This window comes from Tripterygium wilfordii, chromosome 10 (genome assembly GCF_013401445.1).
Source record: "Tripterygium wilfordii isolate XIE 37 chromosome 10, ASM1340144v1, whole genome shotgun sequence".
Taxonomy (NCBI): Eukaryota; Viridiplantae; Streptophyta; class Magnoliopsida; order Celastrales; family Celastraceae; genus Tripterygium; species Tripterygium wilfordii.
Window position 1 is genome coordinate 6176701 of NC_052241.1, and position 136556 is coordinate 6313256.

At 37.2% G+C, this 136556-nt stretch overlaps 5 protein-coding genes, 1 long non-coding RNA gene and 1 other non-coding gene across 8 annotated transcripts in view; 3 read left to right on the top strand and 4 right to left on the bottom strand.

Annotated features, from left to right (window-relative positions):
- Positions 1 to 239, top strand: part of LOC120007472 — a 1180-nt gene extending 941 nt beyond the window's left edge. The window contains exon 2 of the mRNA XM_038857719.1: positions 1 to 239. This exon is cut by the window's left edge and continues 93 nt beyond it. The gene's annotated coding sequence lies outside the window, so the exon portion shown is untranslated.
- A 40122-nt stretch (positions 240 to 40361) lies between these two features.
- On the bottom strand, positions 40362 to 41144 carry LOC120007293. The gene is made up of 2 exons (XM_038857494.1): positions 40725 to 41144; positions 40362 to 40655 (listed from the first exon to the last, which is right to left on the bottom strand). The coding sequence occupies exons 1-2, from the start codon at positions 41142 to 41144 to the stop codon at positions 40362 to 40364; spliced, it is 714 nt and encodes a 237-aa protein (XP_038713422.1).
- Positions 41145 to 56971: 15827 nt separating this feature from the next.
- On the bottom strand, positions 56972 to 57892 carry LOC120007294 (secreted RxLR effector protein 161-like). Its single transcript, XM_038857496.1, has 2 exons — positions 57826 to 57892; positions 56972 to 57519 (listed from the first exon to the last, which is right to left on the bottom strand). The coding sequence occupies exons 1-2, from the start codon at positions 57890 to 57892 to the stop codon at positions 56972 to 56974; spliced, it is 615 nt and encodes a 204-aa protein (XP_038713424.1).
- A 9742-nt stretch (positions 57893 to 67634) lies between these two features.
- On the top strand, positions 67635 to 67740 carry LOC120008329. Its single transcript, XR_005470448.1, has one exon. It is a non-coding gene; the product is annotated as a small nucleolar RNA R71 (small nucleolar RNA).
- Positions 67741 to 71534: 3794 nt separating this feature from the next.
- On the bottom strand, positions 71535 to 73475 carry LOC120008137. 2 transcript variants are annotated; one of them, XR_005470310.1, is made up of 4 exons: positions 73123 to 73475; positions 72705 to 72831; positions 71832 to 72591; positions 71535 to 71642 (listed from the first exon to the last, which is right to left on the bottom strand). It is a non-coding gene; the product is annotated as an uncharacterized LOC120008137 (long non-coding RNA). The 2 variants fall into 2 exon arrangements; XR_005470309.1 differs by having other exon boundaries at positions 71832 to 72831.
- Positions 73476 to 108857: 35382 nt separating this feature from the next.
- On the bottom strand, positions 108858 to 110829 carry LOC120007295. Its single transcript, XM_038857497.1, has 6 exons — positions 110625 to 110829; positions 110336 to 110540; positions 110006 to 110278; positions 109524 to 109646; positions 109160 to 109409; positions 108858 to 109046 (listed from the first exon to the last, which is right to left on the bottom strand). Exons 1-6 carry the CDS (start codon positions 110827 to 110829, stop codon positions 108858 to 108860), a joined length of 1245 nt encoding a protein of 414 aa, XP_038713425.1.
- A 1240-nt stretch (positions 110830 to 112069) lies between these two features.
- LOC120007645 (binding partner of ACD11 1) lies at positions 112070 to 118530 on the top strand. Its single transcript, XM_038858020.1, has 5 exons — positions 112070 to 112226; positions 112879 to 113041; positions 116351 to 116426; positions 117676 to 117789; positions 117876 to 118530. The coding sequence occupies exons 2-5, from the start codon at positions 112926 to 112928 to the stop codon at positions 118299 to 118301; spliced, it is 732 nt and encodes a 243-aa protein (XP_038713948.1). The 5' UTR covers positions 112070 to 112226; positions 112879 to 112925; the 3' UTR covers positions 118302 to 118530.
- Positions 118531 to 136556: the final 18026 nt, after the last annotated feature.

The following is a 136556-nucleotide window of genomic DNA, read 5'->3' on the forward strand; positions in this document are numbered from 1 at the left end:
TCTTCCATTAATTCTGTTGTAAAATCATGTGTTTGGCACAAAAGATTAGGACATCCATCTAAGAATATCCATAATTTGATATGTAATGTGCCAAACACCACTAATGATGATTGTAAACATTGTATTTTGGGGAAAATGAAGAGAAAGACTTTTGCTACTAGTGACACAGTTTCTGATAAACCTTTTGATTTAATACATGTTGATATATGGGGTCCACATTCTACAATTTCAGTAGATGGTTTCAAATACTTCTTAACTATAGTAGATGATTATTCAAGGATGACTTGGGTATATCTTCTGAACAATAAAGGCCAAACCAGAGAGTATCTTAAAGGATTTATAACATTTATAAAGGTACATTTTAACACAGTCATTAAGACTATTAGATCAGACAATGGACTGGTATTTAATATGTCAGATTTCTATCTTAGCCAAGGCATTCAACTTCAAAGAAGTTGCCCCTACACTCCACAGCAAAATGGGGTAGTGGAGAGAAAACATCAACACATTCTTAATACAGCTAGGACTTTAAAACTTCATAGTAACATTCCTGACATTTTTTGGTCATTCTGCATTCATACAGCAGTTTTTCTTATAAATAGACTTCCTAGTAGAATTCTAGACAATAAATGTCCTTATGAAATTCTATACAACAAACCAGTTGATTACACACAACTTAGAACTTTTGGTTGTTATTGCTTAGCTAAGGATAATAGACCTCTAAGTTCAAAATTTCACCCTAAAGCAAAAGCTTGTGTTTTCCTAGGATATCCTATGGGGATGAAAGGATATAAAATGTTAGACCTGGATAGTCAAGACATTTTTATTTCAAGGGATGTTAAATTTTATGAAGATGAATTTCCTTATCACACACCAATTTCTTCAACTCAAGTTAAAGGAGATTTAACAGCACATAAAAATCAAGACACAGAAAGTGTTAAACCTAGTAGGACAACAAGAATGCCATCGTATTTGACAGATTATGAATGTAACACTATTGCATTACATTCTCATACATCTCATGATCATTTCATTGCATCTATTTCTATGCACAGAGAACCTAAAAGCTATACTGAAGCCATCAAACATAAGCATTGGTGTGATGCCATGGACCTAGAAATAAAAGCCTTAAAAGCAAACAATACTTGGGAATTGGTTCCCCTTCCCTTAGGGAGAAAAGCCATAGGTTCAAAATGGATATTTAAAATTAAATACAATGCTGATGGTAGCTTAGAAAGATATAAAGCTAGGTTAGTAGCTCAAGGTTTTAGCCAAAGTGAGGGTTTTGACTACAATGAGACTTTTGCTCCAGTAGTCAAGATTACCACTGTTAGGCTTTTCTTAGCTTTAGTTAGCATGCATAACTGGTTTACACAACATCTAGATGTCCATAATGCTTTTCTTAATGGAGATTTGGAAGAAGAGGTTTATATGAAAATCCCTCAAGGTTATGAAAAACATAAATCTAAGTTAGTTTGTAAACTAAACAAGTCTATATATGGTCTAAAACAGGCTTCTAGACAATGGAATACAAAATGTAAGAAAACACTTTTACAATTTGGTTTCAAACAAAGTAAGGCAGACTACTCCTTGTTTTACTATTACAGTGGATCAAGTGTAGTTTTGTTATTACTCTATGTAGATGACATGGCTCTAGGAAGCAATGATATTGATCTCATACAGAAAATTAAAATTTACTGAGGGAATTGTTTCAAAATAAAAGACCTAGGACCTCTTAAATACTTTCTAGGTTTGGAAATACAAAATACTAAAACTGGTCTTGTTTTAAGTCAAAAGAAATATACTACAGATTTAATTCAAGATACAGGTCATTCACATGCTAAAATCAGCAACACTCCTATGGATACTAACAACAAATTGGCCAAGGATAAAGGTATCCCTCTAGAGGATCATCTTCAGTATAGAAGGTTAATAGGCAGACTCATGTACCTCACCTTGACTAGACCTGACATTAGCTACACTGTTAATTCACTCAGTCAATTTATGCAAGCCCCAACAGACACTCATTTACATGCAGCATATAGAGTCATCAAATATCTTAAAGGTTCAGATAATAAAGGGCTTTTCTATCCTAGCACTAACCCTATGCACATAGAAGCTTTCTGTGATGCGGATTGGGCTGCTTGTACAGATACAAGAAGGTCTATTACAGGTTTTTGCATAAAGCTAGGCCAATCTTTGGTTTCCTGGAAGTCCAAGAAGCAGATAACTGTCTCAAGATCGTCAGCCGAAGCTGAATACAGGGCCATGGCCTCTGTCACCAGTGAATTAACCTGGATAGCTAATCTACTCAAAGAAATTCATATTCCCATCAACTATCCCATGTGATTGTATTGTGACAATCAAGCAGCGATTCACATCGCTACAAATCCGGTGTTTCATGAACGCACGAAACACATAGAACTTGACTTGTATTTCATCAGAGAAAAAGTGGAACAAGGGAAAATAAAACTGACTCACCTGAAGACTGATGATCAGCTAGGAGACCTTTTGACAAAGCCCTTATCTGCTCAGTGCCTTCAACATCTTCTCTCCAAGCTGAATCTGTTTCATCAACCGCTTCAGCTTGCGGGGGGTGAAAGGATATCTCCTTCGCCATATGCTTTCTGCCTTTCTAGGTCTGCATCTTCGTCTTGAAGAAGTGTCAACTGGATTGGTTATATGGGCCTGAGATCATATCTTTCTCAGGCTTTACAATTGGGCTTATTTCTCTTTACTTATTAGTTGTTTTAATTATATGGCCCATAGTCTTTGGACCCATATATTTTAATAGTTATTGTTTTCAAATGTATTATTTTATTCTAGCTGTCCCATCTTGTATCCGTTGGGCTCAACTCCTTTTGTTGAGACTTGTAGTCTGTTGTACATCACTTTTGAATATATGAATTACAAAGACTTTCATCTATCTCTCCTACAGTCTCCTTCTTCCTCACCTCCTTCTTCCTCAACTCATCTCTTTTGATTAAAGCATTTACACTTTGAATTTATATCACAAATATCGTCGCGAAATCCCATTAACCCAATTGAGAGAGAGGAGAAAGTAAGGGAATTTGAATAGGCTGCAAGGAGTAAGAGGCCAAAGGAACTACGTTAACTCAACCGTCAGATAAGTGTGACGAAGAGAAGAGGTAAGGGCGTGAATGAAGCGATAGACTCCTCTCCCTCAAAATAAGACACGTGTTGGTGAACCATCAGTTTATCGGGCTGATGTGGATGGCTGCCAAGAAGGGATAACCTTCCCGAAGATCAACAGCCGAGTGTAGATAAACAATAGATGAATCGACGAATATAAACATGGACTGACATGGAACCGTAGCTTTTAATCTTGGTGCTGTTTGGGAGTGCTGTCAACTGTTGTGAAGTGTTGTGCGATGCTGTGAGTTATAAAACTACGGTGCGGTGAGGTAGTTGGAACGTAAAAACTGTTCGGCTCATCACTTTTAAAACGATAGTGCGATGCTGTGAGGTTATATTAGATGACTAATAATATTAATATAAAATCACTTAACGCCTACATTGTACATTAATCTAAAATAAAATAATTGACCTAATTTGATTACGTGGGACAATTCAACATATATTGTAAGTGATGGATCGTACTTAACACAAGAGGGGGGGTGAATTGTGTCCCCAAATTCCGATAGGAATCTCTTTTTATAATTTAAAAGGAAATCAATGTCAATTAACAATTAGCACACAAATTTGAACTCTAATGATTATCCTAATCAACATTCATTTCAATGCAAGATGTGATACAATATGGTGAATGATCAATTATCAAATAATCAAGGAATTGCAAAAACAGATTTTTTCAAACAACACACTGCGCACAGATTTTACAACTCAAATTTCACCTAGCAAATCAAGTCAGAATTCAATGAAATTTGGTATGCAGTATCACAACACCCTAATGAATACTATATCAAAATTTCAGATTAAAATTCAAAGTTTAGCTATGTGAACAGTGCACGGACAGACTAGTGGTTCAGAAAATTCTGCAATCAAAACACTTAATCAATCAACAAGCAAGCAATGCAATCAAGAAAGTCCACACAGCAATTTATAGTAGTTCGGAGACTCTTCTCCTACATCTACTACCTAGGTTCACCAACCTAGGATTTTCCAACCTCCACTAAGGATGTGGTTTTCTCAAGAGCTCCACAAAACTCACAAGGGTTTTTAGGTCACCCTTAAAACTGAAGATTTCAAGACAATCTTCAAACTTTACAACCAAGGGTTTCAAGCACTCCCTTAAACTCAACCTCAACAAGGTTTTTGCCCAATGAAGGGACTTTTACAAGTGTTCGGTATAAATGGTTCACTCAAGGTTTGCACTAAGCAAATAGGGTTGAGGAACACTCAAGAATCACAATATCACCTCACGGGTTGGATAGAAAATAAAGAATAATGAGGATTTTCGAATCTGAAAATAAGAAGCCAAATGAGAAGCACTCCCTCTTTGCAAAAGCAAAATAGTGAGGAAGCCTTTAGAGTGGCTTTGGGTAGAAGCTTGGATTCAATGGCACAAACTAGCTTGAAAGCTTTGAGAGCAAGAATTTCTTCAATATAATTTTGGCTTCTCCAAGTTGGAATGAGGAAGAACCCCTCTTTATAATTTACCAAGCTCTTGTGATTTCCACCATTGGATCTTTTTCTATCTTCAAATCTCGACCTTCAATTACATGTGCAAATCTTGGCCATTGAATGAATAGATCATTAAATCTTGACCTTACAATATGTAGCCGTTGCACTTGCATTATTTTCCAAGTCTAGCTTTCCAAGATTTGAGTTGTCATGTGCACTTGCAGCCATCTTTGACAATTTGATCAAACTTGCACCAAATCTTGACCTTGGTATCTCCAACAATTTTGTCATCTTTGACCATTTGATCAAACTTACACTAAATCTTGGCCTTGGTATCTCCAATGATTTCCTACAAAATGTGTAGCAACTTGCAACCATCTTTGACTCCAAAAATCAAGTAAGATCTTCTTTTAAGTCAAAAATTGCAAGCAAGAATATGGTCTTATGCACAACCATTGGATTCACCTTTTAAATGGTCATCTTAACCCTTCAAGTCTTGTTGTAATCTGATCCATTCATAATTCAAAACAATTCAATCTCGGCCATAGATTAGTGTACCGTTGGAGCTTGTAGTCTTCAAGAATATCTTCATAATCTAAGTCTTGTCTAGTTGCAAAATATACTTTCTCATCTCTTACAAATTTCAACCATTGCATTTGTCCTTTAGCTTCATCAATTGTCTTCTCACAAAAATATGATCATTGACCTCAATAAAGGAAGCATGTGCAAGATCTTGTTTGATGAAGATAAGAGATCCTTCAAGTGACCAAACATGTCCCTCCAATCTTGACTTCAAACTCTGAATTTGGCAGCACCAATATATCCATATTATACAGCCCTAAGGCTAGTTCCAATCATCAATCAAAATGCCTTAGTGGAAGGTTGATGAACATAGGTTTTTCTTGGTTTTCTAGAGATCCAAGCTCATACTTGAAAACCGGACTTCAATTCACTTGAGAAAACTGAATTCTGAGTGATATAACATCCTCATGATGATTAACCTACAAAGAAATAGGAGGTAGAACTCCCCAATTGCATGTAAGCTCAAAGAGCTTCATATAGAGCGCATAGGTTAATTACATTAGAAAAACAACCCAGAAAATTCGTATTACTGCATGATAAATCATTTTATATATATTAGAATGTCCACATAAAATTTCATAACAATCGGAAATCGTTTGGTCACTCAACCAAGCAAATAAGTCACTAATAGTGAAACCGATAAATTCTAAGTGTAAATTCAATGTTATTTTGCAAACTCAGTGTAAATGACATTTTCTCTTGAACTTTACTAAGTCAAATATGTTCATAGTGATGAAACTAAAATGCACACGAAATTTCATTTAAATCGGAGTTCATTTGGTTCACTACGTTCACAAAGAACACATATGCACAAAATTAGGTAAAACCTAGTTTTGGCGGAATTTAAGCATATGACCAAATATATATGTGATGCACTTAATTTCTCATGATTATAGTCCTAGAACATATATTAAACCTTCATGTGCATGTGGTTCAAGTTTCAAGTAATTTGGACCTAAGTAAGATAAATTATGATCATTAGAAGATTAATACCCTAACTTAGTTCATGTATATTTATTTTCAAAACTTAATTTCCAGCACTATCTCAAAAATATATAGATACCAAATTCACATAAAGATATGCATAAGCCTTCATTTGTATATGCACAATTAAGATATTAAACAATTAACCAAATAATCATTTAAGCATGTTTTCTAGCATTTTAGGATATGTTCAAGTCAAGCATGCTCACACACATTTTAGTATACAATCATACACAATCATCAAAAACACAATGTTGACTAGACACTAAGTCTTGGTCCAACAATCTCTTCATATTCCATTCGTATAAATATTCAAAAGTAAGAATCATCATAAACCAATATCTTTCTCAAGAAATCTTCAAGGATGGATACTCCTAACTCTCCACCTGTAAAAAGGTCTAGAACTAATGAAGGTTCTACTTCTAAAGAAGAAGAAGGTGGAGGTGATCCCAGATTCAACCTCTCCCCTATAAGGGAAGACGTATACGAGGACGATCCTCAGAAAACCATCGAATCTCTACAAGAAGCTTTGATGGAAACCAAAAGGAGACTTAAAAAAGCAACTGACAAAGTTCAAGACTACAAAAGGCAACTTATGGTTTCAAGGTATGCCATACAAGGTGTTCGATATATGTCATGGGGCAGACAAGCAAGTACTCATGACCCAGATAAATTGCACGAAGCAATCACTGAGATCACAGTAACTTGGATCTGTTGCAGATGGAATAGACAGTGTTCTTTATACCCTAGAATAAAATCTTTGTCCAACAGTAAGCATTTGGGAGTATTGTGAGGTGTTGTGAGGTAAAAAGTTGTGGTGTTATGAGGTGAGTTCAAACGCAAAAGCTGTTTGACGTGTCACAAAAAACTATGGTGCCATGAGTTGCGGTGCATCTGAACGCAGTGCAAATACACTGTCAAACATATACCTTATCTATTTCACATTCCAAGAACAACAGATGCGTGAGTTGACTTGGAATTCAATCCATAATAATGACTTTACAGATTAAATTTAACATTAAATTTTTTTTTTAATTCGGACTTCTGTTTTTTTTTCATATTTCGATACATAGACATTGCCTCTGTGTCAATTGTCATGGTTTTAGAATTCCGCCAATCTGAGCTGGCAGCCTATACCACTAGCAAGTACTCCATTTTACATATGTACTAGTCGTATACCCATGATTCGCGCGGTTTTTATTGAATGATTTTTTTGTTGGATATATAACATGCATAAGCAAATGTAGTAATAAATATATTGCAAGTTGTACAGCCAAGTTACACAATTAGAAACAGTAACACTGGCAGAAACAGTAACACAAGTAAAATTGCTTGAATTAAGAATACCAAAACCGAAATTTGCAGCAGCTGGAGAGGAGAATGTCAGTAAGGAAGAGCGAGGTATGGTGTGCATCGAATCTCTTTAAAGTGAATTTGCCCTTGCCTTGTGGTGTCCAGCAACTCCGGGCAATCACCTCCCAAGATACAACGCTCCTTCACCACCTTGTTAGTGACACTCCAAAACAGGTGTTCTAACGAACCAATTTAGAACAGCACTCTCAGAAAAACAAAACAACAGAGAAAAGAAGAAGAAGCTCAGACTTGAGGAGAGGTGCGATTTTTTGGTGTGTTTCTGAATTGCTGCCAAGCTCTCCTTATTGAGGAGAGCCCAGCAACCACCAGCCCAAAAAAATCAGTGATCCATATTGATTTCGGGCTTGACTCAACCACTAGGCCAATATTCTTGGCCTCAACTAACTTGACCAGGTGTGGGCCAGACTCAACAACAGTTGACCAAGTAGGTTGCAGATTTTGAATGTCCACATTCAATGTATTTGGATTACTTAATGGGCCAAAAATGAAATAACTTTTGTGCAAAAAATTAGGAGACATTGGGCTTTGAAAGCCCAAGTCCATGCATGGGCTCGGCTCGCCTGCTCAGGTTGCCATGCCACTCTCGAACTGGAGCGGCGGGTTGGCGTGCACGTGTGCGTGTTTTTAATCCAACCCATAGTGGAGAGACTCTCCCTCCTACAAAAGCTTGGGTGCCCTTGGGCCCAATGATTTCATACAAACATTAGGCTTATAAACAACACATCCATATTGAATTTCTCCAATGTGGGATTCCTTTACACACACTTATTGCCCTTTGTTTTTCATGATTAACATGGCTATTTTGGAGTCAATCTTCATTCAACCGAAAAATGGTTTTGAACCAAATTAAACTGCAATCTCTTCTCTTCATATTGAAGATTAAAACCCATCAATTACTATTCAATGACTCTCATTAATTAGTCATTAAATTAAGGTCAAAACATAACTTATCAAAGAGAGGAGAATCATATTCTCCTCCCCTATCAGAACTTAGTGCTTTGATTTTCCACCTCTACTTTGAACAAATTTCAAGTCACATAAATCTATATGGATTAATGTCAGAGGCTCAGTACTTCTTTCAATATTGGGAAAGGGTTTCTTGACAAACTTTGCTTCAACACATATTTCACATTTGCGGTTGACATCCAAATTGAATTTGGGAATTAATCATAAGTTTGCCAATTTTTTCATTGTATCATAGTTTATATGTCCTAATCTACCATGTCGTAGAAAAGGAGAAACAACCATGTAAGTTGAAGACTCTTATTTATTAATAACAGTCTTTGGGTACAAGAATTTAGACTTTTCGTTTATTACTGCACAATTGGCCTTAAAAAGCCCATCATTGATATACCCATTTCCCAAATAAATCCCACCCTTCGAAACTACAAATTTGTTTGACTCAAATACTAATTTGAATCCTTTCTCTATCAGAGTGAGTACTGATACCCGATTCTTCTTGATATTCGGGACATGCATCACATTCAACAACTCAAGCTTCTTGTCGGAAGTGAACTTTAGGATCACCTTTCAGACTCCTTCAATGGTGGCTGGAGCAGAGTTAGCCATATAAACCTTCTCACCATCATGTTTCTTCTCATATGTTGAGAAGAGTTCCTTGTGGACGCAGATATGTTTGGTTGCACCTGTGTCCATCCACCAATTTTTGGTGTTTGTGACTATGTTCACTTAAGAGATGACACCACAAAACACCTCTTGATCTTCCTCCTCCTCAACTAGGTGGGCTTGCTTCTTTCCCTTTCTATTGGCCTTGTCCTTGTTAGGACGCTTCCTGTAATCTTTAGCCTAGTGTCCAGGTTTGTCGTGACTTGTTGGGTTGCTCTTTCGATTTCCCTTTGGTCTGGTGCTCCCTTTTTATCTTCCCATGCTTGGGCTTGGAAGTTTCCATCAAGTGGGCCTTAGAAGTTTTTGAAAGTGCTAACTTCTTTCGGTTGTCCTCCTCAATCCTCAGATCGACCATCAATTCCTCCATGTTCGTCGCCTTGCGCTTGTGTTTCAAGTAATTCTTGAAATCAGTCCAGCTAGGAGGTAGCTTCTAGATGACTGCCCCCACTTGGAATGACTCATTTATTACCAATCCCTCAACATGTACTTCATACAAGATGAGCTGGAACTCTTCAAGTTGGTTGACAACAGACTTGCCATTGACCATCATGAAGTCAAGAAATTTGGCCACCACAAATTTCTTAGTATCGGCATCCTTGGTTTTGTACTTCTTTTCAAAAGAGTCCCAAAGCTCTTTGGTTGAAGAGGTTGAAGAGTACACATTGTACAGGTCATCAACTAATCCATTAAGGATATAATTCCTGCACAGATATTCATTATCCTTCCAAAACTTGACTGTTTTTATAGTCGTTCTGTCTTGCTCGCCTGGTGACGGAACGGGGCACACCTCATAGAGTTACTTGACAAGGTTCAAGGTGGTCAAGTAGAAATGTATTTTTGGTTGCCACCTCTTGAAATCCTTGCCGGTAAACTTTTTTAGCTTTTCGACTGGAACCATTACACGACCAGCCAGAGGAGCCGCAGTCCTCCCATCAGCATAAGCTGGAGTAGCAGGCTCAATAGGAGCAGTCTTAGGCTCGCCTCCGTTAGGAGCAGCCACACCTCCAATAGGAGCAGTCACCGTTACACCACCTGGGTTGTTCAAACCACCAGGGATCAAATCATCACCTCTAGTGTGGATGGTGGATCCCTCAGCATTTTTAATTGGTTCCATTGATTCTCTACACAAGTCAAAGTGTAGAGTAAGTAACACAATTATATAGAATAATTCAAAATTATAATCCTCGATAATTCAACACCGCAGAATCAACAATAAATGGTTTTAAAAGGTACAAAAACACTTTGTCGGATTTCTAAATTAGAGACTAACAACTTTAGCAATCAGATCGTTCCCAAGAAAGAGGGGGTCTTCCGTTTAATACAGCGCACAATTAAGTAACCCCTTTCCTAAACAGAACTTTTTAGACATTGCTTAGTCATTGTTAATCACTAAAAAAGATTACCAAAATATTTTCAATTAACAATCCGAGAAATGACTTAATAATCAATAATTTTACTAGACCAAACTTGTGCAATAATAATGATAAAGTTGATTAAAATTTTCAATTGTATATCACATATATTTTCATGCACATACACGGCTGTAAAATTTTAATTGACTTTTGATTGGCTCACTCAATTCACATGTAAAATTTTAATTGACTTTTGATTGGCTTACTCAATTCACATGCACAAAAAGATGCACATACAAGTAATTTTAACTGGACAAAATTTGTAAACATATAATGATAAACAGATAGTATTCACGTTGACCAGACGCAAATTTTACTCAATATTCACGTACAGGTAATGAGCATTCAATTATTCAATACATACACAAAATTCACTTTAAGATTGTTGGATATATAGCATGCATAAGCAAATGTAGTAATAAATATATTGCATGTTGTACAGTCAAGTTACACAATTAGAAATAGTAACACAAGCAAAATTGCTTGAATTAAGAATAACAAAATCGAATTTTGTAGCAATTGGAGAGGAGAATGTCAGTAAGGAAGAACGAGGTACGATGTGCACTGAATCTCCTTAAAGTGAATTTGCCATTGCCCTATGATGCAAAAGCCCATAGTGGAGAGACTCTCCCTCCTACAAAAGCTCTTGGGCCCAGTGCCTTCATACAAATATTAGGTTTATAAACAACACATACACATTGAATTTCTCCAATGTGGGATTCCTTTACACACGCTTATTGCATTTTGTTCTTCATGATTAATATGGCTATTTTGAAGTCAATTTCCATTCAACCGAAAAATGATTTTGAATCAAATTAAAGTCTAATATCGTCTCTTCATATTGAAGATTAAGACCCATCAATTACTATTCAATGACTCTCATTAATTAGTCGTTAAATTAAGGTCAAACTAGGGTGGTCAAACTAGAGTTGACCACCATTTTTCCCACATTTCTATATCCTTAAATATGCACTATGGGGAAAAAAAATTCTTTAAGAAGAATATACACGACCAAATGTTTTTTACATTGTGAAGATCATATCCTCTCTACTTAATATATTGGAACGAAAACATAAATATGAATAGTATCGGATAGTATAAATAGTATTGGTTGGTCTCTTCCATTTTCATAGTTCCTACAGATCAAAGCTCATTAGGAAGCAAAAAATGAGAAACAGCCAGGAGAGATAATTACATCCCTCACAATTCAGCATCTCTAACATCCAAATCAGTTGTCACAGAGATGAATTTAACCATTATGTTCTAACCATACCTGCCAAAGAGACAGTTTGCAAAAACAGTAATTAAGATGCCACCAAACTACAAAAAGTCGGCAAAAAGTCTCGACTCACAAGCAAAATTAAATAGAAGTTTCCTTCTTACACTATATATATATATATATATATATTTTTTTTTGGATAAAGCAAACCCAGAAAAGCTAATTATCTCCATCCATCTATGAGTCAATTGTTTTTTTTAAAAAAAAAACATGTAATTTTAATGCAAAATAAATTTTCAAGTAAAACGAATCCGTGTAAATTAATTAAGGATAAGTTGTCAGTTGCAAATCAAGTAACAAAAATAGATTAGGTTTGAATTTTTTAACATAATGAAAAGAATCAACAATCCAGTCTGAACAACAATATAACAAAAAAAAACTAACATTTTTTAAAAAGCACACAACAGAACTAATGCAAGAGGAGAAGACTTGCAAATCCCGTTGTAAACTCCATAAATTACACTAATAATATTTTCGGCACGCATCTTAACATCACAGAAAGTATGGGAAACATAAGAAGTAAATAGAATAAGCCAACAGATACATGTATGAGCATAGATGTGTCTGTTTGTGTACACAGGAAAAATAGGTCATCAGATGTAAAGTAATAAGATAGACATATTTGCAACTAAAACCAACCGTGCTTGGAAATTGAACATTATCAATTGCAGTGTCTCTTTCACCGATCAAAGATCAATGCTGAGTGCAAATTTAATGCAACCTATGAGTCTCCTGAAAGCAAATAAAAAATGTATTTGCACAACCTGTTGTTAACATGTGCGTTCTATGGTTTCATTTTAGAAGCAATTACATTACCTCACTAACCAAATCGAGAAACCAGGTATGTCATGCTCCTTCGACCCAATAATTTTTCTATTTGGTTTTTGGAGAAGAAGAGAAAACAATATTCACACATACTTTAGGAAAATCAAAGAAAATATAGAATTAGATAAAAAGGATACAGTTCGGGATCCGGTGTCCTAGGAAGATCAACCCAATAATCTGAAGTACGTTTTTTTTTTTTTTCATTTTTTCTAACAACATAGTTTCGCTTGAAAATATATCACTGAGTTAACAAATACCCATAGATCAAGAATAGGAGAGATATCACAAATGAAGCTTCTTACCTGAATGCTACAGGAACACAAATTCTGTATCAACTTGAAGCAAAACAAAGGCAACATGTTATATTGTAGCTACATTACTCACCCCATCTTTTCCTTAATTTCTCTAACTGCAACTTCATATATATTCTCACCATGTGGTCTGCTGACCTCATTCACAACCCAGTAACTCCTGTGCCTCTAAACATGTCACCCTTCTCCTGAACTACAAACACCTGACAGAGTAAACATGTTTACTTCTGTCAGTCAAAACCCTAAACATCGCGATATATATCCAATGCAATCATGAACTAATTAGCCAGTTGAACATAATAGATTAGTTTCATTTACAGCTTATCTCTACCATCAAAACCCTGCAATCATGATCTTTATAACACAATATTTACTAAACAAAAGGGTGCAAGACAAAAAAAAATGTGACAAATATAGATGCACCAGTGCAGCACAGGTTGTTCCAGGCTTGCCTTCATAGATAAGGAAGGCAAAACTTCCATCAAGATCCTTGACAACCTAATCAGCAGGGTATGGTCCCCTGTTGCTGAGAGTTCTATATGCTTAAATCACAAACTTTGGCTCATTAACCTCTCTTGTTAACTCATTTTTACTAATCAGTGTGTACTAGTTGTTCAAAAAAAGAGCCTTGACCTTAGCTATACAAAACATGCTAACCAGGAACGCCAACTTTTAAATAGAGATTTAATTAAAACTAATCATGTTTCCAAGTATATAAAGAGATGGATGGAGGCACCCTCAGCAAAGCTCATCAATGGAATTGACTGGGACAAAGCTCTTTATATGATCAACTTTCAAATCACAGATGGCCACAATTCCTAGGAACATACGATGAAGCAAAGATCAAAAAGCCAAAGACCAGCAATCTCAAACAAGACCAAGAAAAGCACAAACTGCTCACGGAAAAAACTACGTAGAAAAGGAGAGATAGTCAGACGTAGGGCTCCTTGCATAATTGAAAAGGAAAGCAGGGAATTCGACTTACCTAGATGCGATTCTCAATAACCCGGTGTTCATTCCAGTAAGATACCCGAATAACATGTGAAAGCAGAGAAGCCTTCCTGCAAGAAGAATCCATGGTGGCGGTTTCATGAATCTATTTGTCTCACTGGTGAAGGATGGCTGAGTGGAGTGGGCTTGAAATTTGGGATTAATAGTGGCAAGATTCATGAACCACAAATAAAGAGAGGCTTTCCAATTCTAGGTTAAGATGCATTCTTGAATTAGCATTAAATGGGAGTTAAAAGTTTTTGTGAAACCGATGAGAAAATGACGAATCTTCATGGAGAAGAGAAAAGTGTTGAAGATCGAGGAGTTGCCTTCTTCTTTTTTTCCTATAATTTCCTAAAATTTTGATAATTATTTTGCCAAATTAATTTGACATGTGGCAAGTCATAGGAGATTTCAAAAAATGACGTGGGTCAACACAAAATCAAATGGAATTCTCTCAGTTTTAGTTCTATAGGGGACCTTCCTCGGTCCACCCTCCTATCCACCCCCATCAAACACCGTCTGATTTAAAAAATACACTTGAGATGCTCACTTATAAAAAGACTATGATGGCCTTCATAGACTTATTTAGAAGGGGTGGATGGTCCACTCTTTTCATGAGAGTGGACCTTAGTAATAGTATTGCATAGCGGCGTTACTATTTAAACCCCCCATATTATTTCTTACACCCCCATATCATGTCAATCCATGTCTGTCCTTTCTCATTTGCTGCCACACTCCCTTTTACATTAAATGCATGTAGGGCTCGACATCTGGCCAGGCTGGGCCGATTTTTTTAGGCCCAGACCCAGTTTTGATCTTCAGGCCTCGGGCCGGACCAAAGTGGAAAAATGAGGCTCATGCCCGGCCCGGGCCCATAAAGCTTGGGCTTCGGGCTTCGGTCCTTGACTTTTTTTGAATTTTAAAAAAAATACATATTACTTATAATTGACTAATGTCATAATTGTACTTTAAATTTGATACAATTGAATAACATTTTATAGAGGGTGAAAATTGCATCATATATACTATATATACATCCCAACTAGGTTGGCACCTATATACAATATACTATCAATCATTTGCATCACTCTTATTTCTTTGATTATAAATACATAATTATTTAGCTACACATACAATTTATTATTTATGATTATTCTTCAATCTTCAGTAGCATCAGTAGCACTATCTTCAATCCATTCTGGTCTTAATAACTTTAAGTTGTTCATTTCTTCAATAAGTTCAGCTTCCCGTATATGTTCTTGCAATTTTTTATTTGCCAAACTCCAATCCTTAAGGCAGACTAATGCTTCTACAGTTGTTGGACCAAGGCTGCTCCGAGTTGTAGACATAACTCTCCCACCTACACTAAAATCTGCTTCTGACGCTACGGTCGAAACTGGAACGGTTAGTATATCACGGTACCTGCCCTGTTGTACCCTCCACCGGGCTAATATATCAAAATTAGGATTATCATCAAAATCAATCACAGATTGATCAAGATAGATTTTTAATTCAGAAGTTGACCCACTAGATGATGAATATGAGTGAGTTCGTCTACTTTTTTGCAATTGAAATCATCCTAAGAATCTAGACAAAGACGAGGAAGAAAAACTCGAACCAGTAACATTTTGTGGTGTCCTATGCTCTCCTAGTTGATTTTTGTATTTATCATACAATTGAGTCAAACAATTATTTATTTCGTTCATTTGTGTTTTGACTTTTTCTTGATCATTAGCATATAATGTTTCCAACCATACTTCTAGTACTTCAATCTTACACCTAGGATCCATAACCATAGCAATACTAAACAAAATTGGCAAAGTATCAAAATATTTTGAAAATTTTTCTCTCATTGCCGCCAAAGCATTTTTAGAAGCATCAAATTGTGAATATTTATCAACTGCCATACAAATATGTGTTAATTGCATAAGCACTTGACTAGATGTAGGATAATAAATTGAACAACATATCTTTGTAGCAGTATGAAAAACATCTAAAAATCTATAATAACTTCAGTAATTGCCAAATCATAATCACTAGGTACTTGTAAATTTGAACTACCATATTTTTCTTTCATTTCTTCGCAAAATAAATCTACAACCCTCCTATATTTTATTGCCACGTTTAATAGTACATAACTAAATATGTTGAGTTCCATCTATGAGGCACATCTAATGGAATGTTTCTCCTCTTCATGTGTAATTTTACACAACAATTTTTAAACATTTCGTATCTGGATACAGATCAATTAAAGCATAGTACAATATCACTAATTACTTCAATGGAGTTATGTAAAATGTGTAAACCATCTTGAACTATCAAATTACAAATATGAGCACAACAACGAACATGAAATAAGTTTCCACCTACAGTTAGTGTAAGATAGCGTCTCATTGTTCTTTGAGCAACTTCATTATTACTAGCATTATCTAGTGTAATAGAAAATATTTTGCTACTAATGCTTAAGGATTCAAGTTCTTGTAGAATTAAATTCGATATCGAGAATCTAGTATGAGGGGATTCTAACATTTTGAAACTAATAATTTTTTTATTCAAATTTCATTCATTATCAATATAATGGGCTGTCAATGATAAATAACTCATTTTTTGGACAGAAGTCCATATATCAGATGTATACATATTTTTCCATCAAAATTATTAAAAAAATTCTTCAATTCAAGTAATCTATTTTGAAGTTTATTTATAATATCTTTTTTCGTAGTTGTAGTAGAAAAACCATGATATTGAGGAATAATGCCCCTTTGAATCATACCAGTAAAATCATGCTTTTCAACAAAAGTAAATGGTTGTTCAGCTCTAACCATATAATCTATTACCTCTTCATGTGCACGTGATTCATCATATTGAAAATTAGCGATATTTCCTGTTTGATCTACATTTAATTGCATTTGTGTTCTGATATCTACATTACTATTTTGTCTACATTTATCAGAGTGACGTATCAAATGACTAGTACCTCTACTAGATGCACCACTTAATAGCTTATCACATGTTAAAACATTTTTCTTTCACTACTTTAACATTATTAGGATTTGTTATTATAATTCTATCAAAAAATTCTCATGCACCACTAGGTGGCTTTTGGGTTTTAACACTTCTAGTTGTACCAGTGGAAGTAGACTCATTTTGAGTTTGAGGTTGAGTAAAGGGAGATCCTATGGATTCTCTCACAATAACATCCTCCTCATCAATAGTGTTAGGAATCATGGTGTTATCAACGTTATGCCTAGGGTCCATACTAAATCAAATTAAATGTGCAATAATTTATAAATAAGAAATTACCCCAAGAATTCAATTCTCTATAATGAGTTGAAGATGAGTTGCTAAATGCCAATGCCCAATAGTGCTTTTACAAATTGCAATTCACATTCACCTAACAAAAAAACAGAATGACACAATTATAAGTCATAAATTCATAATTGATTAATAGATAAAATTAACAAATTAATGAAATAATAAATTTATATTAATGTATTATTGTATTAGACTATTAATATTGGTGTATAATTATTAGTTTATAATTCATTACCGTCCGAGAAGTCGAGAACTCACTGTGAGAGTTCGAGATACTTCGAGAGAGACAGACGGTGAGACGGAGCGAATGAGCAACAGAGCGAGGCAGAGAGCGATGCTCGTGTAGAGAGACTACGAGAGAGACAGAGCAGCAGCCGTAGTCAAGTCTGACTGTCCGAGAGAGGCAGTCCACAACCACTGGTCTAGGCGGAGACTCTGAGAGAGTGGAGATCGAGATCGAGATCAAGAGAGGCAGACACTGAGATCGAGATAGGCAGAGCCGCTGAGAGCTGCGAGAGATTAGGGAGTTGAATGCTGAGAGCAGAAGTGGATTCAAACAAGCGGAGGCAGTGAGGCATGGCCTCACCAAGTCACCAGCTCAAACAGAGACTTTGAGTTTCAGATCAGTGCCTCGGCCCTCGGGTGACTGGGTGAGTTAAGTTGTGCTTGTGATTTTGAATTTTGATTTGTGAAATTGTGACTATGAATTTGATGTAACTTCGTAGAAATTGTGACTAAGATTTGTGAGGACCGAGAGAGTGAGAACTAAGAAGCAGATGTAACTTTGTAAGAAATTGTGACTGAGATTTGTGAAGAATCAAGAATGTGAAAGGAGTTATTTATAGGCTTGTTTAGTCCATTAGTTGTTTCAATTGTTTGTAGCAAACGGTTTCTGATTTGATTCATTTATAGGCTTTTCTGTTGTTCAGTTCTTCTCTCGTCTAGTGTTCTCCAAGTTGTAGCAAACGGTCTTCTGAATTTGCATCTATGGCTATGGGATTGGTCTCTGCTAGAGTGCCAGACTGCCTCTGGCTCTACACTGCAAGTCTACATCTAGTCTCTATACTTCTATCAGTTCTATATCCAACGTTCAATTGGTGCATAAGAGTTTGGAGACTTAGACCTGGAGGCTGAAGTCAGAGCGCAGAAGAGAATAACTGAAGTACTGAACGTTTGAAGTTTGAACTGGGTTATGGTCCTTATGGACTTCTGAGTTCTGTCAAAAAAATGGTGTTATCGGGCATTGGGCTCGGACTTCAGGCTGGCTTGGTGGTCGGGCTTCGGGTTGGCTTGGTGGTCGAGCTTCGGGTCGGGCTAGGCCCAAGAAATGAAGCCCAAGTCCTCCTGGGGCATTGGGCCAGGCTGCCCAGGCCTGTCCAAATGCATGCAACTCTTTCTCCCAACACGTGATAGGCTCATGCTTGTGGTTATTTTTGACCTCTGAAGAGGTTTCTGGTGGTCACGTGGATCACAACTTTTTTTAAAAAAATCCAGTTGTCACACAACTTTCAATCCAAAAAATGACTAATAAAAGTAATTTCGAATTTACTTTCCCATTTTTAGGTAATAAATTTATTACTAAAACCTGTATAATAATTAAGAAAGGATTAATTTTTGGTTAATTATAATAATCAAAAGATTGATATATGTGTGATTTAGTGCCATTGAATAATATCTAATATTGGAAAATTAATAAAAAAAAATCTCTTATTTTTGGAATTTTTATTCTAATGTGATAATAACATGCTAGGCTTATGCCACTAACAGCATGTTACATCGAATTACAGCACTTTGAGTGTATCACAATAACAGTATTAGTTATTAACACTTGATTAAGGCACCTAGTCCACTTTCGAGTACTAAAAATGATTTCTTAATTTAATTTCACCACCAAATAACATTTCGATACTCAAATCTTGAGAATAACACAAATCTTTCTGCTGAACGAACTCGAATGCAGACGCATCACCACTAGTAGATCTGTCTACTTTCTTCTTTGCGGAGGGGCGAATTGATGAACTATTGTGTCTAACTGGATCCTGAGAATGATTCAAATCGTGCTGAACAAAATCGAATGCGTAATGATTACAACGAGTTGATTTGTCTACTTTCTTCTTTGAGGACGAGCGTTCACGAATGTTTGTCTTAACAACTGGTTCAAGAAGAGAAGTTATTGATGGATTAATTATCTCCCTCAACTTCCTTAGTAGACTGACTTTATCAGGCTTTGATTGATGCTTAAACTGTTCTGTGAACATTTGTAGCTCGACACTACAATCGATATTATCATTGACAGGTGAAACACTTGGCAATAAGTCAAGTTTTTTCCAAAACTTATCAATGCAAGCAGTATAGGACGATCTTCATTAGTGTATATTGCAAGCTCGTGCGCACATGGCAGTCCATTACTCATACGAAATTTACATCTGCAAGAATATATGTCTTTACCAACAACTTTAGACCATTCAAATTCCAACCAAATCAGATTCAACGAATCCACTGAGACAAAACCCCGTAATTCTCGAAATAGGTCTATTTTGAATAGATGTTAGGCATTATTTTTACTTTTCTTCAAACTAACTTTCATTGCTATGAACTGACCTTGGATGAGCTAATGAATGGGTCTATTTTAAATCGATGTTGGACATTAATATTTATTTAGAATGGATAATTAATTCATTATAATAATTACTAATTTATTATAGCAATTATTAATTTATTACAAGAATTATTTATTTATAAGTATAAATATTAATTTATAATTGTTATTAATTTAATTTAATGGTATGTTTTGTAGTTTATTAAGAATTTAATTTATTTCATATAAATATTTCATTTAAATGTAAAGTTGATGGGTCCCATGATTTTAAAATAAATGAACAAAAAAGTTGACTAAAGTATGTGGGATCCACAGTTAACAAATAATAAAAAAATAAAAAGCTATCTCTCCTATTGTCTTTTCAATAGGGGGTGTAAAAAGTAAAAATGAGGTTCTCAAAAGCATGACCTATTGTATAGATAGAAATATAAGGTGTGTTTGGGAGAGCGGTTGTAATATTCCATCCCAAAATAAAAATAAATAAAATGTAGAATAATAAAAATAAAATGAATTAAAAAAGACTTAGTGTATGAAATGAATAAAATGGGGTGAAAAGAAATTTCATATGAACATGAAGGAATATAGAAAATGATTTTGGGGTCCAAAATTTAAAAGAGGATAAATAGTTGGGCTTAAAAAAATAATAATAAAAAAAATTAAATCGGTGAAGGTCGCAGAGACGCAGACCTTCACCCGTGCATATCAAAAACAAAATAAAGGGGTTTAACCCTTTTGCATATTCTCCTCACCACCTCCGGCCAACTACTTTCGACGACATTCCGGCGAGTCTTCCAGTCGACAAGGTTCAAGTGTGGGTTTTGAATCAACTCTAGAGAAGAGTTTGATTTCTTGAATTGAAGACACTAACAAGCTTCAAGGTAAGTGCTATTAATTTTAATTGTTCTATTTAAGGTTGGGTTGACATGAGAAACAATATATGGTGGGATTAGATTGTTTAACCTTTGAATTTAAGGTAGAATGTGGATTTTTAAGAAATGGGTTGAATTTTAGAGTATGGAATGTGACACTTGAGTGATTGGTGAATATGAAAATTTAATGAAGTTTATTTTATTGAATAGGTTAATGAATTTACGTGGAGTATACATTACGTTTGTGATAAGAATTTGCAATTCGCTTTGAGGTAGGGATTTTTTCCCATTTTTGTCGAATTCTTCAAGTTTCATAAAAATATCTTGAATATCCTCTTCTTTGATATCTTACCATTGTTTGGTTGATAAATTCATTTGGGCTACTCTTTGTTTGTTCCAAAGAGGGTCAAGCCTATATTTTATCCATGTTATTTGTCAATTCTACAATCGATTATTTTTTATCTATTAAACCTTGGAAATGTCAAGTTTGATTGACATATTTAAAATGCTCTGAAACGTGTGTGTATGTGGACATTGCACTCTTTTGTACATTATTAGTGGCATGGTGGATCACCGAGTATGGACTTGGTTGGTTCACGTTAGGTGTTGGTGGATTGGAGGTTACTATGGTTTTTGGGTTAAGAGGGTGCTCCATGAGATCGAGACTCTTGTGTCGGATATATGAGATAGTCAGGTACTAGAGAACTGCGTGGCGGCTCTAGTGTGGCATTATGAGATTGGCATGGTAGCATTGTGATAATGATTGAGGAGTCATTGGAGATGTGTTTGGAGGTTCGAATGGGTGACCGGGTGCATATTTTTGCATTGACATGTTGCTACATTTACTATCTTTAAATTCAGCCTTTCATTGCACTCTATTTATATCTCTACTGGGCATTCGGCTCATTCCCTCTTTTCTATCATTTCATGTGAATTTGTTTTTGAGGTCGGTACTACAGATCATCAGGAGGGGGAGTGACCGTGATGGCCTGAACGAGTGATTAGCTTATGTGTTAGACTCTGGACGTCCTCTGTTAGTTTGTGATTATATATATATATACATTATGAGATTGTTTTCGGAATTTGTGTTGGATGATCAGAAGGGTGCTCCGGCATATTGGGACTCCTGTGTCTAGTAGTATGGCTGTGGTAGTGGACCGTGAGGGTCTTGACTGGATTGATTCTGATTGTTTTTGGATTTTATTAGATTATTATGAACTGGTTGAGTTTTTTGTATATGTACAGGATGACATTCTCCAATTTATAGGGAGATGCAATCCGATTTTCTCTCAACTCTATTGGAGTTGTGCGGGGTTAGTGGTGTCGTTTGTCTTCCTCTTTCCTTCTCCTCGTGCTCCGAGGGTCAGGGCGCGACAGTGGTTGTCTTGATTGTCAATGCTAGCTGTTAAGCTGTTAAAAAAAAAATTAAACTTAAAGCTCTAAAATAAACTGTGAGGTGTTTGGTAAAGTTGTTAACTATTGTTAGCGGATAAGTTGTGTAAAATATATGTTGTTTGTATTTTTTAAATTTTATTTATTTCACTTCAATATAAATATTAATTAATAATTTATTTCATTTTAATATAAATATAAATCTATTTAATATCAATATAAATATATTTAATATGAAGAATATGTATAATATAAATATGCAATATTTAAATATTTAAATACATTTAATATATAGTTATGGATCCACAGCTAAAAAAATTTTAAAAAAATAAATATAAATGGCATGTTTTGACGTGGGACCCATGCAAGAAGGCATGGGGCCTCAGAAGGGAGGGCAGTACCTATGCTTGAACAGAGGAAATAGCAGGAGAACTAATAATAATTGAATATGGTAAAACATATGAATGAATGCTTAAAACTTTCGGCTATACAATAGATGTATTAATATAGCTACGATGTCCAACTGATGTTGCAAGTATTCACTAAAAAAACATGTTTTATTTGAGCTTTTGGTTGACATGCAAAAGAGCTGCTATTAAATTAAAAGCTTATGTCTAACAATAAATCTAATAACTGTTAAATCAGTAATCGTCTCTACTGCATGTTCTACAGAAGAGAAATAGTTCATCAAAATAATCCATCTAGCATAAATAGCTGAATAAGAAGAAAAGGTTCCAAGTGCCGCACAATGATAACATCATATCAAGTTCTTTTTTTCTCGTTTGAATGAGAGAAAAATAATTTAAAATATGGGATCCATAACTGCAAATCACTCATTGAACTTCAGAAATCAACTAGTGCTACAAATTAGATGTGCCCTTGATTTCATAATATAATTCTCCCATTTCGTGGTGGTCGTCTGCCCAATCAACCATAGCAGAGTATTCCTATTCAGCTTAACGTACCTGTAAGTGAATTTAAATTAGATCCTTTCACATTCATCGATTATGATGTGTGGAGTAAATAAGTACACCCCGTATATGCGGTTTTCCCAGACGAAAAGACTTTATCCAAAAGCAGTTTATAGTCAGTCACTCCGTATATACTGTTCTTCCAGACAAAAGAACCGAAGCAGTTTCATCCGACAGTCAGTTACTGACGGTTACCAGGAGCAGTTACAAGAGAAGTTACCAGAGGCAATTAACCGCACCAACTGACATATCCCAAGCCTATAAATACATTTCATTTGACATTTGTAAAGCATTCATCGACAATCGACTCTAATAAAAGATCAGACTCCGTGGACCTAGGCAAGTTGCCGAACCACGTAAATTCTGTGTTGTTTATTCTCTTGAATCTTTCTACTTAATACACATTCTATACTTCGGTGCAAATTTAGCATCGACATGATGCATATTTAAATTAGATCCTTTCACATTCATATTCAGCTTAACGTGCCTGTAAGTGAATTTTTGTGGCATATTAGACATGGTATATGATTGAAGGAAGGGTCAAGAAGAAACAAAAACCTCTCATCTTGTTCAAAACCAATTTGCATCCCTTTATGTGAAGAATCAAAAGAAGTCGAGAGAAAATGACTAAAAAAAGCCAATATAGAAATTGCTCCCTCACAACATCATGATAGTCGAACATCCTGTGAGACGATGCAAGCATGATAAGAACGAGAACGTGGCTTAACAGAAAGTAGGCCGTTATATGGGCAATCCTTGCATTATCTAACCGACCGATATTCTCCTGAAGCTGCGGTTTTTTAGTTCGCACACTCTTTCTCATGTTATCCAGCACCTGAAGATCAAAAGCAGTAGAATTGTAAGATTCTTTTGTTTTTGTTTGAGTAGAATTCATCAAAACACAAGAACATGGGCGCATTGGGGAACAATAGTTAACACATGAAGTGAAGCAGCACGCATAAATATACCTCGAAGTCGAAGTCTCCCTTAACTTCTACTAATTACGCTATCAGTTCAATTATCATCATTGATTGTAGATAATTCACCTCTAAAGACGTCATACACAAATAAAAATATCCTTCTCAGGGCTAAGCTTGATCCTCTTCCGGACCACATACACAACATGGCCAATAGTCTGATCAACTGAACCAGATACCTACATCCATCACAGTTGATACAATTACCATAGGGGGCAATAAAATACTCCCCCTTCTCTCACATACACACAGACACACAAACAAATAAACCTAGGGAGAATATAAATAACTTGAGAAAATCAGGTGAGGAAACCACCTGAGAAACCCTGTAAATCAAAAAATTTGGGGGAAAAGATTTACATCAAATAAATCCCAATAATGAACAACATCAAAGAAAAATCTATCGAAATATCGTTCGAAATAATATGTATTTGCGAGTCAAAAATATTGGATGGAGAGAAAAAAGGAAAACATACCCCAAAAAAGGATCAGAGTCGGGCAAACAGAGCCGAATTAAACAGTAGTCATGAACAATAATGAACAATAAACAAAAGCGTAGAAAGAGAGGGACGATTGAAGCTACCCCAATAATCCATGAGAAGCAGAGAATTCTTAATGTAAAAGAATAAGAGGCTATGTCCGCAATCAACCTGATTAACATTATTTGCACTCAAAAAATAATTAAGTACACCAAAATCTTAATACACCCAAACAAAAACATGACATTCAGTAGTACACCCTTAGTTTTTTCAAAAAAATATCACTTGCACCCCTCTTCTTTCTTCAGTTCCTCCTATGTTAGGGTTTCTTCTTCTTCCCAAATGCATTGAATCAAACCTGTGGCTTTGCGCTTATAAGCTTGTAACCCAGTCTCCCATTCACTCTATTCGACATCTTTGTGTAAGACCCATTTACCCTGAACTTCATCTTCGTGTGAGACCCATTTGCTATGAACTTCTTCTTCGTGTAAGACCCATTGAAGAACAAAGTCCAATCTTTCTTTACCCCTTTTTGCCTAACTCAACCATCTATGCGGATGAATCTTGGGGATTGCCACATAGCCTACTATAGGCAGTCTAGTATAGTTGAGAAAACTAACATAGTAGAAATCAACAAAGCAATGTTCAGCCCAAATCACAAACCCACCGTTATCCGGATATGCTGAGGAAATCCAAAATTACTAATAATGGTTCGCTAGCTTGAACCACTGGTTCCTCGTCGTGCGAGCCACCGGCAACCTCGAAGTAGATGAAAATGAAGATTGAATGGAGGGTTTTGTGTTTTGTTGGTTTCTAGTAGATGGAGATGAACAGAGCAGGAGAATGTTTGAGAGTTATGTGGTAGGGATAATGGATGTGTTAAGATTGGTGATTTTGGCAAAATTTTGGGGTGCGCTTAGTAAAACGTGGAGTGTAAATAGTCATACTCAATCAACCTACCTCTCACACACCCCTATTGTCTCTCCCAACAAAGTCGCTCCGAGAGTGCCTTCACTGCCAATACCATAACATAAGAAGAAAGGAAAACCCCTTATAAAGAAGGGAAATTAGAAGATGACCTTGGAATTCAAGATGAATCTAACATTGATGAGTGGAACCGTTGCGGAAAGAAGCTGACGTGGCAGTATTAAAATTTGACTAGACATTCTCTGAGTTTTCGTGGTATAGTATTGTGTGTATATATATATACTAGTGGTGAACCCGCGCAATGCGTGGACGTTATTTATTTTTAACCATGTATGTATATAAATAAAATTTTATCTTTAATGCAATATATATATAAGTGAAGATTTGAAGTATTTGTGATTAGAACCTTCATGAGACTTACTTGCCAACCAATAATTTTCCAGCATCCTTCCAAACAGTAATCATAATAATAATCTACTTTTGATTTATGCTTTGATCTATTACATAGACACATTAACAGTTTTTTATCCTCAACAAAAAACCAAGCCACTAAAACCACATTAGATAACTATTCAATTATATCTTCTTTAAAAAAAAAACCTTTAGCGAATAGAAAGACTTACTTGCCTCCCATAAATTTTCCAACATCCTCGATTCGACTTGTGCTTTTGATCTCTTACACAGACACATTTAATAATTTTTCATCCTCACGTCTCTCCTTCCAATGGATTATTTTGCAGCTTGACATTAGAGATTGTAGAATATACAACTCCTTGAAGACATTAACATAAACACAAAATCAAAAAACAACGAATGAAGAAATATATCCAAAAGCCACTAAAACCACGGGTTCGTTTGACCAACTTCATGTGTTCTAACGAAATTACGCTTGTTTTTTATTTTTAAAGATTCAAATGCATAGAATAAGTATTAGGCCATCAAGTGAACAAAAAATGAACTCATATGCGAGCAATGATAGGTTGAAGACCAAAAAAATACATATATGCACGAAGAATTATTTGATTATAAACAAACAGAACAATCACATTGATTAACATCGAAAAATTCAAAGTCCATTGCTGTTCGGCGACTGGCATAACGAATAATAATAGATCATCTCTTAAGAATTGCCTTAGTCATCAAAATTCAGTTCCACTCCACAAAATGGAGGGATTTAAATTCTACAGAACCAAAAGCCATGCCTCTTATATCATGGTAGTGTCTGATAGGTTCTAATCACTACAACTACACATTCACGTGCAGTCCAATCAGGTTACTTGCTGCTGGTGGGCGCCGCAAGCAGGGCAAGTTCCTTAAGCTGCAGCTGCCGCTTCTGCTGCTGTATACATGCCTAGGTCATGAGGTGGTAACAAAGCATATCTATAACCATCATAAGCTGGCCTCCATAGCATGGTCCACCCTATTGATTGCCATAGTCTGCTCTAAATTGCTAAATAAAATATCATATATGAAGAAAAGAAAAAAAAAAAGGCCAGCATTTAGTTGTAATTAACAACGGTTCATATGTTTATGACTAAAAGATTGCCGACATGATGCTCCTACCCTTTACTGTCCTATTTGACGGATCGAGTTTAACACAAGAGGGGGGGTGAATTGTGTCCCCAAATTCCAATTGGAATCCCTTTTTCAATTTAAACAAATTAATGACAATTAACAAAGAAACCTCCACTAATGCAATTATCAACCTCAAGCAAATTATCAACACACAAGGGCAGAAAATCAGTTTTAATGCATGGTCTTGCAATGACCAAAATAGTTTAGGAAACAATTAAACACTTAGTCAATCAACATGCAAACAATGCAATGAACAAAAATTGACACAACGATTTATAGTAGTTCGGAGACCCTTCTCCTACGTCTACTACCTAGGTTCACCAACCTAGGATTTTCAACCTCCACTAAGGATGTGGTTTTCTCAAGAGCTCCACAAAACTCACAAGGGTTTTTAGGTCACCCTTGAAACTGAAGATTTCAAGACAATCTTCAAACTTTACAACCAAGGGTTTCTAAGAACTCCCTCAAACTTCAATGTTTGTAATATGCCCTAACAAAGGGACTTTCTCAATGGGTTTTTTAGCCAAGGTTCTCACAACTAGCACTAAGCTATTTAAGTGAAGAACTTTCAATAACAACAATCACACACTCACGGGTAGGATTTTCAAGTAGGTAAGGTGAGGTGATTTTGGGAGAAATAACACCTTGAGCTTAAGTGAAAGCACCCTCTCTTTGCAGCAGCAAAATGGTGAGAAGGCCTTGAGTAGTGGCTCAAGAAGAAGCTGGGATTTTAGTAGACAATGGATGCTTGAATGTTTGAAAGCTTTGAACAAAGTTCTCTCTTGATTGCAAATGCTTCTCCAAGTTGTATGAAAGGGAAGATCCTCTTTTAAAGGCAATTCTCTCCTATGCTTGCAGCCATTGGATCAAACTTCAAGAGTTGATCTCTACCATCCATTGCAGCTCCTAATCTTGGTCATTGATGATTTGAGCAAACAAATCTCCACCATAGAGCATATAGACGTTGCACATGCTCCTTTTTTTAAGTCAAAAATTGCAAGCAAGAAAGTTGTCTTATGCACAACCATTTGATCAATGTATGTCTTCAAATCTTGACCATTCAAACTCTCTTTAATTCTCAGCCATGGATGTAGATTGTACTATGCCATCTTGTCCCTTCATTTTGAATCAAAGACTTCAAAAGTGATCCCTTAGTCAAGGATCTTGTTTGATTGCACCAACATAACTTTCTTGGTAGCACATGTCTTGAGTGAAAATGTCAAGGATCTTGTTTGATTGCACCAACCTAACTTTCTTGGTAGCACATGTCTTGAGTGAAAATGTCAAACAAGAATATATCACTAGTGTAGAGAGGACAAGGTTTGTCCCACATGTTTGAAAAGAGTTGTATCTCCATGAAGACCACAACCAATAGCCTCAATGTTTGATTCATTCAACTTGATAAAGTGCCTTAGTGGAAAGTTGGCCAATATAGGATTTTTCATAGTTTCCTAGAGCTCCAAGCTCATTCTTAGAAACTGGACTTCGACCACTCTTGAACATACTAAATTCTGAGCCATATGAGACCACAATGATGATTAACCTACAAGGAAATAGGAGGTAGAACTCCCCAATTGCATGTAAGCTCAAAGAGCTTCATATAGAGCGCATAGGTTAATTATATTAGAAAAACAACCCAGAAAATTCATATTACTGCATGATAAATCATTTTATATGTATTAGAATGTCCATGTAAAATTTCATAACAATCGGAAATCGTTTGGTCACTCAACCAAGCAATTTGATCACTAATAGTGAAACCGATAAATTTTAAGTGTAAATTCAAAGTCATTTTGCAAACTCAGTGTAAATGGCCTTTTCTCTTGAACTTTACTAAATCAAATATGTTCATAGTGATGAAACTAAGATGCACACGAAATTTCATTTAAATCGGAGTTCATTTGGTTCACCACGTTCACAAAGAACACATATGCACAAAATTAGGTAAAACCTAGTTTTGGCGGAATTTAAGCATATGACCAAATATATATGTGATGCACTTAATTTCTCATGATTATAGTCCTAGAACATATATTAAGCCTTCATGTGCATGTGGTTCAAGTTTCAAGTCATTTCGACCTAAGTTGGTTAAGATATGATAATTGGAAAATTAATGCTCTAACTTAGTTCATGTATGTTTGTTTTCAAACCTTAATTTCCAGCACTATCTCAAAAATATATAGTCATTTAAATTCAATTCATATAAATCAAATATTGCTTTAATGTTTCATTATCATTTATAAATGATTTAATATCATCAAAATTAGACATATAGGACCATAGGTCCAACAATCTCCCCCTTTTTGATGATTACAAAACATGCATGATATAAATGTCTATTTGATTGTAATTGAATTTAATATCAATTCAAAGTGCATTAAAAAGTTTAATGATATCAATTTAAAACAATTTTGAAACTCATATACAACTTTAGTTAAGTAAGCTTAGCTCCCCCTTACTTTAACATCTATTCTCTCCCAATCATGGCATATACACTCCCCCTTAAGTTATGCCTATATATGCATTTTGGCAAATGATTTTAATGCAATTTATCATCATGTCTCTCCCCCTTTTTGTAATAATTCAAAAAGTGGAGAACTAAGGGGTTGATGCAAGTTTTGGAAAAGATTTATAAGCATTTTTGAGATTTTATCACAAAAGTGATTTAAGACCATAAACATACTTCAAATAATATCAAAACTAGTTCTCATCAACAAATAGTCATGGCAACACACCAATTGAACTAATAGAACCTAAGTGACCTAATTTGGGGCCTATCACACTAAGTGACCCATGGCCTCCTAATGACACTAGGTTACTCCTCCTTCAATCATGCATACCAATTTATACATTTAGCTTATAAGCACATATCACCAAGAAAATATAATAAGCATTCAAGTTCAATCTTGGGATATCAATCAAACAAGGATATGCATTCAAGAAATATGCTCTCAAGGTGCTTCACACAAACTCAATGCATTTCTTAGTTTTATGAATCTATCTTTAGCTAAAGGTTTAGTGAACAAATCGGCAATATTATGTTCCCCTTCTACATGTTCAAGCACAATGTTCTTTTTAGCAACATGATCTCTAATGAAATGATGTCTAATGTCTATATGCTTAGCTTTACCATGATATCTAGGATTCTTAGACAAATGTATGGCACTTATGTTATCACAAAGAATTGGAATGTTTGAAAATTCCATATTAAAATCAAGCATTTGTTGTTTAATCCAAAGCAATTGGCAAGTACAACTACCAATAGCCATATATTCGGCTTCGGTAGTGCTCAAAGCAACACATGTTTGCTTCTTGGAGAACCAAGATATGAGCATATTTCCTAGGTATTGACAAGTACCACTAGTACTTTTCCTATTTATTTTGCAACCCGCAAAGTCGGCATCTACAAATGAATGCAAGTCAAATGAAGATTTATTATCATACCACAACCCTAGGGAAGGTGTGTCCTTTAAGTACCTAAGAATCTTCTTTATGGCCATGAGATGTGTTTGCTTAGGATTAGATTGAAATCTTGCACACATGCAAACACTAAACATAATATCGGGCCTAGATGCGGTCAAGTAAAGTAAACTACCAATCATTGACCTATATCTCTTTTGATCAACATCATTACCATCTAGGTCAGGTTCTAATTTGGTTCCCACGCCCATAGGTGTGGATGAACCTTTAGAAATATCCATGCCAAACCTTTTTAATATCTCATTTGTATACTTAGTTTGACTAATGTGAGTGCCAAGTGGGGTTTGTTTAATTTGTAAACCTAGAAAGTAAGTCAATTCACCCATCATACTCATTTCAAATTCATTCTTCATGCATAATGCAAAATCTTCACACATAGATTCTAATGTAGCACCAAACACAATATCATCAACATATATTTGCACAATTAGCATATCAAGACCTTTGTATTTAATAAACAAAGTATCATCAATACTACCACATTGAAAACCATTTTCAAGCAAGAACTTAGACAATCTTTCATACCAAGCTCTAGGAGCTTGTTTTAAACCATATAAAGCCTTGTCTAGTTTGTAAACATGGTTTGGAAATTTCTTACTTTCAAATCCGGGAGGTTGTTTAACATAAACTTCCTCATTTATCACACCATTTAAAAATGCACTTTTCACATCCATTTGAAAAAGTTTGATATTTTTGTAACATGCAAATGCAAGCAATAATCTAATAGCCTCTAACCTTGCAACCGGTGCAAAGGTTTCATCAAAGTCAATGCCCTCTTCTTGGCAATATCCTTGGGCCACTAATCTAGCTTTGTTCCTAGTTACATTACCATTTTCATCCATCTTATTCCTATAGACCCATTTTGTTCCTATAATGGTGTGGTCTTTAGGTTTAGGACAAAGAGTCCAAACCTTACTTCTCTCAAATTGTTCTAACTCCTCTTGCATGGCATACACCCAATCATCATCATGCAAAGCATCACGTACATTTTTAGGCTCTACTAAAGAAAGCATGGCAAAAGAGTTTAAAGGATTAGAATTGACCGTAGAGTCCCTTTTGGCTCTTAGTTGCCTTCCTTGATGCAAGTCTCCAATAATTAGTTCTTTTGGATGAGACTTCATCACCTTGTATTTGTGAACACCCGGTTGTTCCATAGCATTTTCAGCTTCTTTTGGTTCTTCATTTCCCTCGGGTTCTCCTTCACTTTCTTCATTTGGTGGTGTTTCTTCATTTGAGATATTTATCTCCCTTAAGTTCTCCACCAAAGGGACATCATCTTCATTTTCTTCTAGCAATTGTACTCCATGTGTACCTTCATTTTTGTGCTTCAAAGGATGTTCCAAATCTGAAAAATCATTTTCTACACGCACATTTGGAGCAAGTGTGGTCATATCATCGAATTTAACATTTACACTTTCTTCCACAATTTTAGTTCTAGAGTTAAATACTCTATATGCTTTAGATGATGATGAATATCCTAAAAATATTCCAATGTCACTCTTTGCATCAAATTTATCCAAATTGTCTTTGGTATTTAAAATAAAACATTTAGCACCAAAAACCTTAAAGTAATCTACTTTAGGTTTCTTGCCATACAAGAGTTCATAAGGAGTTTTCTTTAATCCTTTTCTAATGCTAAGTCTATTACTCACATAACATGCATTACTAGTAGCTTCGGCCCAAAAATATTTAGGAAGATTATATTCTAAAAGCATGGTTCTTCCTAGTTCTTGTAAAGTTCTATTCTTCCTTTCTACAACCCCATTTTGTTGAGGTGTCCTAGGAGCACTAAACTCGTGTTTAATACCAAAAGAAGCACACAAAGAATCAAAATTAGCATTTTCAAATTCACCTCCATGGTCACTTCTAATTTTTGAAACTTTTAAGTTATGCTCATTTTGCAATCTTCTAAGTAAGTTTTCAAAAGCATGCAATGCATCACTTTTATGCACAAGAAACAAACACCATGTAAATCTAGTATAATCATCCACAATAACAAATGCATAGTATTTTCCACCTAGACTCCTAACTCTACTAGGACCAAATAAATCCATATGCAACAATTCTAGAGGCCTAGAAGTACTAATATCAAGTTTAGGCTTAAAAGACTCTTTAGTTTGTTTACCCCTAACACAAACATCACAAACATGCTCAACATTGAAATTTAACTTAGGCAATCCTCTAATAAGTTCATTGGCACACAACTTTTTCAATGTAGACATTCCGATATGACCTAATCTTCTATGCCAATGCAAAGCATCATCATTCTTAGCAAGCAAGCAAGATATTTTAGAATTTTTCATAGCATCAAAATGCATTACATACATATCACCACTTCTACTTCCTAATTTCACAACATTACCATAAACATCAAACACATAACATTTATCATTTTTGAAAAGAATATCAAAGCCTTTATCGGCTAAATGACTAACACTCAATAAATTAAAAGATAAATTTTCAACCAATCTTACTTCACTAAGGGAGAAAGAAGAGTTACCTATGGATCCCAAGCCTAGGATCTTACCTTTGACCTTGTCTCCAAAGGTCACAAATCCTCCATTCTTATTTGCTTCAAAGGATGTGAATAATGAAGCATCTCCCGTCATGTGTCTAGAACAACCACTATCCAAATACCATTTGCATGATTCGGATTTGGATTTTAAGCACACCTAGATAAACACATGTTTAATATACCTTAGGTATCCAAACTTTGGATCCTTTGGGGTTAGTAGCAATAAAGGCATATGCATCAATTTTGAAAGTTCTCATCACATATGCTTTCTTTTCAAAGTCATTCAACCCTTTAGGCACCCAAACCTTCTTCACATAAATTTTTCTCTTTCTAGGTGTAGTTCCCTTAGGAACATTAGCCTTACCCTTGGGGTAGGTACCATTTTTGTTCACATTGACCGTGACCTCCTTAGCCTCTAGGGTGTCCTTAAGTTTCATAGGATCATATCCTAATCCACTTTTGTCAAGATAATGTCTTTGAGATGCAAGAAGTTCATCCAATTTAGAAGAACTCATAGAAAATTTTGAAAATTGTTTTTCAAGCATATTGTATTTCTCATTGGCCATATCAAGCTCTTTTTGTAGAGAAGAAGAGTTAGGCATAATAATGCACTCATGATCATCCCATGTATCCAACTCACCTTCTAGCTCATGAATCCTAGCATGCAAAGCATCTAAGTCATGTGAATTGCTAGATGATGCAATGTTACTAGAATTAACACATGTTTTCAATTGATTTTTTAAATCCTCATTTTCTTGAACTAATGCATCAAGTGAAAAACATACATCATCATATTTAGATTTCAAATCACAACACTCATTTAGATGCATTTTTTCTACTTTAGAAAGTCTACTAACTTCTTTCTTAGCATGCTTGTGTTTATGCATCAATTTCTCATAAGCAATATAAAGTTCATCATAAACACAAGAGAGCTCATCATAAGAAGGTTTAGAAGATGTTACCATCTCATCCGAATTTGATGAGGACACTTCCTCTTCCTCATTTGCCATGAGACACAAGTTGGCTTGGAGTTCCTCTTCACTATCACTTGAAGATGATGATGAAGAATCATCCCAAGTGGTCTTGAATGCCTTCTTCTCCTTCTTCCCTTTGTCCTTCTTCTTCTCTTTCTCTCTATATTCCTTATGCTTCTTCTTTTGAAGCTTAGGGCAATCGGCCATAAAGTGACCTACTTTGCCACACTTAAAGCAAGTACTCTTTTCTTTCTGTATCTCCTCTCTCTTTTCTTTAAAAGCCTTTCTATTCTTGAATCCTCCACGTTTGTTCATCTTCAAGAACTTCTTGAAATGCTTAGCTAATAGGGCTGCCCCTATTTCACTATCATCATCACTAGAATCCGAACTAGTGTCACTATTGATCCTAAGAGCTAAGCCATTTTTCTTAGGTGGTGCATCTTCCTCATCTAATCTTGACATCTCCAACTCATGTGTCATTAGACTTCCTATTAATTCCTCTATCTTAAGCTTCCTAAGGTCTTTAGCCTCTTTAATGGCTACTACCTTATCTTTCCAAATCCTAGGTAAACTCCTAAGGATCTTTTGGACCTTATCAACTTCCTCATATGGTTTGTTCAAAGCTTCTAATTCATTACATATGCAAGTAAGTCTAGAAAACATCTCCCTAATGCTCTCACCCTTCTTCATTCTAAAGGTCTCAAACTCGGTGACTAGCATGTTTATCTTAGAGTCCTTCACTTGACTTGTTCCTTCATGCTTCAACTCTAACATATCCCAAATCTCCTTTGCACTCTTACATTGAGCTATGTAATCAAATTCACTCCTAATAAGTGCAATGTGCAAAGTGTTGATTGCCTTATTATTTAGGCTAAGTAATCTCTTATCTTCCTTAGTAAACTCACTCTTTTCCTTATCTACCATCTCATCACCCAAAAGTTTCCTAGGAACATAAGGACCATTCTCTACAACTTCCCACAAATCATAATCAATGGAATTTATAAAAATTTTCATCCTATTTTTCCAAAAACCGTATTGCAAGCCATTGAAAAATGGTGGTCTATTCATGGATAGGCCTTCGGCCTCACCATAAGAATTAATATTTGCCATAAATATGCCAAATAGGATATAACTCCTAGTTTTAGCTAACCTGCTCCGATACCAATTGACGGATCGAGTTTAACACAAGAGGGGGGGTGAATTGTGTCCCCAAATTCCAATTGGAATCCCTTTTTCAATTTAAACAAATTAATGACAATTAACAAAGAAACCTCCACTAATGCAATTATCAACCTCAAGCAAATTATCAACACACAAGGGCAGAAAATCAGTTTTAATGCATGGTCTTGCAATGACCAAAATAGTTTAGGAAACAATTAAACACTTAGTCAATCAACATGCAAACAATGCAATGAACAAAAATTGACACAACGATTTATAGTAGTTCGGAGACCCTTCTCCTACGTCTACTACCTAGGTTCACCAACCTAGGATTTTCAACCTCCACTAAGGATGTGGTTTTCTCAAGAGCTCCACAAAACTCACAAGGGTTTTTAGGTCACCCTTGAAACTGAAGATTTCAAGACAATCTTCAAACTTTACAACCAAGGGTTTCTAAGAACTCCCTCAAACTTCAATGTTTGTAATATGCCCTAACAAAGGGACTTTCTCAATGGGTTTTTTAGCCAAGGTTCTCACAACTAGCACTAAGCTATTTAAGTGAAGAACTTTCAATAACAACAATCACACACTCACGGGTAGGATTTTCAAGTAGGTAAGGTGAGGTGATTTTGGGAGAAATAACACCTTGAGCTTAAGTGAAAGCACCCTCTCTTTGCAGCAGCAAAATGGTGAGAAGGCCTTGAGTAGTGGCTCAAGAAGAAGCTGGGATTTTAGTAGACAATGGATGCTTGAATGTTTGAAAGCTTTGAACAAAGTTCTCTCTTGATTGCAAATGCTTCTCCAAGTTGTATGAAAGGGAAGATCCTCTTTTAAAGGCAATTCTCTCCTATGCTTGCAGCCATTGGATCAAACTTCAAGAGTTGATCTCTACCATCCATTGCAGCTCCTAATCTTGGTCATTGATGATTTGAGCAAACAAATCTCCACCATAGAGCATATAGACGTTGCACATGCTCCTTTTTTTAAGTCAAAAATTGCAAGCAAGAAAGTTGTCTTATGCACAACCATTTGATCAATGTATGTCTTCAAATCTTGACCATTCAAACTCTCTTTAATTCTCAGCCATGGATGTAGATTGTACTATGCCATCTTGTCCCTTCATTTTGAATCAAAGACTTCAAAAGTGATCCCTTAGTCAAGGATCTTGTTTGATTGCACCAACATAACTTTCTTGGTAGCACATGTCTTGAGTGAAAATGTCAAGGATCTTGTTTGATTGCACCAACCTAACTTTCTTGGTAGCACATGTCTTGAGTGAAAATGTCAAACAAGAATATATCACTAGTGTAGAGAGGACAAGGTTTGTCCCACATGTTTGAAAAGAGTTGTATCTCCATGAAGACCACAACCAATAGCCTCAATGTTTGATTCATTCAACTTGATAAAGTGCCTTAGTGGAAAGTTGGCCAATATAGGATTTTTCATAGTTTCCTAGAGCTCCAAGCTCATTCTTAGAAACTGGACTTCGACCACTCTTGAACATACTAAATTCTGAGCCATATGAGACCACAATGATGATTAACCTACAAGGAAATAGGAGGTAGAACTCCCCAATTGCATGTAAGCTCAAAGAGCTTCATATAGAGCGCATAGGTTAATTATATTAGAAAAACAACCCAGAAAATTCATATTACTGCATGATAAATCATTTTATATGTATTAGAATGTCCATGTAAAATTTCATAACAATCGGAAATCGTTTGGTCACTCAACCAAGCAATTTGATCACTAATAGTGAAACCGATAAATTTTAAGTGTAAATTCAAAGTCATTTTGCAAACTCAGTGTAAATGGCCTTTTCTCTTGAACTTTACTAAATCAAATATGTTCATAGTGATGAAACTAAGATGCACACGAAATTTCATTTAAATCGGAGTTCATTTGGTTCACCACGTTCACAAAGAACACATATGCACAAAATTAGGTAAAACCTAGTTTTGGCGGAATTTAAGCATATGACCAAATATATATGTGATGCACTTAATTTCTCATGATTATAGTCCTAGAACATATATTAAGCCTTCATGTGCATGTGGTTCAAGTTTCAAGTCATTTCGACCTAAGTTGGTTAAGATATGATAATTGGAAAATTAATGCTCTAACTTAGTTCATGTATGTTTGTTTTCAAACCTTAATTTCCAGCACTATCTCAAAAATATATAGTCATTTAAATTCAATTCATATAAATCAAATATTGCTTTAATGTTTCATTATCATTTATAAATGATTTAATATCATCAAAATTAGACATATAGGACCATAGGTCCAACACTATTCACCTTGTGCAATGCCTCCTCGGCATTATTTCTAGAAAGGAAATTCATGATGAGGATCAAGGGGTAAGCAAGCAAATAACTGGAAAAATGCAACCAAAGGCGTTGTCATTGCAATGTTTTTTTTTTTTATTTGGAAAAAACAGAATTACAATGACAAACTTTACCTGCTGGCAAATTGTACAAACCCACACCTTCTTCCAACTGTCATTTTCACAGAGATTATCTCTGTTGGTTTCAAGCTTACAATGTAATTGAGAGACACAGAGATATATTTTGGCAATCACTTAAACTGGCAGTGATCCCACTCTTTTGTTGATTTTATTGAATGACTTTGCACAACCTTATAAAGGCATTACATGCTAACAATTCGGATAAATAAAACAACCATGATTGCAACTAACTTTATTCCTAAAATCATGCATGAATACTAGCTCCTACTGGAGGTGTTGCTGAAGACTAGGACTCAAGCTGACTTGATTTGGTGTTGCTGAAGACTCGGACTCAAGCTGACTTGATTTGTTATCCACAAAACTCCCCCCCAAACTAGGTCGGCTTGAATTACCATCATCGCGAATCTCCTTCATTCCAAGCATATCTCTCAGTTTTGCGAAGCTCTTGAAAGGCAGTGGCTTCGTGAATATGTCAGCCACCTGTTCAAGTGTATGACAATATTCTAGCTTGATCACTCCTTCCTTGACATGTTCTCCGATGAGCTATTTCCGCCAGCTACGGTAGTGGCGAAGCACTACTGAGCAATTCACGTATCACTTGATACGGACGACTTCTGCTTGAATTCCAGGCCCGTGGTGCCTGCTTTAGGCCATACAGAGCCTTCCTCAAATGATACACCTTATGTTCTTCTCCTTGGATGACAAATCCTTCGGGTTGATGAACATATACATCTTCTTCAAGCACTCCATACAAGAACGCAGATTTGACATCAAGTTGAAATATATTCCATTTCTGTGCTGCTGTTATTGAGATGATCAGTCTCACTGTGTCGAATCTGACCACAGGTGCAAAAACTTCTTCATAATCAATACCATACTTCTGTCCGTACCCCTTCGCCACTAGCCGTGCCTTATAGCGATATATGCTTCCATCAACTCCCCTTTTGTTTCCAGCATTCCTTTTGGTTTGCTTCTTCGAAGTTCAGAGGCTCACGATCAACATAGAGACGTACAAGATTTGCTTCTAACTCATCATCATAATTTATTGCTGAAGATGTTGCATATATATCTCTCAAACTTCTCATACGCAGAGGTGGGGTTGAATCTGAAGAAGTAATACTACCAATATTTGGTGAAGGATTTGTTTCCTTTTCTCGTTGTGTTTCTGGATGAGGAATTGGATTACAATTTGATATTTGTTCTGCTTCTGTCTCTTCTATTTGTACCACTTTGTCTGAGTTCTCACTTGAGTCCCAGCTCCATGCAGTGTCTTCATTGAATACTACGTCTCGACTGATCAAGAGCTTCTTTTCAAGAGGATTGTATAATTGGTAAGCTTTAGATTCTTCACTATAGCCCACAAATATACACTTGATCCCATGATCATCAAGGTTCTTCCCTCTAGCTTCTGGAACCTGTGCAAATGCGATGCAGCCAAACACCCTAAGATGTGTCACGCTAGGCTTGACTCCACTCCATGCCTCTTGTGGTGTCATGTCTATAACACTCTTCGTGGGGCTCCTATTCAAGAGATAAACAGAACATGCTACGGCCTCCGCCTAGAACTCTTTAGGCATGAGTCTTTCTTTGAGTAGTGTTCTGGTCATATTCATTATCGTGCGATTCTTCCTCTCAGCTGTCCCCTTCTGCTGTGGGGTATAGGCTACTGTAAGCTGGTGTTGAATACCATGTTCCCTGCAAAAATTTTGAAATACATTGGAGGTATACTCCCCTCCACGATCAGACCTTATAACCACAATTTTGCAACCACTTTCAGTCTCAGTTAGAGCTTTGAACCTTTTGAAAATTTCAAATGCAGCTGATTTTTCTTTGAGAAAGAACACCCAAGTTTTTCTACTAAAGTTGTCAATAAACGTGATGAAATACTTGTTACCTCCAAGTGATTCTGGTTCAATTGGGCCGCAAATGTCAGTGTGCACCAACTGTAATAGTGCAGTTGCTCTTCTTGTTGCAGTAGTAGGGAAGGATTCTCTTGCTTGCTTTCCAAGAATCCAAGTGGTGCACAAGTGTTGTAGTTTCTCAATGTTGGGTAGACCCTTCACCATTTCTTTCTTGGACAACAATTTGAGACCTTGGACATAGAGATGTCCATAGCGTAAATGCCACCTTTCTGTTTCATTCTTAACTTGACTTGCTAGGCAAAGCTCAGATTTTGCATTTAGCAATAATGGGAACATTCTATTCTTTGTCATCGATACTCGAGCAATCAATACTCCTCCTGAGTTTCTAAGTTCAAGTGTGTTACCTTCCATATGAATCACATGTCCTTTCTCCAATAGGTGCCTAAGACTTAGAATATTGCTTCACATCATTGGTATATAGTAAACATCTGAAATAATTACAGTACCTCCATTCTTTTGAGTGACTGCAACCTTTCCGCTTCCTGAGACGGTGAGTTTAGTCCCATCTCCTAGGTTGACTGTGCCATGCTCTCCTTCATGAAGCTCCACAAACATTTCTTTTCTTCCACACATATGATTGTTGGCCCCTGTATCTAAATACCAGATATTTCCATTTTCTAACGGTTCTCATCCAGCTACTAGTAGTGAAGGTTCCTCTTCTAAGGTTGCTGTGTTCTCAGCAAAGTTCACCACCTTATCATCCTTCTATGGACAATCACAAGAAAGATGTCCAAACTGGTTGCAATTCTAGCATTGCATCTGCATTTTCCTTTCACCATACTGCGAGTTCCTTTCACGAAATCCACGCCCTCTTGAGTTGGAACCTCCACGTCCTCTTCCTCGACCACCACTGGTTTTATCTGGCATAAACTTGACCTTTAATGCTTGCCCACCAGCTGCAGTATTAACATTCTTTCGAAACCAAGCCTCATGCACCCGAAGAGACCTCAGCAACTCCTCGACACTCATTTTATCAAGATCCCTAGACTCCGCTATTGCCGTGACCACATGCTCAAAACTCGAGGTCAATGATCGTAACATCTTTTCAATGACTCAAACATCATCAAGCTTTTCTCCATTTCTATTCATTTGATTAACTAGACTAATTACCCTTGAATGATAATCAGTCATAGTTTCTCCTTCATACATGTGAACTGTTTCAAACCCTCCCCACAACGTCTGCAGGCGCACCTTCTTGACACGTTCTACCCCTTTGTAGATGACTGCAAGATTGTCCCACACTTCTTTGCTTGTGGTTGCTTCAGATATCTTCTCGAATGTGTCATCCTGGTCCAGACCTTGATAAAGAAGGAATAGGGCCTTCTTATCCTTCTTTCGTTGCTCCTTCAGTGTGCTTTTTTGCTTAGCAGTATAAGCTCTTTCTTCCTTAGGTGTAGGCTCAGTGTATCCATTGTTGACTATGTCCCACAGGTCCTGTGAGCCAAACAAAGCCTTGAATTGAGTACTCCATTTTCCATAGTTGTCTTTCATCAGCACTGGTACTTGGAGTTGCACAAGATTGGAAGCCATTGATCGTTGAAAGCTCCGATACCAGATTGTTGGTTTCAAGCTTAGAATGTAATTGAAAGACATAGAGATATATTTGACGGATCGAGTTTAACACAAGAGGGGGGGTGAATTGTGTCCCCAAATTCCAATTGGAATCCCTTTTTCAATTTAAACAAATTAATGGCAATTAACAAGTAGCACACAAATTTGGACTCTAATGATTTTCCTAATCAATATTCAATCCAATGCAAGATGTGATACAATATAGTGAATAACCAAATATCAAATAATCAAGAATTGCACAAAACAGATTTTCAAGCAACACACTGCACACAGATTTTCCAACTCAGATTTTACCTATCAAATGATGTCAAAATGCAACGAAATTTTATATGCAATGTCACAACACCTTAATAAACACTATACCAAAATTTCAGATCAAAATTCAAAGTTTAAGGCAGTCTGCTAATCTCGGACAGATTAGGGTTTTGAAAATCCTGCAGTTTGAAACAAGTAGTAAATATAAACAAATAAACAAAGAAATCAACACAGCGATTTATAGTAGTTCGGAGACCCTTCTCCTACGTCTACTACCTAGATTCACCAACCTAGGATTTTCCCAACTCCACTAAGGTGTGGTTTTAAGAGACCCACAAAACTCCTTACACCAAGGGTTTCTAAGAACTCCCTCAAACTTCAATGTTTACAATTTCCCCTAACAAAGGGAATTTCTCAATGGGATTTTCAGCCAAGGTTCTCACAGGTTACCTCAAAGGTATTTGGTATGGAACTCTCAAGATTACAGCAACACTCTCAAAGATAGGATTTTAAGAACAAGAGAGGTTTAGATTGTAAGTAAACAAAGCCTAAAGGATATAGGAACTTCCCTTTTTGCAAAAGCAAGAGTAGTGAGAAGTCCTTGATTGTAGAGGCTTGTATTGGAGAAGATTGTTGTAGCAAATAGCAAGAAGGCTTGATGATTGATGAACTTGATAGCAAGAGGTTTCTCTTAAGGATAATTTTTCAATTTGCTTCTCCAAGTTGTATGAAAGGGAAGATCCTCTTTTAAAGGCAATTCTCTCCTATGCTTGCAGCCATTGGATCAAATTTCAAGAGTTGATCTCTACCATCCATTGCAGCTCCTAATCTTGATCATTGATGATTTGAGCAAACAAATCTCCACCATAGAGCATATAGACGTTGCACATGCTCCCTTTTTTAAGTCAAAAATTGCAAGCAAGAAAGTTGTCTTATGCACAACCATTTGATCAATGTATGTCTTCAAATCTTGACCATTCAAACTTTCTTTAATTCTCAGCCATGGATGTAGATTGTACTATGCCATCTTGTCCCTTCATTTTGAATCAAAGACTTCAAAAGTGATCCCTTAGTCAAGGATCTTGTTTGATTGCACCAACATAACTTTCTTGGTAGCACATGTCTTGAGTGAAAATGTCAAGGATCTTGTTTGATTGCACCAACCTAACTTTCTTGGTAGCACATGTCTTGAGTGAAAATGTCAAACAAGAATATATCACTAATGATAGAGAGGACAAGGTTTGTCCCACATGTTTGAAAAGAGTTGTATCTCCATGAAGACCACAGCCAATAGCCTCAATGTTTGATTCATTCAACTTGATAAAGTGCCTTAGTGGAAAGTTGGCAAATATAGGATTTTTCATAGTTTCCTAGAGCTCCAAGCTCATTCTTAGAAACTGGACTTCGACCACTCTTGAACATACTGAATTCTGAGTCATATGAGACCACAATGATGATTAACCTACAAGGAAATAGGAGGTAGAACTCCCCAATTGCATGTAAGCTCAAAGAGCTTCATATAGAGCGCATAGGTTAATTATATTAGAAAAACAACCCAGAAAATTCATATTACTGCATGATAAATCATTTTATATGTATTAGAATGTCCATGTAAAATTTCATAACAATCGGAAATCGTTTGGTCACTCAACCAAGCAATTTGATCACTAATAGTGAAACCGATAAATTCTAAGTGTAAATTCAAAGTCATTTTGCTAACTCAGTGTAAATGACCTTTTCTCTTGAACTTTACTAAATCAAATATGTTCATAGTGATGAAACTAAGATGCACACGAAATTTCATTTAAATCGGAGTTCATTTGGTTCATCACGTTCACAAAGAACACATATGCACAAAATTAGGTAAAACCTAGTTTTGGCGGAATTTAAGCATATGACCAAATATATATGTGATGCACTTAATTTCTCATGATTATAGTCCTAGAACATATATTAAACCTTCATGTATATGTGATTCAAGTTTCAAGTCATTTGGACCTAAGTTGGTTAAGATATGATAATTGGAAAATTGATGCTCTAACTTAGTCCATGTATGTTTGTTTTCAAAACTTAATTTCCAGCACTATCTAAAAAATATATAGTCATTTAAATTCAATTCATATAAATCAAATATTGCTTTAATGTTTCATTATGATTTATAAATGATTTAATATCATCAAAATTAGACATATAGGACCATAGGTCCAACAATCTCCCCCTTTTTGATGATTACAAAACATGCATGATATAAATGTCTATTTGATTGTAATTGAATTTAATATCAATTCAAAGTGCATTAAAAAGTTTAATGATATCAATTTAAAACACTTTTGAAACTCATATACAACTTTAGTTAAGTAAGCTTAGCTCCCCCTTACTTTAACATCTATTCTCTCCCAATCATGGCATATACACTCCCCCTTAAGTTATGCCTATATATGCATTTTGGCAAATGATTTTAATGCAATTTATCATCATGTCTCTCCCCCTTTTTGTAATAAATCAAAAAGTGGAGAACTAAGGGGTTGATGCAAGTTTTGTAAAAGATTTATAAGCATTTTTGAGATTTTATCACAAAAGTGATTTAAGACCATAAACATTCTTCAAATAATATCAAAACTAGTTCTCATCAACAAATAATCATGGCTACACACCAATTGAACTAATAGAACCTAAGTGACCTAATTTGGAGCCTATCACACTAAGTGACCCATGGCCTCCTAATGACACTAGGTTACTCCCCCTTCAATCATGCATACCAATTTATACATTTAGCTTATAAGCACATATCACCAAGAAAATATAATAAGCATTCAAGTTCAATCTTGGGATATCAATCAAACAAGGATATGCATTCAAGTAATATGCTCTCAAGGTGCTTCACACAAACCCAATGCATTTCTTAGTTTTATGAATCTATCCTTAGCTAAAGGTTTAGTGAACAAATCGGCAATATTATGTTCCCCGTCTACATGTTCAAGCACAATGTTCTTTTTAGCAACATGATCTCTAATGAAATGATGTCTAATGTCTATATGCTTAGCTTTACCATGATATCTAGGATTCTTAGACAAATGTATGGCACTTATGTTATCACAAAGAATTGGAATGTTTGAAAATTCCATATTAAAATCAAGCATTTGTTGTTTAATCCAAAGCAATTGGCAAGTACAACTACCAATAGCCATATATTCGGCTTCGGTAGTGCTCAAAGCAACACATGTTTGCTTCTTGGAGAACCAAGATATGAGCATATTTCCTAGGTATTGACAAGTACCACTAGTACTTTTCCTATTTATTTTGCAACCCGCAAAGTCGGCATCTACAAATGAATGCAAGTCAAATGAAGATTTCTTATCATACCACAACCCTAGGGAAGGTGTGTCCTTTAAGTACCTAAGAATCTTCTTTATGGCCATGAGATGTGTTTGCTTAGGATTAGATTGAAATCTTGCACACATGCAAACACTAAACATAATATCGGGCCTAGATGCGGTCAAGTAAAGTAAACTACCAATCATTGACCTATATCTCTTTTGATCAACATCATTACCATCTAGGTCGGGTTCTAGTTTGGTTCCCACTCCCATAGGTGTGGATGAACCTTTAGAAATATCCATGCCAAACCTTTTTAATATCTCATTTGTATACTTAGTTTGACTAATGTGAGTGCCAAGTGGGGTTTGTTTAATTTGTAAACCTAGAAAGTAAGTCAACTCACCCATCATACTCATTTCAAATTCATTCTTCATGCATAATGCAAAATCTTCACACATAGATTCTAATGTAGCACCAAACACAATATCATCAACATATATTTGCACAATTAGCATATCAAGACCTTTGTATTTAATAAACAAAGTATCATCAATACTACCACATTGAAAACCATTTTCAAGCAAGAACTTAGACAATCTTTCATACCAAGCTCTAGGAGCTTGTTTTAAACCATATAAAGTCTTGTCTAGTTTGTAAACATGGTTTGGAAATTTCTTACTTTCAAATCCGGGAGGTTGTTTAACATAAACTTCCTCATTTATCACACCATTTAAAAATGCACTTTTCACATCCATTTGAAAAAGTTTGATATTTTTGTAACATGCAAATGCAAGCAATAATCTAATAGCCTCTAACCTTGCAACCGGTGCAAAGGTTTCATCAAAGTCAATGCCCTCTTCTTGGCAATATCCTTGGGCCACTAATCTAGCTTTGTTCCTAGTTACATTACCATTTTCATCCATCTTATTCCTATAGACCCATTTTGTTCCTATAATGGTGTGGTCTTTAGGTTTAGGACAAAGAGTCCAAACCTTACTTCTCTCAAATTGTTCTAACTCCTCTTGCATGGCATACACCCAATCATCATCATGCAAAGCATCACGTACATTTTTAGGCTCTACTAAAGAAAGCATGGCAAAAGAGTTTAAAGGATTAGAATTGACCGTAGAGTCCCTTTTGGCTCTTAGTTGCCTTCCTTGATGCAAGTCTCCAATAATTAGTTCTTTTGGATGAGACTTCATCACCTTGTATTTGTGAACACCCGGTTGTTCCATAGCATTTTCAGCTTCTTTTGGTTCTTCATTTCCCTCGGGTTCACCTTCACTTTCTTCATTTGGTGGTGTTTCTTCATTTGAGATATTCATCTCCCTTAAGTTCTCCACCAAAGGGACATCATCTTCATCTTCTTCTAGCAATTGTACTCCATGTGTACCTTCATTTTTGTGCTTCAAAGGATGTTCCAAATCTGAAAATTTATTTTCTACACGCACATTTGGAGCAAGTGTGGTCATATCATCGAATTTAACATTTACACTTTCTTCCACAATTTTAGTTCTAGAGTTAAATACTCTATATGCTTTAGATGATGATGAATATCCTAAAAATATTCCAATGTCACTCTTTGCATCAAATTTATCCAAATTGTCTTTGGTATTTAAAATAAAACATTTAGCACCAAAAACCTTAAAGTAATCTACTTTAGGTTTCTTGCCATACAAGAGTTCATAAGAAGTTTTCTTTAATCCTTTTCTAATGCTAAATCTATTACTCACATAACATGCATTACTAGTAGCTTCGGCCCAAAAATATTTAGGAAGATTATATTCTAGAAGCATGGTTCTTCCTAGTTCTTGTAAAGTTCTATTCTTCCTTTCTACAACCCCATTTTGTTGAGGTGTCCTAGGAGCACTAAACTCGTGTTTAATACCAAAAGAAGCACACAAAGAATCAAAATTAGCATTTTCAAATTCACCTCCATGGTCACTTCTAATTTTTGAAACTTTTAAGTTATGCTCATTTTGCAATCTCCTAAGTAAGTTTTCAAAAGCATGCAATGCATCACTTTTATGCACAAGAAACAAACACCATGTAAATCTAGTATAATCATCCACAATAACAAATGCATAGTATTTTCCACCTAGACTCCTAACTCTACTAGGACCAAATAAATCCATATGTAACAATTCTAGAGGCCTAGAAGTACTAATATCAAGTTTAGGCTTAAAAGACTCTTTAGTTTGTTTACCCCTAACACAAACATCACAAACATGTTCAACATTGAAATTTAACTTAGGCAATCCTCTAATAAGTTCATTGGCACACAACTTTTTCAATGTAGACATTCCGATATGACCTAATCTTCTATGCCAATGCAAAGCATCATCATTCTTAGCAAGCAAGCAAGATATTTTAGAATTTTTCATAGCATCAAAATGCATTACATACATATCACCACTTCTACTTCCTAATTTCACAACATTACCATAAACATCAAACACATAACATTTATCATTTTTGAAAAGAATATCAAAGCCTTTATCGGCTAAATGACTAACACTCAATAAATTAAAAGATAAATTTTCAACCAATCTTACTTCACTAAGGGAGAAAGAAGAGTTACCTATGGATCCCAAGCCTAGGATCTTACCTTTGACCTTGTCTCCAAAGGTCACAAATCCTCCATTCTTCTTTGCTTCAAAGGATGTGAATAATGAAGCATCTCCCGTCATGTGTCTAGAACAACCACTATCCAAATACCATTTGCATGATTCGGATTTGGATTTTAAGCACACCTAGATAAACACATGTTTAATATACCTTAGGTATCCAAACTTTGGATCCTTTGGGGTTAGTAGCAATAAAGGCATATGCATCAATTTTGAAAGTTCTCATCACATATGCTTTCTTTTCAAAGTCATTCAACCCTTTAGGCACCCAAACCTTCTTCACATAAACTTTTCTCTTCCTAGGTGTAGTTCCCTTAGGAACATTAGCCTTACCCTTGGGGTAGGTACCATTTTTGTTCACATTGACCGTGGCCTCCTTAGCCTCTAGGGTGTCCTTAAGTTTCATAGGATCATATCCTAATCCACTCTTGTCAAGATAATGTCTTTGAGATGCAAGAAGTTCATCCAATTTAGAAGAACTCATAGAAAATTTTGAAAATTGTTTTTCAAGCATATTGTATTTCTCATTGGCCATATCAAGATCTTTTTGTAGAGAAGAAGAGTTAGGCATAATAATGCACTCATGATCATCCCATGTATCCAACTCACCTTCTAGCTCATGAATCCTAGCATGCAAAGCATCTAAGTCATGTGAATTGCTAGATGATGCAATGTTACTAGAATTAACACATGTTTTCAATTGATTTTTTAAATCCTCATTTTCTTGAACTAATGCATCAAGTGAAAAACATACATCATCATATTTAGATTTCAAATCACAACACTCATTTAGATGCATTTTTTCTACTTTAGAAAGTCTACTAACTTCTTTCTTAGTATGCTTGTGTTTATGCATTAATTTCTCATAAGCAATATAAAGTTCATCATAAACACAAGAGAGCTCATCATAAGAAGGTTTAGAAGATGTTACCATCTCATCCGAATTTGATGAGGACACTTCCTCTTCCTCATTTGCCATGAGACACAAGTTGGCTTGGAGTTCCTCTTCACTATCACTTGAAGATGATGATGAAGAATCATCCCAAGTGGCCTTGAATGCCTTCTTCTCCTTTTTCCCTTTGTCCTTCTTCTTCTCTTTCTCTCTATATTCCTTATGCTTCTTCTTTTGAAGCTTAGGGCAATCGGCCATAAAGTGACCTACTTTGCCACACTTAAAGCAAGTACTCTTTTCTTTCTCTTTCTCCTCTCTCTTTTCTTTAAAAGCCTTTCTATTCTTGAATCCTCCACGTTTGTTCATCTTCAAGAACTTCTTGAAATGCTTAGCTAATAGGGCTGCCCCTATTTCACTATCATCATCACTAGAATCCGAACTAGTGTCACTATTGATCCTAAGAGCTAAGCCATTTTTCTTAGGTGGTGCATCTTCCTCATCTAATCTTGACATCTCCAACTCATGTGTCATTAGACTTCCTATTAATTCCTCTATCTTAAGCTTCCTAAGATCTTTAGCCTCTTTAATGGCTACTACCTTATCTTTCCAAATCCTAGGTAAACTCCTAAGGATCTTTTGGACCTTATCAACTTCCTCATATGGTTTGTTCAAAGCTTCTAATTCATTACATATGCAAGTAAGTCTAGAAAACATCTCCCTAATGCTCTCACCCTTCTTCATTCTAAAGGTCTCAAACTCGGTGACTAGCATGTTTATCTTAGAGTCCTTCACTTGACTTGTTCCTTCATGCTTCAACTCTAACATATCCCAAATCTCCTTTGCACTCTTACATTGAGCTATGTAATCAAATTCACTCCTAATAAGTGCAATGTGCAAAGTGTTGATTGCCTTATTATTTAGGCTAAGTAATCTCTTATCTTCCTTAGTAAACTCACTCTTTTCCTTATCTACCATCTCATCACCCAAAAGTTTCCTAGGAACATAAGGACCATTCTCTACAACTTCCCACAAATCATAATCAATGGAATTTATAAAAATTTTCATCCTATTTTTCCAAAAACCGTATTGCAAGCCATTGAAAAATGGTGGTCTATTCATGGATAGGCCTTCGGCCTCACCATAAGAATTAATATTTGCCATAAATATGCCAAATAGGATATAACTCCTAGTTTTAGCTAACCTGCTCCGATACCAATTGACGGATCGAGTTTAACACAAGAGGGGGGGTGAATTGTGTCCCCAAATTCCAATTGGAATCCCTTTTTCAATTTAAACAAATTAATGGCAATTAACAAGTAGCACACAAATTTGGACTCTAATGATTTTCCTAATCAATATTCAATCCAATGCAAGATGTGATACAATATAGTGAATAACCAAATATCAAATAATCAAGAATTGCACAAAACAGATTTTCAAGCAACACACTGCACACAGATTTTCCAACTCAGATTTTACCTATCAAATGATGTCAAAATGCAACGAAATTTTATATGCAATGTCACAACACCTTAATAAACACTATATCAAAATTTCAGATCAAAATTCAAAGTTTAAGGCAGTCTGCTAATCTCGGACAGATTAGGGTTTTGAAAATCCTGCAGTTTGAAACAAGTAGTAAATATAAACAAGTAAACAAAGAAATCAACACAGCGATTTATAGTAGTTCGGAGACCCTTCTCCTACGTCTACTACCTAGATTCACCAACCTAGGATTTTCCCAACTCCACTAAGGTGTGGTTTTAAGAGACCCACAAAACTCCTTACACCAAGGGTTTCTAAGAACTCCCTCAAACTTCAATGTTTACAATTTCCCCTAACAAAGGGAATTTCTCAATGGGATTTTCAGCCAAGGTTCTCACAGGTTACCTCAAAGGTATTTGGTATGGAACTCTCAAGATTACAGCAACACTCTCAAAGATAGGATTTTAAGAACAAGAGAGGTTTAGATTGTAAGTAAACAAAGCCTAAAGGATATAGGAACTTCCCTTTTTGCAAAAGCAAGAGTAGTGAGAAGTCCTTGATTGTAGAGGCTTGTATTGGAGAAGATTGTTGTAGCAAATAGCAAGAAGGCTTGATGATTGATGAACTTGATAGCAAGAGGTTTCTCTTAAGGATAATTTTTCAATTTGCTTCTCCAAGTTGTATGAAAGGGAAGATCCTCTTTTAAAGGCAATTCTCTCCTATGCTTGCAGCCATTGGATCAAATTTCAAGAGTTGATCTCTACCATCCATTGCAGCTCCTAATCTTGATCATTGATGATTTGAGCAAACAAATCTCCACCATAGAGCATATAGACGTTGCACATGCTCCCTTTTTTAAGTCAAAAATTGCAAGCAAGAAAGTTGTCTTATGCACAACCATTTGATCAATGTATGTCTTCAAATCTTGACCATTCAAACTTTCTTTAATTCTCAGCCATGGATGTAGATTGTACTATGCCATCTTGTCCCTTCATTTTGAATCAAAGACTTCAAAAGTGATCCCTTAGTCAAGGATCTTGTTTGATTGCACCAACATAACTTTCTTGGTAGCACATGTCTTGAGTGAAAATGTCAAGGATCTTGTTTGATTGCACCAACCTAACTTTCTTGGTAGCACATGTCTTGAGTGAAAATGTCAAACAAGAATATATCACTAATGATAGAGAGGACAAGGTTTGTCCCACATGTTTGAAAAGAGTTGTATCTCCATGAAGACCACAGCCAATAGCCTCAATGTTTGATTCATTCAACTTGATAAAGTGCCTTAGTGGAAAGTTGGCAAATATAGGATTTTTCATAGTTTCCTAGAGCTCCAAGCTCATTCTTAGAAACTGGACTTCGACCACTCTTGAACATACTGAATTCTGAGCCATATGAGACCACAATGATGATTAACCTACAAGGAAATAGGAGGTAGAACTCCCCAATTGCATGTAAGCTCAAAGAGCTTCATATAGAGCGCATAGGTTAATTATATTAGAAAAACAACCCAGAAAATTCATATTACTGCATGATAAATCATTTTATATGTATTAGAATGTCCATGTAAAATTTCATAACAATCGGAAATCGTTTGGTCACTCAACCAAGCAATTTGATCACTAATAGTGAAACCGATAAATTCTAAGTGTAAATTCAAAGTCATTTTGCTAACTCAGTGTAAATGACCTTTTCTCTTGAACTTTACTAAATCAAATATGTTCATAGTGATGAAACTAAGATGCACACGAAATTTCATTTAAATCGGAGTTCATTTGGTTCACCACGTTCACAAAGAACACATATGCACAAAATTAGGTAAAACCTAGTTTTGGCGGAATTTAAGCATATGACCAAATATATATGTGATGCACTTAATTTCTCATGATTATAGTCCTAGAACATATATTAAACCTTCATGTATATGTGATTCAAGTTTCAAGTCATTTGGACCTAAGTTGGTTAAGATATGATAATTGGAAAATTGATGCTCTAACTTAGTCCATGTATGTTTGTTTTCAAAACTTAATTTCCAGCACTATCTAAAAAATATATAGTCATTTAAATTCAATTCATATAAATCAAATATTGCTTTAATGTTTCATTATGATTTATAAATGATTTAATATCATCAAAATTAGACATATAGGACCATAGATCCAACAATCTCCCCCTTTTTGATGATTACTAGGTCCAACAATATTTTGGCAATCACTTAAACTGGCAATGATCCCACTTTTTTGTTGATTTTATTGAATGACTTTGCACAACCTTATAAAGGCATTACATGCTAACAATTCAGATAAATGAAACAACCATGATTGCAACTAACTTTATTCCTAAAATCATGCATGAATACTAGCTCCTATTGGAGGTGTTGCTGAAGACTCGAACTCAAGCTGACTTGATTTGGTGTTGTTGAAGATTCGGACTCAAGCTGACTTGGTTTGTTATTCACAACAATCTCACCATGCTGAGAAAACAACTGCTTGAAATCTTCATAAGCGACACTCTGGTCCAGCCTACAAGAAATATCTATGAAAACATGTTTTGTTCAAGTAGAAAGAGTTAACCCCTAATGGTAAACACAGGAAGAGGGAGCATCTTGACACTCATTGTTGCGTTTGTAGAATCTCCATACGATTGGGTGTCTTGTGCAGAGCCACCATCTAATGCATGTACACCTTAGAACTTTTGATGATAGTTCAGATAAAAGCCATAGTAGTTTCACACATCTAGTCGTTGTATCTGGATTGGGGTGCACCGTAGCAAGACGACCCCAGCCCGTTGCAAATCAAAGGCCACACCAAAGACCCATAGCAAAATCAAACTACTTCATAAAGGATGTTAAAAAAGAGGTACGAAAAATCCAATAAACAAATGCTCGCTCAAAAATACTTCCTCACTGTAAAGAAGTACTAAAATCAAATAAATCAAAAAATTGACTTGAGAATACTATATTCCTTTCTCAAGATTGTTAGTCAATTTAATATAAAATCAATGCTGAAAATAAACAAATAAGAACACAACAAATTTAACGAGGAAACCCAGACTGAGAAAAAATCTTGGGTCTATGAGCGACCATCCTGTCAAAGCAATCCACTATGTGAAGAAAAACTTACAATCTATCGTTACCTACGACTCGATCATACAACTTGACTTAGCGTATGCTTTAACCCCAAATCAACACACCAATGATGATTTGCAATTGCTCTTGGTACCTCCAAGAGACTTTGTACTCACAAACGATCCAGGTAACTTCTGAGGTAGCCTGTGTAGGTTACATCGAAACAATGCAGTCTTGCTCTTCTTCTTCCTCTTATGGATCAGTCAGAGAAATCAACAGAGCAGCACTCAAACACGAAACTCACACTCTCTCATAATTAATACAGACATGAAACACTCATTAGAACATCTAGGAGAGTGGAAAAACGAAACAAACAAAAACAGACTCGAAGCACAAAATATTTCTCTCAAAGTTTTTCTCTCTCAAAGCTTCGATCATCTTCATTCCATGTTGATGTGCTTTCTATAGACACCACGAACCACTTCAGATAATCTCAGATGTTGATCTGGTGTTTGTCTTGAAGATAATTACTGCACATGATTAACAGAAAAACCAACACATATATATCCAATTAATAGACATTAGTTCTTATCCAACAACTAACAAACAAGGAGTCCATATCAACTTTAACTAATCCACAAAGAGTCCATATCAATCTTCAGTACTTTCTTCCTATCACATCTCCTGTATTAGATAATATCCAAATCAATTTTATCTAAATAAAAATGTGTTCCAAACGTGTTCCAAATCAATACAGAGATAGAGTTCAAGCAAAACAAAAACTGTAGATTCAGATATGATAACCTCTGAAGCTTATCCGAAGCTTACCCGGAGCTTACCTCAAGTTTATTTTAACTGGATAGTTAACTTATCATACAAGTGTCATATCAATGTAGGATTCTTAATCCCAACAATCTCCCCCTTGACACTTGTGTGATCAAAACACCAGTAATCAAAACAACTGCATAAACAAACAAAGTACCAGACCAAAAACACTTGAATGAAACTCCCCCTTAACTTGTGAAATCCCCTTTAATGGAACAACCTGCAATCTACAATCAACCAAGCAAACTACAGTAACCAAACACCAAACGTGTAGACATACATTACAAACGTGTAGACATACATTATCCAACCTGCAGTAAACAATTAACCAAGTAACCTGCAATAACCAAACACCAAACTTCAAACCTGCAGACGCATATATGCAATAAACCCCATGCTAGACCAAAAAAACAATATTCTTAACAAAAATAATCAACCACCAACAAAGTACCAATCAATCAATCATAACCCTACCATCAATGTACCAAACAAAATCAAAGAATCAATCAAAATAACCCAAATTCAATATATCAAGCACCATAACCCAAATTCTCCCCCTGTTTTGGTTACACAAGGGTCAACGTCTCCCTCTATTTTGAAAAGCATGAAGAATATCATAACATTCAGCAACTTCCCTTTGCAAAGATTCCAACTTGTGACGCGTGTCAACATAGTGAATCCCTTCATGCTCAATTCCAAAATCCACTCGCTCCATGACATAGTCTAGATTAGAAGCAAGAACATGTTTGGATTCTAAAAGTTCAGTAAGCCTAGAGGAAACAGTAGCATTCACAACTTCCATAGCATATTCGGCCTTGGAGGTAACCTGAGCATGGAGATTCTCAAATAGAGAGTTCAGCTTGGTAACCTGCTCTATGAGTGAGGTAACCTGTGTTGTGAGGGAAGTAACCTGCATTGTCAGAGTCATAATCTCTGCAGAAACCCTTGCAAATTCTTGAGAAACTGATGTAGGTACTGAAGCAGTAGGAGAGTCAAACACTCTAGACATTTGAGATTGACTTCGCAAAATGGTCTTTGCAGTGATTGGAGGCCTAAGTGGCAGAAAATCAGGTGGCATAATCACACCTTCAGACTCAAAGATCTTGGTCAAAATGGTCCCATAAGACATTTTATAGGATTGGTTCCTATTTGACTTCACAAACCTAATTTGATTGAAAATCAGGGTAGGCAAACAAATGGTTTTTCCAGTGAGAATGGCACGAAGCAAGCGACAATATCTCTCGGTTAACTCACCATGATGTTCAGTAGGCAACAATGTAGAACAGACAAACGTATTCAGAAGCCTATGATTGGGTCCAAGAAACCTATGAGGTAACTTATCATGAACTATCTCAAAACCTCCTTCGCACAAATATTGATGAATGTCATTCAAAGGTGGGTCAGTAGGAAGATCAAAAACATCAAACTCAGCATCAGGAACAAGAGGAATGTTCAAAATCTCAGAAATTTGGGCTTTTGAAAAATTGAATGTAACACCCTGAACAAAACCAAAAATTATCCCTAGTTCTTCATCATCAAGTTCCCTATCTGAGAGATTTATATAAAACTCCCTAACAAACAGAGGACTGGCCATACTTGTTAAGACTGTAATGGGGGACCAAGAACGAGATTCGAAGACATGAAATAGATCAGGGTCATCTAACTTAGAGAAAAGAAACTTTCTTTCAGTGTTGAGAGCACGGGACTCGAAGTGGGCATCAAAGAAGGCTTTGGTATCAATGGTGGAAAACCTTTCCATGGGTGGTTCTCGTGGCTTCTTTGACTTCTTTGGCTTCTTCAGAGGTCTCTTCGATTTTGCTGATGGAGAAGACTCTGGAACTCGACAGACAATAGGGTTTTTAGCAATTGAACGAAAGAGAGATAGAGATGAAATAGGAGTGGGAGAGAGACACCAAACCGATAACTTTCTATTTCAGAAAGAGTAAGAAACTGAAAGATGTATCTCTTCAATGAAACCCATTCCCACGCAACTCCTCGTTGTAGGAAACCGTGAAAGATGTATCTATTTAATGAAACTCACCCATTCCCACGCAACTTCTCGTTATAGGAAACCGTGAAAGATGTATCTATTCAATGAAACTCACCCATTCCCACGTAACTTGCCTTTTTGAAAAGTGTGCCTCTTTAACTGACTTGTTAGTTTGGACAAAATTCCATAAATGTCCTTGGGTCATGATTGTGTAGACAATTGAGGTTACACTGCAGCTTACTCCTCAGTTGGCCAAACTACTTAATAAATTTTCCCACTAGAACATAGCTAGGCTATCCTAGAGAATTAAAAACACATAAACAAGTATTCAAATAAAATAGATAATCAAGAGAAATTGGTTTCAAGAATGGAACCTCTAGATTTTGATACTCAATCAAATGAAATAAACAATGATTAGAAAGACTGACCATAAGATATGTTCATGAAATGGACTTACTATTCCCTCATCATTTCCTTGAAATCTGATGCATGTTATTCATTCTTGTGCATCTGTGTGTGAATCTCAACAATACTGGTTAGATCAAGATATACATAATATTAGAGATAGACTTTTCATAGGTTGTCAAATCTAGATCCGTTGGTACTTTTATGTACATACAAGCAACTTACAAGATTACCCATTTTATTTCAAGAGGTGAAACCTTGGATTATATGGCGGCTTTCACAGTCACACTTAGGTAGCTCTTTTTATTTCGAAAGATACATACCTTTTTTTTTTATATAGTTGTTGTACCTTTGATATAGCACTTTCCATTTGTGTTGCTTGCATCAAGTTTCCCAAGGAACTGTTCAATAGACCTATCAAGTCAATTCTCACACATTATGTTAATCAGACTTCACCAGAAGAGATTTGTGAAATACAATATATGACTAATAACATGATCTTTTCAATTCCATGGACATATTAGCCATTTAACAATAAACATATGCGGAGGTAACATCAAACAATCAATGCTATAATCATCAATTAAGAATTAAATCACATATCCCACATACTTGTTACCTCAAGCTTACTTGGAAAATCTATTCTATTTTGATCACCCCTAGTGCTTTTCTTAGGAACAAAAACCTTTGCGTGTCTAGAGGTTTTGTAAAAATGTCGGCCAATTGATTTTCATTAGGAATGTACTCAAGTTTCACACAGTTGCTTTCAACAAGGTCTCGAATGAAATGATGACGAATGTCAATATGCTTAGTCCTAGAATGTTGAACAATATTTTTAGAAATGTTAATAGCACTCATATTATCACAAAATATGGTCATACTTTCCTGTTCCAATCCGTAGTCAACTAGCATTTGTTTCATCTAAAGCAATTGAGTACAGCAACTTCCAGTAGCTATGTATTCTGCTTCAGCTGTGGAGAAGGAGATGGCATTCTTCTTTTTGATATGCCAAGCTACCAAGTTTGTACCTAAGTAGAAACATCCACCTGAAGTGCTCTTTCTATCATCACTGCAGCCTGCCCAGTCAGCATCCGAGTAACCTACCAATGAAGCATTAGTATCCTTTGAATAGAAAATTCCAAAGTCTGGTGTACCATTGATGTACTTCAAGATCCTTTTCACTGTCGAAAGGTGAGATTCCTTGGGATCGGCTTGGTACCTAGCACACACACAAACACTAAATGTAATGTCAGGCCTACTTGCAGTCAAGTAAAGTAAACTTCCTATGATACTTCTATACAAAGTCTGATCCACAAACTTTCCTATTGTATCCTTGCTTAGCTTAATGCTCGGGCTCATACGAGTTGGAGCTGGTCTGCTCAAGGCTACATTGAATTTCTTCACCAAGTTGCTTGCATACTTGGTTTGAGAAATGAGTATCCCTTCTTGGGATTGCTTCACCTGAAAACCTAGAAAATAGGTTAATTCACCCATCATACTCATCTCAAATTGAGATTTCATTAACTCACCAAACTCTTGTGACAAAGAAACAGAAGTGGATCCAAACATAATATCATCGATGTATATTTGAGCAACCAAATTATGTTTGTGATCTTTCTTAACAAAGAGTGTTTTGTCAGCTGTTCCTCTTGAAAATCCTGTACTCAAGAGAAAATTTGTGAGTCTTTCATACCAAGCCCTAGGAGCTTGTTTCAAACCATACAAGGCACGATTAAGCTTATACAAATGTCATGGATGAATTGGATCCTCAAAACCTTGAGGTTGTTTAACATATACTTTTTCGTTTAATAATCCATTCAAGAATGCACTTTTCACGTCCATTTGAAACAACTTAAAACAAAGTAAGCTTGCTATAGACAAAAGAATGCATATGGATTCTAAACGAGCAACAGGTGCAAATGTTTCATCAAAGTCAACCCTTCAACTTGTGTATACCCCTGTGCAACTAATCTGGCTTTATTCCTTGTAATCAAACCATATTCATCAGTTTTATTCTTGAGAATCCATTTTTTCCCAATGATATTGGAATTTTTAGGTATAGGAACTAAAGTCCAAACATCATCGCGTGCAAATTGATTTAGCTCTTCATGCATTGCATCCACACATGACTTATCATTTAAGGCATCCTTAACATTTTTGGGCTCATATTGAGACACGTAGCACAAGTAACTTACCTCATTTTGAAGTTGTCTTCTTGTCTTCATGGGAGCAGTTATTTCTCCAAGAATGAGATCTTGTGGATGGTTCTTCTTTACAGGCTCAAGAAAGTCTAGGGTAGACTGCTTCACTGCTTGTGTTGATGTAGGATTTTCCAAGGTTACTTCAATAGTTACAGTAGTTTCTGCTTGTGTAAAGGTAGTCTACTGTGAAGTTACATCAGTACCTTCAGAATCCTTTTCAGCACTTGTACTTAGCTCATTATTTGACGGTTGAAATACATTTTCCTATCCAACATCACTTGCAAACACATCATCATGTATAATAACATTTGTAGATTCCATTATCGTTTTGGTTTTGGTATTGAAAATACGATAAGCTGGACTAGTTAAGGAATATCCCATGAAAATACCTTCATCACTTCTAGTGTCAAACTTACCGATGCTTTCCCTATCTCGAAGGATAAAGCACTTACTTCCAAATACTTTGAAGTGTTTCACCATGGGCTTCTTTCCTTCCCAGAGTTTATAACACGTGAGTTTTGTTCCAGATCTCACATGAACTCGATTTGAGATAGAACATGAAGTGTTTACTGCTTCAGCCCAAAACCTTGGTGCAACATTCTTTGCGTGCATCATAGTTCTTGTCATTTCTTGAAGCACCTGATTCTTTCTTTCCACAACACCATTTTGCTTAGAAGTCTTTGGGGCAGAGAACTTGTGTTTGATTCCAAAACTTCTGCAAAAAGCATCAAATTTAGCGTTTTCAAACTCAGTTCCATGATTTGTCCTAATTTTAGTCAAATTAAAACCATCATCTTTCTTTTCATTTTCCAATAGTAGATACAGAACATAGAAGGCTTCAAATGTTTCAGTTTTGTCACGTAAAAATCTTACCCATGAGTATCTTGAAAAATCATCTCCATAACAAGAATATACTTCTTACCTCCGAGACTTTCAACTTGGGTAGGTCCCATAAGGTCCATGTGAAGTATTTCAAAAGGTCTTGAAGAGTTTACAATACTTACCTTCTTGTGTGGTACCATGGTATGCTTACCTTGCTGGCATGGACCACACACACCTTTTGTTGAGCCCATCCTTAGCATTCCTTGTACTACCTCCTTATTTGACAGTTTCTTCAAGTCTTGATAGTTGAGATGCCTAAGTCTTTCAGGCCACAACCTATCTGTGGTAGAAACAACAGAAGAATTGCATGAAAAATCAACTTCAGTTGGGATAGTATAGTAGTTGTTCGAAGATCTCTTAGCCTTTAAGACGCACATATGTTTGTCATTGTAGATCCTGTAAAATCGATTTGTGAACAAGACAGAGTATTTTGAATCACACAAATGACTAATACTGATTAAGTTGGCTTTGAGACCTTCAACATACAGAACATTTTTTAAGATGCATTCATCAGAAGCCCTTATCATGCCCTTACCTTTTATTTCAACTTAACTACCATCACCAAAAGTTACCTTTCCACCATCGAAAGACTCAAAAGAAGTGAAAAATGATTTGTTACAGCTCATGTGTAGTGAACAGCCACTGTCCAGGTACCAAGAATTAGTTTCGAATGCAGCTAACGCTGTCTGGACAAACATGCACCTTGATTCTGAACTCTTGACCCATTGTTTATTAGCTTGAGGTGCTTGTGTAGGCTGTTTTGCTTCAGGTAGCTTTCTGGGTAACCTTTCAGGTAACCTGTCCTGAGTTACATCTTCAGCTAGTGGTTGAAACCTATTAAAAAAAAATTTCCTTCTACATTTGCACAACATTAGTCCTTCTAGACATGTATGACATAGGTATCTCATTCAATTTATGATAGTGTGGATGAATATGTCCCTTAACTCCACAATAATGACAAATGGGAATGAACCTACCTTGGCCATACCTTTGTGGAATTTGCCTCCCATAGGAAGATTGAGGATGGAATGGTTGAGCTGTGCGGCTAAATCGATAAGAATTTTCATACCTTAATGAAGGAGGTGCTCTTCCAGTTTTAGCATTCACCACGTTTGGTCTATTGTACTTCTGATTTTCCTGCTCCAAGGTCCTAGAGGTGGAAGGAACAAACTTCACAAATTTTGGGGTCTTGTTTTGTGTACCCATTTGTGAACTTTCACATATTTCGTCTCCAAGTCCAAACGTCTCCTTACTTGTCCTTTGCATATCAAGTATGTTCTACAAATGATTAGAACCAGATTCAAATTTATTGATATTAGAACAAACCTTTTTCAACATGCTTTTTTTTTTTGCTTCAGCCTCTGTAAAGGAGGTTATATCAGAGGTTACATCAGGTTTCTTCAAATCCTCCAGCTCAGCTATTTCTTTTTTCAACTCTATGATTTCCTTTCTGGCTTCAACTAGTTCTTGCACTAGAAGTTCCATCTCTTTAATAGCTATGTGTTTTTCCCTTTTAGCCTTGATACCTTCCTCAACCTTATCTTCATAGGCACTATACCTTTCTCAACCATATCTTCATAGGCACTCCGAAGCTCACATATGTCAACAACCGAATCATCTTCTTCTGAGCTTGTTTCGAATCTTTGGTAGCTTAAGGTTACTAGAAAGGCTACTGGAGTATCCTTTTCATCCTCTGATTTAGCGTCAGATTCTTCTTCTATATCATTGCTCCAAGTGGTCTGATAAGCCTTCGGCTTCTTTTTCCGATTTGCACACTCTTGAGCAAAATGTCCAAATCCTTTACACTCAAAGCATTGAGAGGACTTTGGATCTTTACTTTTCTTTTCATCTTTGGACGATGATGATTCTTGCTTCTTGAAATCCTTGGAGTTCCTGTTCTTCATGAATTTCTGAAAACTTTTTGTCAACAGTAATAATTCATTAGCAGTGTCATTAGAATCATTAGTAGAGAGATAAGCAACACCTTTTAATCTTTTAGGTTTTAGAAAACTTGCATCAAATGTTTGTAGTGAGCCAACTAGTTCTTCTACTTTTATTTTATCAATTTCTTTGCTTTCTTCAATTGCTACCACCTTCATTGTGAATCTTTCAGGTAGATATCTAAGAATCTTTCTTGCCACTTTGCTTGATTCAATAGGTTCTTCTAGAGTAAATGATGTATTGACAATATGGCTCAACTTTGCATAGAAGTCATCAAATACCTCATTCTCCTCCATCCTTAAATTTTTGAACATAGTGGTAAGTTGTTGAAGCTTTGACCTTTTAACTGTATTGGATCCTTCGTGTGTCACCTCCAATAGATCCCAAGCTTCTTTTGCCTTCTCACAGTGTGCGATCATGCGAAACTCAGAAATATTCAAACCAGAAAATAAAGCATTTATGGCCTTACTGTTCCAACCTGTATTTTCAAGGTCAGCCTTAGTCTAATTCTCAGAAGGTTTAAGAATTTTGTTATCATCATCATCAATGGACTCAGGTACACTATACCCTGTCACAACTAACATCCAAACTCGTTCATCAATGGACTTCAAATATGCCCTCATGTGGGCTTTCCAATAAGAGTAGTTTGATCCATCAAACTGTAGTACCTGATTTGTAGATATAGATTCCATCGCTGACTCCTGCTTCGATACCAATTGAGAATACTATATTCCTTTCCCAAGATTGTTAGTCAATTTAATATGAAATCAATACGAAAAAAAAACAAATATGAACACCACAAATTTAACGAAAAAAACCTCGGGTCTATGAGCGACCATCCTGTCAAAGCAATCCACTATGTGAATAAAAGCTTACAATCTATCGTTACCTATGACTCGATCATACAACTTGACTCCGCGTATGCTTTAACCCCAAATCAACACACCAATGATGATTTGCAATTGCTCTTGGCACCACTAAGAGACTTTGTACTCAAAAATGATCCAGGTAACTTCTGAGGTAGCTTGTGAAGGTTACTTGGAAACAGTGCAGTCTTGCTCTTCTTCTTCCTCTTATGAATCAGTCAGAGAAATCAACAGAGCAGCACTCAAACACGAAACTCACACTCTCTCATAATTAATACAGACATGAATCACTCATCAGAACATTTAGGAGAGTGGAAAAACGAAACAAACAAAAAACAGACTCGAAGGACAAAATATTTCTCTCAAAGTTTTTCTCTCTCAAAGCTTCTATCACCTTCATTCCATGTTGATGTGCTTTATATAGACACCACGAACCACTTCAGATAATCTCAGATGTTGATCTGGTGTTTATCTTGAAGATAATTGCTGCACATGATTAAGATAAAAACTAACACATATATATCCAATTAATAAACATTAGTTCTTATCCAACAACTAACAAACAAGGAGTCCAAATCAACTTCAACTAATCCACAAAGAGTCCATATAAATCTTTAGTACTTTGTTCCTATCACATCTCCTGTATTAGAGAATATCTAGATCAATTTTATCTGAATAAAAACGTGTTCCAAATCAATACAGAGATAGAGTTCAAGCAAAACAAAAACTGTAGATTCCGATCTGGTAACCTCTGAAGCTTGCCCGAAGCTTACCAAGTGCTTACCTCAAGTTTATTTTAACTGGACATTTAACTTATCATACAAGTGTCATCTCAATGTAGGATTCTTAATCTCAACATAACTGCAACCACCAAAATCCAACTAAGCAAAAGAAAGAGAATTCAATCTTTTTAACTAATATGAATACTCAAGAATCGAAGAGGATAAATTGATATCATATCGTCTTCCCTCCTCAACACCAACATAACTCAAAAATTGAGTTCTTTTTCTAAAGAGAAATGAAAATATTGGTGTATTGGGTTAACATACTGATATGGGTTTAATTGCAAGCGCACAAATCGCACAAGTAATAAAGAGATGAGTAAATTATCGTTTCCACTAAGGATGTGTTGGCAATAGAAATCAATGTCAATCAAGCAACAATTATGCAAATTGGGTAAAAAAAGATGAGTGGTTTGTTTTTGATTTTAACTAAACCAATTAAAAAGAACAAAGACAAATCAAACACAAGTATGTAATCGAAGATGGAAAGCACTAGGGTACTTAACTTCACCTCACCTATCAAATTCAATTCCCTTGGTCCCTTGATCCCTAATTCATCTCTCAATAATGACAATCGATTTCCCAACCTATTCAATGTTCTATTCCTAGATACATCAAACGTATTTTCAATAAAAATCGCTGTTATTCCTAACAATTGGATTAATATATCAAAAACCCATTAAGAACTATGGAAATCATTTAGCGATTGCATAAGTCACAAACCTATATTCCTATGATTCATGCACCCTGTGTCATCTATGGCTTGAGGCAAACCCTAGATATCTCCTTTCAGTCTCAATCTAGGCAACAAAGCATTAACCACACCCATAGACAATCAATAAGAGAGAGAAATCAAGAAATAATGAAACTAAGTTTATTGAATCTTCAAGGTTTGGTTATCTTAAGACCTTAGAAAAGAAATATAGTCACTCATAGAGTCAAGATACATCATCAAGCAATGGAAATCAACCATAAAAACTAAGATAAAAGAGGAGAGAGAAAACCCCCTTGTGAACCCTTTTCTTCTCCAAGCTTCAATGGTGGCCTCCAAGGTAGAGAATGAAACTCAGCTCCAAGAACTCCCCCAAAACCCTATACTTCCCCAAACTCTTATGCCCTTTTATACTTCTCCAAACTCTTATGTCGTTTCCAAAACAAGTTAGGGATGTTTTGACTCAAAAACACGTGAATTCAGAACTTTTTCGTGAAACTGCGATTGATCGGACACTGTTCCGATCTATAAAAAATGCAATCTATCTCCACGAGTTTTTTGGTGTTTTGGCAGGTCTGATCGATCGGGAATGACTCCGATAGATCAGAAATCAGTTCTGGAGTCCAAATCTTCATTTTGCACTCTTTTCATCCCTTTTTTGCCTTGACACCTACAATATGCAAATATAGTTTTCTTAGGCAATATCAACTCTTAATCAACTCAAAATGGGATGAACTCATGTGTAAAGGATGCACAAATGTATGTATATATTTGGCACATCAAACACCCTCATACTTAATCTTTGCTCGTCCTCGAGCAAATTGAGAATGAATAAAGGAGGAAAGAATATTTTCTATTAAGCTTAAATGAAAAATAAAACAACTAAGACCTATTCTAAATAAGCAACTAATCTATGTCACTTTCGTAGGGCTCACGATGACACTGACAATGTGTCAAAAGCCTTTAAACCCCTAGGTGCCCCTAGTAGGAGGAGTTGTGTCTCCTGAGGGTTTACCAGAATGATACCCACAAACATTAGACAACTTCAATGCCAAAATTCATGTCATCAACAAGAGTATAAAATGGATTCTCAATTGCAACCCGATCCACATTAACAAACCAAACATTAGGGTATTCAAACCAATAAAATCATTCCTTCAAGAATCTTATCTCATCCACTTTGCTTATAAATTCAAGAATTAAAGCACATAATGGATTTCACTTGATATTTGGTTTCAAAGTGACATAAACAATGGTCATGTAGTCTTCCAAGAACAATAAAAATCAAAGAGCAAATACAATGAGCATTTATTCAAACATCATTCTTATTCACATTTTTTTTTCTTTCTTTTTCTTCTCAAAGGTGACTTGTGCAATGCTCAACCTCCTTAAGCTTTCTAAATGACCCATGTAACGAGCTTTCGACCAATGACTCCCAATCCAGTTGGCTTAGGGCACTAAGTGTTAAGATACCCCAACGAATCTAATTACCCGAGTCAAAAAGGCTACGAGGTTAAACTAGTCACCAAGGTACTCTAACATTCATTTCCTACCTTTTTACGTGAAACTCATTGCTTGCTAGGTAAAAGGCCCGGTTACTCAGCAGAAAACTTATGAAACAAACCATATATTCCATAAACACAAATTTTTTTCTATTTTTTTTTTCTTTTTTTTCATTGCTCAAGTAGTGTTACTTAGAATCAAATTGATCTCAAACAACCACAAAGGCCAAAGTCAAGTCATATTTCATACCCCACAATCAAGTGTTTCATATCACAAAAACACAATGGACAAAACAATTTTCAAGATATGAACAACTCAATTGGAAAGAATGTTCATAGCAAGATCCATCAATGCTTCAAAGATCACAAAATTCATCCAAATATATGGCATAAGGCATTTGAAGTCAAAAATTTTATTTTTTTACAAAAACTAGAAATCTAAATTTCCACCCCTACACTTAAAATATGCAATGTCCTCAATGCATGGAATAGGTGAAAATAAAACTAAAAAGATAGAGATAGAACAATAAAACCTGGGTTGCCTCCCAAAAGCGTTTGGTTTAAAGTCTTCAGCCCGACTTCCCTTTCTGAATTAACCCGGGATCCTTGAGGGTTGTGGTGTAGACTCCCCTTGATGGCTTATTGAGATTGACATTTGATTGTTTAGGTGTCATGCAAGGAGCATAAGCTTTCATCACCACCATTTCCTTAGGAAAGACATTTTTCTTCATTTTCTTGGTCTTCCTCTTCTTCTTTTTCTTGCTCTTCTTTTTCTTCTCCTCGAGATCTTCAACTTGAGACTTTTGAACTTCAATTTCAGCTTGGGAGGCTGCCTTGAGAACTTCTTGTTCAACTTTTGAATCTTGCCATAGGAAAACTTCCATTGGAATATATGGATCTTCCTTCTCAAGAGTGTTGGGAATGACCATATCAATATGCTCCACTTGGAGGCATTGTTGAGAAACCTCCTCTTGCCTTCTATTGTCAAATACTTTAAAAGTGATTTGGTCACCTCCAGCACCTCTTAAAATAAGCTTCCATTTTTCAACATCAATCAAAGCTCTTTTGGTGCTCAAGAATTGTCTTCCCAAGATTATGGGAGTAGTAGGGTTGGCCTCCATATCCAAGATAAAAAAAATCCACTGGGAACATGAGTTCACCCACCTTCACTAACACATCCTCCACTATGCCAATAGGGTATTTTATCGATCTATCTGCCATTTGCAAGGACACCATGGTTGGACTAATCTCTTTCACTCTAATTTGCTTCACAACTGACAATAGCATCAAATTGATACTAGCTCCAAGATCACACAAGGATCTCTCAATCAAGGTGTTACCTATAGTGCACGGGATTGTGAAACTTCACGGATCATCTTACTTAATTGGGAGCTTCCTTTGCACAAGGGCACTACACTCTTCGGTTAATTGTATCTTTTCATGCTCCTTCAATCTCCGCTTCTTGGATAAGATCTCCTTCATGAATTTGGCATAGCAAGGAATTTGCTCTAAAGCTTCAGTAAAGGGGATGTTCACTTGAAGCTTCTTGAATACCTCCAAAAATTTAGAGAATTGATAATCATTCTTCTTAGTGCTCTTCAATCTTTGAGGAAATGGAATTGGAGGCACATAAGGTTTGACTGGAGGTGTGGGGAGAGAACTATCGAGCCAATCCAGCTCAATCGCATACTGCATAGGCACATTTCTCCCATTTTTTGACTTTTCATCATTTCAAGAATTGACAGATCGATCGGGATGGGGTCCGATTTATCGAAAATGTCCCTTGGATAATTTTCAGCTTCTTTTATGCATTTCTCCTCCTCCTACAAAATTTTTGCCTTTTCGGCATCTAGATCAGAAGCATTTTTAACCACCTTACCAGTCCGGAGAGTAATTGCCATGCATTGCTCCTTCTCCTTCCCTTTTGGATTCACCTCCGATTGGCTTGGCAATGTACCTCTTTCTTTATATGACAAAGTGTTAGCTATTTGCCCCATTTGTACCTCAAGATTCCGGATGGAATTTCCATAGTTCTTGAGCTTGTAGAGTGGCATCGGTTTTGCTCATCTATTGCTCCGTCCTTGTCATAAATTGGGAGGTATGAGTTGTAAGTGTATCTAGGCCTCCAGCTAGCTTTGACAACATTTCATCAATATCCCTCTTATTCTCTTGGGTCTGCACTAGATATTGAGGATTTTACACATTTTGAGTATTGCTCCAAGAGATTTTGGGGTGATTCCTAAATTCAAGATTGTAGATGTTGGAATAAGGATCATTGTGGGGTTGATTGAAGTTACTTCCCCCAATGACTTTCACTTGCTCACTCGAGTTGGAAGAAGAAGCAATAAGACATTCCCCCGTAGGATGGCGGCATCCACAACAATAATCACAAGAAATATAGGAATGTGTGCTTTGCATTACATGCACTCCTTGAGCTTGATGTAGCGTCAATGCCTCAATCTTCTTTGACATAATAGCCAAGGTAGACATAACTTCATCATCTCTACAACTTCCCTCTTGCTTTGGATTCCCCCTCACCGAGGACCAAGAGTTAGTGGTCTTGGCCACTTTATAAAGTAATTCCCGAGCCTCCTCTTGATTTTTGGTCATAAAAGAACCTTCTGCAGCCACATCAATAGTCTCCTTAGTATGCATGCTCAACCCATTATAGAAAGCTTGGTACACCACCCATTCCGGAAGGCCAAGATTTGGGCAACTTCGAATAATTCCTTTAAAGCGCTCCCAAGCCTCATAAAATTATTCAAGATCCTTTTGGGCAAAGGACATGATATCCACCCTAATTTGCATCGCCTTGCTCGAAGGAAAGAATTTCGTCAAGAATTGCTCCGCCATCTCATCCCAAGTGGTGATAGAATTGGGAGGCAAGGAGATCAACTATCCCTTAGCCTTGTCCCTCAAGAAAATGAGAATAACCTCAACAAGATAGCATCCTTAGAAGCTCTGTTAATCCCAAAAGTAGTGCACACATGCAACAAAGAGCGAAGATGGACATTGGGCTCTTCATTAGGAAGACCATAGAAATTCATTGAATTAGAGATAATGTTGATGATAGCCGGCTTGATCTCAAAATTAGTAGCATTGATAGGAGGATAGCGGATGCTTGAAGGATTTGTGTCCCAAGTAGGCCTAGCACAATGCTTAGAGAGCGAGGATCAAATTGCCTAAGAGGACCTTCAACTTCATCACCACCATTTCTTCCATTAGTACCTCCACCATTACCATTGCATTCATTAACATTTAAACCACCACCTAGCTCACCAACATTCCCCCTTCCTTGATTGTCTTCGATGCCTTCCATTTGATTATTAATAAGCTCCCGTCTAAGATTGAGATGAGTCCTTTCAATCTCCAAATCAATAGCAATTAATTCCGGATTAAGAAGACGTCTTCCCAAGCTCATATAAGAGAAAGAATTCTGTAGAAAAATAAAAACCAATTAACACAATTGAAAACCAAATTTGACACAAAAACCAATTGCCTCAATTCCCCGGCAACGGCGCCAAAATCTTGATATGGATTTAATTGCAAGCGCATAAATCGCACAAGTAATAAAGAGATGAGTAAATCATCGTTTTCACTAAGGATGTGTTGGCAATAGAAATCAATGTCAAACAAGCAATAATTATGCAAATTGGGTAAAGAGGATGAGTGGTTTGTTTTTTATTTTAACTAAACTAATTAAAAAGAACAAGAACAAATCAAATACAAGTATGTAATAGAAGATGGAAAGCACTAAGGTACTTAACTTCACCTCAGCTATCAAATTCAATTCCCTTGGTCCCTTGGTCCCTAATTCATCTCACAATAATGACAATCGATTTCCCAACCTATTCAATGTTCTATTCCTAGTTGCATCAAACGTATTTTCAATATAAATCACTGTTATTCCTAACAATCGGATTAGTATATCAAAAACCCATTAAGAACTATGGAAATCATTTAGCGATTGCATAAGTTACAAACCTATATTCCTATGGTTCATGCACCCTATGTCATCTATGACTTGAGGCAAACCCTAGTATCTCCTTTCGGTCTCAATCTAGGCAACAAAGCATTTAGATGGTGATCAAACATCCAAAAACATCAAGCACACCCATAGACAATCAATAAGAGAGATAAATCAAGAAACAAGGAAACCAAGTTTATTGAATCTTCAAGGTTTGGTTACATTAAGACCCTAGAAAAGAAATCTTGCCACTCATAGAGTCAATATACATAATCAAGCAATGGAAATCAATCATAAAAACTAAGATAAAAGAGGAGAGAGAAAACCCCATTGTGAACCCTCTTCTTCTCCAAGCTTCAATGGTGGTGTCACGCCCCTCTCTCCTAAGGTATACCGAAGTGTACCTATATCCATAAGAACATGACCAGCAGGGGACCCCATCCCCCGGACCAACCCTTAATCCAATATGTAAATTATATAAAATGGTAACAACTCCTGAAACATAATGTGGAAATAGTCTCTCCAAAATACCACCTATATACACCCACCTAAAACAGTCGGAGTATCTATACAACAGCGGAAATAAGAAGACATATCTACCCGATATCAGACTGAGTAAATAAGTACCACATATATAAATACAATACCCAAAATCCTCAAAACTCGCTAAAAACACAGCTCGAGGCTACACACCAGCTCATGCGTCCCGCCGCTGACCAGCATCACCAATATCGAACTCACCTGAAAGGGAAACAAGAAGAGGGGTGAGCCAAGAAGCTCAGTAGGGCATAGAAAGGGAACACCGATATCCAAAAACAAGAAATCAATGAATATGATGCATAATATGAAATACAATAAATATGTAACTACCAATAGTCCAACCAAGTAACACGACAGCCGATAAGGCTATACAGCACCATAACCACAAACACCAGTCTCCAGTAATCCATAATCCATAATCCACCCCTGGACCCACCCTAATCCCCGTAGGGTGTCTCCCAGTCCAGGTCCACACCGAAACTGGATGAGGATCGAATATCCCGATAGCATAGCCTACACCAGAGAGCGTCCCCTGTGATACACCTCACCTAAGACGATCTACAGGTACTTACCCAGTTTATTGTATAATCCATCATAAATCCATATCCAATAGATTCACTCCTATATGGGCCCCACAATGCACATCAACCACCTCCAAGCACCCCACTCCCAAAAACATATCAACAATGATATTCAACAAAGAATACGTACAAATCATACAAACAGGTCGTATTTCCACCCCAGAAACTGACAGAACCATAATATAATAAGAGTCTGTGGAACCGAAACTCTAGAATCACACGCGAGAGATAAAGAAAACCCCTACCTGGAAATCGGAATGCAAATATCAACCACGCGTCCCTGATTAGCCCCTGACTCCAAAAAGTCAACCTGCTCCGAATCTCAACCGGGATCACAGTCTACATCGAAAAACACGGTCGAAACCCATTCAACATCACTACCGGCGATCCGGCCACCCAAACCTGCCAAATCTTATATCAAATTGAAGAGCTCGATGAAATGAACTCATAGGTACCTGAATCAAGCCAAACCGTCCCCGGAATCGGCCGGATCGACCAAAGAAAGTTCACGGTGGCTGGAACTTCAATCTCAAATTTCTCCCAAACCAGAGCTCCGTTCGACGTGATTCAAGTTGGGTTACACTCGTCTCATCAATACGCTTCTTTTGGTACCAACCACGCCCACCACCGTCACCGGAATCAAGAAATCGCCATTGAACCTGTTTAAGAGAGAGAAAGAGGAGAGAGAGAGAAAAAATAGTGAAAGAAGAGGGTATTTTTCCAAATTTTTTTTATTTTTTAAAATTTTCTTTTATCCAATCTTTTACTTGCAAAAACACCCACCTTTCAAAAACACCCCTAACTAAATTGTTCCGATGAACTTCAAAATTTCATAGCAAATTCAATTTAAATCTGATTCGAGTGATTCTTGTGGCAATAATTTTCTTTTTAAATCTCCCATTTATTAAAAATATTTTCATGGTTTTATCTTGATTTAATTTTTATTCTCCCCAAATCCCGATTCACGATTACTGAGGTTCACTCCACCTCGATCAACGTGTCAAAATACTATGAACAGTGTATAATCGGGTTAGGATATTACAGGTGGCCTCCAAGGTAGAGAGAGAAACCCGACTCCAAGAACTCTCCCAAAACGCTATTTTTTGCCCTTTTATACTTTCCCAAACTCTTATGTCGTTTCCAAAACAAGTTGGGGTCGTTTCTGCTAAAAAACACTTGAATTCGAAACTTTTTCGAGAAACTGCGCTTGCTATGAATAGTAACTCAGATCGATCGGACACTGTTCCGATTGATCAGAAATGCAATCTGTCTCCACGAGTTTTTGGGTGTTTTGGCAGGTCCGATCGATCGGGAATGGCTCCGATCGATTGGAAGTCAGTTCTGGAGTTCAAATCTTCATCTTGCACTATTTTCCTCCATTTCTTGCCTTGGCACCTACAATATGCAAATATAGTTTTCTTAGGCAATATCAACTCTTAATCAACTCAAAATGGGATGAACTCATGTGTAAAGGATGTACAAATGTATGCATATATTTGGCACATGACATACCACAAATATAAACAAATTTTTGTAACCAAGTTGAATTCCTTGGTTTTAAACTGGTGCCCCGAGGCCAAACTGCTTTCAAATGTCCTATACCAATACCGGATGCACCCTGTTTTTGGTAAAAAACAATGAAAGTTGCATATGAATTACATATTTGTTTTAATTTCTGGTTAACCAAAGACAAATTGTTATAGAAAAAAAATGATTATGAAAAAAATATTCAACGTAGCAGGTAACATTGTTAAATTAGTAGGCCAAACAGAAAAGAACCTGAATGTACAAAACTATGCGGAATTACCTTGATTTCAGCATTCGCCTCTATTCATTAATGTTTGAGAAAACCTTCTTCTCCCTCTCAAATTTCGATTCTGATTCTTTCCCATAATTCATCATAAATCCATAATGACAAACCTATAGGAAACCAAACAACTTGTACTATTGAAATTCAAAATTACCGAAAACAAATGAACATGGATCTCTCATCTTCTCCTTTGTTGTTCGATCTTTCTAGTGCTCCCTCCCGCAGTGGAGACACGGTGCCGATCGTTCTCAGATTAGATAAGCATAAGCATAAGTAGAAAGGCTCCAATCAATGTTGTTATAGTTGTCATTAGATAAGTAGAATCCATATAGCCATGTGAGCAATATATCAGGAGGATTAGAGTCTTAAAAGCAAATGAGCAGGCTCTAGTGTGGAAATTTTGTGGAAGATTGAATATCTTCAGGGTAACGGATAAAGGCTAATGGGTCTCAATATTTTTGTGCAGAGATCATTAGCTCTTACAGCCTTTTCTTCCACGTAGCATCTTATATGACCGCAAAAGCTCTTATTGTTTTTTTTAAGGAATTTTTTCCATATACTTCTTCCCAAAGCTTACCCAACTAAACTAACAATCGTCATGAAAACCCAAAAAAAGTTACATCCCAAGCAAGTCAGAAAAATATAGAGTTAGTTAGATTAAGCGGTAAAGATATAGTTCATTACAGTGCTTACCATGCCTTGAACATTTTTTTAGCAAATATCATCCCATAGATGAGCTTCATATTTACCACTCCATCTAAAAATGAAATTTAATCAGTATCAAATTTATTTTATTATACTATTATTAAAGGAAAAGTCAAATTCACTTACAAAAATTAACCAAATTAGATCTAAAAATAGTCCACCTACCTCTACTAAGAGCATAGAAATTGAATTTTGCTAGCTCAATAACCGTGCAGACTGCAGGCTCCATTGCACTCACAGATGGGGCCTTTATAAAACCACCCTCATGTTCAGTCAGATTCAGTGTGTTAATCTACAGATAACCCAATACATAGAAGGCAAGAAACAAACTAAACAATCAGGTGTGGAAATTTCAAAAATATTAACCAAAGAAGTACATATACTCGGATCCTTTTTGAGTGTTGACTCCCAATTCGTAGGAGTTTCACGACAATTCAAAAATTTAATGAAAATTTAAAAAAATTACTTTCTCAAGGTACTAAAGAATTCAAGATGGAATTTCAAAACAACATGTGAGCATTTTTACAGCTAAAGATGGTTCACTATGTTAAATACTTAAATCGAGAGAAAACCGAAAACTTACAAATTTAGAAATCGAAGTTGAAACGGGAACTGACAGAGAGTGTTAACTTTGTGAGAGTTCTGAGCATTCCGTGCTTATCCATTACCAAACCATTGATTGTTTTGACCCATAATCAACGGTGGAAATTAGAAGAAGATGAACCCCGACGATGAAGCCAAATTCGAAGCAGTAAATTGTGTTACTCGCAGAAGCCCCAAACCATATATGAGGTCAAAATCAACTGCACCCATAAACACCAAGGGACTACTATCAAATCAGACAGACCCACAGAATAGGGCACATGTAATGGATACTGCATGACGAAATCGCTAAAACCATACATTAGCTTAGAACAAAGAGTAGCATGAGCACAGACGAAGTTACATAAGAAATCAGAAGAAAAGAACAATCTCACATCCAAGGTTCCAGACCTTTATATTTTTGGGAGTTATATACCTGTATAGATATATATATAAAGCAGAGGCTCTAACAACCCCTATTATTATTTCGACACCTGTCCTGCTGAAACCCTTTGTTTCTTCCTATGTGGACTCTCTATTCTTCCTTTATCTCTATTTCAGATACTCATAATTTCTCAAAGAAAACATGTCCGACGACAGTAAAAGAAGAAAAAAACGTATGACGTGAAAACCGTTTCGTGTTCTGTGGAGATGTTGTCCGTTTGGTGCTCCCGTGCTCATTCGTTTGTTGCCCCCATTCTCTGTTTCCATAGCGCACTGATTTTCTCCCACCTCCACTGAATTTTCAAGGTTTGGGGTAGCTCAAGGCCTTTTTTTGGGGTTTTTCAACTATAAAAATTTATGGACTAATAAGGTGTACACCAAGAGGTTAAACGTCCAAAATGTACAGTATTCCAGACAGAGAACTATCTAACCTTGTATGTCAAAAACTGTAATAATGAGCACCATAAATTAAAGTTTGTGCATAAATCTCTTAGTTTGTTATTTCTTGGTTCAGTAGACAGAAACTGTAGCAAAAATCAAAACTTTTTTACCTTATATTCATTGGGTTTTTGTCTTCATGTATCTTTTGTACATATTGATAACAGGAGGAAATATTATCAGGTAGAAAGCATTTCAAACAGGACGGAATATCAGGCAGAATGCATTTCTAATTCACGATTCAGCAACTACAAAAATTTATGGACTTATAAGGTGAACCAAAAGGTTAAAGGTTCTAAAAGGTATAGTATTTTAGATAGAGAACTATCTAACCTTCTATGACAAAAATTGTAACATTGAACACCATAAATTCAAGTTTGTGCCTAATACTATCAATTTGTTATTTCTTGGTTCAGTGGACAGAAACTGTAACAAAAATAAAATCATTTTTACCTTCTCTTCATTGGGTTTTTGTCTTGATTTATCTTTTGTACATATGGATAACAGGATGACATATTATCAGGTAGAAAAGCATTTCTAACAGAACAGAATATCAGGCAAAATGCATTTCTAATTCGTGATTCAGCAACTACAAAAATTTATGGACTTATAAGGTGAACACCAAGAGGTTAAAGGTCCTAAAAGGTACAAATCACATACCAACACCATAATACATCAAAAAGATGTAAATTTTTTTCATCATTTAACTTACTCGGGTGTAAGCAACTTGATACAAATGGAAATATTTCTGATAAATATTTTATTTTGGTATTTTAGGAAATCAATTGTTTGTAAATCAATTAGTATTATTTTCTAGGAGTCTAGTATCTTTTTAAGTATTTGTTTCCTATTAGAAGTGTCTAGGGTTTCGTTTAGTTTACTATTTAAGGTTGGAACCCTCATTGAGGAATTTCAGTTTTGGAGTTTTTGATTAATAAAATTAGGAGACGGCTAGTCTTTTCCAATTCTTTGGTATTCGCTAGAATAAACAAAGTTTTGAAGCCTTAAATCTGGTATTCGTGTGTCGAATCAACAGATTTAAGTAGACTTGTTCCTAGTATTCGTGTGTCGAATCAACAGGTCCAAGTACGTGTTCCTTCCACCACTCCGCGCTGCATCAGTTGGTATTGGAGCTTTGCACGTTCCTAGTCATGCCGCCAAGGAGAAAAGTTGCTGCAAATCAAGCAACTTTGGAGAAGGTGTATGCAAGGGATGATGCATATTTAGTTCAACAATTTGAACAGTTGGAAGGTCAATTTATGAGAAAGTTGGAGTTATTTGTACAACGATTAGAGGCCGCATTGCATCTACACCAACAAACTCATCACCGAATCTGCAGAAGGCAGACGAGGCAGAATCTGACGAAGTCTTCGCTAACCCTTTTTGGGGACGATGGTGCAAAAGAAAGGAGACAAATCAAAAATCCTGGTTCAAGACAGTGGGATATAGGATTACCAGTCTATGACAATTATTTGGAGATCGAGGAAGGATTGGATGCACCATCAACGCCAATCTTTAATGAAGAGGAACAAGAAGTGATAGGTTTATCCAAGCCCTTTTTGGAGTTCGCGGATGAACAAGGTGAGCCAATTTTTGATGTTTGTCCAGATGAATCAGATTTTTTGGTACATGAAGATATTAAAGAAGAATTAATGGAGGATAAATCGGACATCATTCAAGTATTAAATCCCGATAATCTTTTGGTGCCTGTTGAATTCATTGATTTTGTTATTCCAGAAATACTTGAAAAACCACATGGAGAGAACTTTTTATTGATGTTGTTTCCAAACTTATTCAAGAGTTCAAAGTGGTTTCGTATATTGGGTACAAGGATGGTGATCAAGAAATCAAACGATTTTCTATTACAAGTCTTCAAAACTCGAGGTCGAGTTTTCTCCAACGAAGGGAGAATGATGCAGATGGAAATATTTCTGATAAATATTTTATTTTGGTATTATAGGAAATCAATTGTTTGTAAATCAATTAGTATTATTTTCTAGGAGTCTAGTATCTTTTTAAGTATTTGTTTCCTATTAGAAGTGTCTAGGGTTTCGTTTAGTTTACTATTAAGGTTGTAACCCTCATTGAGGAATTTCAGTTTTGGAGGTTTTGATTGAATAAAATTAGGAGACGGCTAGTCTTTTCCAATTCTTTGGTATTCGTTAGAATAAACAAAGTTTTGAAGCCTTAAATCTAGTATTCATGTGTCTAATCAACAGATTTAAGTAGACTTGTTCCTGGTATTCATGTGTCGAATCAATAGGTCCAAGTACGTGTTCCTTCCAACACTCCGCGCTGCATCACAAATGCATTGTCATTTTATCAACAATTTTTCCATGACCATCTACTTTTTCCGGTTCGGCAATAGCAATAAGCCTTCCAATTACATCTGTTAAAAATCAATTTTTAGTTAATAAATTCCTATTAGTTTATGCAATATATTAAAAGATAAAATATATTATTTTCGAAGGAAAATATACCTGTCAAATACATCTTTTGGTTACACTTGGCTTATATAATGCCGTAGTTTACAAATTGGAACTTGTGCTTTTCGATCAGAATATCCTCGTGCTCAATTTGCTTTATGTTAGTTGTCAAATCGAAAATAATCTTTTGTTGATTTGTAGTCGGCCTGTATTCCATGGCATGACTTGTCGTGAAATTTTTGATCACATAGAGCTTTCCCTCTTTTGGAACAGGACGAAATTTTTCGATGTGTTGCTTTCATAACATTGCATGTATCAATGTCCCCTACGTCATTAGAAGAGGATTAAACTTATAGTAACTTGCATTTTAAGAATGACAATGGAATTTGTGCACTTATACACGTATGGACTACGCATAATGAAGCGCAACATAGACTGATTATATGTAGAACACTAAGCAAGAGGCTGATTGCTGGAATTAAATTTAACATGCAAGATGATTGACCTGTTCATCCAAGAGGACCATTTCAAGGCTTATCACTTCATTAGCTTGCTTCGTGTTAATCCCTTCCCACAATCTTGTAAGTTGAACTTTGATCTTCCAATCCTCTCTTGAAGAGTCCAAGGTAGAAATATAACAAACATGACTTAGAAAGGGCCTTGCAAGCTCTAAAATTAGTGGTTGCTACTCATCTTAGGAAATCAAAGTACTATGATCCAATAGAATGCGAAAGAACACACTACGCAACACATTTAAGGTGTACTCTGGCTGTCTATAGGTGACTATAGGAGCCATATCTTCTGTAAACAGGAGGTGGAGGAGGAGGAACAGCTGGAGGAGGCCGATAACAGTTCTTTTTGTAATAAGGATATACAGTATAGACAGTCTGGAGGGTAGTGATGATAAAAAGGATGATGGCAGATACAAGGGACATATTTTATATCTAATCATTTATGGTTGTCAAAATATAGGCTTCCTTACTTGCTTTTGCCGTTTATAAAAGCAATGGAAAGAACCTAAACACTTGGTGATCTTACAGAAAATTGAAGAAGAATTATAGAGAAAACAAAATATATTAAGATTGGTGAATGCCCAACAATAACATTGGCCAAGACTAACATATTAACATGAACTAAACAAAAATAACTAATGCATTACAACAACAATTCATCTAATAAACATGACTCAGAAAGGACCTTGCAAGCTCTAACATTAAATAACAAACATACCTTTCTAAGGAATCACTCCTTTATACTGATTTTGATCCAGATCACCAACCTAGAAGGCTAGAACCACCACCACCTGGTGAATTATTGCATCAAAGAATGCATACAATCTTTGATACGAAATGTTTATAATATCCAAACACAGGGCAACAAACAGATTGGGTACACAGTGGAAACAAATGTTTATAATATCCAAACATGTACACACCTAGTAGCTGGAATCATACTCCACCATAGAGTCAAATAAAGTATGATCTTAAAATCTAACACAAAGTTTAACAAAAAAAAAAATCAACCACCACCTGTGCTCACCAAAAAACCTATAATACCTTACCATAATACACCCCACAATACAATAAACTAAACCAACACACAAAAAACATAAACTGAATTACTCACATTAATGGGTGCCTTGAGATTCTTCCTCCATGCTCTTTAGCAATCCCTTATCTGTAGCCAAATCAAAAATTAAGCACAACACCCAATCAATACATAAGGGATAGATGAGTAGCAGAACCTACAACACCCAATCAAATTAATCAATACATAAGGGATGGATGAGTAGCAGAACCCCAAACACTCCAACAATCGGTATGAGTTGAAAGTATTCCAGAGGGATATGGAAGCAAAGAATGGGAGCAACAATAGGTGGGCTATGGAAACCGAGCACGAAAGCACCAGACGGACAACAGCTATGCTCCGTAGAATCGATTGTAGATTTTGTAGGCTATGGAAACCAAGCAAGGAAGCAACAAAGGGAGTATCAATCGGTTGCAGCTTTTGTGGGATATGGAAATCGAGCACGGAAGCACCAAATGAAAAACAGCTTTGCAGAATCCATTGTAGATTTTGTCGGATATGGAAACAGAGCAAGGAACCAACAAACGGACAGCGTTTTTTATTGCCGCCGGGCATGTTTAATTGGGAGATGGAAATAGAGAAAGGGAGCAGCAAACGTAGAATAGAAACGGCTTCGAGATCGTCTGTTTTTTCCGCTTCTTTTATTGTCACAGGAAACGTGAAAAGTGTATTGTAGAAATAGGGAGAGAGCTGAGAGCGTCTAAAAAAGAGATAAAGGAATTGTAGAGAGTCCACGTAGAAAGAAACAAAGAGTTTTAGCAGGCCAGGTGTCAAAAAATTGGGAGCAGTTGTTATAGCCTCTGGTTTATATATTGGTATAGACATATATGATATGATACCAAGTTCATCACTCTTTTGCTAGATTTTTTTCCATTTGTTTTTGGACAAAAATGACCATTTTATACTATTAAATACTTATACCATTTAGTATATGTGAAATGAAGACATATTTTATACTATAGACTCTAATATTTTGACAAATATCATTTTTTTGTTTCTCAATGATTGATGTTTTCTTAGAAGTGTGTTTGGATTGAGTGATTTGGGGGAAGGGAAGATAAAAGAATGGAAAGAAAAGAAGGAAAGATAATAGAAGGTAAAATACTTTTTCCTCTCTCGTGTTTGGATAGAGAAAAAAAAAAGAATTGATTTAATTTACTAATTTATCTTTATTTTTATATTAGAGTATTATGACTAAGAATTTACTAAAATTTTAACTCATAAATAACTTAATTAGTCATCCCTTCCCTCCAAATAACACCATTTGGGAGGAAGTATTTTGGCAAAATTTTAATGAAATATTCCCCTTTATTGTCTTCAAATCCCTCCCCTTAATTTTTTTAAACTATCCAAACAGGAAGAAAACTCACTTTCTCTTCTCTTCCCTTCCCCTTCCCTTTGCCCCAAATTTCCCAATCCAAAGACACTTTAAGTATCATTTTGACAATCTTGATTTTCTTTTCTTCTCAACTTTACAATATTATATTAACAAAATGTTCCCAAATGTATACCAATACTCACCCCACGTGTAAGACGGTTCTCAAGTTATAATCTGGAAAGTGCAGTATCGAACACAAGGAAGCAATGTTTATTTGAAGTGGATGCAATGCATAAACTATGAGTAAAGCAAGTCACAAGTCACAAATAATATGGTACAGAAAATTAAAATCAAATGATGAGTCGGTAAACATGCAAGATTGTATCAAAATTAGTGATTTAAGAAAACTATGGATAAAAACAATCTAGTCCCTTCCCGGTAGGTGCTCCGTTTTCATGTTCAAGGCAACAACAATGCAATCATACAAGTTCAATTAAAATTCTGAATTTTAGACTTCTATACAAACATAACAAGACATCGAATTCATTGGTTTATGATGAGTAGTTCACCTAATTTTCAATAAAAAATCTAGCCTAGCTAACATCTTAGTTATAAACTGAAAAAACGATTTACTATAACATTACCACATCAGTTTCATGAATACCAAATAAATTTCAATGTTCACGGTTCACCTTTACAATCAACCATCATGAATCAAAATAAGTATTGGGCTTTGAAGACTTCCATTCAAGCATATCAAGACATTGGATCGCAGAATTATTGATGAAACCTTAAAATATAGCATACGATGTACTACCCTGAACTTCTTTTTCTTTTAAAAATTAGGTAGGACCAACATGTGTTGAGTATATATATATATATATTTAAAATCATTAGAAATTAATACCGAGTGATTTGAGGGTGTACGAGTGGTTTTAAAACTGAAATTGTTGACTACAGGTGTAATTGCCCGGACAGCTTTAAAAAGCCATCCAGACAGACATAGAGAAAATTGAAATAGAGACTTTCTCAGGCCTAGGTGTCTGGACGGCCATAGAGGTGTATGAACACCTCCCTAAAATCTACACACGAGACTTGTTTTAAAAACACTCATTTCACGATTTCCCTCAAAAATAACTCGACCTAAACGAACCCTAACCCCATTTTCTCTCAAAATATCTCATTTCCATCACCCAAGATCATCAACCAATGTAAGGTTCTTCACTTTCAAGTTGTTTCAAGTTGGATTCATGACTTCTCTCTCTAGATTACATATTCCTAAATTTCTCTCTTTGCCCTAATCTTTCAAGGTTTGAACCCAAACTCAAATCCATGAGTTCCTACATCATTTGAGGCCTAAAGGATGCTTGAATCCCTTCCTTTTATTTGTTTCTACAACTTTGATAAGTTTTCTTAAACCTAAAAGCTAGTATCTAAAGATTGGGTGATTTTGGATTCTACGGCTTTATGGGTTTTGTGAGTTTGGGGATAATCTTTGAATTTGATGAAATTAGTGATTTACCAGGTTGATTTAGACTTGTTTATTATTGTGTTTATAGATTCTATTGTGGATTGGAGTAGCAAGCATGAATAGGTGAAGTTCAAGAACTTGGAAAGTTTTGGGTAAGAGAAGGTAATGGTTTCTTGATTTATTGGGTTAATTTGTGTTAGATATGTGAAATTAAAGTTGCTTGTATATTGATTGGAGGATGGACTTACCGAATAATAGGTTGATTGAGGTTGGAGAATTCAAGATTGAGTATTGATTTACATAGCTAATTTTTGGAAGTACGAGGTAGGGAAATTTCACCCCTTTGCTATTTTCTTGAATATGTCCTCCTATTATGAACATTTATATTTTCTCATTGTTCATTATGATTTCATTCTCGCCTTAATTGTCACTAAGGGAGAACAACCCCATTGTGATTACTTTGTTGTATGACTTGAGTTATATTGCATACCCTACATGTTCAGTCTTTTATTAAGCATGGATTATGCCTGAACATACATCATGTAGTAGTATATATGTAGGTTGTATGTATACTCCATTGCATAACCATGTTGGACATGCATTGTAATTGCACGATAGATGTCGGTTATGGACCCGTACATCTCCTAGGTTTGATTGATGTGAAATGTGGAATGTCGGTGGACTATTCAGGGTTCCTATGAGTATGAGAATGCTGGTGGGCCGAGTCAGGATTTCATATGTACTTGAGGCACCATGCGGTGATGTCGTTGGGCTGTTCAGGGTCCCAATGAGTATAGGGATGTCGATGGGCCAAGTTAGGATCCCATATGGTGTTGCTATCTACTTGTGTTTGGGGTGTACGTGATGTTAGTTATCATATTGTTGCATTTATGCTTTTCCTTAATATTTCAACCTTATATTATTCATTCATTCTTTATTATTTCCAACTGAGCCTTTCGCTCACCCTTTTCTTTTCCTTATTCCCTCCTCGCAGGTATGTCTAGTTCCGGTACCAGGGTTGCGGATCAGGACATTCCAAATCCATTGATCAGAACATTAACATGCTCATTTTAATTTACCCAAAGAACACTCTCAATCAGTCACACAAAAGCAATCAAAAATTTAAACTACGAAACTTACCTTGAACAATCTAACTTTGCATCTACCGTTAAGAGATTAGAGACTACATAGAGAAATTAACCATTCATAATTCATGGAATAAACATCAATTTTATTGATTAAAATCAACGCATACACAAGAAATTATGAGGAAAAACAGTGAAAACTTGAGAGATCTGGAAATAGGAAATATTACGAATTGTCAGACTGAATAAATGAAAAGTCTTGAGAAAAATTCTTGAAGTCGTAAATACCCTTACAAAAATGAGGCCCATTGGTTACAATTTTTATTTCCCAAATTCCCCTTAAAAATTATGTTCTTGGGTTTGATTGTCGCGCTGTTGTCTAGACAACTATACTTCTTGACTTGAATATATGGTCTACAATCTACTTCCCTATCCAAACACCTATGGTGCCTATCTGGACCACTAGTCATTTGAGCCTCTTAAGGAGTTTTCAACATAACTTTGATTGTCTGTCTGTGATGATGCTCTCCTGTCCGAATAGAAACTTGGCATGTCTGGATAGCTTCTTTGTTGTATAAATTCTTGGAGCTATCTTCACTGTTCAGAGAGCTATCAAGCTTGTTCCGAGAAGAACTGAATCTATCAAGCTTGTTTGCCCTAGGAAAAACTCCGCGGTACATCCATTTTGTTTCATTTTCTACAAATCCATAGAAAACACTTGTAAATGGAAAGTTCAGATAAAACACACACAAAAAAGTTAACTGCATACTAGAACACCCTAATTAAAGGACATTGAAATCTCAATTTAGAGGTCAATCACACACTCCAACTTAGACATTGCTATTTGACCGACACCAAATAGTGTATCAACTTACCTCAAGTGCAAGGTAGTCGACAACTAAAAAATTTTGGAAGTCTGAAGTCAAATTCACAAGGAAGATAATGCAATTGAGTGAATGGAATGCAAACAACTAATAAGTAAAGCTAAAAGCAATGAATAACAAATATGATACAAGAAAAATAAAAAGGGTCGAATGATTTGGTAGCATAAGAAGTTTTGTATCCAAACTAAAGCAAGATTTGAGAAAATAAATAAGTAAAAGCTCTAACTTCTAATCCTTCCAAGGGGATGTTCAATTTTCATATTTAAGGTAATAAGCCAAACACACACAATCATGCACAATGAAAAGACAAGTGACCGGAGTCATTGCCTAAAAAAGCAGTAAAGATTTGAAGACGCTGAGTCTATGGTTGACACGGGGTGTTTGTAGATCTTCCTTCATTCTCCTTTTATAGTACTTGTGTGATCATGGTGACACCTCTTCTCATGTTTTCTTGTCATCTCCCTCACATTTTCTATCATAGGGATCATGTGAAACCACCTTTGTGTTGCTTGCTTGAGTGATTGAGTTAGTGGTCTTCATAATCACAACCTCTTTTGTAAATGGGGATGATGGCAACATCTTCCTGATCATATTCTTCCTTCAAGGTGGACGTGGGCACTCTAGAAGGCTATAGTATCTTCTACTCTCATGGTTTGCAGGCTTTATGCTTTGAATTATAGAAATGTGACTAACAATCTCCGTTTGAGTAGTGCCCCTATATACTAATCGTGGACAAGTTTCTTCTCATTCAAAGTGCAAGATGAACGTGGTTTCAGTGGCTCAACGTCGTGCTTTAGCTAGAAACGTGCTTGAGAAAATCTAGGGACATAGGGCTAACAAACTCCGATTTCTCCTTGGCTTCCATTAAGATAATCTTGCCGAAAAATCGATTTTTCCTCAACAAACTAATTTGAAAGAAGATAAACAGTTAAGACCAAAAAAAACCCCCCACTATGTAGCCTCCTGGACATTGATTTTCCGACAATCCTGATTTTCAATAATTGATCCCTGGACTTCAGGCTAATACCTACCATAAATCTATAAAATGAACAAATAGTAACAATAAAAATATCCTACCTTCGTCACATGTCACCAGTAGGTTGGTTGTTGCTTGTAAAGTATGGGGCCCAAATTGCCATGTGTCTACTGGAGGGTGAGGGATAGTTTTGGTACAAGCACTTGTTTATTTTGCTTTATTTAATTATGCTTTTACTTATGTGGATACGTATTGATTATCGGCACTGGGCTTATTAGGAATTACTTATCTAATAAGCTACATGTAATTATGTGATTGGATAAACTTACATGACATAATAGATAAAAACTTAGGCTAAACACCAAATTAACTATTGAGAAAAATTGTAAGTCTAAAAGTTGATCCAAGCCACTAGATTCGAAGGTACTCTTACATTAGAAAAATCCTAATAATAGATTATTGAGTGGGAGAGGATTATATCTAATGATATGACCCGTAGCTTCTCAAAGATTAGTCCTCACAAGAGAAAAATCCTAAACTTACTTGTGCTACATGCATAACCCCCTCTAGAATTGAGTTTATACGCAAAGTCAAGTTGGATGGAGTTTATTTCAACATATATTTTGAGAGAGAAAATATTTTAAAATTTAGTTAAAGAAAAAACAAGTTGATTATGTCAGCTTGACATCACATAGTAAAACACGCGGTATACATACATGTAAGAGTAAAAGTGTCATTCAATCTCCATTTTAAGTAAATTTGTACTTGATAAAATTGATAAAATTTTAATGTTGATAGGTGTCTTCTACGCTAGACAAGAGATACGAAAAATCCAAATGTTGGGATCAGGAGTATCGGAGTTGTAGATGATGAAAATGCACGTGTGGTAGGACTTGCTGTCAGTCCAAAGGGTTTGATAATGTGTTGCACCAAACCGACTGTGTGCAGTTAGAGAAGACAAAACTGCTGGCTCAATGTTTGTCTTCCGATAAAATGACTTAAAATTCATGTAGTGTCAATCTGACAAAAAGCAAGAGACAGAAGATTATCACCTGAATGAAAAGGCTTCTAATGAAGAGAAATGAAAAACAATACATTCTTGAAATGATGCATCAGAAATTTCATTGAAAAATGATACATCATGAGATGTTATAAGGCGTGCTTTACAAGCTAGATTAAAGATATAGCCGTGGAGGCTCTTTGGAAAAGACAAGGACAAATCTATAACTAATTGGCCTGAGCCAAGCCATGCTAATTGAAAAGATAAGTGACCAGAGTAATTGCCTAAGTAAATAGTAAAGATTTGAAGACGCGGAGTATATGGTTGACGCGTGGTGTTCGTAGATTTCTTTTCTTTCTTCCTTTATAGTGCTGATGATGATGTCTCTTCTCCTGCTTTTCTGGCATTAACTGCACGTACTCTATCATGGGCCATCATGAGCATCATGGTAAAACCACCTTCTTGTTGTGACTAGAGTGGCTAGGCCAGTAGTCTTCACAACCACAACCTTCTCTTGAAAATGAGGATGAAAACAACATCTATCCGGTCGTGCTTCTTATTCAAGGAGTACGAGGGCGCTCTTGGAGGGTGTGACGTCCTCAACAAACTGGTTGAAAGAGAATAAACCGCAAAGAAAAATATTCCCTGATTTATAGCGTTTTGGACACTGGATTTCGAATAGCTTTGATTTGTAGTAATTGATTTCTGGATTCCAAGTTAGCAATCACCCAAAAACTTGCAAAATGAACAAATGTCAATAATAAAAATATCCTGTCTCTGGCATGTGTCATCAGGAGGTTCGATACTCTTTGCAAAATGTGGGGCTTGTACTGCCACGTGTCAACAATATTTTAAAAACCAAATTTTGAATCGTAACAGATAGGCCACCGACAACCAATTTGACCGATTGACCGGTATGATTCAATTAATTAAAATTTTTGATAATCATAATAAATGATAAAAAAACCTGTAAATTATTAGAAAAGTTAGAAAAATACTATAAATTAAAATCCATCCAAATATAGTCATAAACACAATAATAACATTCTCAATCTCAAATTAAACACAATATTACCAAACTTAATCTCAAATTAACAAACATCCTTATAAGAAAGTCCAACATAATAAATTATCAAGTCTAAGTCCAACATAACCATTTAAATCTCAATTAGGTTAAACTTTTACTCTTTTACTTTTTTTTTACTTATTTATTTTCATATTTTGTTATTTTTTGCTGAAAATTCTCAATTTTGAATTTTTCAAACCGGACAACCGATATATGTTGAAAACAGGTAGGTGCAACCAGTACTTGACCAAACCGATATTTCACCAATATTTCATTAAATCATACCGATGAATCCTTTGATTTTCAATTGAACTGGCCATTTCAATCAGTATTTTAAAACATTGCGTGTCAGCTAACGTGTGAAGGTTATATTCGATACAAACAAATATATAGCTTAAGGACCTAAACATTGAATGATGGATTTATTGGTAACTAAACCTAGTGCTACTTTTGATTTTTATATTCATAATTTTGTTGCGTATCAATTATAGTTTGTACCAAAACTAAGTCCTATAAGTCAACTGACACATGGCAAATAGGGACCCTCAATGAACAAAAAAGACCAATCTACTGTTGACACGTGGCGGAGGCAAGGAGATTTTGATGCTAATTGGTGTTCATTTTACAGATTTTTGATTGGTTGCTGGCCTGAAATCCAGGGATTAGTTCTCATAAATCAAGGGTGTCTGAAATCAGTTGTCCACTGAGCTACAATTTAGGGAGTTTTGGTCCTAACAAAAGGTTCTTCCCAAACGTGGTTTGTTGGATTATGACTGAGATTTGAGTAAGATAACATCAAGGAGGGACCTAGAGAAACATAATTCTGTTAGCTGAACAACCCGATTTCCTCTCAAACACATTTCCAACTGAAACACGTCTCTCGACTACACAAGCCACGTTTGTCCTACACCACTCAGAAGTATCCATTTTCACATGACTTTTCGTGTAGAAGAAGTAGCAAGATAATCGCCATGAGTCATGTTCTCATGTTTTTCCCCATGAGGCCTAAAGACTCTCGAAGAGGAGCCTTCCACGTAGGGTTGTCAATCGGTCGATTTAGTCGGCTTTTGCCTACATTTTTGAACCGCACAAAAATTTGGTCTTTTAGATATACAAAAACCGTGGACCATTGGTTATTTTACGATTTAGACCATCATCGACCAATCAGTTTGGTCGGTTTTTTCGGTTTGCATCTACAATAATCTCATAACTTCGCAAGGCAGAGAAGTTCAGATAAAACTAAAGGTTTGCATCTGCAAGAATCCCAGATTTAAGGGGAAAAAATATTGGCCCTATTACTATTTCTAATTATTACACAATTTGGGGACATAACATCCTTGGAATTATTTTTAGATCAAATAATATGTAAGCATAACATACCCAAACGTTCCCATTACTCTAGTTGAAAATGAATTTTAGAATCCAAAGAATCCTTGGCTACATAACATCCTTGGAATTATTTTTGGAATCTGAAGAACCTATTGATATATACTAGATGGAGTAATGTATAAATAAATTATATTTAGTATAAGTTAACTACTTAACTATATATATACTATTTATAATAGTTATAAATATATATAATTTATTTCGGTCGATTCGGTTTAAACAATCGGTTTTATATAACAATTAAGAACCGACCGAAGGTTTGGTTTTAATTAACACAAAAATCATTCGGTTTGGTTTTTTAAACATTAATATTAGAACTGACCAAACAATCGCTTCTGTTTTTTTGGGTTTTTTTGGCAGCCCTACGACATTAAAGAGAGTCCACTCCCTCCATAAAGAAGCAGCACGACTAGAAGGACACTGTCATTATTCTCACTTTCAGGAGAAAGTTGCAGTTACAAGCACGACTAGTCCAGTCACTCTAGCAAGCAGCAAAAGAGCAGTTGTGCCACGATTTCCATGACATTCAATGACATTTCCAAGAAGAAGAACAAAAGAAGTGCTAATCTCTAAGCACTAGCAAAGAAGAAGACAACGTCTTCAATCCTTTATTTACTTTCTTAGGAATGGCTCGATCACTTATCTTTTTATTTAGCATGGCTTCACGCCAACTAGTATTTAGATTTATTTTTTCAATAGCCTCCGTGGCTATGTTTTGATTTAAGCTTGTAAAACACTCCTATATCCCAGGATGTATCCCATTTCAATGAAGATCCTGATGCATTCCCACTGTTGTCACCAAAAAGTGGCCCAAGGTGGTGATGATTTGCAGGTGTGCCAAGGCTTATAGTTTCCTACACTAATTTGAATGAAATGCACCGAATGTAAATAAAATTTCTATCTAGACAATTGAACGAACTATCTTGGGACCTCAATAGTTCTAGGTTCCCCAACTCCACTGAAATGTGCTTTGTTGAGATTGGAATGAAGAAAAATAAATAGACACCAAGAATAATTTACACAACGATGGTTGGCATTGAAACTTGACAAGGAATAAATACAAGAGAATTTGGAATGAACAACATAATATTTGCTCGAAATTGACATGTATTTGGAAAGTAATTGGAATGCTAGACTGCTAGGAAGCTTGAAATTGCCTTTAGGCTTGAGTAGTTTGTTTGTTTGACTGTTTGTGTGTCCCTTTTCCATCTCTGTCTGTCTACCAGCTTTTATACTTCTTGTCTTGCACGAAATTCTCCTCCCATACTTCTTGTCTTGCACGAAATTCTCCCCCCCAGGAACCATGATCCTACTACAGTTAACCCCTTATTTGTGCCATTTTCTGTCAGTTTGAAGCCATTACCACCTCTTCATATCAGTTTTCCCATAAATCTCTCATGTGCTGCCACCTGGACCACCTTGTTGTAATTGCCACAACCTCCTCCACTTTCCAAGGGCCACTCTCAGCACCACTCTTTCTTGGGAAGTTATACTCATCAATTGGGCTTCTCTTTTTCAATAATATGGGCTTATGGGCCATAACAATCCAAATCATAATAGGCTGCACCATGGGTCTTGCACATGTTCTAAGCCCATTAGGCCCAACATATTTTTGGTGCCAACACCCACAATGCACTATTTTTCATTTCATTCCAATGATCAGTTTATTGACATGACTCTTGAGCCATTTCCCTTTGACCTGACTTTGATTTCAGTGGCCTGCTGTTTTTGGTCCTGTTCGACAAATTCTTTTGCTTTCCCCATTGGGCTGCCCATTACAGGTCCAGATGCTCCCAACCTCTTTATTTCCATCATAATCGCTGAGGTAGGAGTAATGGAGGAAAAGACAACCTTTTCCTACCAAGGTTTGAGCTCCACAAAGCACTTTGGGGAACCTACCTTTAAAGAGCATACTCTATTCTTGTGGTGTCTACTCTGTAGGTATGTTTTCGACACCTTTGCAAATCAACCTGTCAAAGATTATCTTCCCCTTGCATGCGCCTTAGCTGAAGGTCAGAATGTAGCTTTAGGGAGTATTTGGCTAGGCCGTATTTATCACTGTCTTTCTTTGCTCACCTTTGAGAAACCCTACTACCATCGTTTTTCCGGTAGCCTTTGGATTCTTCAGCCTTGGTTGTTTACTTATTTCCCTGCTTTACGTGCTCCTGGCTATCCACTACCTGCCAAATTCACTTCTTATGGGAAGTCTGTTTTAGCTTGCACCAGTGATATGTCTTTTGTAGAAATCTTCAATTTCTTCTTGTCCTTTCCTTCAAATCGACCTGATTCTGAATATTTCTTGTTCACTGATACTTTGCCTGGTGGTCCTTTGATGCCATTGTTATCTTCAAAAGTTACCATATCTATGGTAATGGACCATATCCTTCGTGATTTCTAGGCCACCCTTGTTACACCTAGGTATCTTCATGAAGGTGCCAACATTGATAACCCCATGAACTCTACTTGTGGCTTTGAGGCCTACAATCCCCAACTCTGTGTTAGGTAGTTGGGTTATACCCAAAATGTGCCTCTTAACCGCCTTTCTCATTACAACCCTTCTGGAGATGAGAGGACCAACATTCAATCTAGAGAAAGGATTGAGAACCAGGTGGCTGCAAATAATAATTCTTTGAGAAGATTTGTATTTTAGCTGCTACTACCGTTCAGTCCTGGTTGTACTTCTGACTATCTACCTTGGAGGGAAAGGTATTACACATGTTTGCTTCCACTTGATACGCTTCCTCCTCTCAATACTATTTCTAAGGCAGACATTGCAGATGTTACTCCTGGTATGTTTTCTTTACCTCTTTTTCTATTTGCTTAACTGTCTATGAGATTCTGATCTGGTAATATACTGTGCAGCTATTCCTGCTATTCCAATTTCCTTTAGAAAATTGAACATTAAAAATGAGCCAATCTCTCCCAAGAAGAAGCCAAAAACCAATAGGAAGATGGTGGCTGTGAGAAGATCTTAACGATCTTCTACTAGAATTAAAAAGACCACCCAATCTAGTTCAGAACCTGTCACAATTTCAGGAGATGATGATAGTGAAGCTTCTGAAGATGAGAGTGAAAAGATTTCTACCAGCTATATAGGAGTTCCTCCATCAGATGAGCCAATTGTTACTCCCAAGATTTCTAACCAACCTTCTGGCTCAATTACTGCTCTCTCTTCTCAGGTTGATATCTTTCACTTTCCTTATTTTGCTACCACAAATAATTTTTTTATATTTATGGCGGTATTTTATGTACGCAGGCAACAACATCATTCAAAGTACTTACCTCCATCATTCCAACCAGCGTGGTAAATCCATTGGCTGGTCTGGACTTCTCTTTCCTAACTCCGCCTCCTCTTGCTAGTAAAGTGCCAACTGAGGAAGAACTACAACATGCCACCAATAGGTTGGTCCAGTTTTTTGAGAAAAATCTTCCAGATGTTCAAGAAGCAGATGGTAAGGAAGCTTTAAAGCAGTGAAGCCTCTGCTGGTAGATCCTCAGATAGCTCTTGAGAGTAAAAGTAGGCCCATTCGTCTAGAGCATGATTTGCATCATCCACCAACTGCTTTCCATCAGGATTATTCCCTGGAACAAGCTTTATCTAGCAAGTTGGTAGGTTTATCCAACGACCGAGCTGCTTATGAAATTTTACTTGCCAACTCTGAAAATCTAGCTGCTAAAGATGATGGGATTCAAAATGATATCATTGCTACTCAAGAACAAATTGAGGCTTTAGAACTCAAGATCCAAGGTTTGAAAGAGAAGATTTTGTAGCAATATGATGCAAGAAACCAGGTGCATGAGAAATTCCAATATGCTCAACAAAATCTCAATTCTCTGGGTGCTTCCATCACGTCACTACTATTAGATGCTCAAACTTGGTCTTCAGATTTGCAGCTAACTGAAGCATGCCTTCAGGCACATCAGAATACCTGGTCAGATTTGAAGCATATATTGAATTGATTTTGGATTTTGGCCATTATTTGGCCTTGGTTGGTTTCTTAGAAACCATTTTACTGCCATCTGTATTGGCTTCTTTAATTCAGCTGGTACTTGATTTTGGCCATTATTTGGCCTTAATTTTGGATATTTCCTTTTATAATTGCTAACCATTTATCTACAATTTCTTTTGTGTGGCATGTGGCCATCTAATATTTTTTCTTCATGATATGTGGCCGCTAAGTCCAGCTCGTAGTTACGGCTAAATAGTCTTCTTTTACATTCTTTATATCATTACGGATGTAGATTCTCAAATGCTTGGGAAGTATGGCTTTAAGTATTTGCCATTGATAAATCTCTTATGTGGTTGATCATCTAGGTCTGCCAGCCAATATGCATTACCTTTGAGGATTCTGTGGACCTTGAAAGGTCCTTCCCAGTTTGGAGACCATTTGCCAAGCTCTCTGTCCTTGATTCCTGGTGGTAGGATCACCTACCACACCATTTGGCCTTCATGGAACACTTTCTTGTTGTAGGCCTTTGCTATCTTCTTCTTTTGGACTATCATCCTGTTCAAAGCCTCCATCCTGCTTTCATCCAACTGTTCCAGCTCCATGTTCATAGTTTCTGAATATTCTTCAACATATAGATCATGTTACATCATGATCCTCAAAGATGGGACCACCAGCTCCATAGGTAGTACTGCATCATGCCCATAAGTGAGAGCAAAAGGGCTTGTTGTAGTGTTTGTTCTCTTGGATATACGGTAGGCCCATAATGTCTCTGGTAGTATCTTGTGCCATGCTTTGGAATTATCCTCAATAGTTTTTTGTAAGATAGAGATTATCACCTTATTTGAAGCCTCTACTTGCCATTGGCTTGAGTATAGTATGGAGTAGATGTGAGCAATTTGACTCCATAATCTTCCAGAAATGCTTTGACCTCCCCTCCAGTGAACATTGTCCCCTGGTCAGTTGTGATGATTCCTGGAATGCCAAAGTTGAAAATAAGGTGTTCTTTGATGAAATCTACAACCTCTGCTTGTTTGACCTTTTTTTAGGGGTATTGCCTTTACCCACTTTGTGAAATAATCAGTAGCCACCAGGATAAAATGATGACCCTTAGATGAGGCAGGAAAGATTTTTCCAATGATATCAAGTGCCCACCCACTGAATGGCCATGGTTTAATGATAGGTTGTATATCCGCCGCTGGCGCTTTTTGAATGTTGCCAAATTTCTGACATTGTTGACAACCTTTTGCATATTTAGTGCAATCTTTTAGGATGGTCGGCCAATAATAGCCGTGCCTCCTGAACAACCATCTCATCTTTGGACCGGCTTGATGTGCGCCACAGATACCTTCGTGTACCTGTTGCATTATTTTCATACTTTCAATAAAGCTAGGGTAGCGAAGTAACAAACCATCAGCTCCTTTTCTGAAGAGTTCACCCTCGATCATTACATAGCTCTGTGCCAACACTTTCACCTTTCTGGATGGTGGATCATTGGGATATGTCAGATGGTTAATGATATCTCTCCTTCAATCTTCCATCTGATCATCAAGAGTTAGGCATTCAACTGCCATGCCTCTTTCTCTGATAGATGGATGAGATCATTTTTCCACCGTGATGATTTGTTGTATCAAAGTCTCTAGAAGTATTAAACCAGAAGCTAATTGGGCCAATCTGTTGGCCTCATGATTTTGTTCTCGTGGAATGTACTTCAATTCCACCTCCTGGAAGTTATCAAGCAATTGCAAGGTTGTATAGTAGTATGGAGCCAATGTAAAACTAGCACATTTGTATTCTCCGGCCAGTTGTTTTAGCACCAATTGAGAATCTCCAACCACCAGAATATTTTTGGCTCTTAGTTGAAGCAAGATCTCCAAGCCAATTATCAGTGCTTCATATTCTGCCTGGTTGTTAGTACAATCAAAATCCAAATTAAAAGCTAAGCTGGTTTTTGTACCTCTTGGGGATTGAATGACTACCCCAGCTTCAGCAGCCATCTCAGTGCTAGACCCATCGAATTTTAGCACCCATTCACCTTCATCTTCAAAGATTGGTGTAGTGTGCCCGTCTATCATGCCTTGTAAGGTCTCAGGAATTTCCAAACATGGGTGGTCAGCAAGGAAATCAGCAAGTGCTTGCCCTTTGACTGCCTATCGTGGTCTCCATTTGAGGTTGAATTCTGTCAAGGCCAATGACCATCGACCTACCCTTTCTGTTAGCAATGGCTTGGTCAACATGTGCTTGATCAAATCCATCTTTGAGATCACGTACACCTTAGTTTGAAGCAAGTAGTGCCTCAACTTGGTACATGCAAAATATAATGCAAGGCAGAATTCTTGTCTTGCACGAAATTCTCCTCCTATACTTCTTGTCTTGCACGAAATTCTTCCCCATAAACCATGATCCTACTGCAGTTAACCCCTCATTTGTGCCATTTTCTATCAGTTTGAAGCCATTACCACCTCTTCATATCAGTTTTCCCTTAAATCTCTCATGTGCTACCACCTGGACCACCTTGTTGTAACTGCCACAACCTCCTCCACTTTACATAGGCCACTCTCAGCACCACTCTTTCTTGGGCAGTTATACTCATCAATTGGGCTTCTCTTTTTCAATAATATAGGCTTATGGGCCATAACAATCCAAATCATAATAGGTTGCACCATAGGCCGTGCACATGTTCTAAGCCCATTAGGCCCAACATATTTTTGGTGCCAACACCCACAATGCACTATTTTTCATTTCATTCCAATAGGAGCTCTTTTCATTCCAATTATCAGTCTTCCGTTTTTCTTGCTTTTTTTTCCATATTGACACTCCTGGCATTCTATGTCCTTTTCCTGGCAAGGCAAACTTCGAGCTAGCGGCTTGTGTTCTCTAACTGCGTACAATTCATTTAGTGTAGATGTCAGATTCGATGCAAAATCCTTCAAACCATCCTATCAAAATCCTTTGGGCTGACGCCTGACAATAAGCCCTAACACATCTACAAATCCAATATCCATATCCACAAAACTCCTATTCCCAACAGCAAGAATTGTGAGGTCTCATGTCCAGATCAGAAGACGACGAACATATTTTTGGCAGACCTAGTGGGACGTCAGTATCAGAAGCAGCCAATATTGTGACGTTTTATGTTAACGTAGAAGACGATAAACATATTTTTGGCACGCCGGTGGGACATGAAGTGTCATTAACTTGCAATCATGCCAAAGAGAACTGGAAAAGCGTCAATAGATAAACCAGTTGGAGCCCATCTTCGTTGCCTTCACCAAAGGAGTCACACAACAATTTCCAGCCTACTCGTTTTGGCAAAGTCAAAGGAGAAGGTAATGTGAGCCCTGTACTCGTCAAACTTCATAGCTCGCTTTACTATTCAGTGTGGTAAAGTTGGCTCTGAGGATGACTACGAGCTCAGATTGTTTGGGAACTCTCTCACGGGTATAGCCTTCTCTCTTGGTATATCAAGTTACCCGCTAACTCTATTGATGCATGGACAGAAATGGAGGAGGCTTTCCATAAGCGATTCTACAAAGAAGAACCAGAAGTCACGGTAGTAGATTTGTCAAGAATCACTCAATTTCCAAGAGAGCCGATTGAATCGTTTCTTACCAAATTCAAGGAAGCCATGATTTGATGTAGCACTAAAATTCCAGAAGGAGCAGTAGTGGCATTGGCAGTGAAAGCAATACTCGTTCAATTCAGGAAGGAGTTCGATGATTTGGACTTCCAAGACTTCTCTCACCTGACTGCTAGGTTTGTTTGCTACAAAAGAGTCTTGAAGGAAGAGCAAGACATGACCAATTCATCCAAAGGAACCTACTACAGGTACTCAAATTGCATGGTGGCCAATGTCGATGATGATCTTAACCAGGAGGTAGTCGTAGTAGAAATTCTAAGTAAGAAGTCCTACATTTGCAAAGATGCCGTCAAGTCAGAACCTCCTAAGCAGCCAGCTACAGGATCATCCAAGTCAACCAAATTTTATGCTTATAACGTATCCAACACAGAGAAGATCTTTGATTGCCTTTTGGCAGACGAGATGATCAAGCTACCTCTTGGGCATAGAATTCCTCCTCCCAAAGAAATCTGGAAGAAAACTTACTATAAGTATCACAATTCTTGGATCCACTTTACCAATGATTGTGTAGCTTTCAGGAATGTAATTCAAGCAAGGATAGAGAGAGGAGATTTTATTGTTCCCGAACCAGCAATGGGAGTGGATTCTGATCCATTTCCTACGAAGATGGGAGCTAACATGGTTTTAGTCAACATAGGCCACATGCCTAGATCAACCCCAAGACAGAAGGTGAACCTGGAAGATGTTTAGAAGGCCAGACCTCCCAGCAGACACCAGAGACCTCTTGTCCAGTCACCAAATCCTAAGGAGTTTTGGTCTAATAAGAAGTTTTCACAGAGGTAACAACCAATGAGACCCTCTGGAAGGCTGACGTTTTGCCCAGAATGCGGACACCAGATATTCAATCAGAGATAACCTTTACAGAAAGAAGAAAGATTCATCCCAACCCAAGGGAAGAGACTAAAGGCTCATTTTCAAAAGTTAGAAGCTTCAAGCTCGAGTATGGGCTTGGGGGCAAGCTCAATCAAGGGAGCTAGAAGGTTTGGTGGTAGGCCAGTCCAACATCGTTCATCTCAACCCATATCCAGGATGATCAAACCTCCAGCTTCTCCTGTTATTGTTTAGGTGAAGGTCCAGCATCTAAAGGATAAACCCTCACTCACCAAGTCTTAGAAAAGAAGGTTGTAGAAGAAACGATAGAAGGAGAGGAATGCTGTCAAGCATCCTGAACAGTCGTTTGAAGAGCCTATCCAATTTCCATCTAGGCAGTCTATTGAAGAAGGCGTTCAATTCGTTGCTGGTGACTTTCTATCCTTAGCTTTGGGGAGAATCAACTACCATTCACTTTTCAAGCAAGAGACATAATATCCAACAGAAGAAATGCATGTTCATAAGAGGAATTCATACCAACAGGAAACTCATAAAATCACTCTTGACTCAAAAAGATAACATTCTTGAGGAGTCAGCCTACTATACAGTAGGAACAGGGCTTGGGGGGAAAGAATGGAAACTCTTTTGCAGACCCAAGGTATTCTGAAGATCTCTCCTACAATATGACTTATATTCAGCCTAGAGATATTGCAAATGTTGAAGCAATACCAATAGCAAGTCTTTCTATCACGTAGCAGCCAACAATTGCTACTATCCTAAATGAGCCAGTCAAGGAGTAGAGCCAAAAGTCAATCAAAGATGAATCCTAAAGACATTCTCTAGAAAAGTCTCGAGGGAACCAGCCAGTGGCAATCAATTTATAGGAAGCTTCTACAAATTTAGAAGATGAGGCAGCATCCTGCGTCATGTTTGAAAAGCCAACACTTAGCATGATTTAGCACCTGCGGCCTATCTATCTTTTAGGACATGTGGATGTAATGATGGTCAAAGACTCCTGGTGGATAACAGATCAGCAGCAAATCTTATGCCTCAGTCTACGATGCATAAAATAGGTAGGCGAGATTATGAATTGGTTTTTACTGATGCTACTATATCCGATTTTGTAGATGGTATTTCTACAACTCAGGGTATTCTGGCTGGAAACCTCACACTATTGGCAATAAGGCCATGACCACTCCGTTCTTTGTGATCAACTCACGTTATTCGTACAACCTTCTATTGGGAAGAGATTGGATACACTCATGCATGGCAGTTCCATCCTCTTTACATCAATGTATGGTGTTCTGGAACAAGATTGACATAGAAGTGATTAGGGCAGACAAAAATCCATTTTTGGCATCAGCAAACTCTGTAGAAGCCAGGCTTTATGTTAAATACATTGGCAACCTCAAAGTTACAAGCCTGGACAATAAAGGCAAACCCAAATCACTTACCTTCAACAAGGATTCATCCTTGGAATAGGTAAAATCTATTTGCACTCAGGTTTTTGGCCCCCTAATGACCAGAATTTGCAGGCCGATTACCTATATCATCCAAGAGATCAATGATGTCAAGACCACCAACAAAAGTTGACCAAGATCAGGCCTTGAAGGTCACCATGCAGAAGATGACCTCCTATTTAGTAGAGAAAAGTTTGGAGAGTTTGTTTCAGACTGACTCCCCAATGAATGCAGTAGAATTGGTCTTTGAAGAGGACCAACCAGAAGATCATGCTATCCAGATAGATGACCTGAAAACTGACGTTTAAGATCCTATGGACGAAATCAATTTTGGAACTGAAGAGTCTCCAAGACCGTCCTTCATTAGTCAACTCCTGCCTCCAAACATCAGAGAAGAGATGATTCAATTACTTGAAGAATTTCAAGAATGTTTTGCATGGGAATACAAGGAGATGACACACAAGGAGCCTCTTAGAAGAATGTCAAATGAGGTGACATTGTTGGTCAAAAATGAATTGGAGAGGCTTCTCAAAGTTGGGTTCATTGGAACTGCAAGGTACGTGAAATGGTTATCTAACATCATTCCTGTAGTGAAGAAGAACGGACAGATCAGAGTTTACATCGACTTTCAAAATATGAATCTTGTTATACCAAAGGATGAGTACCCTATGCCTATGACATAAATACTGGTGGACTGAGCAGCAAAGGACCAAGTTCTATCCTTCATGGATGGACACTCAAGCTACAATCAGATTTTCATTACAGCAGAAGAAGATACACCCAAAACAGTGTTTAGATGCCCAGGTGCTCTAGGGGCATTTGAATGGGTATTGATGTCATTCGGCCTAAAGAATGCAGGAGCTACATATCAAAAAGCTATGAATTCTATTTCCCATGACATGATTGGTAGATTTATGGAAATCTACATTGATGATGTGGTGGTCAAGTCTCCTTCTCATAGGGAGTACCTTGCATATCCCAAGCGAGCACTCAGTAGAATGTGGAAATACGGGCTAAAGATGAATACCTTAAGTGTGCCTTTGGAGTTTCAGCAGAGAACTTCCTAGGATTTTTGGTTCATCAAAGAGGCATCATCGAGGTTGACAAGAACAAAGCTAGAGTTGTTCTCGAGGCACAACCTCCTAGCAACAAGAAGGAACTTCAAAGATTCCTGAGGTAGATCAACTTCCTCAGAAGATTCATCTCCAATCTTGCTGGGAAATTCCATCTATTCTCTGAGCTCCAAAAACTAAAACAGAAAGAATGATTCATATGGGATGACAGACATCAACAGCCATTCCAGAAGATTAAGGAGTATCCAGCAAAACCTCCTATCCTTACTCCTCCTCTGCCCAAAAAGGCGTTGAAACTTTACATTTCAGTAGTAGAAGGTTCAATTGGTTGTCTCCCAGCTCAGGACAATGGGAACGACAAAGAGTAGTCGGTCTATTATCTCAGCAGACTTCTATCTTCTACGGAACAAAGATATTCTCCTATTGAGAAGCTTTGTTTAAGCTTGTTCTTTGCTGCTACCAAGCTCAGACACTACATGCTACCAGTCATAGTTTTGCTCCTATGCAAGACTGACCTCATCAAATATTTGTTGTCTCGATCGATTATCAGGGGAAGAATTGGCAAATGATCCATTGCTTTGATGGAGTTTTCTTTCCAATATGTACCTCAGAAGGCGGTGAAGGGATAGACACTAACAAACTTTCTTTCTCATCATCCTTGTCTAGACATTGAAGAAACAGAGTCTCCAGAGTTGAGGACATACCTAAATATCCTATTCTCCATGGACGCTCATGTTTGACGGTTCCAGAACAGACTAGGTGTCAGGATGTGGTATCGTTATCATTTCTCTTGAAGGTCAGAAAACTCTTCTGTCCTTTTAGTTTGATTTTGATTGTACTAACAACCAGGCAGAGTATGAAGCACTAATCATTGGACTGGAGATCATCAGAGAGCTAGGTGCGCAAAATATTGAAGTCTTTGGAGATTCCCACTTGGTGATCAACCATTTGGGAGGCACATACAAATGTCATAGTCCAGACCTTGCACCATATTACATGGCGGCCAAGCAGCTTCTAGAAGATTTTGAATATGTAATTATATCTCATGTTCCAAGGAGATTTAATGCAGAAGCAAACGAGCTAGCACAGGTGGTCGTAGGAGTCAAAATTCCCCAAGGAGCCTACGACAAAACCATCACAATATACAGGAAACTTCTGCCTTCTATCAAAAGGAGGGCAATTGTTGTTCTGGACACGTTTCATGTGGAGATTTCAGAGTCAGATTAGAGGTATCCTTTAATCCAGTCCCTGAAGTATCCAAATTTGAAGGCAGACTAGAAGACTAGGAGAAGAGTAGTCAACTATGCGCTAATGGATGGAGAGCTTTATAAGAAGAGCCAAGAAGATGATTTACTCCTGAGATGTTTGAGTTAGGAGGAATCTTTGAAGATAATGGCGGAAGTACATGAAGGAGTTTGCGGAGCTTATCAAGCATGCTAAAAAATGAGGTGGCTCATCAGAAGGTATGGATACTTTTGGCCTTCTATCCTGGCATATTGTATCCAATACTCCAAGTGATGCCGGCCTTGCCAGATATATGGGCAGATTCAACATTTACTTGCTACTACTATGCAAACAGTTGTGAGGCCATGGCCATTTAGGGGATAACCTATAGATCTCATTAGGAATATCTTCCCACCTTCTAACAAAGGACATTATTTCATCATAGTAATCACGAACTACTTCACAAAATAGGTGGAGGTCTTTCCACTCAAATTCGTAACTAAGTAGGACATGATAAAGGTTATCAAAGAGAATATCATTCACAGATTCGGTCTACCTTAACACATTGTGGTAGACCGAGGCACAATTTTCTTTGGAGATCAGGTACAAGCTTTTGCCTTGAAATATGGTTTTGAAATTTCACATTCTACACCATATTATGCTCAAGGCAATGGCCAAATGAAGTCTACTAACAAATTTTTGAAGAACATTATCAAAAGAATGGTGGAGAATAGGGCAAGGGCTTGGCATGAAGCTCTTTCAAAAGCTCTTTCGGCTTACATGACATCAAAATGGATAGCAACAGGAGCTACACCTTTTATGCTGACTTATGGGCAAGATGTAGTTCTTCCTATGGAGATGGCAGTTAGATCAACAAGGGTAGCCTTGTTGAATCAATTATCTTCTGCAGACTATTATCAAGTTATGTTGACGGAGCTGTAAGGCCTTGATGAAGTCAAACTTGCTGCTTATGACTATTTTCAAATTTAAAAGCAGAAGGTCATAAAGGCTTATAACAGGAGAGTGCTAGAGAAGACATTTTATGTTTGGAAAGTTATTCTCCCCATTGGTTAGAGAGACTCAACATATGGAAAATGGTCACAATCCTGGGAGGGACCCTATTAGGTGACAACGGTGAAGAAAGGAGGTGTCTACTGGTTACAAGATCTGGACGGGACCCAACACCGGCATCCTATAAATGGGAAGTATCTCAAGAGGTATTATCCTATTCTATGGGAAGCTACGGATAAGTCTGTATTGTGCCAACCTTCTACCCTATAGAAAAAGCCAAAAAACACCTTTAACGAGAATAAAATTCCATCAATCCTACCCTATCCACAATAAAATCTTGTCATTCAGGAAACCAAGCCAGCATCCCAATTATTCTACCATTAGCCATTCAGAAAAAGTCACAAAATATCCAAAATTACGCCACCAAAATGCCCAAAACAAGAAAACATAAAATCCAACAAGTTACTAGGAGCATTCAAGTGAACCACGCAAGAAACCTGAGAAAAAACAGAAGCAGGGGGAAGGAAGTTTTAATGATTCATCAGGGGTTATCAAGCAGAACCTCCAGAGGGATCATCAGCATCTTAATCACCAGCCAGCGACATGTCAACTGGCATGGTTACAGCAATATGAGAGACTTCATTAGAAGGGATGATAAATTCAGCACATATATCCTTCAACTGGTCCCATTTGGCAACAGAAGTTGCAGTGTTCACCTCAATGAAAGACTTTTCACTGGCAATAGGTTTTGCACGATCATCCAGCTTGGACACCTAAGCATACACAACCTTAGATTCCTTGAGGGTGACATCATTCTTCTAAGATATAGTAGCCAAAGTCCTTTCATACAACTTCACTTTTTCTTGGACGATGACATCAATTGTCCTATTTTCATCTTCTTCAGCAACCAGAGAAGACTTCAGCTCACTGCCCAAACTCTTATGCTTAGCATTATGCTCCTCAGCTTCGCCTCTTCAGGATTCAATTCTGTAAGACGAATTCTGTTGTAGCTGAAGTCAGAGATAAGGATGGGGTGATCTTTGGAGAAAGTCAAGAGCCTGCCACGAACGGAGTCAGATAAATCTGAAGCTTGCGGAGTTTTTTCTATGGCAGTCTTTAGGTTACTGAACATTGAATGGTGCAGACAAGTTTCAGGCTTAGTGGCGTCAAGAGTCTTCAGGAGTTTCTCTACTACTGTTATCCGTTCTTTAAAAGTTGGTTTAGGGCCAGTAGAACTAGAAGCCCCAATCATTGGAATTCGAGGAACTAAGACTGAAGTCCAACTGGCCAACTTAGCTAGGAAGCCTTGGACGTTAGTGGAGGAGTGACAAATGGAGTACTCTTCTTTTTCTTGGGAGTAGGAGGTGCTTGAGAAGGTGGGGAATCATAATCAATCTGCAAAAGACATAAGGAGATTACTCTCAAGGTTAGTAATTTACATAATAGTTCATTCAAAACAGAAGCGCTACCTTCTCTAGAGAATCGTGAATGGTATACACCTTAGTGGACCAATGGAGGGGGAACTCCTTTGGAGGATCTCAACACCTGACATCCACAGTCTTTTTAAACTTTTGGAGGGTTGACGGAGTTTTTGTAAACACAATAGAATCCACCTTATGGCTATCATTGTCTTTTGAGGAAGCTTGAATAGAACCTGCAAGAAACAACAGTATTCAATACATGCAACAAATAGAATGCAGTAGCAACAATTTCCAGGAGCTTACCAGAGTCACCAGTACCATTCAACCTTGGGTCAGGAGCAACAACGACTAGGAGTTCTTCTAGATTGTGGGAGAATTTTTGGTTCACATATTCAGTCCACCGGTGGGTGAACTCTGGGGTAGCTTGATGGCATTCAGTGAAGGCAAAAATCTTGGTTGAAGACAGGATTGAAGCAGACACAGAGTAGATGTTGATGAGAGCTTTAACCAACCACAAGCCCCTGCCAGAAAATGATTTGTTCTCTAAAATATACGGTGGCAGAGGAACCATTTAGACGAGTCCAAACTGTCAAGCCAGTTGAGTTGTATTATAATACTATACTCCGCACTTGTTGTTATGAGGAGACTCCCTAAAATAATATGGAAGATCATTGGAAGACAGAAGGTTGATCCATAATGGCACAACGGCCTCAACATCTTCAGCAATCTCCATGTCACTTGGATCAGTGCTTAACCAATCAGGAGTTTGTCAACGGTTAAAGGGGAACAAAGCAAAATCAGTAAACTGGAAGAAATCCTGGTAAAAGTTAGAGAAGCAGTCCTTGAAGATGTGACCCAAAGGCTCAACTCATTTGAATTGCAGACCAAAACAATCCAGGTCTAAGGAGGCAGGATTTCGTTCAGGGCACAAGGGCTTGAAGTAGGCCCATAACCAAAGCTACATTATCCACAGAGGGCCAGGGCAACTCTCAAAACCAGACTCAATGAACGATCTCATGGCCTGGTACACCAACGCTAGGACCATAGGAGCAAAGGAGTACACTACCCTGTGCGCTCTGCAAAGGGCAAGTCTGGTGAAATCCTGGGTTCTATCGAAACTGTGTCTTTACCTTTTGCAAAAGTTTTCAACCAAAATAATTAGGAGATATCTTTTACCTTTGGGCAAGCGAAATAGGCTTTTTCTAAAGGCTCGACGACGTTGTTTGCTTCTGGACCCTCAAACTTGATCCCCTAAAGGAAGGCAAGATTCTAGGAGGGTGGGCCCTGAAATGGAAAGAATTGGTCTCCACGTCCCAAAATTGAGTAGCAGCACACAGGATTGCTTTGTCAACATGGAATTTTTGGTCACTAATCAAGAGGAAGTCCTGGATCCCAAGTCTCTCCCACAAATGTTCCAGATGAGGGTAAAGGTGACCAAACCAGTTGCCATACCGTGGGTCCTCTATGGGCCATAGGCAGATTCAAGAGGTCTTAAAATAAGTAGCCTATGAATGAGTTTGGGTGAAGGGAAGCTCGAAGCCACAGAGAGGGTAGAAAGAGTTCAGTGATTTTGGGAAAGAACCAACAAAAGAAGGGGCGAGTTCGAAACTCTCAGATCTAAAGGCTGGAGTAGAAACTTGCAAAAAAGGATGGCCGTTTATGGGGATTTCTTCTTGAGTAATGATTTCTTGAACTTGAACACCTGGGTCAGAAGAAAGATATAAAGTTCCAACGGCGGCCATGGTGAAAGATAGCAGAAGAAATTTTGTGAAAGAAGGAGTTTCGTATAGAGAAGAGAGACGAAGAAATGAGAAGACAGTAGAAAGAGTTTTTCCTCTGTCACTCTTTGGGTGGAGGTGAAACTCTCAATGAAAATCGTGTCAGCTTAGCTAATTGGTGGAGAATAAGGCCAAAGATCACGCTGATGACTCAATAGATGGAGGATCAAAAATCAAAATTCAAATCATTCCCTTGTTCCAAGAGGAAGGTTTGAAAGGGGCATTGTTTGTACCAAAACTAAGTCCTACAAGTCAGTTGACATGTGACAAAGAGGGACCCACAATGCACAAAAGGCGACCAATCTACTGTTGACATGTGGCGGAGGCAAGGAGATTTTTATGCTAATCGGTGTTCATTTGTAGGTTTTTGATTGGTTGCTGGCATGAAATCCAGGGATTAGTTCTCAGAAATCAGGGCTGTCCGAAGTTAGTTGTCCAAGGAGCTACAATTTAGGGAGTTTTGGTCCTAACATAAAGATTCTTCCCAAACGTGGTTTGTTGGATTATGACCAGGAGGAACGTAATTTTGTTAGCTGAACAACCCGGTTTCCTCTCAAACACATTTCTAGGTGAAACACATCTCTCCATAGCGGAAGCCACGTTCATCCTGCACCACTCAGAAGTATCCATTTTCACATAGCTTTTCGTGTAGAAGAAGCAACAAGATAATTCGCCATGAGTCATGTTCTCATATTTTTCCTCATGAGGCCTGAAGACTCGCGAAGAGGTGCCTTCTATGACATCAAATAGAGTGCACTCCATCCATAAAGAAGCAGCATGACCAAAAGGACACTGCCATTATTCTCACTTTCAGGAGAAAGTTGTAGTTACAAGACTCAATAGTCCAGTCACTCGAGCAAGTAGCAAGAGAGTAGTTATGCCACGATTTCCATGACATCCCACGACATATCCAATAAGAAGAACAAAAGAAGTTCTAATCTCTAAGGACTACAAAAGAAGAAGAGAAAGAAGCAACAACCACCCCACGTCAAACACATACCCAACGTCTTCAATCTTTTATTTGCTTTCTTAGGCATGGCTCCGGCCATTTATCTTTTTATTTAGCATGGTTCCACACCAACTAATATTTAGATTTACTTTTCCAAAAGCCTGTACGGCTACGTTTTAGTTTAAGCTTGTAAAGCACGCATGCATTGTTTTTAATTTCATTCCAATAGGAGCTCTTTTCATTCCGGTGATTAGTCTTATGTATTTCCTGCTTTTTTCTCCCATATTGACACTCCAGGCATTCTGTGTTCTTTTCCCGGCATGGCAAACCTCGAGCCAACAGTTTGTGTTCTCTAACTGCGCACAGTCCATTTGGTACAGAGGTCAGAATTGGTGCAAAATCTTACAAACCATCCTATCAAAATCCTTTAGGTTGACAGCAAATCCTGACACACCTGTAAATTTAACATCCATATCCACAAAACTCATGTTCCCAATAGCCAGAATTGTGAGGTCTCCTATCTAGAGAAGAAGACGACGAACATATTTTTGGCACATCCGGTGGGACGTGAGTATCAGAAGCAGCCAATATTGTGACGTCTCTTATCCAGTGTAGAAGATGATAAACAATTACTTAAATAACATTAAATAATGGTTAAATATAATTGACATAAAAAACATCATTTAATGTTTGACTCGTTCTAAATATTTTACCAACTCCGGACCGTCCTGGTCCGGGTCACAGGACTGCAACCATCAAAAAGTGCCTGCAGTCCCGCTTTACGGAACCGTTGTGCCAAGCGCATGCATTAAGCCAGCAGTACCACTAACTATAAATTAGCAGTACTGGTAACTATAAATGAGTCGTACCACTGGCTTTCCATAAGTCAACGTTTAGACTTATTTTTTATTTTTTTTTTCAAAAATGAGGTGGGGCCCAATGTTATAACTGTAATAATTAAAGGCATTTTTTATAAGGAAAATTTTATCTACACACCATCAATATACTAAGTCTACACCACTTTCTCGTCATGATAAGCTTACATCAAAAAATTATAAGTTTACACACAAATTCATTGTATAAAGACCAAATTACCCTTATATTATATAATATTAGAACTATTTGTGTTAAGTTTACACACATTTAAACCCACAAAATATTCTCTCCTCTTTACCGTTTCCATCACTTGTGCCAACGGTTAAGCCTACCGATTCTTCAAATCCTGAATCACGTTGCCCTTACCGATTGTTCATTCCAGATTCGACTCATTTTTCTGACCTAGAAAAGGCAAAAACCAAGTTTCAAGCCGTGAGTTTTGAAGGTAAGCACTTGGATTCATATTTCTCTTAAAATGTATTATTAAATCTATCAAATCGAACGATATGGGGTTGTTTATTGTCACCGAAGCATGAGTGGGTGTGTGTAATTGTTAAATGGGGAGTTTTTTTGGGAATGAATCCGTATGCCTAGAATCAGTTAACCAAGTCCGATTTTGTGAAGAAAAGACGACAATATCGTGCCATTTTCATTGCTGAAAAACGACTGATACTGTCGTTTTTTGGATTGGAAAACGACTGACTATGTCTCTTTTTTTCTCAATACAACGACTGCGTCTGTCGTTTCTTTTAAAAAGAAACGACGGACTATGTCGTTTATTTTAACAAAAAACGACAGAGTGAGTCGTTCTTCAGCGTTGAAAACAACACAATGCTGCTGTTTTTGGGGCAGCAGTGTATAATATTCGTTTTTTAACTTGTAATTTTTTCCCCTTTCTAGTAATGGAGGTTTACAAGCGCAAGCGTAATAGACCTACAGCCTCCGCTCGTAGAGCGCATACTCAACAAATTCAAGGTGAGACATGTGGCTCTAATGATGCTAATAATCCACAAATGGAGGATGTTGTTGCACATGAGAACATAGAGACGCCACCTTTGCAAGCTGATGCAAGTCATAGTACGGATGTCCCTGAGGAGACTTCTTTTCTGTACGGTCCTCAGATATTAGATGTCATTCCAAATTTTAGTCACCACGTTGCATGTAGAATATCGAAAGGAAATGTAAGTATTATATTTTAATTTAAAAATTATTTAATGTCTTTACAATTAAATTGTTTATTAACTTAATTATATATGTCAGGAACGTGAGTCTATTCGTATGCATTCGCACGGATCTAAGCTATTGGAGTGGAAGATCCCTGTGACAGCCACTCGATTCAAAGCGCTTATTGATAGAAGCGGTTTGAGTGTTCTTGCATCTTGCACGTTTGCACATTGCGATCGATGGTTGATATCTGCACTTTTGGAGCGTTGGTACCCAGATACAAACATATTCCACTTTAGGTTTGGTGAGATGACTGTGACTTAGATGATGTGTCTTCTTTATTGCATTTACCTATTGAGGGACATGTAGTGGTTGCGCATAGATTGACTACGGCGACTACCATTACACTACTTAGTGATGCATTAGGAGTGTCCATTAATGAGGCAGTATCTGCACTTGAGGGTGGCACTGGACATACCGTAAAGCTTGAGTGGCTTCGAGTCCAGTTTAGTGGTGTTGATGACAGTTGCTCGCAGGAGCGGATAGTTTCATGTGCACGTGCATTGACTTCATGAGAGATTATGCTTGGGGTGCAGCCGCACTTTGTCATCTATATCTCCAACTTGGGGATGCAACTAAAGATGACACTAGACAGGTTGCTGGGTATCTAACTCTTCTAGAGGCGTGGGCTTATGATCATTTTCCACGAGTCCGTCCAATTCGATGCCCTTCAATTATACGTTATTATGAGGATTCACCCAAAGCATCTCGTTGGATAGATAGGGACATTCCTGGAGGTGGTGCAGATTTAGGAAGAGCCACACGGCTAATTTTTGATACAAAGTCTTCACAAGAGGTTAGCAAATTTGTTTACATGTGTTGTTATTTATTTACAATTACTAACATCTTACAATAAATGGTGATTTGTAGGTTGTGTGGGAGCCATATCGAGATGCCAGACATTTTCACCCCTTCCATGATATATCTTTCTTCACTGGTTGTATCCCATTCATGGATGTTGTTGAGCCTTATAGTCCAGAGCGCGTACTCCGCCAATTCGGACGTGTGTAGATTATTCCACCCCCTCCGCTATATCCTAACTCTCAGCGCGAGTCCATTCGCCGTGGGAAGCGCAAGGCAGACGTGATCCATGTTCAAACATGGGATAGATGGAGAGTCACCTATTGGATGACACATTGCGGAGTGTCCCTATTGGGATGGATGGGATAGATTGTATTGATGGATTTATGGAGTGGTATGTCCCACGTACTCATTTATATGTTCATCCTGTGCAGTTTCCAGATGTCGTACCTTTACCTCTACCACGTCCATGGGGTGTTGCGGACATCCAGGCATATGGTAGACTGCATGCTGCACAGGAGGTTTATGATATTGGTCGTGATGTGGTTGGTAGAGGTAGTGGATACTACATGGACAGTGGTGTCAATGATTTGGTGGATCAGTTTGAGAGGATTACTCGTATACTCAATGACACTGGATTACTTCGTTGGGTCTGACATTCTTGTATTATTATAGTATATGTAGTTTATTATGCATATCTTTATTTACTTTGTATATGCAACTAAACTTACAATTAAACTTCTACTAATGTCAGTTTAAATTAAGTGTAAACTTTATTTTGCATATCTTTCTAAACTTTATTATCGTGCAAATGTAAATGTAACATCTCATTAACAAATGATCAAATAGAAGTCTATCATCGGGACATTATAAAAAAGTAATTCTAGTCACTATCTATATCAAATGTCTCTCTAGTAGCAACATCTGAACCAGTTAATTCTGCAAACTGAGTAATCCGATTTTGATAAGGTTCATCCCATCCTTCAGCTTGGATAGTATGGTAATGATGCCAATATAAAGCCACTGGTGGTATCGGACAATCGTCAATAAAGCTCACCTGTATATGGATACACATTAGTACAGCAATTTTTAATTCGACAAATAACAAAATAATAATTATATTCATCATCACCTGCACAAAATGATTCCCGTTGACAAAGCCCAGTGCAATAATGTTCTTAACATGATAAGGTTTCGGTCGGCTTCTGAGTGGTAAGAACGTCAAACATTGATGTCTTGACAGCAATACAACCACAATGTTATATTGAGTAGCTATCAAGTGTCCCATATCTGTTATTGTCATCCAATACTTCATATCTGCAGGAGACTCATAATAATTGAGCGCTATCAAATGATCTTTAGTTCTATCACCGAAGATCTCTGTGTAAAATCCCTCCCACATGTTGAGCTCTTCCAATAGTGAATGTCGTACATATTTCTAGCCGTCTTTAACATCAATCCCCATCAAACCAGCAACAGCTCGGTATCCACAATTACCATCAGCGGCAACATCGACAATGTCATTGATATATTTATCTATCGCACTGGGGAATTGACCACGATATATATTTATTCCTAACGGCTTCTCCACAACGACCATTGATGTGATATTTGAATTGCGACTAACCTGTTGGAAATAAATTTAGTTGATGTTTAAATATAAGAATATATTCATAAAATAAGCGTAATTTACATACTGATAATTTATTTCTTCCTTGATTAGCTTGATTTTTTTTTGACAAAAATCTTCTTATCAGTTGAAGTCAGCTTCGATGATTGCGAAGATTTGTCAATGCATGTACTATCAACGAGTTCAAATGCAGAAGGAGCTCGGTGTGTAGATAGTTCAGCTTTTGAAAGTCTTACACGTGTCTTAAATTTATCTCTAGGCTCTGTCAAGTGTGTTGTGTTCGGATCAAATACCTCTCTGATTTTTCTTTGGTAATATGACCACTTCGAAGGATCTTCCTTCATTACTTGCGAAACATATCTAAAAAAAAATGTTCGATGTTACAATGGTTAAATTGTATAGAGGATGGATAAACACATAAAAATCAAGTTGGAAATTTACCTGCTTAACTCAGGAATGAAGTCAGGAATTTACGGAGGATCACGTGGTATAATTTGAAGGCGGCTCCAGTGGGTGTCCAATGCAGATAATGGGATTGGAACATCATCTCGAACGTATCGAGCGAGCTCATGGGAGCATGGAATACCGTATGTGCGTCTACTCACACAACAACACAAATATGATGGTGCACATGAACTATCTACAAACTTTAACTGCTCACTAATGAGATCAAGTGCAGAGGTGGAAACATATCCTCGGATTTCTTTGAAAAGTGTTGGTCTGAAATTATGCTGGACTACAGTCTTACTTTTCTCGAACGAGGCATATATTTCAGTAAAATGCAATTAAAGGAGAGAATGAATCTTCAACCATGAAGATTCGAAGCTCCCTTGGGAAGAACCCAATTGTCGTTTAAGCTTCGCATGTGCGCTTTCAACTTTGCAAAAAAAGATGTAAAACATATATATTTTTAATAGAATATGTATATAAAACACCCAGAAGATATGTTTCATTACCTATTTGTTGCTGTTGTTCCAAGATGCTTATATTTATTTGTGAATGCAGCAACAAACCTCTCCTTATAAGGATTTAACCAAGTATCTAAGACATATTCAACAGGAGAGGGATTTCTATTAAATGTGGTCATGAGATCATTCACTCTACGTAAATAATCATCCTCATTATCTGCCAAAACAACAGTATTCCATATACTGTCAAACAATTCCCATGAGGCTTTGTCACTAAACATCTTCTTGCACTTTGCCAAAATATTTTTGTTGATATGCCATCTACATAACAAAAGTTAAGCATCAGGAAAAACATTCTCGCTGGCACTCATAAGAGACAACTCCCTATCCGTCACTATCACTAATGGTAGCTCAATACTATTATCCTCCATAATTGATCGAAGCCGTTGAAGTACCCACAAGTAATTGTAAATACGCTCACCACCTATGTAGGCAAATGCAATTGAAAATGTTAAACAAGTTGATGTAATCCCAACAACTTCAAACAACGGCATCCGATATCTATTAGTCTTGTACGTACAGTCTAATAACAAAACACGTGAAAAAGTACGTAGCAAATCAATACACGTCGGATGGGCCCACATCAAATCAACTACAGTGTCTGTACCGTCAATAGAAGATCTATGGTACTCATAATACTTGAGGTCGAATAGTTTACCCAATAAATATTGCATTTGTGTCCTTCCGGCCTTCTCAATTACACGATGCCTCTGCCGTGCATTATAAATAGTTCTAAGTGTCGTTGCATTTGAAGGATAGCGATTCTTTATGGTACAAAGAATCTCCTTTGGTCGCAATAAATTCTTAGACATGTCATGTCTACCAACAACTCTGTTTGCTCATGTGTCAATCTCCCTGCATAACTATGTCCCTCAAAATACTCAACAGCAGGATGATTGTGCGTTCCCTATTTTATAACTTCCAGAAGCCAACCATCCCCTATTTTATTTTTCTTTCCCTTAAGTAAGAATGGACAACCACACTTTTTGGTACCGGTAGTTAGACGTTTCTTGGCATTCTTAGAGTCAACACTAATCGTGGGCCTATATGAACCAAACCTTTCGCATGCAAGCAACACTCGCGGCTTCCTACCATTTCCACCGCAATCAGAGGCTCTGATCGTAAGGACATGTCCACTTTGTATAGCAACCCCTCGAGCCCAAGAAATCAACTGATCTTTACTTTTGTATATCTGTCAGAGAATCACCAAATTAGTATATAAAAATGAACGAGGAAAATAAATTTCCTTAATTATAGTATACTCACATCATATGTGATAAATTTGTTGGTATAATCAGCCTTCATTAATTCAGAACTTGTCGTCGTAATATCTTGAAAAGAATGCTGCGAAGGGGGAATGGTTGACTAACATAAAATCGACATAGTCAACCGATTTTTACCAACAAAAAGATCACTATACACCGTTTTTTTCATACAAAAAGGGTCATATTTACCCTTTTTTAGTAATATAAACGGCTCCTTTCCCGTTTTATGGTAATACAAACGGCAAAGCGTGCCGTTTTGATGTCATAAAAACGACATATGGTGTCGTCGTTTATTGGAAATAAAAACGGCTCAATCTTGTGGATCGGTCAGAAAACTATTTCAAACCCTAAAATACTTTCATCTTCATCATGATCATTGTTCTCATTGTATATAATGTTGATCTCGAAATGTTGTAACTGATTTGTCTTCGTATAATTTGTATGTAGCTCGTCATCTTCCATCTTTAACGATTTTGATATTCTCTACAATGTTTCTTAGAGTGAAAACTAGATTTTCTTTTTGAGAATGGTGTAAACTTAGTAATCATCAATAAAAAATATAAAAATATTTCTTTTAAATATTTAGGTTAAGAGTTTATATGTTATTGTATATTAGGATATTTTTGAAAACTAAAAAAATTTAAAAAGTGGTGTAGACTTAATATATTAATGGTGTGTATATAAAATTTCTCTTTTTATAATTGAGATTTTCTTCACTTAAATAAATTTATTTTTTCATTAAATATATTTATATTGAGTAATTATATGATCAATAACTAATAAATTAAGCACCTAAATTTCCATTAATTTCAGGCTTCCATTTAGTTTTGTTTGGTCCGTGCATAGTGATGTGCATGTGAAAAAACATGATAAAATTCTCCAGAAAGCTTCGGTTGTCTATTTGATCTCAACTCCCGAGTGCTCCTTTCCTCACAACCGAACAGGTACCAATTTGATCTTAGCTTCTGCTTTTTTCTTCTTTTTCTGTTTCAAACGATTGCCTTTTAGTTCTGTAGAGATAGATGTTTCTTTCTGCGTTTTTCTTTTCCTGCTTTTGTTAATATCGAGCGGAAATAAGTTTTATGACAAAATCCATTATTGGCTGATAGAATTATGCATGCCCTAATCAGGGTTCTCGATAGAATCTTTAGATCTATAGGTCCGACTTTTACTGTTAGTTTTGGGTGAATCGAATTGATCAGTCTTCTTGATTTATCTGAAAACTGTGTTTGTGAGATGGTTTTTAGGGAGATTCTTTGAACAGTTTAATCCTAGATAGAAATGGATCTGGTTCATTTTCTCATATACTCATGTAGTGGACCCCAAAATTTTGGTTAAAGACTTTGGTTGATGATGAGGTGGATGATGAACACTTTACATATCAATTTAATCATGGTTAAATTATTCTAGACAGAGGGAATTCCACATACAATTCATGAGATTTTATCAAATCATTGATTCATGGGCATCTTTTTTTTTTTTTTTTTGAAGATCACAGTCATGGTCACTTTAGTGTTAATATCTTCGTATATATATGTATATGTTGGTGGCTGCTCTAAAATCTATTGTGTTCTGTCTACTCCTTTACTCAACCAGGATAAAGAAGCTGCTCCAGTTTTACATTTCTAGAAGTTGTCAACAACATGAGTCCAGATGGATACACTGTGGAAGTTACAGGACTTTCCCCCAAAGCTACGGAGAAGGATATATATGATTTTTTCGCCTACTCTGGTGTGATAGAACATGTTGAAATTGTCAGGTACAGAAACTTTTGTAATGATTGTCGGATTTCAATATTAATAAAACAGCAATGCTGTATAATGGTCTTAAATTTTCTATTTTTAGTGATTGAAGGACTGAAAAGGGAAAGTAGGGAAAGACATTAACTACCAAGTATATTCGTTAATATCGTTCAAACATAGTTGTATGATGTTTGGAGTAACTGTGTAGAACCAAATAGGCATTTTTTGATATAAATTCTTTATATTGTATGCTTGGGCTATATTGTGTTACTCATTGCAACATCTTATCATTGGATCAAAAGCAGAGGGTATGTAACCACATATACCCAACAACACTTGAGCATGTTTTGATCCCTTCAACAACTTTGTTTCGTTCTCTCTTTTTTCCTCAAAGTAGCCAGGATACTAATAAAGAACTTGAGTCCGCCAATTTTTCTTGTTCCCTTGATTTGTGATTGAAATTCCGATCCTTTAACTCCTACTCATTGGTTTCGGCTAACACCCAGGTACTGTTCAGAATTTTGTAGACTCCTTTCCAATCTTTTGTTGACCAAACAGATTCTTATGATGGAGTGATTCCTGGTTTGTCTAATTGTCTTGCAAAGATTACATCTGTTAGTTAAAATATGTCCCCGTCTTTTAAGAGTGTTTATAGTAAATTTTCTCTGTAGTAGCTTCCTTCTTAAAAATGCAATTTCTGTTCGTGTCTTTGGCAGCCAAATTTCCTGACAAGGAAAGTCTTTTTTGCCTTATCTTCCAAATTTAATAATAAGAGTGTCATAATCATTATCTTAGTCTTTATTCCAAAAGTTTGGGGTCGCCTACATGAGTCTACGAGATAATCAATAGGAATCCACTGCGTGTATTCATTTTCATCATTCATTTCTTTTCAAGAACATACTTCTATCAACTCCTATTGAATTCATATCCTTTCTTACTACTTCAAGCCACGCCTTTTCAGGTCTTCCTCGTCGCTTCTTACTCTATCCTATACAAATTCTTTCGATTCTTCTTACTGCCGCACTGTTGTCTCTACGTTACACATGCCCATACCATCTTAAATGGTTTACTCTTGACATATCTTCAATTGGTGCTACTCTTACCGTAGATCTAATAATCTCTTTTTTTATCCTATCTTCTCTCATGTGGCCCTGTATCCAACAAAGTATTCGTACTTTTACTACATGCATGTTTTGGATATGTTGTTTCTTAATAGTCCAACACTTAAAACCACACATCATCATTGGTCGTATAGCCGACCAATATAATTTTTCCTTCAACTTTAAAGGAATCCTTGGGTATCATAAAATTCCGGATGCACTCCTTCACTTCATCCACCTGTATGTAATCCGATTAGCTACATCTTCACTAATATCTTCGTCATCTTGGAAAATCGAGCAAAGATATTTAAAATTTTTATTTTTTGTTACTTTCTCTCTCATCTAATTTAATCGCTTGTTTATTCTCTTGTCCGCTCTGCCTCGTACTAAACGTACATTTCATGTATTTTGTTTTAGTCTGTCTTAATTTAAATTCTTTAGACCCTAAATCTTGCCTTCACATCTCGAGTTTTGAGTTAACTCCCAATATTGTCGCATCCACTCGATCTATATCATCCGCAAACAACATGAACCAAGTTACCTTACCTTGGATATATCGTGTGTGTTCATCCATTACTATAACAAATAGGAACGAGCTTAGTGCCAACCCTTGGTAACTTTCATGTAACTCCTCCATTAGTGCTAAGTGCTAACACTAACGACGGCTCCCAATCATGTCTAATCGGAAATCCTCTATTCAAAATCCAGCACATTTCTTCCCTCAACACCCAATCATATGTCTTCTATAAGTCTAAAAATACTAAACGAAGGCCTTTTTCCTTCGGTCTATATTTTTCTACAAGTCCCTTGGAGTGTCATTATAGGAATTAAATTTTGACAGTGTCATAATGTTATATTTTGCTTTTGAGAAAAAGAAGGCTTTAACTGTGAAACGGCTTCCATTGTGAAACTCTTGTGTCAGTCAGTCTTCCATGTGAGTCCTAGGAGGCATTTATAAGTTACCTAGGATAACATGTCAAAATTATGCACCTCTCAGCCCGTAGCATTCCTTTTGAAAGTGATATTCCATGTAAAGACGCGATCAACCATTTGACGGTTATCCTTCACCACTGCATACTTATTTCTGGCCAGCCTGTATGTTACAGGTAATTGAGATTGAATGGTTAGTTACCACCATTTGTCATGCCAAAAGAATACTATTTTTGTTGCCCATCATAAACTGAAGATGCATTTCCCATTCTTCTAAAACCCGTTGAATTTTCTTTCGTAACCCATACCCAGTAGAAGCATTGTTCTTCCTGGATACTCATCCATCTCTAGCTTCCTAATTTAGGATCAATAGCATTTTCCATGTACTGGTCGCTTTGCTATTTTATGTCCATAGTCCAATACCTAATGGTATATTAAAGAGAATGATTTGTATTCTTAAACCTCCCACTTCCTTTAAATTTTTTACTCTCCCAATTGACCAGATGAAGTTTCTTTTCCTTGATGGCTTGGGCAAAGAAACCTTATTTTTATCATCTCCAGCCCTTCACAACGGATTCTAGGATATGGAAAAGAGACGTGTGGTAAACCAGTAGACTTTGGAGCACAGTTTTTAGGAGAGACTTCCATATTTACAGGACTTTTCCACCCCACCACCTTCTTCTCAATCCTTTCATAATTGGGTCCCAAACTGTCTTTTCCATATACTTTGCTCCCAATGCTAGTCCTTACTCCTCAGCAATGTTAGATACTGAAGTGATCCTACAACCAAGATTGTGGCTATACTTTTTTATTCTCCACATGGCCTATTGCCATAAGCGCACTTTTCGTAAGGTTTATCTTGAGACCTATTGTCATTTTACACTGAAATCTTCAGCCATAGATTGGTGTTGCCAGCATTGCTACAGGCCCTGGAACCCACATATGCGTCTTACACACCAGTCTAAACACGTGGCTTTTTCATCTTTTGCAAAATTAAAAAATTGAGAAGGTTAAAGGAAATAAAGAACTAGCCTGCATTTGTTAATGTAAAGAGATAGAGGTGTACAGCTACTTCAGCAGCCACTGTAAAAAGTCTCCTAAGCATGCTCCAAAGTTTATTTATAAACTGGATAGAATTTTTTTTCCAGAATGTATGGAGTCCTGTAATAGGCATTCCAAACAGGGCCTTGAACTATATATCAAGGCACTATTTTTTTCCGAACTTTATAGCATTATATCACATCTTATTTGCAACTGATTACTCCTTTACATGATTTTGTTTTTCTTGGAAAACAGATCTGGTGACTATGCATGTACTGCATATGTGACATTCAAAGATGCTTATTCACAAGAAACTGCTGTATTACTCAGTGTGAGTTTTGACTTTAACTCTTTGCACATAATGTTAGGATAACGGATGTGGGAAATATGTATTACGGTGTCGCAATTGGGTGACAATATTTATTGGGTCGCTACATTTGATTTGAATTTCATTGAAATGATTGGCATAGTAATTTATCTCCACTCAGCATGTGTTTGGTATGAGAGACAAAAATTGAGACTTAATGCTTTCCATATTGCTATTGCATGTTATGGAAGGAGTTTTTGAATGCATTTTTGTTCTTAATTGTTTCCCATTTATTATTAAGAAAATAGGAGTTTTTTAATGCTTCCTGCTTTTTATCATCCTGTGATCAGGAACTTAAAATTTATTTAATAGTGCAAGATTGCGTGTAAAACCATGCATGTATAGCATGTAGTGAAACAATGCATTGACAACATCTTCGTAAAGGAGGGTGCTCCAAGTAATGATCTTTGGTATGTGGAGTGGCATCCTTTCAATGCCTTGATGGAATAATTATGCTTTTACTAATCCAAGGAAAAGAAAATGCAGCCAGAGGTAGGATTAAACTAAAGAATGATTTCCCCACCTGAGAAATTGTAAAAATCAGCAGTTGACTCCATCCTGATTGCTCTTTTAATCGTCATCAATCCCATAGAGGAGCTGCAACAGTTTAATATGATGAATTTAATGTTGAAGTTGTATTGATGCAGTGCTTATATTTTGCCGCATTTCTCAGGAATTTTCCTTCTTTTTTTGTAGATAGCGTTAGCGACTATAATTTTTGTAAGCGACATATATTCATTCTTCTTTTGTTCATTTTGCTTTGAAATACTCTCTCTGTAGGATTATGTGTGTTTGTGATCCATCCAAATTTTGAGAAATGGTTTTTGTGCTTGCTGCTGTTTATTTCGTTGTCCAATTATGTTTCGACATTTTGCGTTTGCATTTTTCTGTTGCACTATGTTCAGTTTCTTAGTAATGGTTTGAAATTCTTAGGTGGTGTTGGTTGCGCAATGCTTTATCAGATATGCAAAACATAATGGTCTTGCCTATCTACGCCCATACCTTTCCGCATTTGAATATTTCCTTTGATTTTCTGTTATCTTGGCAATTGTTTAAAAGTTGGTTTATGTGGTCTGGAGGTACATGGTTATGATTGACCCGTTGGATGCAGATTCCCTTTCCCCTTATAAACAAATAAAATGAAAGTAAGGAATGAAAAGGGAAAAAAATTACCCCGTCGTGTGCATTTTCTTGGAACTTTTTATGATTTCAGGGTGCTACTATCATGGACCAACGAGTATGTATAACACGATGGGGACACTATGAAGATGAATTTGATTTTTGGAACAGGCCTTCGAGGAGCAATGAAGATGAGACTAATTCAACTGTATGCATATTTTGTAGTTAGTTATGCTCATAGTTTGCTCTTTTGTTTTTCATGTGTTCTAAGTCTATTCCTTTAATTTTTGGCAGTCTTCTGAAAGATCGGAGTTTCCTACTGCTGGTGAAGCGCTAACGATGACTCAGGAAGTTGTCAAATCAATGTTGGCCAAAGGCTTTGTATTGGGCAAAGATGCATTAAGCAAGGCCAAGGCCTTTGATGAGTCGCATCAAGTTTCAGCAACTGCGTCAGCTAAGGTTGCTGAGCTGACTGAGAGGACTGGCCTCGCAGATAAGCTTTTTGCTGGGGTGGAAGCTGTTAAATCAATGGATGAAAAGTATCATGTTTCTGATTACACCAAATCGGCTGTGTCAGCAACTGGACGAACGGCGGTAGCTGCGGCAAACAGTGTGGTAAACAGTAGCTACTTTTCCAAGGGAGCTCTTTGGATGTCTGATGCCTTAAATCGAGCTGCAAATGCTGCTGCTGATTTGGGTAATCGGGGTGTTAGACAGTAGGACATTTGAGCACCAAGGATATGCGTTGAGTAATTGATCCTGCATATGTGAGTGTTAAGGAATCGGGCGTCTGATGCTTCTCATATGTAAACAGTTGCCCTATGCTTATTTAGTCCATACCGTAAACTTCTTAGACTGAGACAGCTCCTTGTACATGATTAGAACTTAAAAGTGAGACCTAGTTATGCAATAATCATAAAATAATGTGTCATTTAGCAATCATGGATAAGTTTTTGTGTTTTTTGTTTTCCCTTGAGCAATTATGAGATAAAGCGAGATCTCAATAGGCAAAGTTAAGTTGGGTCCAGCTCTTGAGGCATATTTCTCATTCTGTGTGCTGTCCCGTGTTGCGCACAACTAGTTTATAGGTAAAGAACATCAAATTTTGGTTCACATATAGATGCAAACTTCGAGAAGATATGAAAGGGAGATTATCATGCAAAGTCGTGGTCAATTATTTGGCATTAATTAGTTAATTTGATTGACATGTCCCTATGCGTGTCAAACAACAAAAGATATATGAGATTGACTTGGGCTAGAAAGAAGTTATTTACTGCTATTTTATCTATTTGTGCATCAAGTTCGAAGAAAATCTCAATCTATAATGAAGAAATGATAGTAGTAAATACGAATGACAAACTATGTTATACCATTTCTATGCATTCAACGTACTCTACGTATAGAGGAATATATAGAATCAAATAAGAAATTGAAAGATTTGGTTGAAATTGTTCGTTTGAAAATTTACTCTAAGATGCTCATTGACCTTGAGCTAGCTTACTCAATTACAAGGTGAATAAGTGGAGAAATACATCCCGAGGTTCAGGAAGCTGCAAAAGATGTGTTAAGAGTGGCGACATCAATATTGGGCATGGATCAAGAAAAAGATAACTTGAGGACCATGGTACGATCACCTTGCTATTGGATTCTCCAACCAAGTCCCTCACTAGCTCGTATCTTCTTTCTTTGGTGAGTAAGTTGCATTAAAGAAACAAACAATACACAAAGTACAAGGGCATTTCTCAAGTGAAGTCTCAAGACACCAAGGGTTTTGAAACCCAATCAAAGGATTAAACAAAATCAAAGAGCATTTGTCCCAAACTGAAATACATTCTAGACTTACACTAAACTAGCAAAATATCTGTTTGGATGGTAAATTCTCCTGGCTAAACAGGAGCATCCTGTTAGACATGTTGCACACCTGTCAGCTCCAGATGCATTCTGCCCAACAATATAGCATCCTCTTCCTCTTCCAAAAGTCCACGTCTCCAATAAAATTGGGTAGCATCTCCCATCCTTAAAAAGAAGCATACTTTAAAGCTTGCTCCTCACCTCCTCACAAATTAATTTCACCACAAAAGTGATCGGTCTTGTGAGTGCATTATGACATCGAGAGTTCCGTTCCTACCAAATTCCATAAATCGATACAGAAAAGACAAAGCTTTGCAACCATTTTAACTAGAGTTTCAGCTTTCAGATAGTTGCTTGCCCGAATCCCTAGATCGAACAATGCTAAACTCGGCCAATCAAAACTCCAGTTTTGTCTTTAATCATATTCCTAACTTTAGCAGAATATACACAATCAAAAAAAGATATGCATGTATCTCATTTCCCCTTCCACATAAATAACATGGTAGAGATATATCCAGACCAAAGCTTAGTAACATGTCCAAAGTATAAAGTCGTTGTGCACAAATCACCCACATGATGAACAAAACTCATGGGATATGAACTTTATACCATAAGATATGGTGAATGATATTTTTTGCTTGCTTGGACTTAATCTCCTCCGAGGTAGAATTAATAGAAAATACACTTGAGCTCATCCCATATCAAATGACCATGTCTTTCAACCAAGGTTTAGGTTGAATATCAATGGTGTCCCAAACATGTTGCAGTTCATGGAGTTCCTTTAGGAATCGCCAACTTGAGGCTGATATGATACCCTCAACAACCCCCTTGCATCCCATGGCAAGACGATGGAGGTCGCCCTCTTTGCTGAAATCATATCACATAAAGGCCCATTTGGAAGTCAAAAATCTTTCCATAAAGTTGCATCCTTCCCATCTCCAATTTGATACTGAAAAAGGTGCCAACACCATTCACTAATTTGAAGGACCTTCCTCCAACACCAAGAGGGGCTACTCAGTAAAATCATTTGTCAAAAACTCCTTCCTTTGATTAAATGACGATGAACACAGGACACCTATAAGGGATCATTTCGAATAAGTTTCACATACATGCTTTATATTAGTTGTTGTAGGAGCAATTTCTACAATCGTTGAAAAGTCAGCTCGATGATGTGGAGGTTTATTTGCACCATTGACTCCTGCAATCTTCATAGTGAAAACGATTGTGAGGAGCTCCAAGATCGGATTGAGGGGTGTCGGTCGTAGAAACTCTGACGATCAAGTCAGTGTATTAGACGAGTAGAGTGACCTTCGAAAAAAGACCGACGAGAGGTCATGTTTTGAGCTGAATATCTGGTGAGAGGTCAGGAAAATGTGTTTAGCTTGTAATGGTTCCAATCCCCTTCTCCCAATGTAGGAGAAGGATATTTATATGAGAGTGAGGTCTCACTCAAAAGTCGTGCTGCTAACTCGTGTCCTTATTGGCCAAGTTTAGAGTTAATGTGTGTAATGTCACAAAAGTATCAGAAGGCTGAAAGCGGAAAGTGATATAAGTGTTAGGTTTGGTGTTTACTGAACATAAAGGTGGGACACATGTTGGTCGAGGAAAGGAGGGATCAATTGAGTAAACATAAATGAACTGAAATCATATGATCAATAGATCATACCTGAAGATAAGTCACTTGCCGGGTTCAATGATGGAAGCGTGGATTGCTTGATCGTACTCCTAAGAAGAGAATATACGTTAGTTGTCTTGGCACCCTGGTAGTTGTGTTGTCATGGAACCACATCCTTTATGTGTTAGTTAATCCGTGTCAGGAAGTGATGTCTTGCATATAGTATCATCGTCGTCAGTGTTGTTTGCAGTCCCGTGACTTATGGGTTTGAAGACTAGCAGGCCATAGACTTTGAGCATTGTTTGGGCCTAGGTGCCAAATGGTCTTATGAGATTTAATATTATTGGGCTTAGGCCCTTATTTGAGGGTTCAGTGGACCCATACGAATTTCGGTTATTACAATTGTCTCCCACTTTCTAATTTCGAATGTCACTTCGACTTGGAGAGTAGTTTGTGGTATATTGGTTCTGCAAGATAGAATTGAGCATTAGTTGAATAGGTATAGGGTTTGGAATATGAGTTATAATCATTAGTTGAGTGGGGCTTAAAAAGGCCTGTAGAGGCTAGAATTATGCTGCAACCGTGCTATGCATGAGGATGTGTATGGAGCTGAAATTGTACATCAATAGTATGATGCGTAAGGAAGCGTATGCAGCTGAACTTGAAAATCAACAGTATGATGCCTGAAAATGAGTATGAAGCTAGAATTGTACATCAACAGTATCATACCTGAGGAGGCGTGTGGAGCTGAAATTGTCCATAAGCTAGTATAATGCCTGAAAAGGCGTGTGGAGGTGAAATTGTACATCAGTAGTATGATACCTGAAAAGGCATGTAAAGTTGATAAGGATGCAGAAGATGTTATTCCATTGAGTCATAGGCATGGCCGCATTATTGTTTTGTGAGAGAATGACACTGCCATCCCAAATGCCGAAGTTTCCACTGGGCTATCTTTGACGCGTCCTCGGGAAGGTGATGAGCACGTTGCTTAGAGAAGGGTTAGGTTTGATAAGGAAGTGGTGGAAGTAGTTGCACCAAAAGCTGATGTTGAAATTGGTGGATTAGAGGGTGGCTTTGTCGAAAAGGATTTTAGGGATTGGCCCCCATGAAAGAGTGAATGAAGATGAAGCAAATATGAGCCGGTGGGAAAAGGTGGATACTTAACCCCAAGTTCGCGTCAATGTTACTGGTGCTGAGGTGAATAAGATTATGCTTAAGATTTCAAAGTTGCTTTCTATGACTGCTGCCCCAATTATGCTGACTGCTGCCCCGATTATGGGGTCCTAGCTAGAGAAAGATTTGAAAGGGAAATGCTTGAAGGCTTGGTTAAATCTTTGGAGGATTGTTTGACCAATGCCAATACTCTTAATCAAGAACTGAGGGTGGAGCTGGAGGAGGAGAAAGAAAGGATTTCAGAGGCGTCTGACCAAGCGTCAGACTTTGTAACCAAGGTGAAAGAGTCTAACAAGCAAGTGGTGCTTTCAACACAGATGATGACTAAATTGGAGAGCAAGCTCAATGATAGTGTTGGGGCAATTAAACAATCCAAATTGAAATTTGTGAAGGCAGAGGAAGACTCTAGATTCTGCCAGAGTTGCTGGGACAACACCTCTAAGCAACTGCAAGAAGTTGAGGGGAAAATAAAAGTAATTGAAGGTGAAATGTGGGGCCAAGCCTTAAAGCTTAATGCTGCCGTCAAATAGAGAAATCAATTGAAGACCGCTTTGGTTGTTCAACGTGAGAAGATGGTGCTTGCCAAGAAAATAGAAGATGACTACGTACTCAAACTTGGGGCCATTGGAGGTGTTGGCGGGGCTATGGAAAGATAATGTATATGATGATGGAGTATAAGGAAGGGAAACATTATATAGATGATATGTTGAAAAGGGTTGCATTCGTTTTAAATTGTTACCAACCAACCCAAAGGTGGATCGCAACATATGATGAGTCTCAGGCTAGTGAGGCTTTTCCAATGGAGAAGGAAAGTGATGAAGTTATGGAACAACCAACTGATACAGTGGAGCAGCCAACCGTTGAGCTTGTAGAGTGGCCAACCATTGATTTTGGAGGGCGACCAACTGTTGAGGTTGTAGGGCCGCCAACTGTTGAAGTTGCAGAGCCGCCAACTGTGGTCATGGGTCCACGGACCAAAGCTGTGGAAAGGGTAGAAGCTGCCTAAGTTACTGTTATTGATCAAAGAGAGGATGGAACAAATGTTGAAGTTGTTGAGATTCCTCGTGATCTTGAAGGAGGAGGTGGTGAAGTGCTCGAGACTTAATTTCATTTTGAGTTTTAATAATGACTTCAGTGAATGTTTTTATAATTTTGGTTTTTCTAGTTGTAATTTTGTTATTGTTGGCACCAAAAATATGTTGGGCCTAATGGACTTAAAACATGTGCAAAGCCCATTGTGTTACCTATTATGATTTGGATTGTTATGGCCCATGAGCCCATTATATTGAGAAGAAAATGAAGCCCAGTTGGTGAGTAACTGCCAGGTAGAGTAGTGCTGAGAGTGGCCCATGAAAAGAGAAAGAAGTGGTCACAGTTATAACAAGGTGGTCCAGGTGGCAGCACATGAGAGAAATGAGACAATTTATTGTGAGAAGGTGGTAGTAACTTCCAATTTACAGGACATGGAGTAAATCAAGGATAACTGCAGTAGGATCATGGTTTATGGAGGAGAATTTCGTGCAGAACAGGAGGTATAAAAGATGGTAGACAGACAGAGATAGACACATACACAACCATTCAAACAGACAACAAAACTCAAGCCCAAAGGCACTTTCAAGCTTCCTAGCATTTCAATTACTTTTCCAAATCCTTGTCAATTTCAAACTATGTCGTTCATTCCAAATTTTCTTATATTTGTTTCTTGTCAAGTTTCAATGTCAACCATCGTTGTGTAAATTGTTCTTGGTGTCTATTTATGTTTCTTCATTTCAATCTCAACAAAGCGCACTTCAGTGGAGTTGGGGAACCTAGAACTATTGAAGTCCCAATATTGTTCGTTCAATTGTCTAGATAGAAGTCTTATCTACATTTGGTGCATTTTATTCAAATTAGTGTAGGAAACTATAAGCCTTGGCACACCTGCAAATCATCATCACCTTGGGCCACTTTTTGGTGACAACAACCTTTTTTGGCACACCCGGTGGGACTGGAGAAGAAGCATATGAAAACTACCATGGCACCGCGTACTCGTTTGTCAGGAAAAGAACCAATTGCTGGGGAAAATCCACTGGTAGAAATGGAAGAGGCTGCCAATGATGATAGCACTGAAGAAAAGCAAGGGCTCATTGAACGACCAGCTGGCCTATCTGATGAAGCCGCCATTTTGTTTGAACATTTGGTCAAAACTATAAAAAATCTAGAGGTACGTTCTAACCAAACAATTGAAGAAGCCATAAAGTAGGTTGAGCGAAAGTTGGAGCAGTAGTTTGAAGATATGACTATGGGGGGCAATTCCCATCACAGAAAGGAGCAAACTACTAGGCTGATGGTGGCTACAACAAGTACACTCCTCCCCCAATGCGCTCTCCATCTGGTAATGGTCAGAATTTCAGTCTTGTAGCATATGGGAATACTAATCCTATGAATAATCCAACTGCCTATGCAACCACTGAACCTGCTGGACCAGGAGGCAACGTCGCTGCAAGGGTTGGTACTGCTTGTAGGGTTCAACCTATTATTCCACCACAAACACCACCTATTTATCTGAAGACTCTCAGACAGTTAGTTCAAGATTTATATGGCCACGACAATAGACAGGTTGGTCGGTCAGAGTATCACAAACCTTATCCAGCTGTTGTGGATAGGGAGAATCCTTACCCAAGAGGATTTAGAGTACCTGATTTCACTCTAATCTCTGGAGAAGAAGGGTTGTCCACTGTGGAACATATTGGTCGTTTCACTGTGCAATGTGGCGAATTGACAAACTATGACAACTTTGACAACCTTCGTCTCAGATTATTTCCAAACTCTTTGACAGGAGCCGCTTTTACTTGGTATTCCACATTACTAAGAAATTCCATCAACACATGGTGGGAGATGGAACGGTCATTTCATACTCAGTTCTTTAGAGTTGAACCAGAGGTGTTTGTGGCTGAACTATCTAGATTGGTGCAGAAGGTAGGAGAAACCACTGATGCTTATATTGCTCGTTTTAAGAGGCTGAGGAATAGATGTCGCATCTATCTACCTGAGTCAGAATTTGTCAAAATGGCCCAGCGAGGATTGAACATTAAATTGCGCAAAAAGTTCCAAGGTATGGAATTTTATGACTTTTATGAGATGACAGCAAAGGTAGCAGAGTATGAAGAATTGCTGAAAGAAGAAAGTAGGAGAAAGAAATCTTCTATGGGAACTTATTACCAGGAGATTGAGATGGCTGCTGCGGAGGTGACTTCAGAAAAGAAAGTGTGGGTTTGTCCCGCATTATCCAAACCAAAAGCAACTGAGCCAACAAAGAAGCAGCCCGTGGGTGGTAACATCAATTACACTTTTGATGTGACCAAAACGGAGGAGATTTTTGATTTTTTATGGCAGGAAAAGTTTGTTACATTTCCAGCCGGACACAAAATACCATCTCAGGAGGATACGAAAGGGAAAGAGTATTGAAAATACCATGACCTATGGTCTCATACCACCAACAACTGCTGGACTCTGAAGAACATGATTCAGGAGAAAATAAACAAGGGTGTCCTGCGATTCCCTGACAAGGAGTCGATGCTGGTAAATGAAGATCTATTTCCTCCGGTGGCAAGCACAATGTATGCAATTGATGTAGATCTTCGTGACTACCTAGAGCTTAAAAGGAAACTGAAGGAAAAATCTCAGGTATGGGAACCAAAAGCTCATAATTCTCAAAATTCTCAGGTCCACAAGGAGAAGAAGGGATGGAAACCGCGCTATGTGCAACCACCAGCTAGCACCATTACCAACAGATGGTAATTGGTGAAACATAAGAACTTTCCAGCACCTCTAACCAGAACTCAGTTGAGGAGGAAGCAGAGGCAGTATGCTGCATATATGAGGAGTTATTACAAGTCTCCAGTGGTTCAATGTAGAAACTGGACATGGGTTCCCAAAGAAAAGAAGCAAGAGGACAACCACCAAGTGAAAAAAGATCAACCACCTACAAAGGAATTCATGGTGGGAGCAATTCAAGTACCATATGAATGTTCTACTACTACTTTAGTTTTGCCAACTGCTTGGCAGGCTAAGAAGCACATAAAAGAAAATCAAATGTCAAAGTTTGATCGGCTAGGAAAAGGTGATCAACCTTTCAGCTCAGTGATGGTGCAGATAGTGGATGAAGAGACCCCCAAAATGGTTATCTTGGAGAAACCTTCAATCCAAATGTCACAGCACATCAAGCCACTATATGTCAGAGCACAGATGAATGGCAAACCGATTGACACAGTCTTGGTGGACAACGGTTCTCCAGTCAATACCATCCCATGATCGGTTCTCAAGCTGCTGGGTAAGAAAGAAGATGATTTAATTCCAACTGACGTGACTATGGCAGGTTTTACAGGTGAAGTTACTAAGCCAGTTGGTATACTGCTAGTGGAGCTGACTGTCGGGTAAAAATCTTTCATGACTGCCTTCTTTGTCATTGACAGTCAGGCCAAATACCAAGCTTTATTGGGGAGAGAATGGATTCATTCCAATTGGTGCATTCCATCTTCACTACATCAGCTCTTGGTGTGCTGGAGAGGAAATGATGTAGAAATCATTTGGGCAGACAACTAGCCATTCAAGACTACATCAGACCAGGTGGAAACTCGCTATTACCATGCCCAATGTGGACCAATCCAGTTCGAAACCAAGAAAGAAGAGATGCAGAAAATTGCAAGACAATTATTGCAACCAACGACCATTGTTCCTTATAGGCCGAGGAGGTCAGAACCAATCATTGAAGAAGTCCCATGATGTTGTCGAAGGAAGAAGAGAAGATACTGGCGGCTGCAATAAATAAGATTGTAGTACAAGCTGCCATTGATAGAATTGTAATAGAAAAAATTAGTGAAAAAGAGATGATAGTAGAAGATGATGGCTGTTTAGCCACGAATAATAAAGAGGAGTTGAATTGGAATGATTTGCAAATAGCACCGGCCAAATTAGATGATTTGAAGGCCGAAACCCAAGATCCTTTGGAAGAAGTGAACTTGGGGGAGCAAGAAGAGTCCAGAATTACCTACATAAGTTCTACCTTGGATCCATCTATCAAGGTAAAACTAATAGCTTTACTTCACGAGTTTCATGATTGTTTTGCTTGGGATTACCAAGAAATTCCAGGATTGAATAGAAAGGTGGTAGAACACAGAATGCCTATCAAGCCAGGATGCAAACCATACCAGCAACCGTTTAGAAGAATGTCTTCAGAGGTGGAGTTGCGTGTCAAAGAAGAAATACAGAAGTTGGTTAAGGCCGGCTTCACACGGCCAACCAGGTATGCTGAGTGGTTATCTAATATTGTACCAATAGTTAAGAAAAATGGCAAAATTCGTATCTGTGTTGATTTTCGTGATTTAAACACTGCTACACCTAAAGATGTGTATGTTATGACAATTGCTGACATGCTGATAGTGTGTCTCAACACGAGTTACTATCTATGATGGATGGTTACTCTGGATACAACCAGATATTTATTGCAGAAAAAGATGTTTCAAAAACGACATTTAGATGTGTAGGAGCATTGGGTACATATGAATGGGTAATGATGCCCTTTGACCTAAAAAATGCCTGAGCCACCTACCAACGGGCAATGAATGCTATCTTTCATGATATGATAGGCAGGAAACTGGAAGTTTATATTGATGATATCATTGTCAAGTCAGTCAAGGCCAATGATCATGTGGCCGATCTCAAACTTGCATTTGAAAGGATGAGGCAGTACCAACTAAAGCTCAATCCTTTGAAATGTGCCTTTGGAGTTAAAGCTAGAAACTTCCTGGGATTTTTGGTTCATCAAAGAGGCATAGAGGTTGACCAAAACAAAGCCAAAGCTATATGTCAAGCTCAACCACCGAAGAACAAACAACAGCTCCAAAGTTTCCTTGGTCAGGTAAATTACCTTAGAAGATTTATTTCCAGTCTTGCAGGTAAGACCAAGGTATTCTCAGAATTGTTGAAGTTAAAGAAGGAGGAGGCATTCAGATGGGAGTCAAAACATGAAGAGGCCTTTCAAACCATCAAGGCCTACCTAAGCAAACCTCCAATTCTCATGCCACCCACCAGGCACAAACCATTGAAGTTGTATATATCAGCTACTGGTGATTCCATTGGGTGCTTATTGGCCCAGGATGATGATGTTGGAAGAGAAAGAGCAGTCTACTACCTGAATAGATTGCTGACAGATACTGAAAGACGATATTCTATAGTGGAGAAGCTCTGCCTTGCATTATATTTTGCATGTACCAAGTTGAGGCACTACTTGCTTCAAACTAAGGTGTACGTGATCTCAAAGATTGATTTGATCAAGCATATGCTGACCAAGCCATTGCTAAGTGCAAATGCAATGGTACAGTATTATTGGGCCAACAAAGATGTTGTCTTTTACTAATGTGGCTGTATTGTAAAATGTGTTTTGCTTATGTGGTCATATTGGGATAAGTGTTTTGCTGATGTTGATGTATTGATATTTGATGTTTTGGTGTAGTTTTGTTGTGGATAATATGGAGGAATAGAATGTTGTTGGCCTCCACGTTGGGTGGGAAGAGAAGTTGTATAGAAATTTGTGTTTTGTTGATGTGGTTGTATTGGAAGATGTGTTTTGTTGATGTGGCTGTATTAGAATACGTGTTTGACTTGACTTTTTGTGTAATAGAGGTAGGACCGGGCCAACATTTTTGTTGGCCCAACAAATAACAAACCATTGCATTTGCCCGAACAGAAAGGATAGGTCGATGGTCATTGGCCTTGACAGAATTCAACCTCAAATGGAGACCACAACAGGCAGTCAAAGGGCAAGCACTTGCTGATTTCCTTGCTGACCTCCCATGTCTGGAAATTCCTGAGACCTTACAAGGCATGATAGATGCGCACACTATACCAATCTTTGAAGATGAAGGTGAATGGGTGCTAAAATTTGATGGGTATAGTATAGAGATGGCTGCTGGAGCTGGGGTAGTCATCCAATCACCAAGAAGTACAAAAACCACCTTAGCGTTTAATTTGGATTTTGATTGTACTAACAACCAGACAGAATATGAAGCACTGATTATTGGCTTGGAGATTTTGCTTGAACTAAAAGCCAAAAGTATTCTGGTGGCTAGAGATTCTCAATTGGTGCTAAAACAACTAGCTGGAGAATACAAATGTGCTAGTTTCACATTGGCGACATACTACAGTACAGCCTTGCAATTGCTTGATGATTTTCAGGAGGTGGAGTTGAAGTACATTCCACGAGAACAAAATCATAGGGCAACGGATTGGCCCAACTAGCTTCTGGTTTAATACTTCCAGAAAGCTTGATACAACAAATCATCAGGATGGAAAGACGATCTCATCCATCTATCAAAGAAAGAGGCATGATAGTTGAATGCCTAGCTCTTGACGATCAGATGTAAGATTGGAGGAGAGATATCATTAACCATTTGTCATATCCCAATGATCCAGCATCCAGAAAGGTCAAAGTGATGGTACAGAGCTATGTAATGATCGAAGGTGAACTCTTCAGAAAAGGAGTTGATGGTTTGTTACTTCGATGCTCTAGTTTTATTGAAAGTATGAAAATAATGCAACAGGTACAAGAAGGTATCTGTGGTGCACATCAAGCCGGTCCAAAGATGAGATGGTTAATCAGGAGGCACGGCTATTATTGGCCAACCATCTTGAAAGATTGTATTAAATATGCAAAAGACTGTCAACAATGCCAGAAATTTGGCAACATTCAAAAAGTACCAGCGGTGGATATGCAACCTATCATTAAACCATGGCCATTCAGAGGGTGGGCACTTGATATCATTGGAAAAATCTTTCCTACCTCATCTAAGGGTCATCATTTTATCTTGGTGGCTACTGACTATTTTACAAAATGGGTAGAGGCAATACCCCTGAAAAAGGTCGAATAGGCTGAGGTGGTAGATTTCATCAAAGAACACCTTATTTTCAGGTTTGGCATTCCAGAAACCATCACAACTTACCAGGGGACAATGTTCACTGGAGGGGAGGTCAAAGCATGTCTGGAAGACTATGGAGTCAATTGCTTACATCTACTTCATACTATGCTCAGGCCAATGGGCAGGCAGAGGCTTCAAATAAGGTGATCATTTCTATCTTGTAGAAAACCATTGAGGATAATCCTAGAGCAGGGCACAAGATACTACCAGAGACATTATGGGCTTACCGCATATCCAATAGAACAAATACTGCAACCAGTCCTTTTGTTCTCACTTATGGGCATGATGCAGTACTACCTATGGAGCTGGTAGTTCCATCTTTGAGGGTCATGAAACAACATGGTCTATCTGGTGGAGAATATTCAGAAGCCCTGAACATGGAGCTGGAACAGTTGGATGAAAGCAGGATGGAGGCTCTGAACAGAATGATAATCCAAAAGAAGAAGATAGCAAAGGCCTACAACAAAAAAGTAAAGAAGAAAGTGTTCCATGAAGGCCAAATGGTGTGGAAGGTGATCCTACCACCAGCTGAAGCTGCTCTTAACTGGCAGTCTGATAATACTGTTGCTCAAAATAAGTTGCTCTTAAAAATTGTAGATTCTCAACAACAAATTCAGAAGACTGTCCACCATCATTCCTCTACAATTCAGCATCTCAAACGACAAATTGAGTCTTTACATCATGAACTTTTGGCCATGGCTTCTCAGGGATTTCTTGGCTCCTCTTTTGCTCTCTCTGAAAAACAGAAAGCCAAACAATTTCTTGAGGCTCAGTTGCATGATATTGAACGACAAGCTCAATCCAGACTACTCCATGAATCTCACCATACACTTCCAGTTCAAGCTTTTAGTCCTCCTAACTATCATCAACAATCCTTTGACATTTCTTCATCTAGTTCTTTACCTTTCACTACCTTTTACAGTTGTATCATATTGGTTTTCAATTCTCTGTTGGAACTCTTCGTGGTTATCCTAATCTTTGTCAAACTCATTACCCTTTTTTTCCATCTATCCCAGAGCGTACCAATCTCTCTGTCTTCCTTTCCTGGTTTCAGTCTCTTCCTCACTGGATGACTCTTCTAAACACTTATCAGTTTGGCTTTATTCGTATTACTTTCTGTCATCCTCTCACTCTCGAGCCTACTTCTCACTCCTCTGGCTATAATGCCACGTATCTTCCTCAGTTCACTATCCTTGATTATGATAACTGGCCTATTGATGTCGGCACCACAGAAGATGTTACACTCAATGTTCCTTGCTGTAGAGAATTCTCAAAGGCAATGCATACTGGTTGGCAGACCTAGATGGTCAGCCACATAAGAGATTTATTAATGACAAATACTTAAAGCCATATTTCCCAAGTATTTGGGAATCCATAACTGTAATGGCATAAAGAATGTAAAAGCAAGCTTTTTAGCCGTAGCCACGAGCTGGCCTTAGTGGCCGCATATTATGAATAAAAATATTAGATGGTCACAGCCCACACAAAAGAAAATGTGAGAGCTTTCTCAAACTACTGCAGGATTGAAAAGGCGTGCGGAAGTGGGAGAAGCCTTAGAAACAGCAGCTGATCAAATTAAATCAGGTAAATAATGAGTTTGAATTTTAATTGTGTTTTGATTTGGTAATAATTGACATTTAAGAGGAGGCGCGACAAATCAGCTTTAAATCCAAATTTGAACAGTTGAATTCAAGCTGAGGGGGGCAATTGTTGGCACCAAAAATATGTTGGGCCTAATGGACTTAAAACATGTGCAAAGCCCATTGTGTTACCTATTATGATTTGGATTGTTATGGCCCATGAGCACATTATATTGGGAAGAAAATGAAGCCCAGTTGGTGAGTAACTGACAGGTAGAGTAGTGCTGAGAGTGACCCATGAAAAGAGAAAGAAGTGGTGACAGTTATAACAAGGTGGTCCAGGTAGCAGCACATGAGAGAAATGAGGCAAGTTGTTGTGAGAAGGTGGTAGTTGACGGATCGAGTTTAACACAAGAGGGGGGGTGAATTGTGTCCCCAAATTCCAATTGGAATCCCTTTTTCAATTTAAACAAATTAATGGCAATTAACAAGTAGCACACAAATTTGGACTCTAATGATTTTCCTAATCAATATTCAATCCAATGCAAGATGTGATACAATATAGTGAATGACCAAATATCAAATAATCAAGAATTGCACAAAACAGATTTTCAAGCAACACACTGCACACAGATTTTTCAACTCAGATTTTATCTATCAAATGATGTCAAAATGCAACGAAATTTTATATGCAATGTCACAACACCTTAATAAACACTATATCAAAATTTCAGATCAAAATTCAAAGTTTAAGGCAGTCTGCTAATCTCGGACAGATTAGGGTTTTGAAAATCCTGCAGTTTGAAACAAGTAGTAAATATAAACAAATAAACAAAGAAATCAACACAGCTATTTATAGTAGTTCGGAGACCCTTCTCCTACGTCTACTACCTAGATTCACCAACCTAGGATTTTCCCAACTCCACTAAGGTGTGGTTTTAAGAGACCCACAAAACTCCTTACACCAAGGGTTTCTAAGAACTCCCTCAAACTTCAATGTTTACAATTTCCCCTAACAAAGGGAATTTCTCAATGGGATTTTCAGCCAAGGTTCTCACAGGTTACCTCAAAGGTATTTGGTATGGAACTCTCAAGATTACAGCAACACTCTCAAAGATAGGATTTTAAGAACAAGAGAGGTTTAGATTGTAAGTAAACAAAGCCTAAAGGATATAGGAACTTCCCTTTTGCAAAAGCAAGAGTAGTGAGAAGTCCTTGATTGTAGAGGCTTGTATTGGAGAAGATTGTTGTAGCAAATAGCAAGAAGGCTTGATGATTGATGAACTTGATAGCAAGAGGTTTCTCTCAAGGATAATTTTTCAATTTGCTTCTCCAAGTTGTATGAAAGGGAAGATCCTCTTTTAAAGGCAATTCTCTCCTATGCTTGCAGCCATTGGATCAAACTTCAAGAGTTGATCTCTACCATCCATTGCAGCTCCTAATCTTGGTCATTGATGATTTGAGCAAACAAATCTCCACCATAGAGCATATAGACGTTGCACATGCTCCCTTTTTTAAGTCAAAAATTGCAAGCAAGAAAGTTGTCTTATGCACAACCATTTGATCAATGTATGTCTTCAAATCTTGACCATTCAAACTCTCTTTAATTCTCAGCCATGGATGTAGATTGTACTATGCCATCTTGTCCCTTCATTTTGAATCAAAGACTTCAAAAGTGATCCCTTAGTCAAGGATCTTGTTTGATTGCACCAACATAACTTTCTTGGTAGCACATGTCTTGAGTGAAAATGTCAAGGATCTTGTTTGATTGCACCAACCTAACTTTCTTGGTAGCACATGTCTTGAGTGAAAATGTCAAACAAGAATATATCACTAATGATAGAGAGGACAAGGTTTGTCCCACATGTTTGAAAAGAGTTGTATCTCCATGAAGACCACAACCAATAGCCTCAATGTTTGATTCATTCAACTTGATAAAGTGTCTTAGTGGAAAGTTGGCAAATATAGGATTTTTCATAGTTTCCTAGAGCTCCAAGCTCATTCTTAGAAACTGGACTTCGACCACTCTTGAACATACTGAATTCTGAGCCATATGAGACCACAATGATGATTAACCTACAAGGAAATAGGAGGTAGAACTCCCCAATTGCATGTAAGCTCAAAGAGCTTCATATAGAGCGCATAGGTTAATTATATTAGAAAAACAACCCAGAAAATTCATATTACTGCATGATAAATCATTTTATATGTATTAGAATGTCCATGTAAAATTTCATAACAATCGGAAATCGTTTGGTCACTCAACCAAGCAATTTGATCACTAATAGTGAAACTGATAAATTCTAAGTGTAAATTCAAAGTCATTTTGCTAACTCAGTGTAAATGACCTTTTCTCTTGAACTTTACTAAATCAAATATGTTCATAGTGATGAAACTAAGATGCACACGAAATTTCATTTAAATCGGAGTTCATTTGGTTCACCACGTTCACAAAGAACACATATGCACAAAATTAGGTAAAACCTAGTTTTGGCGGAATTTAAGCATATGACCAAATATATATGTGATGCACTTAATTTCTCATGATTATAGTCCTAGAACATATATTAAACCTTCATGTATATGTGATTCAAGTTTCAAGTCATTTGGACCTAAGTTGGTTAAGATATGATAATTGGAAAATTGATGCTCTAACTTAGTCCATGTATGTTTGTTTTTAAAACTTAATTTCCAGCACTATCTAAAAAAATATATAGTCATTTAAATTCAATTCATATAAATCAAATATTGCTTTAATGTTTCATTATGATTTATAAATGATTTAATATCATCAAAATTAGACATATAGGACCATAGGTCCAACAGTAGTAACTTCCAATTTACAGAACATGGAGTAAATCAAGGATAACTGCAGTAGGATCATGGTTTATGGAGGAGAATTTCGTGCAGAACAGGAGGTATGAAAGACGGTAGACAGACAGAGATCGACACACACAAACAATCAGTCAAACAGACAATAAAACTCAAGCCCAAAGGCACTTTCAAGCTTCCTAGCATTTCAATTACTTTTCCAAATCCTTGTCAATTTCAAGCTATGTCGTTCATTCCAAATTTTCTTGTATTTGTTTATTGTCAAGTTTCAATGCCAACCATCTTGTGTAAATTGTTCTTGATGTCTATTTATGTTTCTTCATTTCAATCTCAACAAAGCGCACTTCAGTGGAGTTGGGGAACCTAGAACTATTGAGGTCCTAAGATAGTTCGTTCAATTGTCTAGATAGAAGTCTTATTTACATTTGGTGCATTTTATTCAAATTAGTGTAGGAAACTATAAACCTTGGCACACCTGCAAATCATCATCACCTTGGGCCACTTTTTGGTGACAACAACCTTTTTTGGCACACCCGGTGGGACTGGAGAAGAAGCATATGAAAACTACCATGAGCTGGGCTTAGCCGCAGCTATGAGCTGGCCTTAGTGGCCGCATATTATGAATAAAAATATTAGATGGCCACAGGCCACACAAAAGAAAATGTGAGAGCTTTCTCAAACTACTGTAGGATTGAAAAGGCGTGCGGAAGTGGGAGAAGCCTTAGAAGCAGCAACTGATCAAATTAAATCAGGTAAACAATGAGTTTGAATTTTAATTGGGTTTTGATTCCGTAGCAATTGACATTTGAGAAGGAGGCGCGACAAATCAGCTTTAAATCCAACTTTGAACTGTTGAATTCAAGCTGAGGGGGGCAATTGTTGGCACCAAAAATATGTTGGGCCTAATGGACTTAAAACATGTGCAAAGCCCATTGTGTAACCTATTATGATTTGGATTGTTATGGCCCATGAGCCCATTATATTGAGAAGAAAATGAAGCCCAGTTGGTGAGTAACTGCCAGGTAGAGTAGTGCTGAGAGTGGCCCATGAAAAGAGAAAGAAGTGGTCACGGTTATAACAAGGTGGTCCAGGTGGCAGCACATGAGAGAAATGAGGCAAGTTGTTGTGAGAAGGTGGTAGTAACTTCCAATTTACAGGACATGGAGTAAATCAAGGATAACTGCAGTAGGATCATGGTTTATGGAGGAGAATTTCGTGCGGAACAGGAGGTATAAAATATGGTAGACTGACAGAGATAGACACATACACAACCAGTCAAACAAACAACAAAACTCAAGCCCAAAGGCACTTTCAAGCTTCCTAGCATTTCAATTACTTTTCCAAATCCTTGTCAATTTCAAACTATGTCGTTCATTCCAAATTTTCTTATATTTGTTTCTTGTCAAGTTTCAATGCCAACCATCGTTGTGTAAATTGTTCTTGGTGTCTATTTATGTTTCTTCATTTCAATTTCAACAAATCGCACTTCAGTGGAGTTGGGGAACCTAAAACTATTGAGGTCCCAAGATAATTCGTTCAATTGTATAGATAGAAGTCTTATTTACATTTGGTGCATTTTATTCAAATTAGTGTAGGAAACTCTAAGCCTTGACACACCTACAAATCATCATCACCTTGGGCCACTTTTTGATGACAACAGTTATGTACTCTGCTTTTCTAACTTTTTGGTCGTGTTTTCTTTAAATATTGTAAATATTTTAAGATTTTGGCTAAGCTTTTTGGGTTGTACTATGATTTTGATAATGAAAATCTTTTGCACTATCTATCTTTGTCTCCCAATTTGAATTTAAGTTGTGGCGGGAAACTACAAGTAGACTAAGCGTTATAGCTCAGAATTTGAACTTAAACTTAGGAAGCTTGTAACACCCGGATCTTCTAGAGCATGACTTTTGGTTGTATTAAAATACAAAAGTGTGATTAAAGAAAGAAAGGGAGGATAACCTTGTAA

Bases quoted from the DNA above. Each gene is read 5' to 3' on its own strand.
- LOC120007293 (XM_038857494.1), bottom strand. From the start codon at position 41,144: ATGGCTTCCAATCTTGTGCAACTCCAAGTACCAGTGCTGATGAAAGAC. The intron at 40,656-40,724 runs GTAATTAGTCTA...GTCATTGAAAAG, and splicing joins TGACTGATTATCATTCAAGG to ATGTTACGATCATTGACCTC.
- LOC120007294 (XM_038857496.1), bottom strand. From the start codon at position 57,892: ATGGACGTGAAAAGTGCATTCTTGAATGGATTATTAAACGAAAAAGTA. The intron at 57,520-57,825 runs GTTTTGAGGATC...CCTATTTTCTAG, and splicing joins ATATGTTAAACAACCTCAAG to GTTTTCAGGTGAAGCAATCC.
- LOC120007295 (XM_038857497.1), bottom strand. From the start codon at position 110,829: ATGTCTAAGAATTTATTGCGACCAAAGGAGATTCTTTGTACCATAAAG. The intron at 109,410-109,523 runs GTAAATTCCTGA...ATTTTTTTTTAG, and splicing joins ATTATACCACGTGATCCTCC to ATATGTTTCGCAAGTAATGA. The intron at 109,047-109,159 runs GTCAAAAAAAAA...TATTTCCAACAG, and splicing joins CAACTGATAAGAAGATTTTT to GTTAGTCGCAATTCAAATAT.
- LOC120007645 (XM_038858020.1), top strand. From the start codon at position 112,926: ATGAGTCCAGATGGATACACTGTGGAAGTTACAGGACTTTCCCCCAAA. The intron at 113,042-116,350 runs GTACAGAAACTT...CTTGGAAAACAG, and splicing joins GAACATGTTGAAATTGTCAG to ATCTGGTGACTATGCATGTA. The intron at 116,427-117,675 runs GTGAGTTTTGAC...TTATGATTTCAG, and splicing joins AAACTGCTGTATTACTCAGT to GGTGCTACTATCATGGACCA.